The sequence below is a fragment of the Erpetoichthys calabaricus genome, chromosome 12 (genome assembly GCF_900747795.2).
Source record: "Erpetoichthys calabaricus chromosome 12, fErpCal1.3, whole genome shotgun sequence".
NCBI classification, from domain to species: domain Eukaryota; kingdom Metazoa; phylum Chordata; class Cladistia; order Polypteriformes; family Polypteridae; genus Erpetoichthys; species Erpetoichthys calabaricus.
Genome location: NC_041405.2, coordinates 6,769,502 through 6,913,680, shown reverse-complemented (window position 1 = coordinate 6,913,680; position 144,179 = coordinate 6,769,502). Strand labels below are relative to the sequence as shown.

General features: G+C 41.4%; 2 protein-coding genes across 2 annotated transcripts in view; both read right to left on the bottom strand.

The window, feature by feature from the left end:
• Positions 1-22,397, bottom strand: part of LOC114661798 (perforin-1-like) — a 30,975-nt gene extending 8,578 nt beyond the window's left edge. Inside the window, exons 1-3 of the mRNA XM_028814999.2 lie at positions 22,193-22,397; positions 5,676-6,270; positions 4,339-4,477 (exon numbers count right to left, since the gene is read on the bottom strand). Of these exons, the coding sequence (XP_028670832.1) occupies positions 4,339-4,477; positions 5,676-6,223 (687 nt within the window). The 5' untranslated portion in view covers positions 6,224-6,270; positions 22,193-22,397. The remainder of the gene's footprint in view (positions 1-4,338; positions 4,478-5,675; positions 6,271-22,192) is intronic.
• A 15,244-nt stretch (positions 22,398-37,641) lies between these two features.
• On the bottom strand, positions 37,642-102,460 carry znf646 (zinc finger protein 646). Its single transcript, XM_051934891.1, has 4 exons — positions 102,282-102,460; positions 69,857-73,264; positions 61,163-63,728; positions 37,642-40,970 (listed from the first exon to the last, which is right to left on the bottom strand). Exons 2-4 carry the CDS (start codon positions 72,994-72,996, stop codon positions 38,988-38,990), a joined length of 7,689 nt encoding a protein of 2,562 aa, XP_051790851.1. The 5' UTR covers positions 72,997-73,264; positions 102,282-102,460; the 3' UTR covers positions 37,642-38,987.
• Positions 102,461-144,179: the final 41,719 nt, after the last annotated feature.

The following is a 144,179-nucleotide window of genomic DNA, read 5'->3' as shown; positions in this document are numbered from 1 at the left end:
TTATTTTTGCTACAACATTTTGTATTTTGAGCTTTTTCTACCTCATTTCTATCTTTCTCTTATTTTATTATTGTTGTTTCTGCTTTATAGTAGTTTGAAGTTATTACAATGCTCACGAGGAGCTAGTTTATTTTAAGCAGGTACTCCTATGTGGTGATTCAAACAAGACTTTTGGCTGCGATTTAGGTTTTGAACATTTTCTACTTCCATTTTTACTCCCTTATTTTTGTTGTTTACATTCTGTAGAAATGCAAAGTCATTGTTCTAGAAAGTCAATTCTGTTCATCTGCACATAGTTTTTTCCACGGGAGATACGTTACATCACTCATCCAAGTGACTTCCTCAGTCTCAGTTGACTGCAGGTTTCTCCAACCTTATAAACAGTACCTTGGCCTAATGACTGAATAGCACCATTGACTAACAATGGGCCGTGTGATCAGTGATATGCAAATTGTCCATTGATCAATGGCCATGAGTACCATTCACAGAGAGTTGCGGAATGGCTGCAATCACCGCATTGTAAGATGGTGAAAGATGTACCCTTAGGCCCCCTCCTCGGTTCAGAGATGGTCGTTCCTTTTTCACGTAAATGGCCTCCTTGACTCCTCGCTCAAACCAGCGTTCCTCCCTGTCCAGAATGTGCACAGTGACCACTGTCCTGTAGGTGTAAATAGACTGCGGATTCCTGGCCTGACGAGGTAGCTCTTCTGTGTTGTGCCATCCACTTCGCCAGTGGTTGTTTTGTTTCCCCGATGTATGTTTCACGGCAATCCTCTTGGCACTTAACTGCGTAAACTATATTACGCTGTCTGTGCCGGGCATCCAATCCTTGGGGTGGACCAATTTTTGCCGTAGCGTGTTTTGGGGTTTGAAAGCCACCGAGACCTGATGTTTTGACAAAATGCATCTCAGCTGTTGCGATACTCCTGACACATAAGGGATCACCAAAGGTTTTTGCTTAGGCAGCGGTTGTCCTTCCTCTCTCCTGGATTGATTTGCCATTGTTTTGCTCACAAGGATCTAGTTATTTTAAGCAGGTGCTCATATTTTGCTACACAAGACCAGGAAATTAAAACAAGCTCTTATGAACTTTTTGATTCAATATTTTGTGTTTTGAATGTTTTGAACCTTCATTTTGTTGTTTGGATGGGACACCAACCAGGAAAAGCTTGTTGCTAGAAGAGGTGCTGGCGAGGAGCAGGGGGCGCTTATCCTGCAGTTCTGTTTTTTGGATACCAATGCCCGTCAATGCAGTGATGGGGACACTGTGCTGTAAAAATGGTGCCATCTTTTAGGTGAGGCGTAAAACCGAGGTTCTGACTCTCTGTGATCGTAAAAGATCCCTGGGCATCCTTTGTAAAAAGTACTGTGTATCCTGATTGCCAGGCTAAATTGCCCACCACAGCCTAGTCATTCTGACCCCCAAATCATGCCCTGTCTCTAATCGCCTCTCTATCTTTCTCACTGCTTCACCACCTAGTAGCTCAAGTGTGGTGAGTGTACTGGCACAAAAATAACTGCCCTCACATCATCCAGGTGGTTCTTGTATAAAGCGCTTAGAATAATGAGAACAACGCTATATGAATACAAGGAATTATTATTATTATTATTTATAGTACTTTACAGTTATTGTAACGCTCATGATGAGCTAGTTATTGTAAGCAGGTACTCAATTTTTCCCACATAGGGCCAGGTGATTCAAACAAGTCCTCGTCGGCTTGTGCATAAGGGTTATGTTAAAGTTTAGGGACATTTTAGGGCTTGTGTGGGTATTTATGTCCCCCCCCAATCTTCTATTTCACTTTTAATATGTCAATCAAAGAAACTTCAGCAACACACATAGTTGCAAACATAAACTAAAATTCATTTTTCAACTGAGACATGACAACCAGTCTACTTTATTCAGTTAAATCCTTTAATTTCTAATGACATTTGGCCCCAGGTGGATTTTGTTTGATGGTTCTGCTTCAGATCTGACAGCCTTAGACACAGGTGAGATCTGATTATTTAATTTAATATAAGCTTGGACCCACAATTAGTAGAATAGAATAGAATAGAACAAGTAAGCCTGCAATTTGCTAGCGAATCGGAAATCCAAGAATAGCAATCAGTTTCTGTTCCGTCCGATATTTGGATGGATGACATATCATGGAAGGTGGGTGCGTCTGGGGAAATGTCATTTAATTAAATAAGCGTATCTGTACTAAAGCGGTTTCGTTTTGTGGAGACGTGATTCTGTTGCCTTTGCTGACACCGACTGCTGGCAGAGTGGAGCACAGCAAGTTTGATTAGAGCAAGTGCAGTGAACAGGTTGTGTTGTTTGGGCGCCACCTACTGACTCTGGGAAGCCGCTGCGTTTGCCACTGGGGCGTGCGCCACGGTGTAATATGCGCCTCGGTGGGAAGCCGCTGCGTGATGAAATATCATGGAGGGTATATGTGGTGGTGTGGGTTTACAGGTCGTAGCCATACGGGCTCGTGTTTGTATTACTAATCATTGAGCTCCCTCCATTTGGATACATGTCTCCTTTGCCTGTGCTGTGTCAAAAATGCGTTGTGGGCGCGCTCGTTCATTGTGTTTATCCATATGGGGTCGTTTTGTATTTCCATTAGTTGAGCTCTTTCATTGTGGGGCTGTGATGTCTTTGCTTCTGGTGTGTGTGAAGCGCGTTGTGGGAGCCTCCTGGCACAGTGGAGTAGAGCAAGTGTATTTTACAGGTTGTGTTGTGTGGGCACCACCTACTGACTCTGGGAATCCGCCGAGTTTTGGGAAGCCGCTGCGTTTGACTGTACAGGTTGTGTTGTTTGGGCGCCACCTGCTGACTTTGGGAAGCCGCCGCGTTTTGGCAGCGTTTGACTCTGGACTCTGGGGCGGGCGCCAAGGCCGCAGTGCGCATGCACTTTGGTGCGTCCGCCGTGCATAAATTAACTGTGGTTTAGTAAGATAGATAGAATAGAATAGAAAGCTTTTATTGTCACTATACCAGTACAATGAAATTGTAAAAGCTACAGCTATGGGCAAGAGCTAAGCTAATGTTAGCATTAGGGGAATATAAACAGCAGCAATTCTCACTACTGTCAGCCCCCTTGGCAGATAGAAAGGTCCAAATAAAACTTATTGCTTCCAAATCAGGAGAACAGTGTGTGTATAACATCTTACTGTTTGTACACCAGTTATTGTTAATATACATTGTAGAAGATCAGCCCGGCTACAGACAGACACACAGACCAACAATGTCCGACAACACACGTTTTATCTTTCCTTGGCACAGCATAATGCACACAGTGCACAAACCTCACAGTGATGCCCACTCCTTCTCTCTCTCAGTCCCCTCTCTTTCCTGACACCTCCACTCCTCTGCCTCCCGACTCGGGCTCGCTTGCTGGAGAGAGGCGGCCTCTGTTATACCGCACCCACAAGTGCTCCTCAATCAAGTTCCGGCAGCACTTCTGGGTGTGGCGAAAGTGCTGCAAACCAGGGCTCCGGAACTGTCCAGGCGCTCCCTGGTGGTGGCCATGGGCCCCTGCAGGGCTGAGCTTCTAAGCTCCAGTCCCATGGCCCTTATGTAAACCAGGGGAGCTGCCCTCCCGTGTCCCAGGGGGAGGTACTACTGGCAGTATGTCCACTCCCCCGGTCCTTTCCTTAAAAGGGCGTCCCGACCGGGCAAGGTCTCTGGGCCATCTATCACAACAGGCAAAGACCTCCAACTTCTCTTCTTACCGGATTCAAAGCAGAAGATTGTGCAGCCTACCAGCTGCCTTATGGTGTCTGGAAAAAGCGGGTGCAGCCAGGTTTCGGTAATAATTATCACACAACATTCGCAAACATAGAAGTTTGCAGCCACCAATAATTCCAGATGATCTAATTTGTGGACGATGGTTTTGGCATTTGTGAGGAAGATATTAGGGGTTTATGTGGCTGCTTCCTTAGCCTAACCAGTAAGCCTGCCCGGCATCCTCACTTCTGCTTACACTCATGATGCCATCTGCACCACCTCTCGAACCCAATAACAATCAAAGGAGTCCGAGAAAACCTCGTTATATCCTGTGGCGTGTTGCAAATCTGCTAGTAACTGCTTGTAATGTCTGAAATGTCCACCTAATACTAATTAAGTGTGTACGACTACACGGATCCATCTTAGCACACACCGTACATATTACATACACACACATTAGCACAACCAAACACTGAAACAGAGCCAAGAGCCGCTGTGTCCACTCATGCCACCATTCATGTAAGAATGAATTACCTTATATAAAAACATAACCAACAGGCTGAACTCGATGCTGTCTAGACAGCCATGAGCTCGGCATTGGTGCCCTCGGCCAGTTTACCTACCTGTTTGATGTAATGTGTGCCAAACGTTTCGATGACTTTTTCATATGCCTTCTTGCTGTTTTCATCGAAAACCTTCGGCAGCTTCTTCAGTGTACGCTGGAATTCGGGGTGAAGCTTTGGCTCTGCCACCACCCTGTAACTGTTCAAGCGAACATTGATGTTAAGATTTAAACAGATGTGAACTCATTTAAAGACATTGTGTTAAAAGAATCATCAAATAAGCAACTGAAAGAAATAAGAATGGCAAAGCCAAAACAAGTAACAGAGATTAGATTCTTGATGAAAGCTAAGCTGGAAGATCCAAAATTCTATACATTTTTTTTTGTCAAAGTGTTTCCTTTATTAGATAAATTTCATTGAATCTGTTAACTGTGCCGCCATCCTATATAGTGGCAGTGTTCAACAAGAACATGTGCTCACAGTTGGAAACTTGTTAAGGGTAAATTTCACAAAAACTTTAAGAAGTTTTTCTTCACACAGAGAACTATAGGTGAACATAGAATAAGATGCCCAGTCGTGCACTGGATAGTAGGACTCTAGGAACATTCAGAATTCCACTTGATGTTGTTTTGGGGGAAATAGGTGGGTAGGAGCTTCTTGGGCTGAATGGCCTGTTGTCATCAAAAGTTTTTCTAAGGTTCTATTGTTCTAACGTGACGTGTTCTTGCCTTGTGTCAGATGTGAACCACAGAATCAGCAATGGGTGTTGTTGCTGTAAACAACATGGTGGTGAACACAAAAAATAAGCAATTTTTTAAAATGTATTTCCGTAGCATCCACGGGAAAAAAATCTGTGCTGTGATGATGTAAAAATTTAACAAGAAAAAAAAATTAATTTTGTAGAAATGAAATTATGCAATGTGGTTCAAATAAGTTCCTAACAACTGCTCGATGTTTTCTGCTCACAGTCCACTTGGTTTTCTCACTTGCTTTGAGGACTCTCCTAAACTAGTCGGCAGAACCGATGGGGTAATTATTAAGAAATAAACTAGGAGATGTGTAACTTCAGGAAACAACACAAAGACAAATCAAGGGTTGAAATACCAGGAAAGGAACTGAAGTATCGATCGCCAAAGACAGAAAAGGGTGTAATAAAACTGCAGCCAAAGGATGGACCAAAAACAGTCAATACCGGTCAGGTAGTCTTTCCCAAATCAGTTGATTTCAACAAGTTGTTCTCCAAAATGTACCTGCCAAAGCTATTGTACCATGACCCTAAATACCTTCTGACTGCGACTCCCTGGTGTGCAGCTTAATAGATGAGGCTCAAGACCATCCACATGCTGGTACATCGTGATTACAACAGTTTTCACTCTCAATATGGAGAATCTAATTACCTGTAATATCGGCAGGACACTTCGTGGCTCGTGAAGGCATACTTGTCACTCTTGGACTTCTCCATCGTATATTCAGAAAGTTTCGACTGAGTTCCCCCAATCATGAGACGCCCTTCCAGTTCAGGTTTGACCTTGATGTTCAGTTCAACTTTCCAGTTGTTCTCTATGCTTGAGGTGCTGGAGCTCACCAGGCTTTCACTTGACTGATAGACCGTGCTGGACAACTTGTTATTACACAAGGGAGCCACCCGCCAGTCGATCATGGAAAGGGGCAGCTTCTGCATGGCATTGTCCATCAGGCTGTTCTTGCAGATGGTACAGGTCCGGTCCTTTTTCTTCCAGTCGTTGGTGTTGATCACATAGGAGCCTTTGCGCTGCATTTTGACCACATCAAAGCCTTCTCCCGCCAGGTTGTAACCTGGCACAAAGTCGGCTTCTTTGCATTCGTTGGGTGTGCCGGTTGTGCAACCATCCAGGTGGTTGATGCAGCAAAGAAAAATGGAAACCCAGGCCAGCAGGATAGATCCACCTGACCCTGGCACTGCCATCACTGAAAATGAACTTGCCTGGAAAACGTCTGGGAGAAAATGGCAGACTGCAATGAAAATAACAGGGAAAAATAATTAAATTAATATAACATAACAATTCAGGTCCACCAGGCGGTAATGAAAATAAGAGGAAATAAATATAGCATAACTTGACGTAATAATTACTATAATTTTGGTTCACCTGGCTGCAAAGAATATAAGGGGGGGGGTGACGTAACATCCTCTAATTTAGAGTCATGGGGTGCAGCCTATAATTTACTGGCAGCTCTGAAGGACCCCACTGAACCACAGCAAGAAACAGGAAAAGGTGGTTGCTAATTTATGGTGGCTGGGGGCAAAATCCTATCCACAGAATGACGTGACGTTCTGGAAAAACACACTGAACTGCCACAGCGATGTGAACGAGAGGAGTAAATAGATTTTACCGGTGGGCAGCCATGGAAAGAAAAAAAGAGAACGCGTAAGTGTGAACGCAGCTTTAGGGAACAACAGTCTCAAAAAAAACCTTCAAACCCCTCCCTCCATGACTTTTGTGTTTCGTGAAATCGCCGGCAAAAGCGAATTTTGCTGTAAATGTCGTGAAAATGTACACGGATTGAAAAATCAATCATCTGTTTTTGGTCACCACAAAGTCACCATGGAGAAATTTATTTGTCTCAGGGCCACTGGATGTGAACTCCGATATGAAGGATATGACAGATCTGGTGGAATGTTCCAGCAATAATCTCGATGTTATGTTGGAAGAAATCTTAGGAAAAAGGAACAAAACCACAGAGAACAAAACAAGCAAATCTGAGAACAAAAGCAAAGTAATTAAGGTTCTGCGGTGGGCTGGCGCCCTGCCCAGGGTTTGTTTCCCGCCTTGCAACCTGTGTTGGCTGGGATTGGCTCCAGCAGACCCCCGTGACCCTGTAGTTAGGATATAGCAAGGTTGGATAATGGATGGATGGATGAATGGTAATTAAGGTTGACCTGGTGGAAGCAAAGCACATGCTCTCAACTTGCACCGAATGATGTCTGTTGTCCAAGAAACTGAATGCAATGTGCTTCGAGATAAACATGTGGTGTCTGAAGATGGACACAGATGGAAAAATATCAGGATCGAAGGACTACCCAAAAAACTCAAAAGTCCCAATCCAGGGAAATGTTTAACTTTTTTGGTGAGAAGCCAACACTGAGATCTTAACTTCTTATCGCCTGCTCGTATCGAATCCCTCGAAGCCTAGAAGTTGAACAGTTAGATCCAAAAGTGCAAACAAACTCATGAGCTGAGCAAATTTCTCACCGCTGGCTAATCTGGGGGCTCGTTCCAGGATTACCTCAGGTGGGAAGGGTTGGGTGTAGTGAAGGTGATGTGGAGAGAGCCTGCAACGGAAAGCAGACGGCCTTGTAGTCAGAAGCCCAATTGGTCGCTAGAAGTAGAAGAATTCTCCTGTAGCTCGAATGTCAAAGACGGCAGTACACTGCACTTTGAATCCAGGAGCTTTGATTGAGGGGACACCGCACGAATGAATTTTCAGCTGGTGATCATCAACAGTTTTCTGTTGCTGTTATAAAGAAATCAAAAATGATCCAAGTGAATACATTTGTGTCCCCTCTTTCCCCTCAACTGCCCACACCTTCTATTCAACCTCAGGTGGCTGGTCACTGAAGCACAAACTTAGACGATAAGGAACAGAGAAACACTGCAGAGCCGCATGGTGAATCAGATGTCATCTCTTTCCAGTAATTAAAAGCAGCCCTGATGATTCCTGACTCTGCTTTGATGTGGAAGGATAAAAATAAAACAGGAGACCACAGAGAACAGTAGACCAGCAGAAGTCATGTGACTTTCCCAACTCAAATAAATTGCTGAAGGTATCAGACTTTTAGAACCCTCTAATAGGTCTAAACGCCTTGTTCTTGTGGCCAACCAAAGCGATTTCAGAAGAACGACTCATGCGGTTTTTAAAGGTAACGTCTCTTACAGCCATGCAGCTTCGAGAACAGAAACCTGGCATTCCTGGAAAAAGTAAACTGACCACAGAATCTGGAGAAGGCTTCAAGAGGACAGTCGAGCAAACACTACCAGCGGATATGACCTCCTTATCCGGGTTTGGACTTAACGTCAGCTCTGAAGAAGTAACACAATTTAGGCAAGAATTCATCATCTGGCCTCCATGAGATGCTTCAGTCTGCCAGCGTTCTTGCGATTTGGATGGAAGTGAAAGACCAATCGAGGGCAGTGCTGCCTGCTCATCCACAGAACTGGAAGGGATGTTCAAATATAAATAAGAATTTGATTCAATTCAGTGAAAATGTATCATTTTCTAGATGGTCACCTGGCACTTTTTTGATTATTTTCTTCATTTTAGCTATGGACTGCTAGAAAATCATCAAATGAAATGTCACCATCTGGGGACAGGACAGGCCATCAGACCTGGAGGTCAGACTGTGGATGCTATAAGTGCCGACCACAAGTAAAAAGAGGTGATGAACAAGGCCTGACCAAAGAACCAATGAGGGTCACGTAGTGGGATGTCGTATGTACTCGACAGTACCAGATAGTCAGGCAGTCATAATTGATTATTTAAAAGCAAACATTGTGGATTAGATACTTTCAAGAAGCTTTCAAGAGCAAAATCAACAGTCAGATCTTAAACTACATTCCAAAGAAGGACGGGCCCAATTTTGCATTGATAGCTCCAAGGACTAACCAAGACAGAGAACCAGATCTTCTCAGTGGTCCTGGACGTCAGAATTTAAGGACAACTTAAGAACAAAGATGCAGGCCTTTAATGACCTCTTGGGCACGGCCATCATCAGTGTGTCTGTCTGCAGAGAGAGTGTGGACCTCGTCGAGAGGTTTACTGACCTCAGCAGTGACATTCATGTCTCTGGTGACTCTTCCTATGAAGTCAGTAGACAGATTGGGACAGCATGGGGGGTCATGAGGTCACTGGAAAGGAGTGTGTGGGGCTTCTGATGTCTCTGCCAAGGATGAAGGTCCAAGTCTTTAGAGCCCTGGTGCTTCCTGTCTTGCTATATGGTTGCGAGACATGGACACTATCCAGTGACCTGAGATGAAGACTGGACTCCTTCATGTGTGTCTCTTCAGAGAATCCTTGGGCACCGCTGGTTTGACTTTGTGTTGCTCATGGAGTCCCGAATGAGGCACATGACCTGCATTATGAGGGAGCGTCAGTTACGACACTACGGCCATGTGGCTCGATTCCCAGAGGATGACCTGGCTCGTTGTTGAGGACTTGAGTGGCTGGACCAGACCAAAGGGGTTACCCATGTAACACCTGGCTGCGGCAGATAGAGGGTCATTTATGGAAGGTGGGACTGGACCACATGTCTGCCAGGGGGGTTGCCAACCAGGATCCTGAGCTGTTTTGTTGTATGGTGGGTGTGGCAACGCGCTGTACCAGTGCATGTGCCCTAACCTGACCTGAACTTGCTGGACTGTTAGAGCCAACAATTCAAATGTATTACTTGTACACCAACTACAAAACCTCTAAGCAGCCTTCAAGAGCAAAGCCAACCACACATCGATCAGAACTACCATTGCATTTCTTATGAAGAACCAGCCAGACTTAATTGTTCCAATGAGTCAGGAAAACCAACAGACATTAATAACATCATCGACATGGTGCTGAAGGTCAGACATTTGACATGTTGGCCTCCAATGGCTTTGGTGGATGATTATGACTACAACTCTTTTAAGAGATATGGGATTATAGGGTCTTTATCATCATGTATAAAGAGTAAAGTGAAGTTCTCATGAGCCAATCAAAGTGCAACGTGTCACCACAATGATTATATCTACCACATTTCGAAACTTCTGTCTTCTTCATCTGAAACATCTCAGGACGTTTTTGTCAATATATTGCTTGTTGCATTGTAGATTATCGTTGTAATTGTGACTGCATTACCTTCACAAATAAAACAGCATGTCAGCTTTGGCCCAAAAAGACAGCAGCCTGTGTGGCATTCACAGTTTGCTCTTCATCCCTGTGATGTCTGAGCTGGCAGGGCTGGGACAACATGAGGGCCGTTGGAGTTCAGGTGAGGAACTCCTAATACCTCAGAATGTGTTCTTTTCTATTCCCAAACGACTGGAACCCACCACAAAGACACGCCGAGGAAGGTCATCAGGAGCCAATGATACCCAGACCACCCAGCGAGGACCATGTGACAGAAGGGAAGCTATGCAATTAAACCTTTGCCCCCATACATGCCGGTTATGTGCCAGCATTTGGGTTTGAGCAAATCTCAGAGATGTTTATCAACTTTTATCTTTGACTGTCTTTCCTCCTTCCTCCCTCGTCTGTTCCTTGCAAGAGTGTCATGGAGAGGCCCTCAGATCTTGTGACACGATGGTACCGTTTTATCTTCTGATGAGGAGGTCTCCATAGTTACCTAACTGCTGTTGGATGATGCAACACATCTCATCGTTGATGAAGTAGAAAATCCCCAAATCGATTCAGTAGCACCTCATCTCCACTGCTTGAACTTCTTGCTGCAGTTCTGTTGTTAAGGTCCAAGGTTCACATACATATACAATAATTGCAATCTTAAGGTGACATTAAATCTGATCTGTTTGTTTCTCCAGTTTGGTCAGGACTGCTATTGTCTGTGCAGCCCCGGATATGACTTTAGTTATTGAACCCTCTTCATGGATTGTAGAACCCGGATACCCGATCTGGCTAATGGTCTACAACTCATGATCATGAGCTGAGATCTTCATTATGACTGGTTTTCCAGTGTTCATCATCAACGTACTCTCTTCCGTGTTGATCTTCATGCCATACATCAAAGTCGCGTCCTCCAGGCACTTCACCAGGTGGCCAAGCTCAGCTTCCCTTCCCACCAGTTTATCAATGTCAGCTTCAAATTGGTGATTTGGGATGATGTGCCCTCCAATTCTCACGGTACTTTGGTGATCTTTCAGGACATCAGTCATAATACCCTCAAGAAAATTGTTAAAGAGCATCGGTGGTAGAAAACAGCCAGCATTTGGGTTTGACCAAACATCACCAGGGTCCACTCCGAGATGTTGTCTATCCACTTTTTTCTTTGACTGTCTCTTTTCATTTTTCCGACATCTGTTCCTTGCAGGAGTGTCTTGGGGAAGTTCTCAGATCTTGTGGCACGGCCGTACCGTTTTATCTAACGATGAAGAGGTCTCCAGTTGCCCGACTGCTGTTGGATGATGCCAAAGATCTTCTTGTCGGTGAAGTACTCTGTAGCACCTCATCTCCACTGCTTGGATTTCTTGCTATCGAGGTCCAGGGTTCACATACGTATAAAATGATTGTAATCTTAAGGTGACATTAAAGCTGATCTGTTTGTCCCTCCAGTTTGGTCAGGACTGTCTATGCAGCCCCGGATATGACTTTAGTTATTGAACCCTCTTCATGGATTGTAGAACCCGGATACCCGATCTGGCTAATGGTCTACAACTCATGATCATGAGCTGAGATCTTCATTATGACTGGTTTTCCAGTGTTCATCATCAACGTACTCTCTTCCGTGTTGATCTTCATGCCATACATCAAAGTCGCGTCCTCCAGGCACTTCACCAGGTGGCCAAGCTCAGCTTCCCTTCCCACCAGTTTATCAATGTCAGCTTCAAATTGGTGATTTGGGATGATGTGCCCTCCAATTCTCACGGTACTTTGGTGATCTTTCAGGACATCAGTCATAACACCCTCAAGAAAATTGTTAAAGAGCATCGGTGGTAGAAAACAGCCAGCATTTGGGTTTGACCAAACATCACCAGGGTCCACTCCGAGATGTTGTCTATCCACTTTTTTCTTTGACTGTCTCTTTTCATTTTTCCGACATCTGTTCCTTGCAGGAGTGTCTTGGGGAAGTTCTCAGATCTTGTGGCACGGCCGTACCGTTTTATCTAACGATGAAGAGGTCTCCAGTTGCCCGACTGCTGTTGGATGATGCCAAAGATCTTCTTGTCGGTGAAGTACTCTGTAGCACCTCATCTCCACTGCTTGGATTTCTTGCTATCGAGGTCCAGGGTTCACATACGTATAAAATGATTGTAATCTTAAGGTGACATTAAAGCTGATCTGTTTGTCTTTCTAGTTTGGCTTCAGTTTGTCCAGGGCTCTTATTGTCTGTGCAGCTCTTGATATGACTTTAGTTATTGAACCCTCTTCATGGATTGTAGAACCTGGGTACCTGATCTGGCTAATGGTCTACAACTTGTGATCATGAGCTGAGATCTTCATTATGATTGGTTTTCCACTGTTCATCATCAACATACTCTCTTCCATGTTGATCTTCATGCCATACATCAAAGCCGCGTCCTCCAGGCACTTCACCAGGTGGCCAAGCTCAGCTTCCCTTTCCACCAGTTTATCGATGTCATCTTCAAATCTGAGGTTTGGGATGATGTGCTCTCCAATTCTCACGGTACCCTGGCGATCTTCGAAGGGCATCGGTCATGATACCCTTAAGAAAAACGTTAAAAAAGCATAGGTGGTAGAATACAGCCAGCATTTGGGTTTGAGCAAACATCCCCTGAGATGTTGTCCATCCACTTTTTTCTTTGACTGTCTCCTCTCATTTTTCCCTCGTCTGTTCCTTGCAAGAGTGTCTTGGGGAAGCTCTCAGATCTTATGGCATGACTATACCGTTTTATCTTCCAGTGAGGAATGGTGTTCACTCCAGTGCTTCACGGTATCCTGGAGATCTTCGTAGGGCATCGGTTATGATACCTTCTAGAAAAACATAAAAGAGCATCGGTAGTAGAAAACAGCCAGCATTTGGGTTTGAGCAAACATCACCTGGGTCTACTCCGAGATGTTGTCCATCCACTTTTTCCTTTGACTGTCTCTACTCATTTTTCCCTCATCTGTTCCTTGCAGGAGTGTCTTGGGGAGGCTCTCAGATCTTGTGGCACGACCCTACAGTTTTATCTTCTGATGAGGAATGGTGTTCACTCCAATGCTAACGGTATCCTGGCGACCTTTGAGGACATTGGTCGTGATGCCCTCAAGAAAAACGTTAAAGAGCATTGGAGGTAGAATATGGCCGGTTCACTTCGGTTCTCCTAAACAGCAGCAAGCTGAGATTTGCAGGTCTCTAAAGTCCTGCTCTCCACCACACTACTTGCTCACGTATTCCATGGGTTCTTTGCATGAAGAATAAATCTTTCTGACATTTTGGTCGAATCTCCTCTTTATGTGTCTCCATATTCTGGGGGTGGGGTCCACCGTACCGGTTCCGTCCTGACGCCTCTCCATCATCGTTTCGCTTAACCTCCTTCATAGCTCGGCCCTGAACTGCCCTAACTAGGTCTTGTTCTTTAAATAAAATCAAAGGAAACAAACATATTGCGTTATTTTCTCCCAAGTGTATTATCACTTCAGATCGGACTTGATGGTTTGAGGGGGTGCAGGACGTTGCTTTATTGATGTTTATCTGCTGTGGTGAACAACAACATAAAATTGCTGACTGTGGCTTTTTAACCATAGAGAGATTATATTCACAAAACATCCATCAGATATTTCTTCACTTTCTAGAAAAAAAAAATTGGGCAACCCACCAAACAGGATGCCCCCCCACATCTGAAAACAAGTGTGTTCTCCTTATAGCTGTGGCCCCTCATATCACGCACCCACTCCTAACATTTAACTACTGAATCCGACTTGATTTTCCAAATAAGCTTTCCACAATTCCCAGTACGGGGTCCTTGAACTGGGGTCAAATATCTGCATGCCAGCCTAGTGCCACCAGCCAGCCCTCTGTCCAGTACTCTGCGGTTAATGGTGCCAGCGGTGGAATGAGGCGGCACCTGACTGTGTGCCACTCCTGACAAGATTTGTAAGTTACAGCCTGGCTATGAGCTGCAGGGGAAATTCAAGAGAACATCTAAACTTCACCGCATGCCAATGTGCCACCCACCTGCCCCATTTATAGACAAACTGAAATAGCGGATACAAAGGGTTGGCGTCTCACTTTGTAAATGACAGATTAAATTTAAACAAACAGCTGCAAGCAGTGGAGCCAACGAGGTGAGGGGTCTACACCTGAGAGACGTCCGAGTCTCAGAACATGACTTCACGGACTCGGAAATTAACAATCGAGCTCAAGAGCCTGAGCAGCCCACCGGGCCTCTAATGGTGGCAACAACCCAATGAGTAAGCCATCAAGGCCGAGCTCTGTAAGAGAAGGCAGCTTCCTGTAAACAAAAAAAAAAAAATACACCAGCCAAGGTGAGAAAAAAGAGACAGACAAAAAAAAAAAAGAGACCCTGGTGAGCACGAGATGAAACGGCAGACGAAACCCACAGCTAAACGCCCTCAGAAACCAAGAGCAGCAGAGCTTTTCTGATAAGCCGTTCCCAAAGTCGCTCACCTCGAGATAAACTGTGCCTGAGAAAGAGACAGAGAGACATGGGGGGGAGGGGGGGCATGTAGCTGGGGGGGTTGTTTGTGGGTGCAACGCCAGGTCTGCGCCCATCTGGGCCAAATCAGGGTCACAACTGAGATGGACTCAGGAAAAGTTAGAAGAGCAAAAAACAAGCAAAACCAAAACAACGACTGGGGAGGCCAAAAGACATCAAAGTGAAGCAAGTGTGACATCCGCCGAGCTTCACCCAAACTAATCCACCTGTCACTTTCTTTCTTTCTTTCTTTCTTTCTTTCTTTCTTTCTTTCTTTCTTTGTGATGCTTATTGGGTCAAACAAGTACAACACACAACATTTTCTTTGTTCAAGGACAAATGAAGGCAGAATAAATAATTTATTTACCACTAGCTGTGCTACCTGTCTAAGACGGTTTGAAATCTAAGCTTTTGATGTACACCTCAGCACATTCAGAGTCAAAATTTGCACCGGAATGTATTTTGTAGGGTAGCGCTGCTGCCTCGCAGTTGGGAGATCTGGGGACCTGGGTTCGCTTCCTGGGTCCTCCCTACGTGGAGTTTGCATGTTCTCCCCGTGTCTGCGTGGGTTTCCTCCGGGCGCTCCAGTTTCCTCCCACAGTCCAAAGACATGCCGGTTAGGTGGATTGGCGATTCTAAATTGGCCCTAGCGTGTGCTTGGTGTTTGGGTGTGTCCTGTGGTGGGTTGGCACCCTGCCCAGGATTGGTTCCCTGCCTTGTGCCCTGTGTTGGCTGGGATTGGCTCCAGCGGACCCCCATGACCCTGTGTTTCGGATTCAGCGGGTTGGAAAATGGATGGATGGATGTATTTTGTAATGCATCTAGCAATAAAATGCACTGCATTTGTCATTCCAACAAGTGGCACATCACAACCATTTGTAGTAATAAAATGCATTTCAACAAACGTTTGTGATACGCCATCTGTTGAAATGATAAATGCAATGCATGTCTCAGATAGATAGATAGATAGATAGATAGATAGATAGATAGATAGATAGATAGATAGATAGATAGATAGATAGATAGATAGATAGATAGATAGATAGCATTTGGTATAGTAGGCAGGACTAGATAGATAGATAGATAGATAGATAGATAGATAGATAGATAGATAGATAGATAGATAGATAGATAGATAGATGTGAAAGGCACTATATAATAGATGGATAGATATGAAAATCACTATATAGATTAAGGCAGATGGAAAGGTAGGTAGATAGATAGATGTGAAAGGCACTATGTAATAGATAGATAGATACTGTATGTAATGCATTTGTCTTTCCAACAGATGGCACATCACAAACATTACCAGTGCTTTTGCAAATACCATACCAAGTGGCATTTACAGAAGCTCCATGTTTCTTACCATTTTGTTTTTTTTTATTATTATCTATTATTATATACTGCCTTTCACATCTATCTATCTATCTATCTATCTATCTATCTATCTATCTATCTATCTATCTATCTATCTATCTATCTATCTATCTATCTATCTATCTATCTATCTATATAGTGATTTTCATGATCTCCTTTAATTTATGGAGCACCTTTCATTTGTCTTCTCTTTCATTTTCTCAGCACCGTCTATATCTATCTCATTTCTATAGCATTCAGATGCGTTCAAGAAGTTCAGTTTTTGTTCATGCTAGCGCTGAAATGGGCAAGACGCTTGATGTAAACAAGTCCAAGTGTGACACACTTGAGGTGGTCCTGGTTGCGCTCCATTGAAAGGTCAGAGGAGGATGGCCTGACTTGTCTAATTGAGCAGAAAGGCCTGACCTTCCAGCAGATGGGCACCAGCAGATGACCAGTGCAGTCAGCGAGGCTCCAGAGGGTACGTGACCACCAGAACAGGATGCCTGAAGATTAGAGTAATGTTTGCCCAGGTCAGACCTGGCAGTAAACCACATGAATGTCTGTGTCCATCCTGTCATGTGCCAGGGGTCTATTCTGAATGTTTTCTTTGCACACTTTGGGCAGCTGAAAATGAACTCACTCTCGTCTGAGTGCCACAATATACCTAAGCATTGTTGTTGACCATGTGCAGCCCATAATGCAGACAGCGTGCCCATCATCAAATGAATGATGCCAACCTTCACAAAGAACACTCCATCTCAAGCTGGGTTCATACACACGACAGAGACCCCTATTCAGTCCAATGGCCTATAAAGGCCTAAGTACAGCAGAACAGCTTTGGGATGAAGTGGGCCTGCAAGCTGGCAACATGAACTACTGGATGAACTGCATGACGCTATGAGCCAGCATGGACCGAAAAACCTGAGGAACAAAGAACTTCAGCTCTTCAGATGGCAAAGCTGCAGGCAACTTGCTACCAAACAGGTGGACCCATAGGTATGGCTGGGAGGACATTTTTGTCCCCCTGCCTGAAATGTATGACAGACTCCAACTGACTGATCACAAAGAAAATTAGGATTCATGTACCTTATTACCCCCATAGCAAGACCCCCCCCCCAAAAAAAAATAATGAAAATCTGATTATGTCATTGGATGGACCTAACATGGTGGACACCGAGAGGACAACCCAACAAACTGAAGACCCCAGTCCTAAACACAATGAACCCACCCACAGAGATCTGCTGAGTCAAGGCCTCAGATCAGTCACAGACATCATGTGTACCTGAGCCTGCGGAGACGAAAGAACCTTCTAGAAAACAAGCTGCAGGGTCTTCAATGCGGCACAGGGGTTCAGATTCCTAAGGCTCAGAATATCAAAGGTTCACTCACACGACGAGCATTCAGTTATTATTGTTATTACTAAATTACACAGATAATCAGATACATGTGACATGTGAGAGGCACTATATAACAGAATATAATAATAATTAGAATAATACTAGGGGGGCAACCCCCCCTGGCACCTTCAGCCCCCAACCCCCATTTGCAGCCAGAATATTAGTAAGGTCTGTAAATGTACAAAAGAAAAATTATTATTTATTGGAGTCAAAATCACAAACTTCTATAAATATATAAAAGAAAATTAATTATTATTTAATGGAGTAAAAATCATGAAATTGGAGTATTCCCGTTAAACTGAGGTCCACTACGAGTATTTACAAGAGACGAAATAAACGATCTGCTCGTTTTAACTGACATTCTTATAGATAAAACAAAAACTTTTAAAAAATGACTCATTTAAATAAAAGGAAAAAATCACCAAAGTGTACACTGGGACACCGCAGTCGACCTTCAAATAACTAAATCACAGAAACACAAACACTGCTGTTCTGTTTAATAGTTTGTTCCTGTGACAGAAAATGTACTCGATCAAAAATAAAAACCACAACTTTCTTGATATTTTTTAGTTTTTTAATTTAAAAACTCAATAAGAATCTGAAAATCTAACACCATCACATTAAAGTGATAAATCGATAAATTCTGAAAAGAATGATACCAAACATATATATGTAGGTTTTAAAATAAGCCTGATTTAAAGAGTGACAAAAATCGTCACATAAAATCGTCACATAAAATCGTTAGGATTTTATATATAGAGAGTAGATGGTAGAAGTGAAAGGTGTTATAGAACAGATATATAGATACACGTGACAGACACTATATGATAGATAGATAGATAGATAGATAGATAGATAGATAGATAGATAGATAGATAGATAGATAGATAGATAGATAGATAGATAGATAGGTGTGAAAGGTGCTATATAATAGGTTTTTAAGGACATTTTTTTCCCTATATACAGAGTACAGTGCTTTATCTATCAAGAATATAATGACCTTCCTGTCTAGTTATCATACAGAGCCTTTCATGTCTGTCTATCACTAATCACAATGCCAGTGAGTGACAGCATGTTGTATGTTCATTAGCACATGCAAGTTATAATTTCACTGTACTCTGTACATGGGGCAAAAATGATTCCAATAAATCTATTATATAACACCTTTCACATCTACCCATCTATCTATTATATAGTGCCTTTCACATCTGTCTATTTGTTATATAATGCCTTTCACATGTATCTATGTATGTATTTATTATATACAGTAGTCCCTTTCACATCTACTTATTATATAATGCCTTTCACACTTATGTATGTATCTATTTATTATATAGTGTCTTGCACATGTATCTATGTATGTATTTATTATATAGTCCCTTACACATCTATCTATTATATAGTGCCTTTCACATCTGTCTATTTGTTATATAATGCCTTTTACATTTATCTATGTATTTATTATATAGTATCTTTCACATCTATCTTTGTGTTTATGTGTGTCCTGCGGTGGGTTGGCACCCTGCCCGGGATTGGTTCGTGCCTTGTGCCCTGTGTTGGCTGGGATTGGCTCCAGCAGACCCCCGTGACCCTGTGTTCTAATTCAGTGGGTTGGAAAATGGATGGATGGATGGTATTTATTATATAGTGCCTTTCACATCTGTCTATTTATTATATAATGTCTTTCACATGTATCTATGTATCTATTTATGATATAGTGCCTTTCACATCTGTCTATTTATTTTATAATGTCTTTCACATGTATCTATGTATCTATTTATTATATAGTGCCTTTCACATCTGTCTATTTATTTTATAATGTCTTTCACATGTATCTATGTATCTATTTATTATATAGTCCCTTGCACATCCATCTGTCTGCTCGCTAATCAAGGCTCTGGAGGGTGGTGAGGTGCTGTTTGTCATTTCACACAAGCAAATCAGAATCTCACTGTATTCTGTAAGGTGGGCCATAATGACCCTATAAACCTTTTATGTAGCACCTTTCCCACCTACTGTATCTATCTATCTATCTATTATATAGTGCCTTTCATATCTATCTATTATATAGTGCCTTCCATATCTATCTAATCCTGCCTACTATACCAAAATCTATCTATCTATCTATCTATCTATCTATCTATCTATCTATCTATCTATCTATCTAATTCTGCCTACTACGCTATCTATCTATCTATCTATCTATCTATCTATCTATCTATCTATCTATCTAATTCTGCCTACTACGCTATCTATCTATCTATCTATCTATCTATCTATCTATCTATCTATCTATCTATCTATCCTATAATAGCCCCTTTTGTATCTGTACATCGCTCATCATGCAACCAGAAAGTGGTTTGGAGTCACTAGCTTATTTAACACATGCATGTCACAAGTTCGCTGCCGATGTGACAATAAGGACCCTCTCAGCCCCCTCACACTGAATTTCAGTCCGGCCAGACTGTAACGGCGGAGGCCTGACTATAAGCAGCACAGGTGGGCCATTGTGTCAGAGTCTATTGGACTTTGGGGAGCCCCCTCTTTGACTGCATATTTGTTGTTTTGTCGAGATTTATTATTATATTCCTGCCCACCTGACATCGGTTCCTGCTGGTTCTCATACCCACGATGCCATCCATCTTCCTAGCCTGCTTCTCCATTGCAGCCCCCCCCCCAACCAGGACTCTATTAAGTGTAATTCTGCTCTCATTAACGGTGGACATGTGTTAATTGGAGGTTTTTGTTGTTGTTGTTGTTTTTTTTTAATTTCACCCAAGGCAGACCCTCATTTATTTCGGTCACCAGCACATACCCAATCCTAGTTGTGCCCCTGTATAGCGCCTTTCTCAGCAAACACTCTTCCAAAGCAGCATCAATTTAAATCAACAGTCAAGTCCTTCTCCACACACACTTCAGCTGTAATACAGTTGGTCACAGTCTCCATCAGGCCATTTTTAACACATTGTGGTTTTCACACGCCATGCACTGGCAGCCGCTGGGCACTTCTTGGCTGCTGATTCTTTATCTTTACTCAGTCCAGAGTTCAAGTTATTACTATGAAAGCAATGGGCACAAGGCGCACAGTTAAATGGACACTTCAGGTTTAACTTTGTAGAAAAAAAAAATTAGGCAGCCCACCAAAAAGGATGGCCCCCCCACCTCTGAAAATAAGTGTGTTCTCCTTATCGCCGTGGCCCCTCATATCACCCACCCACTCTCAACATTTAACTACTGAATCCGACTTGGTTTGCCAAATAAGATTTCCCAGTATGGAGTCCTTGAACTGGAGTCGAACATCTGCATGCCAGCCCAGTGCTGCCAGCCAGCCCTCTGTCCAGTACTCTACGGTTAATGGTGCCAGCCGTGGAATGAGGCGGCACCTGACGGTGTGCCACTCCTGGCAAGATTTGAACGTTACAGCCTGGCTTTGAGCTGCAGAGGAAATTCAAGAGAACATCTAAACTTCACAAGTCCGAGCACCGCATGCCAATGTGCCACCCACCTGCCACATTTATAGACAAACTGAAATAGCTCGATTACTGCTGGCAGGTTGGTTGTGCACGAAGTAGAGACCACGCTGAACAAGACATCTGTCAATCACAGCGTGGCAAACAATGCCAGCCTAGAAGTGCCCATCAGCCTAACAGAAAATATATATTATATTAAAAAAAAAAGCAGAATTAACCGAATAAAATTCGCATGAACAACGGGAGAACACGCCAGCCCCACTGAGGGCACGACAGTTGAAAATCGTTCTGATGTCGTGTGGCAGCATCACGATGACCACAAATACAAATAAATGACGTTGATGTTAACATTCAATCTGTCATTAGAATTAGACTATATAATAATTAGAATTAACATTCCTTAGAAGGCTGGCGTCCTTCAACATCTGTAATAAGCTGCTGCAGATGTTCTATCAGATGGTTGTGGCGCGCGCCCTCTTCTACACGGTGGTGTGCTGGGGAGGCAGCATAAAGAAGAGGGATGCCTCACGCCTGGACAAACTGGTGAGGAAGGCAGGCTCTATTGTTGGCATAGAGCTGGACGGTTTGACATCTGTGGCAGAGCGACGGGCGCTGAGCAGACTCCTGTCAATCATGGAGAATCCACTAAACAGGATCATCTCCAGACAGAGGAGCAGCTTCAGCAACAGACTGCTGTCACCGTCCTGCTCCACTGACAGACTGAGGAGATCGTTCCTCCATCACATTATGTGACTCTTCAATTCCACTCGGGGGTGGACTCTTTAATTTAATATTGTTATTATCAGAATGCTGCTGCTGGAGTATGGGAATTTCCCCATAGGATTAATAAAGTATCATCTATCTATCTATCTATCTATCTATCTATCTATCTATCTATCTATCTATCTAATCCTGCCAACTATACTATTTATCTATCTATTATATAGTGCCTTTCATATTTATCTATTATATAGTGCCTTTCATATCTATCTATCTATCTCTCTATTAGCGCAGCACTCGGACACTCCCATCAATCGCACGGATTGTATTCTTCATCTCTCTAACCCTCGCGCCAGTGCTTTAAATCCTGCCACGTCTTTATTCAGCTGCAGTTTCAGACATCTTGCTGTGGTCTCCATCCGTTTTCTGCAGCAGCTGTCTGCAACATCGCCACGCGTCTGACTGAACTGAAGGTAAAATCTTCGTCTGACTTTGAGGGTCAAATGAACGCGTTTCTGTCCGGTTTGACCGCTTCAATGCAAATCTTCAGGAGATTCCCCCGTTCGATCGCGCGACAATGACCAGGAGCTAAGGGTCAAAACGAGAGGAGCTCAGCGAGCGTCTCACTTACCAGTCCGACGGTCCACCGCGCTGCCCAGTCGCTGCTTTGAAATTCACAAAATGACGCGCAGCTCTGCGCTGCGGTCGATTAAAGAGGGTCGCACTTTCCGGAACATGGCGTGTCATTTTGAGGATGATGACAGCAGCACCTGTGGTCAGGCCTTCAGTTTGTCACCTCTCGCAGCTCAGTGATTCATTGTTAGGTTTTCATTGCAACGTGTCGGGGTGTCAGGAAACGGTTTAACGGTTCGGGCGGCAGGGGGTCTGTCAGACGTTGCCCGCGGTTTTGGAAACAGCTTGCTGTGGTCAGTTGAACTCCAACCCACCGCTTGCTCCACTGCTGCATTGTGGTGAACAAGCCGGTATAAAGTGACTCCCCCTTAGGAGAAAACTGCGTGAGGAGGACCGGGAGGCAGCACTAAGCACTGCGCCACCCTAAACGAACATATCAAATATTCCATTCTGATTTTCATGTCTACATTTCGGTGGAGTTCTGCTTATTGACAGGGGGCTATGTGGAAGGACGGACCCAGGGCTCCCGTTTAGGACGTCCAGTTCTGCATTAAGAAATGTTGGTGCCTTCCGCATTAGAATCGGGTGCAACGCAGCGTGACACTGACTGATACATTTTAAAATGTGCCATCCCGCACAACGTTAGCGGTGTTAGGATGCGACAAGGCTGGATTGAGCCCCCCCCATGGACATCTAGGTGAGGCACACGTATACAGTCATATGAAAACGAAAGTGCCCCCCCGTGAAATACTTTTTTAACATTTACCAGGACCACATAGGGGTGGTCGATGCTGCCATCTTTCTGCCGAATGGGGCCGAGTCCCCTCGGGATGAACAGGACGGCAGGGTGAGGATACTTAGGACTTGCTTAGTGTATTTAACTCCATAATAATAATAATAATAATTCATTACATTTATATAGCGCTTGTCTCAGTACTCAAAGCGCTATCCACACAGGGAGGAACCGGGAAGCGAACCTACAATCTTCCACAGTCCCCTTACTGCAAAGCAGCAGCACTACCACCATAGAGCCCATACCTCTGATGGAGAAGCCCCCGTCAGTGCAGGTCGATGTCACTACAGTGTCCTGGATAACGAACTACCTAAACGACAGACCACAGTTTGTGCATCTTTAGAACTGGTAATGGCACCCCCGGGGGTTGGGGGGGTCTAAGGTGGGATTATGTTCACGGGGAGCTGCACTGGCGCCGTTCCTGTTTAGCGTGTACACCCCAGACTTTAGATACAATAGCGAATCATGTCAGAAATCTTCTGATGATACAGCCATAGCTTGATGTATCACAAGCGGGCAGATGAAGGAATACGAGGGCACTAGTAGAAACGGGTTGATGCTAAGGAGTTTGAGGAGCGGGGGACTTTGATGAGTGGTACAAACTGAAAACCCTGTACTCTTCCCCCAGGTCATATTACCAAAGGAGCCAGACAGAGCTGCCACCCATCCCCTCTTCTATTTACCCTCTCTCTTGAACCCCTGGCTGCTGCTATCCACCCCCTCCAAATGCATTTTGCCAATTCATATTGATAATGTTCCCCACAAGGGCTCCATGCATGCTAATAATATGTTTAGACAATATGGCAATTCCCTGACGTTGATGAGAAGCTGCGCTTTCATCTTGGCAAGCCTTGGCCAGAGGTCACCTTCTACTGCGCTGCAGCAGCACACCCAGCATGATTAGAGGCCCTTGTATGCATTTCCATTACGTTAAAACATACTTCTTTACGTCAATCAGCACAGTCTGTAACACATTTATGTTAGTCGTTCCATTATATATCAATTGCTAATATGGGGTTGAAGTTCATCACGCGAGGGGTTTACATGATGAACGGAAATTTATTTCTGATCTTATTAAGTGCCTGTTTTGAATGTCCATTTCTTGTTTCAAGAATTTTAAAGCGTACTGCATCCAATTCAAAGAAGTTAAAAAATCTCCACGTCTTTTCTCGATGCCATCTTGGTTTTGTAGTGTGTTACCATTTTGTGAACTTTCTTCATCGCGTTGCCATTGTTACCCCCCAGCAGAGTGCAGTGCATTTTGTCATCAATGTAATGGCATAAAAAGGTCAACGCGTTACACACGCGCATCATCCAAAAATTGGCTAAAAATACATCACTAATGGCACATCCAGGCGTTACTCCGGCCTTGTGCCCGATACGCGCTGGGAGAGGCTCCCGCCGCCCTCACGATCCTGCCCTGGACAAGCTGGTTAGGAAGATAGATAGAGGGATGGATTATTATTATTATACCTACATGAATTGATTAAAGGCTGAAAGATACTGAGGACAATTATAATGATATTATTATCATAGCTATTATTATTAAAACATTATTATTATTATCCAGGTCAGGGCCGGATTTATATGAAAAGAGGCCCTAGGCTATTCCACTTATGAGGCCCTTTCACCTTCCATTTTTAAGTTTGTAAATTACATGAGAGATAATAAAATATGTAATACGCGTTGATCTTAACCAATACATTTTTATGTTTGTTTATTAGTCATATGCGTAGAATTTCTCCTTATTTTCGGTTCAGTGTTTTAGTGTTCACTGTTTTTAGAATAGTATAATTTTAATTTTGCTAACAATTTGAATGTAGGCCCCTCTTGATCTTGAGGCCCTAGGCTGAAGCCTAGTTAGCCTATAGGAAAATCCGGCCCTAATCCAGGTGTTGTTCCTGCCTTGTGCCCGATACTGGCTGGGAGAGGCTCCAGCTGCTTCCCACAATCCTGCCCTGGAAAAGAAGGTTAAGAAGATGGATGGATTATTTTTTTTATTATTGTACCTACATGAATAGATTCTTCTTCTTCTTTCGGCTGCTCCCGTTAGGGGTTGCCACAGCGGATCATCTTCTTCCATATCTTCCTGTCCTCGTCATCTTGCTCTGTCACACCCATGACCTGCATGTCCTCTCTCATCACATCCATAAACTTTCTCTTAGGCCTTCCTCTTCTCCTCTTGCCTGGCAGCTCTATCCTTAGCACCCTTCTCTCTCCTCTGCAAATGTCCAAACCAATGCAATCTCGCCTCTCTGACTTTGTCTCCCAACCTGAGGTGACCCTCTAATGTCCTCATTTCTAATCCTGTCCATCCTCGTCACACCCAATGCAAATCTTAACATCTTTAACTCTGCCACCTCCAGCTCTGTCTCCTGTGCCACCGTCTCCAACCCATATAACATAGCTGGTCTCACTACCATCCTGTAGACCAGGGGTGGGCAAATTCATTCCTGGAGGGCCGCAGTGGCTGCAGGTTTTTGTTCCAACCCAATTGCTTAATAAGAAGCACGTATTGCTCTAGAAACACTTCTGCTTCATTTTAGTTATCTCCCTCGTTAAGATTATGAACCCTTATTGCTTATTTAAGTCTTAAACAGCTGCATTCTTGGTTTTTAATTGCTCCTTATTAACAATAAGATCCATCCATCCATTTCCCAACCCGCTGAATCCGAACACAGGGTCACGGGGGTCTGCTGGAGCCAATCCCAGCCAATACAGGGCACAAGGCAGGAAACAATCCCGGGCAGGGTGCCAACCCACCGCAGGACACACACAAACACACCCACACACCAAGCACACGCAGTAGGGACAATTTAGAATCACCAGTCCACCTAACCTGCATGTCTTTGGACTGTGGGAGGAAACCCACGCAGACACTGGGAGAACATGCAAACTCCACGCAGGGAGGACCCGGGAAGCGAACCCAGGTCCCCAGGTCTCTCAACTGCGAGGCAGCAGCACTACCCACTGTGCCACCGTGCCGCCCTAACAATAAGATGCAAATGACAAAAGAAACCAGCAGTTATCCATTCTGCTTGTTACCCTTTACACCTGTGTGTATTTATCGTGCACTATTTGGTTTAATTAAATACTTGGAAGGAAAGAGAAGTGAAAAAAGTGAAGGATTGAGAATTACCCATCCGTTTTACACTTCAAAGTATTTGGATGATATCCTTAGAATGGAAAAAAAAAAATCTAAGATACGAGAATGACTTGACATAGCAGAGTTAAAGCACTAACAAGCCATGAAATGTAATTATTGGCAAGGATTGTTTTCTAATTAAGCAACTGGGTTGGAACAAAAACCTGCAGCCACTGCGGCCCTCCAGGAATGACTTTGCCCACCCCTGCTGTAGACCTTCCCTTTCACTCTTGCTGATACCCGTCTGTCACAAATCACTCCTGACACTCTTCTCCACCCATTCCACCCTGCCTGCACTCTCTTTCTTCACTTCTCTTCCACAATCCCCATTACTCTGTACTGTTGATCCCAAGTATTTAAACTCATCCACCTTCATCATCTCTACTCTCTGCATCCTCACCATTCCACTGACCTCCCTCTCATTCACACACATGTAATAATAATAATAATTCATTACATTTAGATAGCGCTTTTCTCAGTACTCAAAGCGCTATCCACACAGGGAGGAACCGGGAAGCAAACCCACAATCTTCCACAGTCTCCTTACTGCAAAGCAGCAGCACTACCACCGCGCCACCTGTGAGGACTTGTATTCTGTCTTGGTGTTCCTACTGACCTTCATTCCTCTCCTCTCATATCTCCACCTCTCCAGGGTCTCCTCAACCTGCTCCCTACTCTCACTACAGATCACAATGTCATCAGCAAACCTCACAGTCCATGGGGACTCCCATGGTTTGCAAAAACCTCAAGTAAACTTTTTTTCACGTTGTAATTATGGGGTGTTGTGTGTAGAATTCTGAGGAAAAAAATGAATTTAATCCATTTTGGAATAAGGCTGTCACATAACAAAATGTGGAAAAAGTGGTGCGCTGGGAATACTTTCCGGATGCACTGTAAATCAACACGGATACACTGTTTGGCAATATGCGTGTAATCTCAAGATGTGGCGCTGCCCTCAAAAAATGGACGTATTTGGTTAAGTTTTAAGGTTTCTCATCACACTGGGACTCCGGTAACCTTTACCTCCATTATACAACGTAAGAGCCAGCTAGAGTTTATCTAAAAGATAGATAGATAGATAGATAGATAGATAGATAGATAGATAGATAGATAGATAGATAGATAGATAGATAGATAGATAGATAGATAGATAGATAGATAGATAGATAGATAGATAGATAGAAAACATGCTTCACTTCAGAATGAGAATTAATGTGCCAAACTAGTGAGAAGTTACGCAAAATGACACAAATTACTGGCTAACTAGAAAGATTACAATATGCAAGCTTTCGAAGGCAACTCAGGCCTCTTCTTCAAGCGAGAGTAACATCAAAAATGGAGTTCTCTGTGCTTATACAGACATTAGGACACATACAGCACTGAAACACCTTCAGGTGAGACATCTTACAGGGGGTATAGAAAAGAATCCCCCCCCCCACTTTGAAATATTCCCATTTTTTTTGCTTTACAGCCTTAAATGAACACACACACACAAACCAATATTTCTTCCCAGCTTTACTTATTCAATGTGAAAGATATCACAGATACAGTTCAGAAAAATTATAAAAAAATCAAAAACAAGACCTACTGAGATTAATAAAGGATCAGCCCCCCAATGTCAGTGTCATTTTGTTGACCCCCCTTTTGCTTTAATGACAGTCTTGAGTCTGTTGATTCTTCTCTATCAGCTTTGCACATCTAGATTGGGTAATATTTGCTCCCCACTCTTCTTTACAGTTTAAGTTCGGTCACATTGGATGGTGAGCGTTGGTGGTCTGCTATCTTCAGATCTTTCCACAGTGTGATTTAGGTCTGGGCTCTGATTGGCCACACCAGGACATTCCCTTTTTTTTTCCTTCAGCCACCGGGTGGTCCATATTGCTGTGTGTTTCGGGTCATTGTCGTGTTGAAAGGTGAACATTCTGCCCATCTTCAACTTTCTGGCAGAGGGTAGCAGGTTTTCCTCCAGAACATGATGGTATTTTGCCCCATCCATTTTTCCTTCTACCCTAACGAGAGCCCCAGGCCCCCCACAACAGGATGTTGCCCCCTCCATGCTTTACTGTAGGTATGGTGTGTTGTGGATGGCGAGCTGCATTGGTGTACCGTTTGGTATCGAGGCCAAATAGTTTGATTTTGGGCTCATCTGACCATAAGACCTTTTTCTACTTGGCATCAGAATCTTCAAGATGCATTCTAGCAAAGCTCAAACAAGCCTTTATGTGGCCTTTCTTGAGAAGTGCGACCCTCCTGAACAAGCCACAATGGTGGAGCGCTTGCACACCATTAATGACCACTCTGTGCCATAAAATCCTGTAACTCCTTCAGGGTGGCCATTGGCCTCTCTTACCATTTTCCTCTTTGCTCTTCCATCCAGTTTGGAGGATCCAGGGAGGGTCTTAGTAGCAGCAAACACTTCTTTATGATGGACTTTACTGAGCTCCTTGGGATTGATAAAGCCTTTGAGATGTTTTTGGTCTCCATCTCCTGCCTTATGTCTGTCCACAACTCTATCCCTGAGATCTTTTGAAAGTGGCCTGCCACCCATAGTCACTTGTGTGCTGTCAGTGGCACTGCCATGGAAGGGAATGAATGGACCAGGAACAGCTTCACTAATCACACTTATGACAATTGATCACTGGTGGAAGGAAGCCAGTAACCGTAATGGGAATGGTGGGCAGTGACACCTGATTGAGTTTAGGGGGGGGGGTCCTTTAATCTCAGTAGGTCATTTTTTTTTTTTTAATTCTTCTGAACTGTAGCTGTGATATCTTTCACTTGGATGTTAGAGATTGCATTGAGTAAGTAAAGCTGGGAAAAATATTAGTTTGTGTGTTTTCATTTAAGGCTGTAAAGCAACAAAATGGGAATACAGTAATCCCTCACTTATCGCGGGAGATAGGTTCCAAGGCTGACCACGATAACTGAATTTCCGCGAAGTAGGAACATCATATTTATTTAATTATTTAACGTGTATTTGGACGTTTTTAAACCCTCCCTGTATTGTTTACAACCCACCCTTTACTCTATTAATAACAGGGACAACTGCTAAGCAATATGAAATCAGTAGATAAGTTTACACTTACTGTATAGCGAAGTACACGTAGCTATATATGACGTGATGATGGTGATGAATATGCTGCGCAGTAAAAATGATGACGATGAAGGTGATAATCCCCTGAATGCAGTAGCAGGAGCACGTTAATGCTGAATGAGACTTCCTGGTTAATGCAGCACTCCGTCGCTGAGCCAATCAGCAGCACACAGGAACTTAACTGCGTGCTCTGATTGGGTAGCTTCTCAGCTATCCACCAATAGCATCTCTTGTATGAAATCAACTGGGCAAACCAACTGAGGAAGCAAATACCAGAAGTAAAAAGACCCATTGTCCGCAGAAACCCACGAAAAATCCGCGTTATATATTTAGATATGCTTACATATAAAATCCGCAAAGTCGTGAATCCGCGAAAAGTGAACCGCGAAGTAGCAAGGGATTACTGTATTTCGAAGGGGGGATTCTTTTCTATACCCACTGTACATGTCGCCTGAGTTGCCTTGAAAGCTTGCATATTGTAATCTTTCTAGGTGGCCAATAAATGGGGTCACTTTGCTTAACTTCTCCTACGTCCATAATGGCCAACACGGTACAACACCCTGGTACTACTATGCTAAACTAATACATACCACGATTGCGAGGAAATAACTTTGATTTGAGAAATTTCAAGCTTATTCTTTAGGACTCTTACTTTGTATTCTCATTGTTAAAAGAGGACTGGTGTCTTTGTTACAAACCTTCAATCGTTTACTGAATTACGTTTCACCTCCTGATCTCCTTCTTAGAAGACACCCTGCCTGCCTTCTCCATTAAGATCTTCTGCACCCGTGTAGCCCTGCGGACATTCCTCCCATCACCGGCCAGTTCACATTTTTACTGGTTGTTCTCTTTAGCACTGCTCTCTGATTTTTGCCAGCTTTTCTACTTGTCCTCATTAGACATGTCCTGATTCGACCTGTTCTTACGTGCAAAGCAAAATGTATGTAATCATTTAAAATGCTTTCAAACTGCAAATGAAATTAAGTGCTGTAATTTAAAGGTAACATTAAATGACAAAACAACGCAGACTCAAAAACACAAAAACACACAGCAAAGCCGATTTAACGCCTGCCCCGACAAACAAAACACCCGAAGAAAAACTCTCCAGCGGTACATCGTGGAAGACTTGCAATGGAAGTGCAAACTGTTCAGAACCTTTAATGATTAATTAAAGATATTAGAGAGAAAACTCTTTTGAGGTTTTAAACATCATGACAGGTGCAAGGGTGAGAAGCCCACCCTCCCATGAAACGGCTGACTTTGGTCTTGACCGCTACAATGCTACAAACTTTTCCATTTCCTGGAAACCCGATGCGTACTTCTAAAGCAGCTTAACAATACGTGGAATTGGTGATGTGAAGGAAAGTTAAAGGTGTCAAGACTGCTGGCCATTTACAGGAGACACCCAACAGGCCTGGCCATTTCCATTGAATTTCTCATTTTCTTCGTCACCAATAAAGAGAGACCATGTTTCACTTTCAAGAAACCCACTATGCACTTCTTAAGTAACATACCACCATGCAGGGGTGGGAAAGTGTGAAAATATTAATGAAGCCGTCAGAAGGGGAGTGTGACCCACTTCTGAACGAACCCTTGAACGAAAAAAGAAGCAGTTAGGAAACTCTGAGAAGGGATCATCTCAAGAATTTAAAATTGTCCATTTAAAGTATAACTTCTTCTTTCGGCTGCTCCCGTTAGGGGTGGTCACAGTGGATCTTCTTCTTCCATATCACTCTGTCCTCTGCATCTTGTTCTGCAACACTCATCACCTGCATGTCTTCACTCACCACATCCATAAACCTTCTCTTGGGCCATCCTCTTTTCCTCTTACCTGGCAGCTATACCCTTATACTCTCAAATTGGGGTAAGCGTATAATTTATAATTTAATTTCAAATAAGCACCCACTCAAGAGTTTCACAAATGCTCATTTCCGGAAAGCACTTGTATCATGCAAAAAGGAGTGGGCAGAAGTGAGTCACTTCAGGATGGGGACACCAAAAACCATTTCAAGCAGCATCAAGAGCAAGACAGAAACCAACCCTGGACAGGGTGCCAGTCCATCAGAGGGTCCGCTCGTACACAAACCAACACTCACATCTGGCCTGTAACAGACAAGGGCCGAGGGAAAGAGCCTGCTGCTCCATAACAGGCACTCTTATAGGTACAAATGGCATCTCATGTTTTCTTGTGTAAACATGACTAAATAAAGCAACCTTGAACCTTGAACTGTCACTGTGGATCCCACAATTCATACTACTGAGCCTCTGATTTTCCCTCACAAATCCTTATAACCCAGTTTTAGCTTACCAGGACGCACTTCACAACGGGATTACTACATTATTTTATTACAGTTTTGTCTATCATGGTGCCAGAGAGTTGCAAGTTGGTTTGGTGTGCAAGCCGAACTTCACCGTACTACGTGAATGTGGCAATACTACAAGAGTTCTCCTTCAGCTACACTCGCTAAAAGGGTTGTTCTGTAATTAAAAGTACCCGAGGTCGAGTCCACCTGCTGCTCTCTCTGGGAGGATGAGCAGCCAAGAAGGGGTCCAGTTTAGAATTGACAATGAAGCTTGAACATCCTTGGGGATGAAAGAGAAAACTTAAAAGTGCAGCAATAATAAAACATATATATATAAAAATACTTTTTAAAAACCACGCTTGTATTAAGTTAAAAAGTGTACTAAAAAGTAAAAAATAAGTCTCTCATACATCACTCGTAAAATAAAAGCGTGGGCGCTTTTGCTAAGATTTTAACAAGAGTTTGTGAATGTTGATTGATGAAAAAGTCTTGTGTTCTTATTTTAATATATATATATATATATGGTTGAAATAGTTTACTGTCAAATAAATGCGAAGAGTACACGACACGTGTTTCGCCCTCATTCTGGGCTCATCAGGTGTACACATTCCACTGCACTCCCTCTCGGGAATCGAACCTCGGACGTCGTAACCACCCACACTATCAGATTGTGACACAGACTTCGAATGCCGTGAATGTAATTACCCCGATCTACATGCTGTCAAATAAACGAACCACACCCCGTGGCGCAACGTTAGGGGCATCGCCTCTGACGCTGACGTCCGAGGTTCGATTCCCGAGAGGGAGTGCAGTGGAGTGTGTACACCTGATGAGCCCAGAATGAGGGCGAAACACATGTCGTGTACTCTTCGCATTTATTTGACAGTAAACTATTTCAACCATTCTATGATCTGCTCTTCACAAACTGAGGGCACCGTGGCGGATGTTAGCAGATTGCTGGCCAACCACAAAGCGTTACCTGGTAGGTAACCACCCACACTATCAGATTGTGACACAGACTTCGAATGCCGTGAATATATATATATATATATATATATATATATATATACACATACACACAGTGGGTACGGAAAGTATTCAGACCCCCTTCAATTTTTCACTCTTTGTCATATTGCAGCCATTTGCTAAAATCATTTAAATTAATTTTTTCCCTCATTAATGGACACACAGCACCCCATATTGACAGACAAAAAAAAGAATTTTTGAAATTGTTGCAGATTTATTAAAAAAGAAAAACTGAAATATCACATGGTCCTAAGTATTCAGACCCTTTGCTCAGTATTTAGTAGAAGCACCCTTTTGAGCTAATACAGCCATGAGTCTTCTTGGGAAAGTTGCAACAAGTTTTTCACACCTGGATTTGGGGATCCTCTGCCATTCCTCCTTGCAGATCCTCTCCAGTTCTGTCAGGTTGGATGGTAAACGTTGGTGGACAGCCATTTTTAGGTCTCTCCAGAGATGCTCGATTGGGTTTAAGTCAGGGCTCTGGCTGGGCCATTCAAGAACAGTCACAGAGTTGTTGTGAAGCCACTCCTTCGTTATTTTAGCTGTGTGCTTAGGGTCATTGTCTTGTTGGAAGGTAAACCTTCGGCCCAGTCTGAGGTCCTTAGCACTCTGGAGAAGGTTTTTGTCCAGGATATCCCTGTACTTGGCCGCATTCATCTTTCCCTCGATTGCAACCAGTCGTCCTGTCTCTGCAGCTGAAAAACACCCCCACAGCATGATGCTGCCACTGCCATGCTTCACTGTGGGGACTGTATTGGACAAGTGATGAGCAGTGCCTGGTTGTCTCCACACATACTGCTTAGAATTAAGGCCAAAAAGTTCTAGCTTGGTCTCATCAGACCAGAGAATCTTATTTCTCACCATCTCAGAGTCCTTCAGGTGTCTTTTAGCAAACTCCATGCGGGAGTTGGCCTTAACTGCGGTATGTGTGGAAACAACCAGGCACTGCTCATCACTTGTCCAATACAGTCCCACAGTGAAGCATGGCGGTGGCAGCATCATGCTGTGGGGGTGTTTTTCAGCTGCAGGGACAGGACGACTGGTTGCAATCGAGGGAAAGATGAATGCGGCAAAGTACAGGGATATCCTGGACAAAAACCTTCTCCAGAGTGCTAAGGACCTCAGACTGGGCCGAAGGTTTACCTTCCAACAAGACAATGACCCTAAGCACACAGCTAAAATAACGAAGGAGTGGCTTCACAACAACTCTGTGACTGTTCTTGAATGGCCCAGCCAGAGCCCTGACTTAAACCCAATCGAGCATCTCTGGAGAGACCTAAAAATGGCTGTCCACCAACGTTTACCATCCAACCTGACAGAACTGGAGAGGATCTGCAAGGAGGAATGGCAGAGGATCCCCAAATCCAGGTGTGAAAAACTTGTTGCAACTTTCCCAAGAAGACTCATGGCTGTATTAGCTCAAAAGGGTGCTTCTACTAAATACTGAGCAAAGGGTCTGAATACTTAGGACCATGTGATATTTCAGTTTTTCTTTTTTAATAAATCTGCAACAATTTCAAAAATTCTTTTTTTTGTCTGTCAATATGGGGTGCTGTGTGTCCATTAATGAGGGAAAAAATTAATTTAAATGATTTTAGCAAATGGCTGCAATATGACAAAGAGTGAAAAATTGAAGGGGGTCTGAATACTTTCCGTACCCACTGTATATATATATATATATATATATATATATATATATATATATATATACATACATACACACACACACACACACAGTAGAGTCTCGCTTATCCGACATAAACGGGCCGGCAGAACATCAGATAAGTGAAAATGTCAGATAATGGGAAGTGTTAAGAAAAAGCCTATTAAACATCAAACTATGTTATAATTTTACACATTGCGAGCCTAATACAGTGGAACCTCAGTTCACGAACATCTCTGAACACGTACAAATCGGGTTATGACCAAAAAATTTGCCAAACTTTTGCCTCTGTGCACGACCACACACTCAGTATAGGAACAAGCCAGCTTCCCTTTCGGTTTGTGCGCACCGATGATTTCCGCATTTGTTCAGTCTCTCCCTGTGCAGCATTAGAGAGAGAGAGACACACAGACAGACACATGCATGCGCAAGAGAGAGAGAGACGCACACGCGAGAGAAACACATGCACGCGCGCGAGAGACACACGCACGCACACACGCGCGAGAGAGACACACACACACACACACACGTGAGACAGACAGACGTACGCACGCACGCGCGTGCTAGAGAGAGACGCACGCACACACACACAAACGCACGCACGAGAGAGACGCACGCACACACACACACACACACACACACACACACACTCACGCACGCACGCACGAGAGACACAGACGCACGCGCGCGAGAGAGACGCACATGCACTCACACACACACGCGCGCGCCAGAGAGGGCCAGCCACATAATCCACTGTAATCATGTTTTACAACAAAACAACAGAAAAATTCAACTGAAAAAATGAACTTCGCAACAAAAAATAGATTACGCTCACGCTCGCAACTTGCAGTTCTTGTTGCCGATTGATGCGTTTTTTTTCTTCGGTGGGACGTCGGATAATACAGAATGTTGGATAAGCGAGACTCTACTTTATATATATATATATGTTGTCACACGCGTGTTTAGGAGACAACAAAAGGGCTGGAGTACATGTAATTCCACGCCGGACCAGGGGGTGGCGAGGTGCACTAATTCTCCCTCTCGATCTTTTGCAGACCATTCTAGGGAAATCCCGCCTGGCTCTGGGGCAGCCAATGACGTCACTTCCGGTCCTGATGACATCACATCCTCTACTGGCCTTTAAAGCTGCCATCTTATGTATAATGATGCAGTTCTGTTTTAGACTCTGTTGTGTGAACATGTCTGTTCTTTGGAATCAATTTTGCAGCCGGGAAAAATTATACGGGTGGCTGCCCCAACGTTTCTCAGCGCCTTATGGTTGTTTTTGTGACAATATATACCACTGATTCACTCATCATGAAATCTCCCGAACCATGAGGACTTGAAATTTGTAATGTAGGTTACCCTTGGCCCATAGGTGCTCGCTAAGAAACGGTTTTAAAAATTTTGTGGTTCAAGCACGTTCTGTCCATATGTCTGTCCGCTTTTTATGAGAGAATTACTTAACAGATTTAGATCTGGTTGTTTTCTATAGTTTACTTGAACTTTCCAGTTGATTTTGCAACTTCTCTCATCGCGCTAAGTACCATACTTCGCTTGCGGTACCGATGTATTTATGCAAATCCAGCAGAGTGGCTGTGGGCCGAGAGCAGGGGTGCAGGGCCTTCCTCATTCACTCGCCAGCCTCTGTTTGAGTTGGTCTACGTCTCACCATGTGTTGGAGTGCACCTTGCCTTCGTTTAGCTAGTGATACCTGTTTGTTCAACAGACATTATCATCTACAGATTGTTAAGGTGTAATGTTTGATGTTTTTGAGAGAGAGATCAGAGCTCCATGTGTTTTAGAGAGTAGCTGCTGATTGCAGGAATTATTACGGCAATGTGCTTTCCCGTCAGAGCTGAACACGATCAGATAGCGTGGCAACATCCATCGATTTTTAAAGTTTGTCTTGTTTCATTACTATGTGGGTGAAGCCACGGGGTACAGCTAGTTAAGACATAATAGTGTGGACGTAATCTCAAGTAAGTGGCCAAACGGGCTACTATCTATAAAGGGGATTTTTCTGCAACAGTAGCAACCTCTGTTAGCTGCCCGATGTGCCATCATTCTGGTTAAACATTCACCTGAATGATTCTGGGTAACAGTGACATTTACATTTGCTGAGGAATTCACTGAGGGAGTCTTCAACCCTAAATGGAATATCAGTAATGATACAAGCTTAATATCCACTGACACCATCTCAAGTAGGATATGTGGCTGAAGCTTAGTTCCCACAAAGACAAATACATTTATAAAAACTTTTTTTAATTCACTTTGGCCTCTAATCCACGATGTAATATTTTTGACCACCAAAACCTAGTATTTTCTATAATACTCTCCCTTTACGTGTAAAACAGAAAATGTCGGGTTCCGCATAGCAAGTGTGGATGTTAGAAGATGAAGCTTTTAAAAAGTATGTAGTGTGATTCTCATGTGATTCAGCCACCAGCTTCAGTTTTGCCGTGATGATGCCCTTGGTGATCTTGCTTTTCTCATGGGGATTTTTCTCCTAACTACCGTGCATCGACAGAAGGGAAATGTGATTTGAAACAGTTAAATATTTTGCCCGGACTCCTAGTCTGTATTTTTTCCATGGCTTATACTCATATTATAACCTTTAAAAAACAGTTGTATACTGTCTAGCCAGACAAAGAAACCCCCTTTAGTGCTTTTCTCAGGTGTTCTTTGTACTTTTGACTTTTTGATTTACTTTGATTATGATTCATAAGAAAACACTGCTCTTTGACAATAAAGGAAAGATTTACATGGTTTTGTCATTCCACACCAGTGTGAATGGAAAACTGCGGAGGCACAAATTTACCTTGGTTAGTGTAGACTAAGCCTCAGTCCTGCCATGTTGCTCTCATTGGACACCAGAGACGAAAACTCGAGTCCTGTCACCTGTAAGGAAAGCAAAAATACAACTAATCAAGTCAAAAAAAGATAAGAGTGGTTTCAACTGGCATGACTAAGTGGTCTTTCGACAGTTAGGGTATCCTTTCTGTGACAGGCCGAGTGTACTTGAGCATTGCGACACATGCATTAGCTATCAAGGAAGTGGTGGCTATGACCTATTAAATTTTTATTTTATTTTTCCATGAACAATACAGGCTGATGCTGCAGCCTTTTTTTTGTGATGAGATATGCCTAACCCCTACCTCCAAAATAGTCACTAGTGAATCCCACAGAACGCCACATTGAAATCTGAATTCCTATCTTTCTTATGATTTTATTATAGAATTAAACTCAATCCTCCATGGTTGGTACAGGAGGTGAAGATTTTTAAATGTCACACCCAGCCATGTCAGAATGGATGGCTGAACAAACAGCTCGGCTGTCGATATCACTCACCTCCCTCCAGGAAATGCTCCTCAAGTAGCTTCATGCGGCACCAGATTTCTTTGCTTCACTGCCACACTTGGTTACGCTGCTCAGACCTGAAATGTGTTCCAGCCAAAGTACAGTTAATAGTTTCATTTAGAAGCCATCAACATGAAGGTCAGGTTTCTATTGCATGAGCGTACAAATGTACTCTTTTTATTCTGATATGCATACATTTTACCTGCGGGTACATTACCGACGAAGTCCTCCATTAAACAAAGGTGTTTTGTCAAGAAAATGCATTACAAATAAATAAAGATGAAGGAGTTAAGCATAGCATATACAAAGGGAGAGCAGCACAGTGGAATTTTTCAGTTCATTGTTCAATCGAACATTTGTGTCCTTGACATCCTGCTCATACAAAATCTCCCAAATTCACCTCCAACATAAAATAAAACAATCACACATCTTTGATTAAAATAATAATAATAATAATTATATTTCATTGGGCAACCAGAGTTTAAAGCATCCATCAAACTCTCTCTTTTCATGCCATTCATTTCTCCAGCAATGATTGTTATAGCAAAAAATATTTATGATCAAGAACTTAATAACGAACATGTCACAATGTCATACTGAGAGTGACCTTTCAGTGCCCACAGAGTCAAGTTAGGTCACCTTCTCTCATAATTCTCTCAGTTTCGATTAGTCCCTCAACATCAGCATGCACCAAAGTAAGAATTTCTTTCACTTTAACTTTTCTGGCAAATTCTTGCAGCTTTAGAGATTTTCCATAATCCCTCTCAAAAGCCACCTAAACAATTTTGTACCCCACCCACCAAATGCTATGACAAAGAAAATCCCACGCAGTTAATCACATTGAGGACAATCAACTCTATTACAGTAATTCTGGGGTTCATACTGCCCCCTAGTGTTGAATAATAACGTATCATTCTTTCTTTTTCCCCCCCAACTCTCTTGCCTAGATAATTCTCCCTTTCTAGTGTTTCACATGAAAAATACAAAAGGCACGACTTTTAAGACATTATTGCTTTGCCATTATGTTTTGAAGCATAAATGATTTTTTTCTATAAGTAAAAAAAAAAAAAGTCACAGGTATTTGTTTTTATAGTTTCTGCTTCCATTGTGAACCTGGAAACTTTTTCTTAAATGGAATTCTTCTTACAAACAAGTCTTAAGCAGCTAATCAGTGTTTCTTTCTTGAGTCATTCCACAATTGATAGCTCTGAAATTCAGAGTATGAAGAGAAGGTATAAAAATAAAGTCAAAACTAACATTTTCTGCAACAGCATATGATGGAACAGGACTGTGGGGTATGAAACTACAATTATTTTTTTCATCCATTCATTTTTCTTCCTAACTTACATTGACAGTGGGTAGGGGGCGCCCTAACGATATGCTTTATCTTACACTCCCGACTGACTGGTTCACTTGGGCTCCTCACAGTGTTTGCTAAAGTCTTCAGTCACTTTATGGACTTCAACATCCTCCCACTGCACTTCGGACGCCTTGTCCAGGTACACAGCGGTTGCAGTGGCTAAACTCTGGAAGGTGCTAATGGAAACTGGGATGGCGGTGGTGATTCCAGCCTGTGACTGGACCAGAGGCAGATGGTTGGTGGCATCAGGTAGGATGTCTAAGGACCCATCCTTGTGGGTTTTTTCATGCTTGCGCAGATAGGCCGGGAATAGGAAACCTTTGCCGCAGAGGGAGCAGGTGTGTGGCCGTTCGGTTGAGTGGATCCTTTCGTGCTTGCGAAGCCCAGCCTTGTTAAGGAATGCCTTGCCGCACGTGTTGCAGGTGTGGCTTCTTGGCTGGGGGTGTGTCTTTTCGTGCTTCCGCAGCTCTGCCAGAGTGCTGAAGATGGCACCACAGTGAGCACAGGAGTAAGTTGCCTCCGTGGAATGGATGCGCTCGTGAGACCGTAGAGAGGTCCAGACATCGAACACAGCATCGCACTGATCGCACGAAAACTTGCCGCCATCTGCGGGGGGTGGGGTCTCATCCATGGGGGCCGGTTCATCCAAACTGACCAATGCTACTTCATTCCCACCTGCTGATGTGGGGTCAGCAATTAGCTTGTCGATGACATGTGTCCTCTCATGTTTGCGTAAGCTGGACGAGACGACAAAAGCCTTACAGCACAGGTTGCACTTGAAAGGTCTCTCTCCGGAATGAACCCGCAGATGCTTGTTTAAGCTGGAACGTTCTGGGAAGGCTTTCCCACACTCAAGGCAAGAGAAGGGTCGCTGACCACTATGAACCAGCATGTGGCGCCGGAGATCCCAAGAAGCCACAAAGGCTTTATCACAGTTCTGGCACTTGTAAGGTCGCTGCCCGGAGTGGATTCTTTGGTGGACTGCCAGGTCAGCCGGCTGCCGGAAACGTTTCTCGCATTTGTCGCACTGATAAGGCTTAACACCCGAGTGAGCTCGCTGATGCCGGCGAAAGCTGGAGGGGTCAGAGAACATCTTGCCACACTGGGGACAGAGAAACGGCTTTTCACCAGAATGCGTGCGCAGGTGGCTCTGATATGAGGAGAGTTGGGTGAAGTCCTTGCCGCACTGCGTGCACTTGTATGGCTTGCTCTCGGAGTGAATGCGCAAGTGGCAGGCCAAAGAAGAGGAGCGGGAGAAGGCCTTGCCACAGTCTGAGCAGAGGTACGGCTTCTCCCCAGTGTGCGACCGCTGGTGGTTCTTCAGGTCCTTCAGCTCGGTGTAGGTCTTGCCGCACTGGCTGCACACATAGGGCCGGTGACCCTGATGATTCCTGCGGTGTTTCCTGTACACAGATGGGTCTGCAAACCCCTTTCCACATTCAGCACATTCATAGGGTTTCTCTCCTGTATGTGTGCGCTGATGGACCTTGAGCTTGGACAACGTAGGATAACTTTTGGAGCACTGGTTGCACACATGGGGCCGTTCCCCCGTGTGCTGGGTCATGTGGATACGCAGGCAGATGGACTGCATGAAGGCCTTGCCACATTCCACACAGATGAAGGGTTTCTCGCCAGTGTGACTGCGCGAGTGGTTGCGAAGCTCTACTGCTGTTTTGTAAGCCTTGTGGCACAGCGAGCATTGGTAGGGTCGGTCCGAGGAGTGTGAGCGCAGATGTTTGGACAGCTGGGCCCTGCTCTCAAACGCTTTGCTGCACTGAGTGCAGCGGTGCTGACGCTCCTTGGAATGAGAAGCGCGGTGAGAGTGGAGCTGTGACAGGCTCGGGAAAACTTTGCGGCAGGCCGAACACTTGAAGTTCCGACTTGGCTTGGCCCGTTTGCCCTTGGCTGATGGAAGAGGTGGAGGAGTGTCCTTTTTGTCTTCATCGCTATGCCCTTCCTCCTGTTTGGTGACTGCCTCAAACTCTGGAATAGGTTCAGGCTTTGGAGATGCCATTGATTCCAGGAAGGCTATCTTTCAGTAATCTTGGAGGTGGTGTAAATCTGCAGTAATGAAAAAAACAAAACAAAAACATAAATGCATCTCACACAATTTATTTTATCAAAACAATTAAATATTAACATCCGAGTGAAAAAGCTAGTTTCAAATCACATTCACTCTCATTGGTCTGGCCCCCCAAAATCAATTCCACTAACCCACACTTTAGACCCAACCTGGCTTTTCATGTTCACACTTGCGTCTTAAAACGCCAGGTTAAATGAAAGAAATGCTGGGAATACAAATATTGTACAAGTCTCTGGAAATTATAAATGTAAAGAACAGATTTTAAAGGTGTCAAAATTTACTAAAATTACCACTGCTTGTGTCACTTAATAAAAACATACATTCGAGTACGGTATGGCCAAAATGTTACTGCTTTACAGCTGCAGCAGCCTGGTTTCAAAGTTTGGATCTAGTCGTCGTCGTTATAGTGCAAACCCCCGTGTCTGCGCTACACGCTAGCCTCTTTGCGGTTCTGTTGCTTGCGTAGGGAAGTGCAATTGTACAATTTAAACAGATTTTTATTTTCATGGGAATTGTTACATATTCATAATAGAACTATTTCAAATTACAGCAATTAACCATATTAAAAAAGAGTAAAAAGTAATAATTTGAAAGCAAATTATGTTTCATGTTGCGTTAGAGGTATTCTTTGCGTAATACGATTTCGTTCTGTTTGGCTTTGAAATTAACATGCAAATACTTTTTAAACTTATACTTTTACTGAAAAACTTCAGTAAAAAACAGTTTTTTGAATTAAATTTTTTGTCAAAATCGCACTGAATTTTGATTGTGTGTTTGGACTTTCATCATGACAATGCAACGTATAACTGCCCGTGATTGAATCTTGTTTCTTATTCTCTATTAAATAAAACGACTTTTCAAATGTTTGGCTCTGAGATTTGTTAATTGTCTTTGGAAAAGCTATTCTAACGGGAAACTGTTAACGTTTTAATATGAATGGCATATCCAGATCTCCTTTGGTGTCTAATGTTATCCCCTGAAGATGTACTACTTTACTTTTCTTGGAAACATCTTCTTTCTACACTAATTCGGGTGGTGGAAGACTGGACGGTGTTAACGGTTGTAGCTATTCTTCGAGATATTGTAAGTTGATGTTTTCATCTTCCGCATGATCGCCACCAACTGTTTCAGCATAGACTATTGATATGCATTTAACCAATTTGCTGTGTAACTGATTGACAATTTTCGCATTAATTCATTTGATTTCATCGTTTCTCGCTGCTGGGATTGCCCATATATTCATTTTTTTCTTCTGATAACCATTTGTGATGAAATTCTTCAATAAGATTTGGACGTAACACAACTTCTTTAATTGGGAACATAAAGTGAAGAAAAAGTTAAAACTTGTAAGAGCTGGGAGAGCAGAAAATGTGTCTGTCAAAAGCAGTCACACAAATGAGAGGTGAGAGGACCATGTGCATGGTTGAAAATGATTGAGAGGAGGGCGTGACTTGAAAAAATCTCATAGCCACGGTCTCAACTTGCAGGACTTGAAAATACCTTCCAAAAAGTCTCGTCGCAGGATTTTTTTTATTATAATAGAGAGATGTATGTTTTACTTCCACACGTCCCTCCCATTGTGATTCCATGCTTGTAAGGGCCCTGCAATGGGATAACGTACTGTACATACCAGTTTCCTGTCTTGAGTCCAGTGCTGCAGAAATAGGCTTTGCGTGACACTACAGTGGACAACTGTTATGTTATGTTCTGGAAATTAATTACATTCCTTCTGCAACATGTGCATGAACACCATCCAAATTACAACAAGTATTACACTCATGTGTGGATACTTCATTGGTTGGGTCATCAGTCTGTCACATGGTACACACACCAACACACAGAACAGCTTAAAATCACCAGATGGATTAACAGTCATATCTTTCAGAGTAAGCGGAATCTGAGAGCAAATACACAGTGGATGTGGTGGAAGTCATTCACTTTGGGAACTCCATATTGGGCATGTATGAGATTAGCACCGAGTTCTGGCAAAATAGGCTCTGGTCCTGCATGACCCTAAACTGGATTAAACAGATTTAAAACTGTGATGTCATGTTATTGTATTGTAGAGTATTGTAATGGTTTTATGAATATCATACAATCAAATTGAACACAATGAAAAAGAATTTTGAGCCACCTCATGAACCATTGAAGCTTCAAGCTTGATCTTGGTCTCAATTGAAAGCATATGGTATGATACCCATAACATGAACCATGAACTGTTTGTGCAGGATACGTTGGCCACGGAATTGTGCTCAAGTTCCTTCTAGTGGAGGGCAGCAGTATGCCGTGGCTGAAAGAGAACTGCTGCACTGTCACAAACAATTGTGGCAATTTCTGATGGGAACAGAACTGCAGACAGCTGTGCCGAAGACAGGAAAACAACAGCTGGTGGCAATAACACACAGCATTGCTGACAGGAAAACACTCGAGAAGGTACTGTGTCTATAAGGAAAGAAGCGGCAGCAATGACATCAGATGGCAGTGAAAGTCACTGCAGCAGCCTCAGCTGGATGACCTGGTCTGCCATGTTTTGTGAAAGGCGCTACTGCCCCAGGTGCTTCGGGTCCTTCTTAGGCAGGCATGTACACACCATGACTGATAGGAGAAGAATAACAGCGGGGCCAAGAACAACTCCATGAAGCAAACTGCACAGGTTGTGCTGATCGTCAGTTCCACAATACAGACATTGATGGACAAAGAGACATGGATGAAAGAACAGTGGTGACAAACAACTCTGTAACAGAAATGTGTAGTGATTGACACAGTGCCATGCCAGAAGGAACAGTGGTGACAAAACACTCTGTAGTAAGAAAGTGTAGTGCTCAACATAGTGACATGACAGAAACAAAGTGGTGCCTGACTGGAGGTCTTTGTAAAAATATATATAAATAAATAGAATATTCCATACAGTCATAATCACCTCCAGTTAACATACTGTATGACAACAACCAATCCACAGAGGATGCCATGTCCCTTGTACTTCATGCCATCCTGACACATCTAAATAATAAAAAATGTTGCGCCAGAGTTCTGTTAATAAACTGTTCTCACAAACTTCTACAAGTGCATGGAGGAGTCCATCGTCACTGGCTGCACAACATCTGCTCGGTTCAAGATTGTAAAGAACTGCAGAGGATGTTGAAGGTGGCACAGAATATTACTGGCACCCAACTTCCTTCTGCTCAGGGCATATTTAACACTCTGCTGCCTTAGAAAGACAGACATGATAATTAAAGACCTTGGCCATTCTGCACAGCCACTTTCTCACTCCTCCCTTCTTGCCAACAATTCAGGGCCATCGGCACATTCAGCAGCAGTAGACTTTGAAAGTTTCTCTCCATAAGTCGTAAGGTTGTTGAACAGTCAATTGTGAGAATTCAAACACAGCAATGTAATAAACATAGTGTTTAAATATGTCACACTTAAAAATGTGTGTTGTATGTGTCTGTGTATACGTTCCGTGCTAAGAACACTTTTTATTTATTGCATTTGTCAAATATTCCGAGGAGATATGCAAGTATGTATTTCATTTCGCAGAGTACACATGACAATAAGCCTTACTTGACTTGCAAGAACACACAGTATTCTATTACTTTTCATACAGCAAAATGTAATCCTACAAATTACATTTATCCCCAAATTATATTTATGAAGGATTATTACAGATCCTGCGCTCTGGGTTTAATTCTCCTGCCTAGTCTTCATTTCGGTACATTTCCCAAATCTTCGTTTTTTTTTTTCTTCATAACCCACAAAAACCCATGCTGCTTTCCAATTTCATTTGGTCCCACTGGTGCGCCATTCTGTCTGTGATGGGCTCTGCCACTGTACCCCCATAACTGGATACAAGCTTTTGTCAACACTGCGTGTTCTGTTGCCGCTCGTCTGATTGACATGAATGCGATCTCCTGCCAGGCCGCGCCCCAGGCACGCGCGCGCACGCACTCCCACACTCGCGTTCCCGCCCGCGCACAGGATTTCCCGCGGCCTTTTTTTCTCGCCCAACGACGCGCAGCTGGGGAACCCCGCCGCCAAAAATGGCTGGCCGTTAGGGACCCGAGCGGGGCGTGGAGTGGTAAGGCGCGCCCTTTTACTTCGCGGCTGCAACAATGAGCCGTCCAAGAACCCCAAAACACGGTGTCACATTTGGTCCATCATCGCTACGCTCACTCTTAAGAATGCAACCTTAATGTGTATGTATATGAGTGGGTCGCTATCGATGAACGTGCGCGCTCCGGTGTGGTATCCCCACGAAGCGAAAACGCTCAACACACGGCAGCTGTCAAAATGGCTGGCTTTAGGACCAGACAAACCTCCGGCCGGAAAGGAGGCCTAGTGAAGCGAAACCGAAGCGGAACAACGTGCACAAACTCGGTGAAATGACCCTGCTGTACCGGAAAAAGTGTGAAAACCTACCTGGGTTAGCTCCGAAGCAAACGCTCGTCCAGCTTGCCGCCGATACGCAGTCCTCACAGCGCGCAAGAGACACGCCTGATCGTGCCGGCGCTAGGACCTGCGGGGGAGGGGAGACGAGATGAGGCGCCGGCGCACGCACTCGAGCGCTGTTCCGCGCGCCAGGGGGCGCTCCTTTGGCCTATCAGAGGCTGGAGGCGCAGTCACGGGTGGGCATGGCTGCTGTCACCCAGGCTGTGCGGAACGAAGGGAGATCGGCTTGGGGGTGTCTTAATTTTAATGTCTAATTAAATGTCTGGCATACCTTCTTGGCATGGGTTAGTGTATACAAGCACAACGTTTTTCTCCACATGCATGTTTTATTTTGCAAGAATCTTAATATCTTACTCAGAAATAAATCTTATTATATGAACGGGTATTCAATACAGGTGAGTTAATTACGCAATAACGAGGGTCTGTTGTACGGTTAATCTGGAATTTCTATCAAGACGCAACAGATCTGTAAACTGAAAGGAATCCGAAACTGTATTCGGGGCTGGACATCCCCTCCTGAACAAACTCATCCTCCTTTCGGTAAGATTTGTTTGGTAGTTCCTGGTTGAAAAGGATTTGAAATAAATGTTTTGTTTCTTGTCAATATTACATCGGTAATTATGGGAATAATTTCGTTCAAATGATTAACTTTAAAAGAGTTTGGCAACTATATCATTTTCTTACAATAAAAAATCTTTTAAGATAACTCATAAAGGTTATCCTGTTAGAAACTTCTTACATAAATACATATAGATGCGGCACTGACCGAAAAGGTTCAGTTTTGTAAATTGCATCCAGAAACTCCGCTTCATTTAGTTTGGACCCGCTGTTATATCCATAAACTTCGGAAAGACATCACCTTTCATTGATAATAATATAACTGTATTATCGGACTTTCTCTTTATTTTAGAAATATTACTTTGTGGTTGCCATGAGCATGAAGACAGTAATGAGAATGCCTTCTACAAGAGAAATTTAATTTTATGTTTATGAAGATTTAATATCCAAAAATGTAAATTCACAGAAAGAAAATCTGTTATTTTTATGACGGATGTAAAACATTTTCTTCATCTTTTAAATAAAAAAATCAGTTAAAACAATGGAACTGTACTTAGCCTATACTAACAAAATTCTATATCTATTCTCACGTACTTTATTTTTTTGTTAACAGAAATCACAAATATATAGTAACACGGGTCATAAATGAATAATAAATGTATAGTAATATGTTTCTTCCTCTTCTTTCGGCTGCTCCCGTTATGGGCTGCCACAGCGGACAGTAATATGTTTATTGAATTGTGTATATTCTATTCCTTACAATTTACTTGAGTACTTACTGTATGTGAACTTTTATTGCTTAAATAAAGCATTAAAATACAAAAAAAAAAAAAAAAACAAAGTATGCGGGAAGCAGGTAGAACGAAGATGATGATAGTAATAGGACATTTTATTTATATAGTGCCTTTCCCATGCTCAAGGTGCTTGAAGAAGATGAGGAAGAGGAGGATGATATCCCTTTGGTATCTCGGCACATGTGAATTGCAAAGTCAATGGTCTGTCGCCAAAAGAAATTCCGCATTTTCACCAAACGGCATCAGTTTGGAGTTCATTTTATAATATCAAGTAAAGCAAATGTTTATTTTTTTTCAGATTCTTGATATATTGGGAAATATCATTCATTAGATTAAACTTGTAATGAATGCTTAACTAATAATAATAATTCTTTGCATTTATGTAGCGCTTTTCTCACTACTCAAAGCGCTCAGCAATTGCAGGTTAAGGGCCTTGCTCAAGGGCCCAACAGAGCAGAGTCTCTATTGGCATTTACAGGATTCGAACCGGCAACCTTCCGATTGCCAGTGCAGATCCCTACCTCAGAGCCACCACTGTATGCCACAATCGTGTTATGCATCCCATTAGATAACTTTGGAGTTGACTTTTGTAGATAAAACAGAGTAAAATTAGAAAGATTAAATGCGATTGTTTAATACATAAAGTTAAGAAGTCACATATGTAAGCCCACATCAAATATACCCAGTTAAGAAGGAGCTAGTAAAGTTTAAAAAATTAAAAAGAAAACATTAAGAATAAACATTTATTATTTGAATGTATAATAATAATAATTAGTAATATTAGTATTGTTAGTTATTATTACTATTATTATCAGTATTGTAGATTTTACTTATATAGCACCTTCCTCATGGTCAGCATGCTTATAGGAGAACAGGATGGATGAGCCTTTTGGGCTGAATGGCATTTCTTGTCGATTGTCTCATTCCAGTGGCACCTGTCAAGGGGTAGGATATGTTAGGCAGCCAGTGAAGAATCGATTCTTGTAGGTGATGTGTTGAAAGCATGAAAAATGGGCAAGCGTAAGGACCTGAGTGACTTTGATAAGGGCCAAAGTGTGACAGTTAGACAACTGGGTCAGAGCATCTCCAAAATGTCAGGTCTTGTAGGGTATTTCCAATATGCAGTTTTTAGTATGGGAAGGCGGTATAAAAAATAAAATGTATTAATATTACCCACCTACATTAGTTCAAGGAAGGTCATCTGGTGTACCGGCGACAGAGCCATAGGCGCCCAAGGCTCACTGATGTGCGTGGGGAGCAAAAGCTAGCCCGTCTGGTCCGATTCCACAGAAGAGCTACTGTAGCGCAAATTGCTGAAAACCTTAATGCTAGTCATGAAAGAAAGCTGTCAGAACATACAGTGCATCGCAACCTGCCGTGTAGCCGCAGACCTGGCAGAGTGACCATGCTGACCTCTGTCCACAACAGAATGCACCTACAGTGGGTATGTGAGCATCAGAACTGGACCACGGAACAATGGAAGAAGGTGGTCTGGTGTGATGAATTACATTTGGTACACATGCGTCATTTACCTGGGGAAGTGTACAATGGGAAGATGGCAAGCTGGTGCAAAGCAGTGTGATGCTCTGGGCAATGTTTTACTGGGAAACCTTTGGTCCTGGCGTTCATAAAGATGTTACTTTGATTTATACCAGCTGTCTAAAGACTGTTGCAGTCCACATACACCCCTTCATTGCTACAGTTTTCCCACAATGGCAGTGGCCTCTTCTTAGCAGGACAACAAACCATTCCTGAACAGTTCTTACAGGGTGTGAGGAACATGACAAAGAGTTCAATGTGTTGACTTGGCCTCCAAATTCCCCAGATCTCAATCCGAGTGAACATCTGTGGCATTGTGCTGGAAAATCCAATCCAATCCACGTAGGTCCCAACTCACAACTTGCAAGACTTTAAGGGTCTGCTGCTAATGTCTTGGCACCAGATACCATAGGGCACCTTCAGGGGTCTTGAGGAGTCCATCCCTTGATGGGTCAGAGTTGGTTTGGGAGCACAATGCCCCACATTGCATGTTCTTAGTGTATTAAATTCAGCAATAAATTCACTAATATTTGCAGAGATGAAAAATGTTAAAGTGTGCTCCATGCCCAAGTTGTGTTAACCTGTAGAAGATCAGTGACACATAGATTTTGACTTTATATATGACTGCAAATTCTCTTTTGATGGAGCCTGCCATTCATGATACTTAATAAAAACTGAAACCTGAGGAAAAAAAGAACAATATTCTAAGCAGACAGTGTGGTCTTGTGGTGAAAATGTATAGCTGTAGAACTGTAGAAAAGTGAAAGGAGGATCTCCTAAATGACTGCTTTCGATTCTGAGGTACTGCATATTGGTAAACTATGAAGTTTTGCCCTCCGTCAGAGGAGTTGTTCTATTGCAAATTCTGTGCCACTGAGATTGCTAAAGTGTTAGATTTGTAAATCACAAGCTTGGTGGTTTAAAAGGGGGAATCACAGAAACAAAACTGGACTCAAAAGTATTCAGACCCCTTCACTTTTTTAACATTTTGTTACGTTACAGCCTTGTGCGAAAATCATTTCATTTCCACATATCAGGCAGCACTCAATACCTCAATGAAAAAGTGAAAACAGGATTTGAGGTTAAAGAAAAAGCAAAAGCAGAAATATCCTGAACTTTTAAAAATCTCTCTCTTCAGAGCTCCTAAATTAATACAAGGTTAGCATTTTATTTTCTCTCAGCGTCAGGACTTTTGTTCAGTTTCTTTCGCTATCTCTCCCTGAAGCCCCATCGGTTTGTGATGTACGGACTGAAGTAATGGGTGTGGGGTGGAGGGGTCATTTTAGGAAGATGACCGGTGGGTGTAACTTCTTTGTGGTGGTGGATTTTGCTGCTATTCACTACAGCCTTTTTTATGAGTTGTCCCCAGACACAAATTCTCATTTCAGAATCACGTCTGGCCCTGCAAGGCTCAAATGGAGCTCGCTATCTGCTTAGCTGGTGGATACTTTCCAAAGAGCTCAATCTCTGGCAAGAAATCTTTCTTTTCACTTTTTGATTAAGGCTATATAATCAATATAACTAAGGGATTGGGCCATGTGGGACTGAATAAAAACTATATGACCCCACCAAGTTGCACTGTTCTTAATGATGTGTATGTTATTGGTTATTATGCCAGTAAATTACATTTTTCAGTAAAAGCTTAAACTTACTGTGTCCGATTTATTGATTTCTAGCATTGCTGAATGCTACAATTGTTCATTCCTTGACCGTCTGCGGTCCCTTAAAGGCTTAAGGGCGTGCCTTTGTGAAGTTCTCCATTAGTGGTAAACTAGATTAAAGTAAAAGACAGTCCCAGTTAGTGAGCATCCAGCCATTCGAGGACCCAAGGGTTGAATACGTGGGATACGATAAGGACGACACAGGGGGAAGTTCCGTAATTAAATTTTAATATTTCTTCCTCCCCCCCAATTAGAAAAGAACCTTACAGGTACCAACTAACCTTTTATGTTGGGTGCATGTCACCAGTGAACTTATAAAATGGTTAGTGTCAAGGAAGCCAAATTAAATCCACTGTGATACAACGTTGTATAACGATAAAATGTCCAAGGGGTGAATTTTTTTTTTTTTTTAATAGACGCTACTAGGGGGTTCCCCCCTGCTCACTTCGCATCTCTGCCACACACGTTGTGAAGAGGGGGTCTGAACGCACCCCAAGGAGATGCGGTCACTCTTCCAAAACCCCCTCTTAAACGGTGATACAATGGGAAACAGTTTTATTTTACCTCCTCTTTGCTCGATCATCTGCTGGCTTGCTGCTGCTGCTGCTGCCATGCAGCGTGATGTGCATCTCGCACTTGAAAGCCTGTACAGCAGCTGTCCTACGCTTTGTGTTTTATTTCCAGCCCCGGGCGGTGTTAAATCATAAGGCACTAAGTCTCATCTCGCGGGATGGAAGGTCTTGATATTGTTTTAGTTTATAATTTAAAAACGGAGTAAGAATCTGAAAATCTAACAACATCACATTAAAGAACGATACCAAATATATATACACTATATAGGTTTGAAAATAAGGCATGACAAAAACACGTCACCATTGCACTTTTAGGCTTAGGATTGTGTGTAGAGAGAGAGAGAGAGAGAGAAAGAGTAGCTATATATGGGCCAGTTAGTGAGTAAAGGCCCAAAGCTGAAAGTAAAACAAAAGTGCACCATCAAGCCGAATGAGGTCACCCTTTAATTTAGTAGGAGTGCTGAGCTTTTCTGCATACCGCAGTCAGATTTCCTTTCTAGGAGTTTGCAGTCAAAAATAGGTCTTCTCGGACCAAGAAGCAGCAAACTGGGAAACAAAACATTTTGGATTTTTTTCCAGTTGGATGTACACAACACAGACGGTTCTCATTTTGTCATTCTACTCACGACGATTCTTCAAAACCAAAACCCTCGTATCGCAACTCATTTGGAATAAAGAAAGAAGAAGAAAGCTCTCATCACACAATGCAGGCTGGTGCACATGTTTCATTTTCCATCCATTTCACATTTTTCACACATTCTGAGGTGCTCTTTAGAAAGGAAACAAAAAAAGTGGCAGAATAGTTTAAAAAAAATACAGCAAGATACAAAGTGTTTTTTTTTTTTTAAACAAAGCAGCAAAACGTATCAATGCCTACAACTATTGCCTCCTTTGTTACAGGATCCCACTCCCTTTGAAACTGAGCAGGTCACCTTGTAATCAGTTTTGGAATGTCAGTGTGTCTCTGGTACACCGTCATGGGCTACGCTTTTAACATCTGATCACCTGAATTTATCGACAACAGAGTGGATTTGTTTAGTTTTTGTTTTACTTAAATAAAATTTGATGAATTACGTCCACAGAGAATACAGTTAAATTACATATTTTGTTGTTGGTGAGTTACGATAGTCTAAAAGTGCAAGAGAAGATAGTATCATAAGTTATAATCATAGGAGTGACGGGGTTTACGTGTTTTAGTTAAAAAGTGTCTACAGACAATAACGTAAAGGTAGTGCATTTTCAGAATCATATGGAGTGAAAAGTGAACATACTTTCATGTTTATTTAATTATATCCAACAAGACAAAATTAGATTTACGTTTTTTATTCATTTTTTTTTTTTTTACTTTGGTTGAATCATAAACAGAGAACAGAGTGGGTGGGTTGCACATTTTTTACATTCGGCAGCTTAAAGGTTGTACGATTTTCAGAACACTCGAATCCCATCCATAGAGAAGGGTAGAAAGGGGATTTTTCTTTACGTTAAAAAAAAAATTAGTCCAAAGAAAATAAAATGCGTTATGCATGAATTAGTTGGATATGATGGCGAAATTATGTTTTTTGTTACGTTGACTGCGTCACACCAACAGATGAATGCAGAAGAGTGACGTGTACCTTTACATTTACCGAATTACATCCGTATTGTAAGAGTTGAGTGTTTTTAGGCTACTCAAACCACAACGAGTGAAGGAGTGTTGGGTGTTCTTTACGTTTAGCGAATAACAAAAAGAAAGTCAGATAAACACGTTAACTTGAGAGTTGTGTCTGAAGGTGTTTTGGGTTTTTTTATTTTGTTGACTCTCTTACATCCAGAGAAAAGACGGAGAATATTACGCATTCTTTACAATTAGAGTTGCATCAGCAGACAATGTTGATTTGTGGATCATTTCCAAAAGGAAGAAGGTATTATGGCTACACATTTTCTGTATCAACTGTCACTTCACAGGTAAGTGAAGTCGGATGGGTTACGTATCCTTTACGTTTACTGAATTACGAGGACAGGAAATAATTTTTTTTCATTAATAGCAGTCGACCCTCAACATTTGCGTGTTTAGTTTTCGCAACTTCAAGCATTCATGTGATTTTATTAGTAATAACCAATTTTACTTGTGTGCGGTTGCCAATGCAAATTCGATGGCATCGCAGCTGTGCACAGTAGAGAAAAAAATGAAAGGAATGTGTGATGCGCCAAGTTTGAGGAGTGGATATTAACCTATGAGGTACTTCAACAGTCTTGTTCACCCTAGACCCTTAAAAATACTGGTTCTTTAATGGCACTTTGATTCTTTAATGGGTTGTATAGTTCCTTATTGAACAATTACTTGACCAAGCACCATCTTTCTGTAAAGGGTTAATTTGTATATGAAGTCATTTCTTTGTGCTTTGAAAAACTTCCTAATATGTAGAAGAAACCAGAACACTTTAATGTTTGGAAGGCCACCTTGCAGGACACCAACAAATTAAGGAAACCTTGACGTAGCCTGTGCTACTGTACAAGAGTCCTTTTAAAATCATAAACTATTGGTACTTTGCAAATCTGTTACAATCTATTCAAGGTTATTTACTGAATGGATCCAGTTACAGATCTAAATAAATGAAGGTTATTTCTGGAACATTCATGTGGATGGGTCTTTTAGGAACCAAAAATGGTTCCTCTATGGCACTGCTCTGAAGAAGCACTCTGACATCTTTATTTTTAAAACTGTACCATTATACAGAGAAAAAAACTTCCCTTTTCATTGTTTTGATTTAAAAAAAAAATCAAGTTTTGGATTGCAATTATATCCCCAAAGCGTAGTGTGCAAGGCATTCGGGTTGTAATCTCAACCGAGCAAGTCAGTTATGCGGCTTAGAAGGACAATAAAAGTTGTTAGATAAATTTTGTGCTGGACTGTCGGTAGCAGCTGCCGGCCATGTGACTAGAGTCATCGAGGCTGACAGTCCCATCAGCGATCGCTGCCTCAAGGTGAAACGTCAACTCACCTCCACTATGCTCCCATTCTCCAAGACCCTTAAGGATCTCAAGTGACACGCAAAGCAGACGTCGTTGATGGATTATTTCAAGCGGGTGCATCCTTCACAATCTCCAACGCCATTTGTGAAGGACAGAGTGTCGGAGATGATGTCAAGACCTCGTAAGTCTTGGTGTCTCCCAACAGCATTGAGGTGTTAGCACAAAGGTTTACAGAATTGTAGGGAATGACTAACGAGACACATATGTTTTGCATGTTACCAATTTTACTTTGCGTAATGCACTTTATGGGCTGTTTCACAGTTATTGTGTTATGAAACATGCATATTATCAGAAGTAATGTTTTGTTATAAAGAATTCTATGCAGAACATTCTGAACTGTCTCTAGCGAAAGATTACAGATTTTGGTGGTTGTGGGAACCTAACCCCCTATTTCCCATGTATCAATTTTTGAATCCCATCCCAAGAGAACGCTATTTTGTTTTGTTAAAGTTGGAGAAATCACATCTGAAAGTTTAATGGTTAAGCATTTTTAAGATTAGGGAGTTATGTTGATCATTAAGGAAAGTTTTGTATCTATAATTACCAGCAAAGACAAGACTTCTTTTTAAATAATATCCAAAAGTGGAATGGTGAAAGTAGGATATTAAATGAATTTAAGTTGATAGACAAGGAATCAGGTTATAAGCCAGTTCTTAAATCATGTCAAAAGGGAAGAAAACATCATGGATTTTTTTTTTGTTTTATGTTGGGACAATCATATCTTGAAGCAGAATGGCAACATATTTTTATGTTTGATGGATGAAGTCGATAGTAAAGGAATCGGGTTACGTATCAGTTTGTACATTTTGCTCAAAGTCTCAAATTTTTAATGTTGGTTCAGTCACATCCAGAGATGAAATTAGACAGGTTTTCCTTTTCTATGTTTATTGAATTATCTCCACACAGACTCTCATCAAGAGACAACAATGGAAGGCTTACAAATAACATTGGCACCAGAAACAAAAGTGCGTTATATGTTAAACTGTAAATTATGTTGGCGGAGAAGAGCCTGTGATAGAGGGGAATTCAAAAAGAATGGAATCGTTTCAAAAATGTATTACTTGGTAGGTAATTATTACATGACCAAGTAGTACAGCCAACTGGATCTTAAGTTGGTTAACCGGCAGGAGACAAAGAGTACTGATAAGAGGAGAATGAGGGGCATCAGCACAGTTCCCTTAGAGGTCCAACCTTAATCAATTACTTTTTTGGATTTCATATTAATGACATCCTGCCTTGTGCCCTGTGTTGGCTGGGATTGGCTCCAGCAGACCCCCGTGACCCTGTGTTCGGATTCAGCGGGTTGGAAAATGGATGGATGGATGGATATTAATGACATTCGTTCCGGTATAGTTAGTAAACTTCTGGATTTCAATACTAAAACTGGAACAGTGGCAAGACACTGAAGAGTCAGCAAAAACTGTTCAGAAGGACCTGGACAAGCTTCAGGACTGGATAAATACTGGAAAAATGGAATCTAATGAAGAAAAGTGCAAAGTGCTACACATGGGCAAAAGGAATGTCAATTAAAAATACAAAATGGAAAATACTTTGCAACAGGAAGCAACATCTGAAAAGGACTTCACAGTTTGTGCTGAAAAAACATAATCATCTAAACAATGTGCAGAAGCAACTAAAAGGGTAGATGTTTGGTAATACTGTTAAAACTCTTGAATATAAATCAGGGGATGTTATGCTTAGTCTCTATGACGCACCGTTGAGGCCACATCTTGAGTGTCGTGTGCAGTTCTGATCACTACGCCACAAAAAAGACACAACAGCACTTGACACTGTGCAATCAACAAAGAGCAACCAGGTGCATCTCAGGACTTAAGGACAATTCCTACAGTGACAGACTCCGAGAATTAAACCATTTTTAGCCTCAAGCAGAGGAGACTGTGTGGGGACTTCATCCAGGTCTTCAAAATCATCACAGGCATTGATACAGTAGACCCAGCAGAATTCTTTCAACTTAATGGTGAATCATGTACTTGAGGACATCAGTGGAAATTAAGGGGAAGTGCATTTAAGAATGAAGCCAGAAAGAACTTCCATATGCAAAATGTTATTGGACTCTGGAACAACCTACTGAGACATGGAATTGAAGAAGAAACTTTGACAACCTTTATGAAGTTTCTGGATGAGATATTGGGACAGCTTAGCTATTAGCTAAACAAACAAGCTTGATGGACTGAACGGTCACCTCTCGTTTATCAGATTTCAGTGAACATCTAAATTTCCTCTTGGGACAAATAGTTTGTTAGTTCTGTTTATGTATCTATGGGGAGCTGGCAATTTCTACTCATGTTGCTACGTAGTATGTACCAAATTGTAGAATTACTCTTGATTTGTTTCCAGGTTTTGGCACTTGAGGGAATGAAGGCACACATGATGCACTACAAGGAGGGAGTCTGGGAATGATAGTTGTAAAGAGTTATGAGGGATGTACATTAGGCATCTGTAAGATTAACAAAAAACTGTGACAGCTTCTTTATAGATGGTGTAGACTAAATAGACATGTGATATGTATGGTAGTTACTGAGTAATAAAACTATGATAGCTTTCAATTCTTTTTTTCAGAGAAAACAGGAATGGGTTCCATATACGAGTATTTAACTTTTTCCTAATCCAATTCCAGTGGCAGAGTAGTTAATGCTGCTGCCACGCAGTTCCTGAAGACATGAGCAGAAAGTGCCAATTCAGTGAACATCTAAATTTCCTCTTGGGACAAATAGTTTGTTAGTTCTGTTTATCTATCTATGGGGAGCTGGCAATTTCTACTCATGTCTTTATGGATTTGCACCCCAAACATGTAGGTTAGATAAATGGCATTGCTTAAAGAGCCCAGTGCAAGTGTGTATGTACAATTGTAAACTGCAATCTTAAAAATAAAGGTAGTAAAGTCAATCCTTGGAGTGATACCCTTCGGGAACCATTTTTGATTCCCAAATGATTTATCAACATGAAGGTTCTCTATTTAGATCCATTACAGGTTTCATAAGTAGCCATTAAAGCCTAATACTAGGTTGGGTTCCTAATTACTAAAGGACTCTTGATGAATATGATAACACAAGCTAACTTCAGGTTTTCTTGGTATGTTAGTATCCAGTTATGTAGCCCATTATACATTAACTCTGTTTTGTCCACATATTAGGGTCCTTTAGAAAGTCCAACGGTCCAATTTCATATGCAAAGAGCACCTCCTAGAATGAAATGTTTGATCACACATCACAGTTAAGAGTCATGTAAAGTGCCCAATAAACAGCTTGTAGTTTTTAAGAGTGTGTGGTGGCCTTGACACCAGTGCTGCTACCATGAAAGGATTCAGCCTCTTTGAATTAGAAACTGGTATTTTGGTATTAATCCCCAAGGGGAAACTGGATTAAGTGAATTAGAAAGTGGATAGATAGATGAATCCACGGGGAAGACAGAGCTAGAGGAGTGGTTTTTTTATATATATATTTTACAAATCAGTTTAGTCACATTCGGAGAAGAGTGTGGATGCATTGCATATCCTTTCTAGAAGATGGCATGGTGAAAATAGAATAGTTACAGCCTTTTATGTCTAACTACATGAAATACCCAGCGTTGCCCGGGAGGGAAATAATGTGTTTTTTTTTATTGTTTGTGAAAAATATAATTAAAAAAAAAAACACAACTTTAAAAATAAAATTAAATTAACAAGCAATGAAGACTCACTAATGTGCTTGTATTGCGGTCTTGTATGTATGTTATCATCCAGTTGATGCTCGGAACCAGCCAACTCTATTTAATTTCAAAAGCAACAGGCGTGGTGGTGGTGCTCAAACAAAGAATGCTGGCAGTCACCTCCAGTTCGCCCTCTGCTGGTCGTTCAGAGTGTCAACTGGATGATAATGTGCATACAAGACTGTAAGATTACCCCACACCCTACCCAGAAGGAGGTGGGTTAGGGTTGATTTCAGCCTACGGTATTTTTAGTCGACCAATGAGAAACATGTGAACCAAGTTTCATGGAAATCGCTCCAGCTGTTCGGAAGTGATGCTGGAATATTCATACATACATACACACATTGACTTTTATATATATAGATGAATGATGTTGACAGGAAAATAATTAAGTTATGCATTAGCTAAATCGCATGTAGACGTGAAGAGTTGACAGATTGCATATATTTTTCACTTAAACCTCAGAGGAAATGGTGTAAAGGTTATATACATTTTAGGTCCGTTAGAAGAATTATGTATAAATAAAACAACGGAAGGGATATGCATTCTTTAGGTTAAGTTAATTATATTTATGGACAGAAAGGTAGTTTGTGTTTTTTAATGAATTACGATCCCAAAAATGGCAGTATTGAAGTTTACTTTAATTGAACCACACCTACAACGCAGTAACATATTTCATGCTTACGGATTTATACCTCCAGTGAAATTTTAGGCAGGATTGCTTTTGTTTAATAATAGATTATGTGCAGAAAAGGCAGTGTTTTTACAATTAATTGCGCAGAAAAGACAATGGTCTGAAAACATTTTTTTACATTTAATAAATTCACAAACAAGTGTGCAGAGTTTTGTAGTCAAACAATTGCATATTTTTATACTAAATTACACCTAGAGGAAGGTCATTTAAAAACATTATTTTTTCATGGGAATGTGTAAGGCAAAAACAGAGACGTTAAGTGAAAAATAAACTCAAATGTATGTATGCATTGTGTTGGACTTATTTTTTCAGCTGTGAACTTTTCTATTTGTTGAACTGAGTATTCAAGAAGACATTGCTGAGGTAACGTTTTATTAATTATGTCCAGAAAGACAGTGAGTGGATCATGCATGTTTTAATGTTTTATGCATTACATTCATACAAAAAAAAACAAACAGTGGAATTGGCATTTCTGCGGTCGAAAAGCGATACGCACAAAGACGAATGTGGAAGTGTGGAGTTTTGAAAGCATTTGAAGGATAACAAGTTTGCAACATTTGACAAATTATATTCACAGAAGAGACAGATGACGTGTACCCGCTATGATTAATCACATCACAGAGAAGGGAAGGCTTGTTCTGTGTGTTTTATCGCATTTTAGTCCACATACAAAACCATAGAAGGGTGTTTATTTTCATGTGAAAGGGTAACAGTAGAATAGTTAAAGGTCTTCTATTTTTGATTAATTACATTAACTGAGTTATTGTACCCTAGAAAAACAGTACCAAAAAATTCACAGAGAGTATTGCATTTGGTATTTCCACCTTGTATTTAATTTTTTTGTTTCAATATTTTTTTTTTCTCATCTAACCTTTATCTAAAAGGACACGGTAAAAAAATAATAATAATCAAGATGCAGACATTACATCGGCTAATAAGAAGTCAGCTGATATGAAGCAGCACGAGTATTTATAGCCTGCTGTACAAACACTCAAAGGAGTGTGTGGGTGCTTCATTTTGGCCTCTTTTTACCCTATGAGAACTATTGTCAGTCCTTATGGTAATAGTGTCAAGAGCTCAAAAGTAGAAATGTTACCATTTGTCTTGAAGATTTTTTTTAAACAGCAATCCAGTATGGACTGTCTGGCCGGCTTCCTGTCCGACTCGCTATCTCATTTAATCTTGTACCCCTCTCAGATTCTTGGCTATTTTAGGGTGAAATTTCACCCAAAGTTCTGGTGTGGTAAACAGCATAAGAAAGAAAAAAAAAAGTGTTAAAACAGAATTTTTACATATCAGAAACATAAAATTTAAACAAGGCGTTTTTCTGTATAACAATAAATTAGAATGGCAGTAAAAATCGTATGATCACATAAATTATTTTTAAGGAAGTCAGGAATCTGAAAATAGTATTTTAAAAAAACCTGCACCCTTTCTGTGCCGTTAGTCAGATGGTGACAAATGTATGACTACCGTTCTGGTAACAGATGTGTGAACAGGAGAGAATTGTAGTTTCAATGGCGGCTCAGTTGATCTAAACATTACCCCTCTGCCCTCGCCTTTCTCTGTACTGTCCCAACTAACTCCCTCTGTTTAGCAGCTCCATGGGTTTAATACATTGGCCAATGCTGCATTCATGTGCTCTTGGACAGATGATAAATCTGAGTTGGAAATTCAATGTGAACGATCTAGAGCAACAAGTCAGACAATTCCGAGAAAACAAAGCCACCTGAATTGTGATGACATTTCACCTTAGTCAACTGTATAAAATCCACCTTGATAAAATGGATAAGTATATGTGTGTTCATCTGCTTGCTATTTCTCTGTCATTCCAACTGATGGTGCATCACAAATTTTATTTTTACGAAATCCATACTAAATGGCATGTAACAGAGACCTATGTTTTGCATTTGTTCTTCTAACAGATGGCGCATGACAAACATTTGTAGTAATACTTTCTATTACTACAAAAACCTGTGACATACCATCTGTTGGAATGACAAATGCATTGATTTTATTACTACATGCATTACAAAATACATTCCAATAGATGGTGCACTGCAAATGTTAACACCAAGGTCTACGCTGATTACTTAGATTTCAACTTATCTTAGATGGGTAGCACAGGTAGTAAAACATATAACCTGCTCAGCCATAAATGCCATTTATGGGTCAAACTGTGTTTGGAACAAAGCGATACACATTTAATATGTTTATTTGGTCTTTACCTCTATGGGAAATTACATTTATTTTTAATTGCTTTATTTTATTTTTTTTTTTTTGCACACCAAGTAACAAATCAACCGTGACCTCGCATTGCTCCGAACAGCCTGAACGGAAACTCACATGATGCCCAGAAGTTGGAAAGAAGAAACGTCACAACTCAGAGTTTCGAATATTCCGAGGGCACAAGAATGCAGCACAAGACAGAGTGGGACAGCCAATCAGCAGACACCTTGTTCTTAAGTGCTTAACTCTACCTTGCATCGCCATCTGTTGGTTTTGATGAAAAGACCACACTGAGGTTGGCGCAATGCTTAAAACAACAGATCTATAAAAACAAAAAACAAAACAAAACAAAATTGCTGACACTGAAAGGGTTTGTCAGCACCGTTTGACTGGGACTACATTTTCAGATAAGCAAAGTGCCCTTCATTATTATAATTATTATTATAATTTTTCCTCTCCCACTTCTAAGCTGCCGAAGTCCAGTGTGAAATGCTAAACCAAACAGTCATGTTTTCCTTTGAACGATGGTTCTCAAACTTTATCCCCACCCGCCATCATTCCTGAACCATTTCCGTACACTTCTTATAAGCTACCTTTCTTACAGTTCGAATTTAATCCAAACGAATGTACCCAAGAATACCCAAGTGCTTGTTCTAGAAATCAGTCCGAGAACCACTGGCTTAGAACAACTCTCTGTGACAAAACCACCTTAATGAATGAAACTGCTGCATAGTACAGCGTCTCGGTCATTTCAGTGGATGCCAGACAGTGATCAAGCTATCTGAAGCATCTCTCAGGGTACATGGCTTCCTGCCCAACTATTATTTTAGTAAGGAAGCCCCCTCTTCTAGATGCACACAAGCACTCAGTACGTCATGAAACCTTATTCATCCAACTCTTTTTTTTTTCTTTAATAAATGAAAATCTAATTGCCTAATAAATCTGTTTCCTGTTCCATCACTGCAGACGGGCTACTCATTGTCTCTAAAGTTTTTAAGTCCTCTGCTACAGCATGGCTTCCTTGGCTGCCCTTGTGAACTTTTTGATGATGTCTGAGATTGGACTTGGTCGAAAAGCATCGACTACAGTGACTGCAGGAAAAAGGCTTCTCCTTGGTGTGGACCCGCCTGTGGCAAATAAGTTGCGTGGAGACACGGAAGGCCTTGCCGCAGTCCATGCACTGATACCTTTTTGGCTCTGTGTGGATACGCCGGTGGTTCTTTAGAGCCATGAGGTTCGAGAATTGCTTTTGGCAAGCTGAGCAAGAGAACAACCCGGTTTTGTGGCTGTTTTTGTGGTTGAGCAAGGATCCGGCGTGGCGGTATGTTTTTCCACAGTGCTCGCAGGCGTAGATCTTCTCTTCCACATGGGTCTCTTGGTGTTCATGTAGAGCCTCCAGTGTTGGATGAAAACTTTTACATAGTTCACATCTGTATATGGTAGTCCGTAATTGTCCTGCCTCTCCTTCAGCACTGTTCCCCTCATCCCGACTGTCCTCTGAACAGTTGTTTTTGGTGAGCTGCGACCCAAGCAAGGGCAAAATTAATCTGCTCCGGTTTCTCTTATTGATCTTTAAAAAGTACAGAGGTTTGGTTTTGTGTAAGGTCTGGTGGTGGCAATAAGTAGCTTTGCTAGCAAATCCTCGACAGCAGAGGACACAATAGTATGGCCTCTCTTTCGTATGGACCCTCCGGTGGCTGATTAAGTGGGAGGACACCCTAAAAGCTTTCCCACAGTCCAGGCACTTGTAGCGTTTCACCTCGGAATGAATTCGGTGGTGGTTCTTGAGGGCAAGGAGGTTGGAGAACTCTTTTTGGCAGACAGTACAATGGTAGATCCCTGTGGTATGAGTGTTCTTGTGGTTGAGCAGTGACCCAGCATGACGGTACGTTCGACCACACTGATCACATCTGAATGGCCGGTCATCAGATTCCTGTTGATCAACGTCAACCTCACCTTGACTGGAGGAAATTTGGTTTCTGGAGACTTTAACTTCTGAGGAGTCTTCCAAGTCATTAGGACTTTCAGTGGAAGTATTGTGCGATTCCTGGAAGTTCATAATTTCTCCATTTTGACTTTGGGCAGTATGCTGCTTTCCATTTCTACAGTGATGATGCCTCAGACTGCTTTTACTGATGAAACCTTTGCCACAGTTTTTGCATCTGTGTGAAAGTTCACCAAGATGTAACTTCTGGTGGTTACGGAGGGCACTGGAAAGCCTAAAAGATTTCCCACACTCAAGGCAATGGTGGCGCTTCTTCTGGGAATGAATACGTAGGTGGTTTTTAAGGGCCATGGGGTTTGAAAACATTTTCTGGCAGATGTAGCACTCAAAACGGCCAGTCTTGTGTGTGTTTTTGTGGTTCAGCAGGCTACCTGCGTGGCGGTAAGTACGACTGCAGATATCACAGCGGAATGGGCGGTCCTCTGTTTCAAAGGGCACTTTTGAGCTAGATATCTGGTCAGGATCGGTCTTCTCTTTTTCAGGACTTTGAGCACTACTATCATCAAGTGATACGGCACTACCATCACACGTATGTTCTGCTAGCTCCTGTTCTGTGGAGAAGTTTTGCTTGCACACTTCACAACTGTACCCACGAGGAACCTCACCTTTGATGTCAAGATGATCATTAGCAGCAGTATCTACATTCTCCTTGTTTAGGGTCCCATTGTGGACACCTGATGCATTTCCCAAGCCCTTCCTTTTGCTTCCAAGATGTGATTTTAGATGCCCTTTCTTGTAAGTCCTGCCACATGCGTGGGCTTGGTAGTGGATGAAGAGCTGTTTCTGTCCTCTGAAAGCCTTGCCACAATCCAGGCATTTATACCTCTTGACAGCAAAGTGGATTCGCAGATGGTTCTTCATAGCCAGCTGATTAGGGTAGGTGTTGTGACAAATTGTACAGTAAAAATGTCCCGTCTTGTGTGACTTTTTATGATTGACCAAACTGCCCGCATGTCTGTATGTCCTACCACACTGATCACAAGAGTAGGGACGTTGATCATCTGCGACAGCACTGAATTGTACATCTTCTGCCTCAGCTGTAACTTGTTCAGTCTTAACTTCTGCCTTTGATGGAGGTAATCCACCCAGTTCTATTTCTGAAGAGTCCGAATTGAGGTGGCCCGTTACTTTTGATTGGCACGAGTGCTGATCTTCTGGCTGATACATCTCCCCGCAGCTATTACAGATCAGGAGCTGCTTCACACCCTTGATATCTGGGTTATGGCTGGCCGTTTCCTGAGTTTCTTCCCCAGTAGCTTTGTTCCCAATCGCATCTGCTTCTATAGGATAACTGGGCCCATTGTCTTCGGGCTGTTTTAGGTCATACTGGACTGTGCTGGAGTTTTCATTAACAGACACGGAATGCATCAGCTGGTGAAGGTGAAAGTTGACCTGCTTGGCTCGAATTTGTTTCTCTAAATGGATCCTCTGATGACTCATCAGCTGCTTTTGAAGTTTGAAAGCTTTTCCACAGTCTGCGCATTTGTGTCTGATGATGAGAGAGGAGAAAGAAACATGAAAAATTTACTTACTTGTTGCTATCAAGTACATATTGTATTGTATAGTCAACACAACCTTGGTAAACTTCAGAACATAAATATAATAAAAGTCTAACATTTGCATTAAGAAATTAAGTCAAAGAAATAGCCACATATAAATTTACAGTGGCGAAAATAAGCATTGAACCCGTCAACATTTTTCTCAGTAAATATATTTCTAATGGGGTTATTGACATGAAATTTTCGCCAGATGTCAGTAACAACCCAAATAATCCACACATACAAAGAAATCAAAACAAATAAGTCAATAAATTATGTGTAATAAAGTGGAATGATACAGGGAATAAGTATGGAACACGCTTACTGAAATTTATTTAACATTCAATAGAAAAGCCTTTGTTGGTAATGACGGCTTCAAGACGCCTCCTGTATGGAGAAACTTGATGCATGCATTGCTCAGGTGTGATTTGGGCCCATTCTTCCACACAAACTGCCTTCAAATCTTGAAGGTTCCGGGGGTCTCTTCTATGAACTCTGATCTTCAGTTCTTTCTATAGATTTTCAATTGGATTCAAGTCGGGTGATTGACTGGGCCATTCTAGCAGCTTTATTTAATTTCTCTGAAACCAATTGAGAGGTTCCTTGGTTGTGTGTTTGTCTTGCTGAAATGTCCCCCCTCGTTTCACCTTCAGCAACCTGGTAGATGGCAGCAGATTCTTATCAAGAATGTCGAGGTACATTTTCTCCATTCATCCTTCCTTCAATTATATGAAGTGTGCCAGTATTTTGGGGTGATCTGCAGTGCCACGTCTCCTCCAAACATGGTGTGTGCAATGACATCCAAAGAGTTCAATTTTGGTCTCATCTGACCAGATTCTATTCTCCCAGTATTTCATTGGCTTGTCCGAATGTTGTGCAGCAAACTTTAAATGAGCTTCAACGTGCTTTTTCTTCAGCAGCGGAGTCTTGCGCAGTCAGCGAGCATAGAGGCCATGGTGGTTGAGTGCATTACTTATTGTTTTCTGCTAATTCCAGGTTTTTCTGAAGCTCTCCGCGAGTGGTCCTTGGCTCTTGGACAAATCTTCTGATTATTCTTTTAACTTCTCTGTCAGAAATCTTGCAAGGAGCACCTGGTTGTGGCCAGTTTATGGTGAAATGATGTTCTTTCCACTTCCGGATTATGGCCACAACAGTGCTCACTGGAATATTCACAAGTTTTCAGATTTCAGCTGTTTTCTTGGCTTTCCATGCCTTTTAGCACCTCCTTTACTTCATGTGTTCAATACTTTTTCCCTGTGTCATTCCACTTTATTATTACACATAACTTAATTTATGGACTTATTTGTTTTGATTTCTTTGTATGTGTGGATTACTTGGGTTGTTACTGACATCTGGTGAAAATTTCATGTCAATAGCCCCATTAGAAATATACTTACTGAGAAAAATGTTGATGTGTTCAATACTTATTTTCCCAGCTGTATCATTTTTGCAGGGATTGCTTTTTGTGGTTGATGTAGCTATTTTGGCTTTGAGGTGTGTGGCCACTAGGGGGCATCTCACAACCACAAACCCTTGACATAGCTTCACAGACACTGTTTCAGGTACAAATGCAGGGATTTCATTTTCACAAATACCTTATATAGGTTTCCTTCTCTACACGCTCCACAATTTCAACAACACAATTCCTCCCTTCGTCACTCCTCTCAGGTGAGTTTTGTCTAACTAGTCTCCCGAATTTGACTCATTCGGTGGAACAGCCTGGGTCTAATACCAGACCCAGGAGTACTTCTGGTGCTATCAACCTTGAATCCAGAAAGAATTTCTGGGTCAGACGGAAGCTCCCTGTGACAGGAGAGCCTGTCTTCCAGCAGCTTTCCCTAGAGCAGGGGTCCTCAGTCACAGTCCTGGAGGGCCACAGTGGCTGCAGGTTTTCATTCCAGCCAGTTTTCTAATTAGAAATCAGTCCTTGCTGATAATGAAACTTGGTATTTCACTTAAAGCCATGTTAGCATTTTCATTCATCACAGGCAAATTTTAGTTACATTGTAGATCAGAGGTCCTCAATTACCGTCCTGGCAGTCCACAAAGGCTGTAGGTTTTCTTAATTAGAATCTTTTTTTTTTTTTTTTTTTTCGCCTTATACAATTTCTTGTATTAGGAATTTGTTAGTTTTCGCATACACCTTGGGGTCAGAGCGCAGGGTCAGCCATTGTACAGCACCCCTCGAGCAATTACAGGTTATGCTTGTCTGTCCTTCCATTATAAAGGCCCCCAGGCCAGGTAAGAAGCCATCCAACCTGGACGTGATGGCAGCCTGTAGCCCCTACCATCTATGACAACTGTCATTGTAAGCAGTGTGTTTTCCAGTGTTAAAACAGGTCTATTCATGGCGCTAACACTCTCTGATGAACACACATATACATAAATGAATAAACAGAGCTCCCAGACAGGAGTGGAACAGAAAAGGCAAGAAAAGTCTGAATCAGGACAGTAGCATTTACCACTGGTTTATTCTGTAAATGGAGTCTTGTCAGTGAATGTCCTTTATGGACTTGCAGGCTTCTTCCAACAAACTCCCATAGAAACAGAACTTACAGTGGTGTGAAAAACTATTTGCCCCCTTCCTGATTTCTTATTCTTTTGCATGTTTGTCACACAAAATGTTTCTGATCATCAAACACATTTAACCATTAGTCAAATATAACACAAGTAAACGCAAAATGCAGTTTGTAAATGGTGGTTTTTATTATTTAGGGAGAAAAAAAAATCCAAACCTACATGGCCCTGTGTGAAAAAGTAATTGCCCCCTGAACCTAATAACTGGTTGGGCCACCCTTAGCAGCAATAACTGCAATCAAGCGTTTGCGATAACTTGCAATGAGTCTTTTACAGCGCTCTGGAGGAATTTTGGCCCACTCATCTTTGCAAAATTGTTGTAATTCAGCTTTATTTGAGGGTTTTCTAGCATGAACCGCCTTTTTAAGGTCATGCCATAGCATCTCAATTGGATTCAGGTCAGGACTTTGACTAGGCCACTCCAAAGTCTTCATTTTGTTTTTCTTCAGCCATTCAGAGGTGGATTTGCTGGTGTGTTTTGGGTCATTGTCCTGTTGCAGCACCCAAGATCGCTTCAGCTTGAGTTGACGAACAGATGGCCGGACATTCTCCTTCAGGATTTTTTGGTAGACAGTAGAATTCATGGTTCCATCTATCACAGCAAGCCTTCCAGGTCCTGAAGCAGCAAAACAACCCCAGACCATCACACTACCACCACCATATTTTACTGTTGGTATGATGTTCTTTTTCTGAAATGCTGTGTTCCTTTTACGCCAGATGTAACGGGACATTTGCCTTCCAAAAAGTTCAACTTTTGACTCATCAGTCCACAAGGTATTTTCCCAAAAGTCTTGGCAATCATTGAGATGTTTCTTAGCAAAATTGAGACGAGCCCTAATGTTCTTTTTGCTTAACAGTGGTTTGCGTCTTGGAAATCTGCCATGCAGGCCGTTTTTGCCCAGTCTCTTTCTTATGGTGGAGTCGTGAACACTGACCTTAATTGAGGCAAGTGAGGCCTGCAGTTCTTTAGACGTTGTCCTGGGGTCTTTTGTGACCTCTCGGATGAGTCGTCTCTGCGCTCTTGGGGTAATTTTGGTCGGCCGGCCACTCCTGGGAAGGTTTACCACTGTTCCATGTTTTTGCCATTTGTGGATAATGGCTCTCACTGTGGTTCGCTGGAGTCCCAAAGCTTTAGAAATGGCTTTATAACCTTTACCAGACTGATAGATCTCAATTACTTCTGTTCTCATTTGTTCCTGAATTTCTTTGGATCTTGGCATGATGTCTAGCTTTTGAGGTGCTTTTGGTCTACTTCTCTGTGTCAGGCAGCTCCTATTTAAGTGATTTCTTGATTGAAACAGGTGTGGCAGTAATCAGGTCTGGGGGTGGCTACGGAAATTGAACTCGGGTGTGATACACCACAGTTAGGTTATTTTTTAACAAGGGGGCAATTACTTTTTCACACAGGGCCATGTAGGTTTGGATTTTTTTTCTCCCTAAATAATAAACACCATCATTTAAAAACTGCATTTTGTGTTTACTTGTGTTATATTTGACTAATGGTTAAATGTGTTTGATGTTCAGAAACATTTTGTGTGACAAACATGCAAAAGAATAAGAAATCAGGAAGGGGGCAAATAGTTTTTCACACCACTGTATGTGGATTAGTACTAAAATGTTACCTTCATCACTGCATCACGCTGTGTCTGCTGAGGTAAGTGGCACCAATCTGGGCCAGAGTTTTCTGGGCACTCATTCTAACCTGTTTCTCCTTTTCCACCCTCAGTTTGCGAGGGCAATTAACCTGAGCGCAGCACCCAGAACTGGCCCTAGAAAACAGGATGATCCCTGGAAGATGGCGTCTGACTTTGGACCCAGAACCTGACCTGGAGCAAGAGCCAGGGAGTTATCTGCATCTCCCTAACCTGGGAAAGCTTTTATTTGTTAGGATGTTGTCTCATCTTTTTCACTTTTGCCACTGTGCACAGTTTTTGTTTATCTGGTTTAATAAATGGGAACTCCCGGCGGGTGCCCCAACATTCAAAGCAGCTTGTGATATTCTGTGTACCAGACACAACTGATACCAGCTTTTACACTGCAGTACCAGTACCAAAACAATACCGAAGCAAATAATGGATAACCCATACCCACCCCCACCATCCCGTGGGGTCCCGGCTGCTTCATTCCCCTGGCACCTCACTCTACAAATAATTTTGAGGAGCAGGGTGAGGAACGGGTATTACAGGAGTGGGTCCACCCCCACCCAAGGGTTTCTAGCACATTAATATAAACAAGTATGACAAACTGGGTCCACCTTGGTGACTGAAGCCCGGTGACATTTGTATATTAGTGATGAACATTCTGTGGCGATGGGAGAGCTTTTATGTAAATAATTGTGTCCCAAAAAGTGCAGGCTCTGATTGGGCGCACAAGCGGCTGCTTACAAAGGTGCGTGCAAATATGAGCGTCACACAGGTGCCTCATTATTGTCTTGAAGGGAGAGGAGCATTCACACCTGTGCCCCATTAGAGAGGCCAGGTATTAAGAGGAGCCTGCATAGGACAAATGGGGAAACAAATGAAAAAAAGGTGGACGTTAAAGAAAGGAGAGAAGCAGGCAGGAAGGGGAGAGAGCTAGTACAAGACAGCGAGAGAGAGAAGTACCTAGGGGAGAATATGATGGGACGCTCAGCGGCTTAAGAAGGCCACTCCAGGTGAGTGGCTTAGGGAGCTTGTGTGATCTGAAGCTCGCTCCCGTGCAAGTCCAAGGAAAGGTATCGGGAGCCAAAGAAGGAAGGCTCGGCACGGTGCCCTGCCAGGGCTAAAGACAGCAGTGGGGATCCAAGGCTTGGAGGAATGAGGTTTGTCACGCCGCCCTGCCAGATGCCATGGGCAGCAGTGACCCATACCACAAGTAGAAGGTTGGCTGTGATTGTCAGTTGGGCATCTCCTTTGTTGGAGGGACCAGGGCAGGGTACGCAGAGGAGACATCAATTTTAAAAGGATGCACCAGAAATGGAGAATATGAGAAGCTTCTTGCCTTTAAGATTTCATCCTAACTTTGATGGATTATTTATTTGATGGATTTTTAAATTCCACACACTGCACTCTTTTTATGGATCACTTATTGAGAATTTTGACTGCACTGCACTGTTGGACACTTAAAAGCACTGTTCAATTTTGCACCAACCCATCGTCTGGATGTATGTGCCCTCATCTGTCTGGCTCATCTCTGTTGTGACTATCAACGACCCAGGTTCAGGAGGCCCCCCAATGCTAAATGGGAGCATGGAGGCAACCCACACCATCATAATATTACACAAATGAGCAGTTCACCATGGAGGTCCCATCATACAAGCATTTACTTCTGGTAGTTAAAATTGTCCAATGCTAGTACCATACCGGTTTTAAAATTGTATTTTTCAGCACCACACAACACTAATGTGGACACCTGTCTGACATTACCTGCATTTCAGTGGGTACTACCATAGAAGAGGGCAGGGCAAACATTGGTATGTTAGCATCACTGATAGGTAAAAATCAGACACATGAAGTAGACTCACCTCTTTACATCAAAGTGGACCCTCTGGTGATTCTTGAGAGCGAGAAGATTATAGAAACGCTTCTGGCAAACAAAGCAGCGGAAGACACCAGTCTTGTGAGATTTCTTGTGGTTGAGAAGACTGCCAGCATGTCGATAAGCACGACCACACTGGTCACACCGATATGGCCTCTCCTCGTCATTTCCACCATCCAGACTTTCCTCCTTTTCTGGATTATCAGGAATGGACAGGTTTTGGAACACAGCCCCATTAGACACCGGTACTTCTCCTTGGCCACACTGATGACTGTCCAACTCGATAAAAGTCTTGAAACTAAATCCACATTCTCCGCAAATCTGATCTTTGTTTTCCAATGAGGTCTCAACTTCACTATTTTCCTCTTTCAAGGTTTTTAATTCAAGGGGCTCATTAATGAAAATTTCATTTTTAGTCTCTGGAATTTCCTCGGAATCTGTTGGCTCCAACTGCAAATTGGTAGATGTTTCTTCGTGATGAGTGAGTCGATGTTGATGGAAATCAGTCTCGTTTGAGAAGCTCTCACCACACACGCTGCAGATTCGAAGACTGCTTTCATCCATCGAGTGGGCAGGATGATCAGCATCCATGTGTGTGTGGCTACGGAGATGACTCTTGAGTGCAGAGAGGGTGGCATAATGGTTCCCACACACAGAACACTGGCAGATTTCAGAAATGTCAGTTACCTCTTTGTGATCAGGCAGTTCCACATGCTTCTGGGCTGGGCCACTCTTTCTACGTTTGGAACCCTTTAGTCCAGAAGAAGAATTCTCCAAAGGAAGATTCTCCCTCAATTGTTGGTAGTCATTTCTTGGGTGGAAATTATCAACCCCATTCTGGAATATTAAAGCATCCAACCCTTGTTTCTGCAAAAGACAACGATGGCTTTTGATGCCAGCAATGTCGCCGTAAGTCTCTCCACAATCTGCACACATGTGCCGCTCCGCTTGGAAGTGGGAGCTTATCTGTTGCTGATTGTCCAGTTCAATTTCAGCATGCTCAGCATGCAAAGATCCCATCTCATTTTCCAAATGAGTACTCTCACCTGCGGTCTCTGCATCGACATTGGCATCCTGGCTCACAAGCAGCTCGGCGGCTTCCTGGAGGTCATGATGCGGTACCATAATCACTCCATTAATATGTGATACCAAGTGCTGCTTCCACAATGCTTCCGTCGAATATGTCTGGTAACAAATGTGGCAGCTGTAAAGAGCTTCTGGAGTCCCTGATTCGCTGTTGTCCATGGGCTCATTAGAAAGCCAGTAGGAACTATTCAGGCTGCCAGTCCTGTCCAAAATTTGGGGAAGAGGCTTGGATTTATGAATTCGCAAATGACTTTTTAAGGCAGCAAGGTTTGGGTATTGCTTTCCACAGACTGAGCACTGATATATCCCAGTCTGGTGAGATCTCTTGTGGTTTATAAGGCTACCTGCGTGGCGGTAACTCTTGCCACACTGTTGGCACCTGAACCGACGTTCACCATCCAAAGAGTCATGTTGTGCATTAGACCTCCTAGTAGACTCTTCACTTCCATGCAGAAGACTGGCTTTGATCACAATTTCCTCCGAGGGGGTATTCTCACTACAAGAAGGCTGGAAGGCTTTGTGAGGTGAATTTTTATCACCGTCTTCATTTTGCACCGCAGTGCCATGGGTTAAGTAATGCTCCATAAGGCTATTGGGTTCTGGATAGCTCTCTCCACAACAGGCACATGTAAAAGCCAGCCCATTAACAACTTCCCGTGCTTCACTGTGCCCCTCACTCTCAAAAGGCTCTGTATTAGAAGATGGCTGGTAGCTATCTGCAGTAAGCTCAGGATTTTGTGCGCTAGCATAGTCATGTGAAAGGTCGCCTCCTTCAGTATATCCATCAAGGTGATCCAATGGCAAAGAATTGTTATTATGCAGCATGACATGGTCTTGAAATTCAGATTCATCAGCAAACGCCACCTCGCACAGATGACAGAAGTTGCTTTTCTCGGTGTCACTGATGCTGCTACCCGCATGAGAAACAAGCAGATCTTGAGGGATATCAGAATGTTCAAAGTAAGGAGGCTGCAATGATCTGTTTGAGGTGGACTTGGGGTGGATTCTCAGGTGGCTACTCAAAGCGGCCAGATTATTAAACTGTTTGAAACATATGCGACACTCAAAAGCGCCCAGTTGGTGCGATTTTTTGTGGTTGATTAGGCTACCATGGTGTCTGTAGGTTTTTTCGCATTGGTTGCACTTGAAGGGTCTATCGTCCGTGTCTTCAGACACTGGTTTGCTGTCATTACCCCTTCTGCTTTTAATCAGCCCATCCCTCAATGGAGTTGAAGTTTTGTGATTAGGTGGCTGAAAACAAAAGTGTCTTTTCAAACTGCTAATGTCCCCAAACAGCTTTCCACAATCACTGCAAGAAAAACTTGGAAGTCCATTATGAGTGACTCTGTCCCCTTCGAGGGAACTTGAATCACTGGCCTCATTAGCACCATAGACTATTCCTGTGGCGTCAGGTAAAAGATGAGAGTCGGAATGGTTGCCAGCATTGGACACAACAGCATTTTTATGAGGTGCTTCAGAACCATCAGCAGAAAGCATGTTGGAAGCATTTCTAGGTCTCAAGGAAAGGTTCTCTGAAGAGTCGGAGCTATCTGCTCCCAGAGAACCCGACATGTTTAGCTCATTTGCTGCAGAGTCATTGGCGTGCAATTCGCTAATGTGCACGGCCAGCTGAGACTGACTCCGAAAGCTCCTTCCACATACCGTGCAGTGATGGGTTCTTTCCGTGTGGCACCTCTGGTGGGTAGCAAGTTGGGCGGCCAGCCTGAAAGCCTTGCCACACACTTGACATTGGAAACTCTTGCCCTGTGTGTGGATACGCACGTGATTCTTCAGAGCCAGGGGGTTGGTAAGCTGCCTGCCACAAATGGGGCAGTGGAAAAGTCCCACCTCATGAGTCTTCTTATGATTCACCAGGCTGCCAGCATGCCTGTAACCTCTGCCACATTGGTCACACTTAAAGCGGCGGTCCTCATCCTGAAGGTAGTGACTTTCCACGTGCTCCAGCATGTCTGGCCACGTGGGGCAAACCGTGTCACACTGCTTGCATTGAAAACTGTCTTGACTGCTTTGGCCTTGCATGTCTCTAGAAAAGGCAAAATGCACAAAACATGAAAAACTCTGTGAGGTAACCACCTTGCAGGAAGACGTCTCATTTAAACACAGGCTGTGTTAGTCCACAAGGCCTGTGACACACGAGGTTCAGGTTTTCCATGTCCACAGCCATGTTTCTGTTTTTTTTTTTTTTTCTCTGAGGTTTCGAGGGTTTATTTCAGCATCATAATTGTAGTGTTTCTCCTGGCCCTATCCAGCAGTTTATGACAGATCCATATTAAGGCATTTGGGAGATCTATGGAGTGAGAAAAAAAAAGGGAAGAATTAGGTCAGACGTCTGAGAGTCTCAAAAAGCAACACACTTATGGTTTCAAAAACACACATCATTTCGAGTTTGACACTGAAGCCTTTACATGTTTTGAGCACATCTCATATAATTAAAGTAATAAAATCAGGACTTGTATGTAATTAGTACTTTTACATAGACGAGTTCATTCAATCAATAAAATAACAACATAAACGATTTTCAAAATAGAGACCATCTATAAGGAATTCACTGGCACTGTGACAACTGGCCTTAACCCTGCAGTTCATGGAAAAATAATATCGAGGCTAAGTGAGAAAATGTGCTGAGTTCGTTTTTCTCGGCTTAAGATTTTTGGAAAAATAATACTTTGTGTTCACTGTGTCAGTTCAAGAGTGAAAAGTCAAATAGAAAACAATCAGCCTTCAAGACGAGCAGATCAACACATACTTGGAAATGTGTAGTGCTTTACAGCAATGGGTTATTACAACCTGAAATAAAGTATATATTGATTGAAATTAGCTTGTTGATTCGGTTGGGCCTCTTTTGAAGTGATGTTACCAGCCCAGCACACCACAGCGCAGAAAACTGCACTGACCATCACGGAGCGTTAGAAGATATGAAGAATGTTGCTTCTCACATTAAAGGACGAAGAGTCTGCTTTGCCCTTTCTTCTCTAGTTCCTCTGTGTTACGAGATCAGTCCAGCCTGTCATTGATGTGGACCCCCAAGCAATTGTAGGAGCGTTTCACCTCCACATCCACTGCTTGAACAGTGACTGGACATGGAGGCTCCTTGGTGTGGTGAAAGTCAATCAACAGTTCATTGCAGGCAATTCTCAAAATCCTCTCCCTGTCTCATCCCCCTTATTGATACACCCCATTAATGCAGAATCATCTGAGAATTTCTGCAAGTGATACGGGTACAACGTGTGCCTTTTTTAATGATGTCCAGTCAATTCAACTGGAGTCCACCTGTGAAGTATTAGGTTCACAACACATCTCAAGTATAATTAAAGCAAACAAGTGGCACCAGACCACAGTTTGGAGCTCCACAGCAAACAGTCTGAATTTCCACTTTCATGAATGAGATGTTTCAGTTTTCAATTTTTTTAAATAAAATTTGCAAATGTTTCTGAGAAAACGTTTTCACTTTTATCATTATGGGCTATTGAGTGTAGAATGATGAGCATAACTTTAAAATTAAATCCACAACACAATAAAGCGAGCAGAAAGTGAGGGGGGTCTGAATAATTTCTGAATCCACGGTAGTGTTAAGTGATCGAACGTTTATCATTACTTTTGAGCATTCCTGTTTCTTTATGAACGTGAAACAAAACAAACGTACATCACATTGGCAAAGGCGTTTGGCTCACAATACCGCAAATTCTACCTCATTGAAGATTGTCTGAAACAGATGATAAACTTCCCCCACCCCAAAATGAAAGTAGATGAGGGCAAATAAATCTACACATCTTTTTTCTTTTGTTAATAAATATTTACATTCACACACAAATTAATAACTTGATAAAGCAAGTAAACAAATACTCTATATAAACAAACTGATGGAAAAGAAGAAAATCAAATTACAGGGTGGCTTGTGGTTTTGTTTGGATGTGTTGTCGAAACAGACATGTTTACTTACACATCTGATCCTTCCACCATCTGCTCTGAGCAATTTTCCCTTTGTAGTCGGTGTGTGTTCCTTTAGGTACGGAGCAATCATCTATTAAAAGGTTTCCAATTGACTGAAGCCCATATGGATTTCATTAAAACGCCACTTTCAGTGATCAATTAAAAATAATTTATAGGCTGTTACACAATGGCCCTGAAATGTGTTAACACTCTGTCTTTAAGTGACACTTTCGAGATTACAGATATCAAGTCACACTTCAAAATATTTGCCAAGGGTTGCGCCCATAAGTTGATATAACCCTGGCAGAATTTGTAAGATGTGTACCATTTTTTTAAAACAAACCCGAGTGATCAGGCATACTATGAATAGGATTCAAACTAAACTATTAGTCACGACAGAACAGCGCAATCCACAGCAAGAAAGGAAATAAAAAGATGGCCAATTTCAAAAGTTTGCATACCTTTAGTTTTTAATGTCATGTATTATCCCCTTTAGCATCAATGGCAGCTTTCCATCTTCTCCGATAGTAAATGAGGCTATATACAGTATTTTCTCAGGTGTTCGAAATCTTTCTGAGTCTACCGGACTGTCTCTTAATATTAATGGAAACCCTAATTTTCCACTCGTCAGTAAGAGTTTGAACACTGATCTTCGGATGCCTTTTTATGTCCTTTTTCTGGTTTATAAAGTTGAGCTAGTTTTTCACACAGATCTTTGGATAGCTCTATTGCTTCAGTAACCAGTAAGACTCTACTTACTTTTGTCAGCACATTACTGCAGGCCTGAGCTACCACCAAGTTGTCTGTGCTCATCCTGTTAGATCTCCCTTCGGCCTTTGACACGGTCAACCACCTGATCCTTCTTGCCACCCTGTCTGAGCTAGGCATCTCTGGGACAGCCCCAAGGTAGTTTGAGACGTCTTCAGGGAGATCTTACTGTGTGTCCTGAAGTGGAAAGACATCAAGAGTGCACCAAGCAAGCATGGGGTTACACCAAGGATCGGTGCCGGGCCTTCTCCTCCTCCTCCTCCTCTCTCTCTATACACCTCTTCACTAGGCCCTACCATCCCATTAATTTTCCTCTCTGTGCTATGCTGTGCTCTACCTGTCATTCCCTCCAGAGGACCTCATGGAATCAGCTAGAATTTCTGCATGTCTCACTGACATTGTAACCTACATGAAGGAACACCATCTCAGGCACAACTTGCCAAAGATGGACTTTCTTGTTATCCCAGCTTGCTTGTCTATTCAGCTCCCCATCTTTGTTCAGTTTCTTTCATTATCGCTAACACCAAGCTGGGAAACAACCTTGGGGTGGTGATCGATAACCAGCTGTCCTTCAAGGACCGTGATGCATGTATAAAATTCTCATTGATGAGATGTCTCCTCTGTGTATAAATCCTGCCTAAGGTACATACTACACTGAAGAAGCTCAACTCCAGACAGCTTCAGGTGGACCCACTCGCCCAACGAGCTGTCCTTCAGGGATCATGTTGCTACAGTCTCCTGGTCTTACAGATTCACTCTATACAATATCCACAAGATCAGATCATATCTAACATAGTATGCTACAGGATTTGTTCTGGTCGCACCTGGACTAATGCAACTCTGGCAGGAGTACTGCCATATGTCACCAAGCTGTTACAAATAATTCAAAATCCACTTCACTACACTGGCTTTCTGTAGCGACTTATATTAAGTTAAAATCCTTGATGCTTGCCTACAGAGTAGTCAATGGGTCAGCAAGTAAATTTCTGGAGACACTTATGAGGTCCAATGCTCCTTCTCAATCACTCAGGTCTGCTGTTGGTGTCTGGTGATACCACCTCTGCATGGTATCCAGACTTCTGGTAGTGCAGACTCTTTTCTCAAGAAGCTCCTAGTTGATTGAACAAGCTGCCAACTTCCATTGGAAATTCTTAATTCCTTCAATGTTTTTAAGATGTCTTGGAGGACTCTCCTGTTTGGTGAATTTCTTTCTAGCTGATATTAGCTGTTAGGTTTTGCAACTTAAGAATAGCAGCTCACTTGTATTTTATTCTGAGCTGTTCACCTTTGGTGATCCATTTGTAATCTTGTCCTGTCACACTTGTTCCCAAACAGTCCCCCAGCATGATGCTCACACAATTATGTTGACATCTTTTGTAAGTTGCTTTGGAGAAAAGTGTCTGTTAAGCAAATAAATGTAAAATTAATGAAACTCTGGATGCGATGCAATGCACAAGGGTCTCTCAAGAGTGAAGAAACTCACTGACTATTCAAACACAGACACTAATTACGTTCCAGCAGGGCAAAGGCATGGATACTTATTCTCCTGGCTATGTCAGCTTCAGTGTATATTATTAGGCCTAACATTCAAGGGAATTTAAAGTTTTCATCAGGGAAATATGTATGATTTCAGTTATCTTTATGACTATTAAAGGACACACACAGTTCTGTGACGATAAATAGCTTCCTCTGAGTACTATTCCTAAATAAAAGAATGGTGTTTTTCCTGATCACTCATATTTTCCAAAAATGGTTAACATTTTACTAATTCTGCCAGGGGTATGTAAACTTATGAACACAATTGTATAATACGCATGTATACTAATAGATGCACTTTTTTTTTTCTGAGGTCTTCACATGTGAGGAAGCAGATAACCACCTAGTGGTAACAGGGACTACTAAGGAGGTACTGAGTGATTTAGAAATTGTAGAGGGAGACGTGCTGCCTAGATTTAATAGACTAACATCAAACAAATCACCAGGACCAGAAAATATTTATCCTATAGTTCTTAAGGAGGACAGCAACTATATATATATAAACCCTTGACCCATATTTTTAGGAAGTCACTGCACACTGGGGAAATTCTAAAAGAGTGGAAAATGGCAAATACTACCTTGTTATATAAAAAGGGTTCAGTTTTACTGAAGAGTCAGCATAGGTTCAGATGAGGACAGGTCAGGTTGGGGAGTATGCACTGGTACAGCTCGTTGCCACACTAACAACACGATAAAACAGCTCAGGATCCCGGTTGGCAACCCCCCCAGGCAGACACGCAGTCCAGTACCACCCACTGGAAATGACCATCTATCTGCCACAGTCAGGTGTTATGTGGGCATCCCCTTGGCCTGGTCCCTCAACAATGAGTATCCTGCAAGCTGGATTATCAACGGGGAATCACGCAACACGGCTGTTGTGCCATAACTGATGCTCCCTCATAGTATAGGTAATGTGCATCATTCAAGATTCCATAAGCAACTGCTCGTTTGACACAAAGTCAAACCAGTGGTACCCAAGGATTCTCTGAAGAGAGACAGTACCAAAGGAGTTCCGTCTTCGTCTAAAGACTTTTGCATAGATATTGGTAGAGCCACACACCCTTTTCCAGTGACATCATGAACCCCCCAGCTCTAATAATCTGTCTACTGACTTCACAGGTAGAGCCACCAGAGAGAAGAATGTTGCTGCCAAGTTAAGTAAACTACTCGACACATTTGACATTCCAAAGACAGACACACTGCTGACGGCTGTGAGCAAGAAGTCATTAAAGGCCTCAGTCTTGGTTTTTATCTAGAACACTCGCAAGCCCAGACACTCAGACTACTCGCTCAGTCTCTCAAGAGCCCTGAACAGAGCCTCCAATGACTCCACGAAGATCACCGCATCGTCAGTAAAGTCAAGATCAGTGAATCTTTCTTCGCCAACAAATACCCCACAGATAAGGAGGTTGTGTTTTACTAACATGCTGGAATTCTATGAGGAAGCAACAAAAGCATACAATCAAAGTGGAGCATAAGATATTATTTACCTTGACTTTAAGAAAGCACTCGATAAGGTGCCACATGAGAGGTGGGAGTTCAGGTGCGGCATATAGTTGGGTGCAGAATTGGCTCAGACACAGGAAGCAGAGGGTGATGGTGCGAGGAACACTCTCAGAATTAATTGTCTGATGTTAAGAGTGTTGTCCCACAGGTGTCAGTGCTGCGGCTGCTGCTATTTATATATATCTATACTAATAAAAGGCAAAGCCCTCACTGACTCACTCACTCACTCACTCACTCACTAATTCTCCAACTTCCCGTGTAGGTGGAAGGCTGAAATTTGGCAGGCTCATTCCTTACAGCTTACTTACAAAAGTTAGGCAGGTTTCTTTTCGAAATTCTACGCGTAATGGTCATAACTGGAACCTCTTTTTTGTCCATATATACTGTAATAGACTGCACCTTGATGGCCGTAGGAGGCAGAGTTGCGTATCGCGTCATCACGTCTCCCACGTAATCATGTGAACTGACTGTGAACGCAGTACGTACAAAACAAGGAAGAGCCCCAAAGAGCGCGGAAGAAAACATTCATTACACAATTGAGAAGGCAGCGAAACAATAAGAAGCGAGCGAGTGACGCATACAAGCATATTCATAAGTGCAGCTACTGCGGAAACAAACCACAGTGTAAACCATAAGTTTAAATTAAGTTTATAGAAACGCTCCCGCTGCCGTTTGCAATACCATATTCGCGACATACAAGTTTAATGAGAAGACACAAGGTATAAACGAGACTTTGGATCACTTTGTAACGGAGTTAAAATTGCTGTAGCGAGAAACTTTTTAAGTGCCGGGTCTTAGCTAACATTAAATAAAGCCATGGACATTGCAACATCACACAAGAGAGTGGCTCACGTGAACTGACTGAACGCAGCACGAGTGATCACTTCGATGAATCAAACCTGTTCAAAAAACACATTACACAATTGATAATGTAGGTAAAGAATATGAAGCAACTGACACATACAGACATATTCATGAGTGCAGGTACTTCGGAAACAAAGCACCGTGTAAACCTAAAGTTTAAATTAAGTTCATAGACCTGCAAAAGGTTGCCATTGATTTGAGGCAAGATTGCTTTTCTCCTGTACAACTATACGTTGCATTCTCAACAGTAAGCTTGCACAGCTTGGTCATATTACAACCGGAGTGCTGAACTGACAACGTGGTATACAAAGAGAACTATAACAATCGTAATAAACGAACAATAAAACAGTGGAGAACCCGTGGATTAAATAAAAAGGCTGCTTCCTTGGCGAAGCAAGGAAAAAGGAAGACCTTATATGGCGTTCGTTTATAAAACAGCGGAAAAGCTGTGTAAAGGCTGCTTCACAAAAAAACAGCAGAGCGCCTTATATGAGCAGGCAGTCAGCTAAAGAAGGGAATCAATAAATAACTATAATCGGCCCTACCATCCCATAATAAACGAACAAAAAATAGTGGAGAATCCACGGACTACATAAAGGAAATAGGTACCTGAACAGAAAAGTGAGTCTCAAATAGCTACACAATAACTATAACAATCGTAATAAACGAACAATAAAACAATACAGAACCGCTAAGCAAGGAGAAAGGACGGCCTTATATGGCGTTCGTTTATAAAACAGCGGATAGGCTTTGTAAAGGCAGCTTCACAAAAAAACAGATCCTTAACAAATTGTTATTGGTATATTTTCCCTCAATTTAAAAAGGTTTTCTTTTCTTCATAATAAAAATTTAAAAGCATATGTACATATATATATATATATATATATATATATATATATATATATATATATGTGTGTGTGTGTGTGTGTGTGTGTGTGTGTGTATGTATGTATGTATGTGTGTATATATATATATATATGTATGTGTATGTATGTATGTGTATATGTATATATGTATATGTGTGTGTGTATGTATGTGTGTATATGTATGTGTATATATATGTTGATATATATATATATACAGTGGTGTGAAAAACTATTTGCCCCCTTCCTGATTTCTTATTCTTTTGCATGTTTGTCACACAAAATGTTTCTGATCATCAAACACATTTAACCATTAGTCAAATATAACACAAGTAAACACAAAATGCAGTTTGTAAATGGTGGTTTTTATTATTTAGGGAGAAAAAAAAATCCAAACCTACATGGCCCTGTGTGAAAAAGTAATTGCCCCCTGAACCTAATAACTGGTTGGGCCATCCTTAGCAGCAATAACTGCAATCAAGCGTTTGCGATAACTTGCAATGAGTCTTTTACAGCGCTCTGGAGGAATTTTGGCCCACTCATCTTTGCAAAATTGTTGTAATTCAGCTTTATTTGAGGGTTTTCTAGCATGAACCGCCTTTTTAAGGTCATGCCATAGCATCTCAATTGGATTCAGGTCAGGACTTTGACTAGGCCGCTCCAAAGTCTTCATTTTGTTTTTCTTCAGCCATTCAGAGGTGGATTTGCTGGTGTGTTTTGGGTCATTGTCCTGTTGCAGCACCCAAGATCGCTTCAGCTTGAGTTGACGAACAGATGGCCGGACATTCTCCTTCAGGATTTTTTGGTAGACAGTAGAATTCATGGTTCCATCTATCACAGCAAGCCTTCCAGGTCCTGAAGCAGCAAAACAACCCCAGACCATCACACTACCACCACCATATTTTACTGTTGGTATGATGTTCTTTTTCTGAAATGCTGTGTTCCTTTTACGCCAGATGTAACGGGACATTTGCCTTCCAAAAAGTTCAACTTTTGACTCATCAGTCCACAAGGTATTTTCCCAAAAGTCTTGGCAATCATTGAGATGTTTCTTAGCAAAATTGAGACGAGCCCTAATGTTCTTTTTGCTTAACAGTGGTTTGCGTCTTGGACATCTGCCATGCAGGCCGTTTTTGCCCAGTCTCTTTCTTATGGTGGAGTCGTGAACACTGACCTTAATTGAGGCAAGTGAGGCCTGCAGTTCTTTAGACGTTGTCCTGGGGTCTTTTGTGACCTCTCGGATGAGTCGTCTCTGCGCTCTTGGGGTAATTTTGGTCGGCCGGCCACTCCTGGGAAGGTTCACCACTGTTCCATGTTTTTGCCATTTGTGGATAATGGCTCTCACTGTGGTTCACTGGAGTCCCAAAGCTTTAGAAATGGCTTTATAACCTTTACCAGACTGATAGATCTCAATTACTTCTGTTCTCATTTGTTCCTGAATTTCTTTGGATCTTGGCATGATGTCTAGCTTTTGAGGTGCTTTTGGTCTACTTCTCTGTGTCAGGCAGCTCCTATTTAAGTGATTTCTTGATTGAAACAGGTGTGGCAGTAATCAGGCCTGGAGGTGGCTACGGAAATTGAACTCAGGTGTGATACACCACAGTTAGGTTATTATTTAACAAGGGGGCAATTACTTTTTCACACAGGGCCATGTAGGTTTGGATTTTTTTTCTCCCTAAATAATAAAAACCATCATTTAAAAACTGCATTTTGTGTTTACTTGTGTTATATTTGACTAATGGTTAAATGTGTTTGATGATCAGAAACATTTTGTGTGACAAACATGCAAAAGAATAAGAAATCAGGAAGGGGGCAAATAGTTTTTCACACCACTGTATATATATATATATATTTATATATGTATATATATGTATATATATGTTGATGTGTATATGTATATATATATATATATATATATATGAATATGTATATATATGTTTACATAACCTCGTTAACACACTACTTCTCTGCTGCGAAGCGCGGGTATTTTGCTAGTATATATTTTATATATATATATATATATATATATATAAATGATTTGTACAGGAATATAAGTAAGAAGCTGGTAATGTCTGTAGATGATACCAAGCTAAGTGGTATTAAGATAATCAAGAAGGCATTGAATCATCACAGTGGGACTTGGACAGCATGCAGGCTTGGGCAGACTTGTGACTGATGAAATTTAATGACAGTAAATTTAAAATATTACATGTAGGAAGTAGAAATGTGAGGTTTAAATACAGAACAGGAGGTCTGAAAATCAAAAGTACACCTTATGAGAAGGATTTAGGAGTCATAGTGCAGTCCACACTATCAACTGCCAGACAGTATTCAGAAGCCATTAAGAGAGCTAACAGAATGTCAGGTTATACAGCACCTTGATGTGTAGAGTACAAGTCCAAAGTAGGTAGGCCTGATCTGGAGTACTGTGTGCAGTTTTGATCTCCAGGCTACGAAAAACGACATGGCAGCACTAGACAAAGTCCAGAGAAGAGCAACTATGCTGATTCCAGGGGATGAGTTATGTGGAAAGATTAAAAGAGCTGAGCCTTTCGAATTTAAGTAAAGGAAGATTAAGAGGAGACATGACTGAAGTGTTTAAAATTGCAATGAGAAGTAGTAGAATGAATCAAGACAGTTACTTTAAAACGAGTTCTTCAAGAGCATGGGGACACAGTTGGAAACTTAAAGATAAATTTTGCACAAGCATTAGGAAGTTTTCTTCACACAGAGAACCACAGACACGTGGAATACGTGACTAAGCAGCACGGTGGACAGTAGGAATTTGGGGACTTTCAAAACTGGACTTGATGTTATTTTGGAAGAAATAAGTGGATTAGACTGGTAAGCATATTGTTGGGTTGAGTGCCCGGTTCTCATCTAAATTGTTCTAACAATTATATTTCAGATATACATACAGGGTGTGCAATTTAAAATAGTTGTAACTTTGTAAGTATATGTGATAGAAAGAATTCGTAAAAAGGATTAGAAAACTTGATGTATCTAGTTTTATTTTTGCCGTATTTGGGTAACTGAAAATCTGAGTCTGTTTAACATGAAATAAATTCTCCCAAAGTTAATGCGTGGTCTGCTTTGGGAAAAAATCGAGTCACGAGGCCATTCTTTTTTGAAGGGTGTGTTGTTAATGATGATAGCTATTTAGAAATGCTGCAAAATTACTTTATTCCTCAACCTGAACAATTAGGACTGATAGAGAATACAGTGTTTCAACAAGATGGTGCTCCTTGTCACTTTGCTTTGCATGTTAGAGAGTTTCTACATGAGAAAATCCCTAACAGTCGGATCGGAAGAGGTGGACCATTCTCTTGGCCGCCATGGTTACCAGATTTGACTCCATTGGATTTCTTTTTATGGGGAGGTGTGAAAATGAATATTTATTCAACCAAACCTCGATCTTTAGAAGACTTGCAAGCTAGGATAACTGATGGGATTGCTGGTATTACTGAAAATCAGCTTGAAAATGTTTTCTGAGAACTACAGAATCGTATTACCCTTTGTATTAGTAATGAGGGTGGACATGTTGAAAATTAACAAGAACAATAAAAAAATGTAAGTGTTTTGTCTTTCAAATTCTTTTACAGATCCTTTCTATCACATAGACTTACAAAGTTACAACTATTTTAAATTGCACACAGACTTTATGGACACCCTGTATACCTGAGGAAGGCAGACAGCAATGTGATGTGTACATTATTTTTCAATATAACATATCCTCTTTTACAATATTTCCAAGTGCAAAAAAGGGTCATGCTATGAAAAAAATCATAAATAAAAATATTATACATCTCCCACGTTTAGATGACTAAAACTGATGTCATTCCTTTGTATGTCTGCAAAGCCAGCAAAAAGACTAAATATTACTAACATTATAACCTAGATTCTTGCTCACAAAGCAAATGATAAATAGAGTTATAAATAAATATTTAGCCAGACAGCACAAAAAATGAATTAAGGGTTTTATTTTGGTGATGCTAGACAAAGAACAAAGCAGCATTCTTTGCTAGCTTACATATTCTCTTCATCAATTTAGACATCATATTGTTGGGCATATGGAAAGCCTGACATGTTGCATGACCCAGAAAGAGTGAAGATGTACATCTGATACACTTAATAATCAAAACCGGTATGTTCAACAGACGCACTAACGTTTTTAATTGCAAAAAGGAACGCTTGCCAAAAAAACATGGAGGAGAAAAGATTATTCAGGAAGCTAATCAGAACTAGAGAGTCCAAGAAAACATCAAGTCATATGCATACATTTGAAAATGGGTTTTCTTTCCATTGCAAAGCTGTATGGTTTGCTTGCATTGCCTTTAAAAGTGTTTGAACAAAAAAATGTTAGGTTATATCATAAAACCTCACCACTGCACGCAGAGTTATGCAGTGAAAAAATGTCATATTTACTTACAATGCATACTTGGCTTTTTTTTTAATTCAATGCCTTTAAAGTCAATTTAGCAGAGCTAACAGGAAATACTTAAACACACTTGTAATTCTTGTGAATGAGGTTCATGACAGTATTGCATTCACATTATTGTTTTGGAGAAGAACTTGCACAGAGCCATACGGCAACACCTAAGTACGTTTGATAAAGTGCAAATTACATTCACTGTAGGTTTCATGTTGAACAATAATATTCAAAGTGTCCCACGTGTGCGCCTGGGGGGTCAGTTTCCTGGCTCTGCTGAGGTAAGCGGTACCTCAGTCACACAAACACTTTGTGCCTTTCCACCCACAGCACCAAGAAATCACCAGAAGTGGGCAACTGACCCGACTGTGGTATGTGGAGTTGGTCTCACCCCTCTGGTCGGGGCTTTATAAATTAAAAGATTTTTAACACAGGACATTAAGCAGGGTCTCTAAGCAGAGCCCCAACTCTCTTCCTTTGTCCTTGTATTTGGTACAACGTTTTTGACCACTAAATCTTTCTTTTCTTTTGTGAAATATTGATAGAAATAAATAGAAACGCTCATTTTTTACCTCGATGGATTTAACAGTCAAAGATTGTGTTTGAGAGCAATACAGTGGAATATCTCAAAAGGAAAATAAGAACATACGAGTGCGAGCAAATATGAGACTTATGAATGTAATTCATTTGGGAACTGCCGATTTTCATTTTGTTGCACAAATTGGTAAAAGCAATCTGAATAAGACAAAAGAAGACTTCAAATAAAAGGAATCAACAAATGGGACTTAGCAATTGTGAATAATAATAAGGAGGCTAAAAAAAAAAAAAAAAACAGAACCAGTCAGAATAACAAGTAAAATAAACTCTGCTTTATCTGATTTAAATTCTGCAATTGTTTTTCCTTTTTATTTAAGAAAACACACAGTTCAGTCAAAGATACACTAACAGAAACAATACAACAGTACAGGCATTATATTCCCGAAAAACCCCAAAAATTCCAATATGCAAAAAGAAAAAAAAAAAACAAAAAAACCTTGCACCACTTCCTTCCCCACCTACACCAGCGAGTATAATGGTTCCTCATATAGAATAAAACAGAAGGAAAGGCCAAGCAGACTTAAGGCATGCTATTTTACAATAACATAAATAAGTTCTTGCCAACATCAGTCGGTGATTTTGTAATCCATATAGTCCTAAAAAGAGTTGCTGCAGGGTTCCGAAGGCAGGAATAAAGCCTGGAGAGGCCGTCAGTCCATCGCAGGGTGAACACCCACACACACACACACACACACTAATCGCACACTAGGACCGATTTACTATCACCATCACATAACCTCTATGTCTTTGGACTGTGAGAGGAAAGCCACGCAGACATGGGGAGAGAACTTGCAAGCTTCACACGGGGAGGACCCAGCACATCACCCTGGTCTCCTTACTGTGAGGTAGCAGTGATACCACTGTACCACCATGCCACTCTTAAAATCCCCCCAAGTGAGAAATAAATTTAATTTTTTTCCCATCCAATCTTCTCCTTATATACTACGCTACTGTGACTGTTCGTTTGTCCGTCCAGGATTTCAAATCACCTGTAGCTCGCAAACCGTTTGAACTATTGACCTGAAATTTGGTACACATATACTATGTGACGTCTATTATCAGCTTTTTGGGTGATGATTGACCTCCAAGGTTAGTCCTCTTTTTATTTTTATTATTTTGAAGAATCAACTCTCGGCAACAGCCAGCAGGGCGGCCATGCGGCGCATGCGTACGGACGTCATTCTCATTTCCTACCACCTTCACTGTCACTTCCCCTACCTCTTCATATCTTAAATCATTCTTGAGGCAGATTGAAGACTCAAGTGAAAAATTAAGGAAAATGTACTGAGTAATTGCAACACAATCACTGACTTAATCCATTTTAATGCAAAAAGATGCTGACGAAAGAAGAGAAGACGCGGGCCGCTAGGGTGGAGAAAAGAAGAGCTGCTCACGAAGCAGCAAGCATATCAACCTCTGAGCAAACGAATGATAAACGTACAGAGAAAGAGGAGGAAAACTATGAATGCTCAAATCAAGTGTATTCACTGCATGTTACATTACTAGTTTCAGATAATATAAGATCTTACTTTCCTAACAGGTTATAAGCAGGGCTGTGGAGTCAAGAGACAATTTTGGGTACCTGGAGTTGGAGTCAGAGTCGGCAAAAATGTACTGACTCTGACTCCTAATAAATTAAAATGTAATGAAAAAAAAAATAAAGCAAGTTTAAAGGTCTCATTTCACAAACAACAGTCATAAGTAAGAACTTCTCTGATGTAAGAATAAAGCCCAGTGCATAGTTGTGTTACTACTCGTGTGAAATTCAGCTGAGTTATTATACAACCTGACATTCACATATTGTAATCTGGATTATGGTACATTACAAAAACTGTTTTTTTATTTTATTTCAGATATAATGTGTTCAACAAGTTCATTTGAGTGTAAACAAGTGTAATGATGTAGGTGGAGGTGTGTGCTATGGCCTGATGTGTGTTCAGGGGTTCTTGTCTTTTGTTTAAACTGGCCAATATGGTAGACAGTCAGCTTCCTAGCCAGCAGTTCTGTAGTTAAATGACAATGTGTATGTTGCCTTCCTTTAATCAATATGGAAAATACATTAGCATATTAAATACCGAGGAGTCGGAGTCGGGGAATCAGAAGTACCAGAAACTAAGGAGTCATAGTCGGTGTCGAAGGATTTATCTACCGACTCCACAGCCCTGGTTATAACAGGTGGATTTGGGTTCTTCCAGTTAAGCACAAAATGTCTTCATGCAAAAAATATAAGATACAACAACAGCATTTTTAGTACAATAAAATAACTCATCTAGTATTATTATCTTATATTAATTATCTTTATCGTTTTATCCCCGGCTCTACATAGAGAATGGGAAATGTGAACTCGCTACCAAATAAGATCGACGAACTGGCTGCGCTGGTGAAAAATGTCAGGACCTACAGAGAATGCAGTTTGTTGTGTTTTAGTGAAACGTGGCTAACAACTAACATACCACATGCTAACGTGGAGCTACCCGGGTTTAGCACAGTTAGAGCGGACAGAGACGCAAGTACATGCGGAAAGCAGAAAGGAGGTGGACTTGCACTCTATGCCAGAAGAAGATTGAAGTGTTTAAAGTTATGAATTGAATTAGTCCAGTGGATCGAGATGGTGAATTTAAAATGAGTTCATCAAGAACACGGGGACACAGTTGGAAACTTGTTAAAGGGAAATGTCGCACAAACATTAGGAAGTTTTTCTTTACACAAAGAACGATAGACACTTGGAATAAGCTACCAAGTGGTATGGTAGACAGTAAGACTTTAGGGACTTTCAAAACTCGGCTTGATGTTTTTTTGGAAGAAATAAGTGGACAGGACTGGAGAGCTTTGTTGGGCTGAATGGCCTGTTCTCATCCGGATTGTTCTAATGTTCTAAAAATTAGCTGAACAAGCACATATTGAGATGTGAGAGAAAAATGAAAGCACCTTTTAGAAAACTTATATAGACAGAGAGAGAAAATAAAATACATACAGATCAGGGGATCTGGAGCTGTAAGGTAGCACTAGTCACTACACAATCGTTTTGTCCTGCTCATAACCCAGGAAGTAAAAAATTCCCCAAAACCACTGACAAAACTGATATTTGGTTAAACGCTGAATCATTACTTCAAGTGGATTGTTGGAAATTAAGGAGAAGCACGGACAAGATGGAAACAAGTAAGCTTTTCTTCACAGTGTCAAAGGTAACTCAAACAAACAATCAACTTATGTAGAAAGCAGGGACCCCAGAAGAGAAGTCACAATGAAAGGATCGCAAATCTTACCCCTTAGCTAACCAACCAAGCATGATGAACAGAATGGCTTCCTCTCGTCTGTAGAACTTCTTACGTTTTCATAATCTATAAAGTTAAAACATTTTTGAGCCTTTATCAGAAATGTGCGCACATCATCAATAAAAACAGTAAATATTAATATAAGAAAGGGTAGGAGATGTAATAAAGTTGTGTAATAAAACAACCTGTCCCGGAAATCCATAAAGAGAAGAAAATATTTTGTGGACTTCAGGAGACAGAGAGGGTATATAAGACCGTTCGGTGGAAACTTTCAGATCCATCGCCTACAAATCTGTAACAACTTGGACTGAACCCTCAGCACTGAGATAGCACCAAAAATGCACAAGAATTGTAATAACTTTTTGAAGTTTAAGAAGAAATGAGGGATGACCAAGAAGACACATCCTACTGTTTACTGCAGTAATACAAACAGTTTCATTTGCAATATTGTACAGTCACACAGCCACATAGCAAAGAGAGACCACTCACAGTGGTGACATTGTAGCATTTGTTCCAACAAGAATGATAGATAAATTAATACAGGGCCCTCCATAATGTTTGGGACAAAGACACATTCTTCCTTGATTTGCCCCCTCGGTTCCATAGTTTACATCTACAAATCAAACAATTCAGACATTGTGATTAAAGTGCACATTGCAAACTTTCATTGAAGGGGATTTCCATGCATTTTGGTCACAGCATTTGGAAATGACAACACGTTTTTCTATATTGCCCCCCATTTCAGGGCACCATAATATTTTGGGACAAGAGGTTTTTGTGATCCCTCGGGTGGGTTTCATTGCTTCATAAGATACCTTGGCTGGCTTCTACCCTTTGGAGTTTGCAGTTGCCATTGTTAAACAGGAGGACAAGAGCTGTACTAATGAAAGCAAAAGAAGCCATTATAAGTCTGAAAAACAAGAATAAAACCATCGGATACATCAGTTTAACCTTAGAAGGACCTCAATCAACTGTATGGAATATTACCAAGATGAAATAATGGACTGGTGAGTTCAGAAAGGGACTGGTAGGTCAAGTAAGGCCTCCACTGTTGAGGACTGAAGAGTCCATGCTATAGTAAAGAAAAAGCCCCAAACGCCTGTCCAACAAACCAGAAACAGTCTTCAGGAGGAAGATGTGGACAATGATCTGCAGAAGACGTCATGAATAGAAACACAGAGGCCACACTGCAAGATGGAAACCACAAAAACAGGATGGCAAGATTATAGTTTGTGACTTAAAAGAGCCTGCAGAATTCTGGGAAAATGTCTTGTGGATAGACGAGATAAAGATGAACCTCATCAGAGTGAAGGCAAGAGCAAAGTGTGGAGATGAAAAGGAACTGCCCAAGATTCAAAGCAGACCACCTCATCTGTTAAACATGGTGCTGGGGGTGTGATGGCTTGGGCATGTATGTCTGCCACAGGTCCTGGCACATTTCTCTTCATTGATGATGGAAATGTTGATGGCAGTGGTGCAATGAATTCTGAGGTATATTAAAACATCTGATCTTCTAAGGTTCCAGTAAATGCCTCCAAACTCACTGGATGGCATTTCATCCTACAACAACACAACGATCCACAGGAGACTTTCTAAAAAAATCAGTAGTGCTCTAATCTCGACTTTCTTATATACTGAGATAGAGGAAAAGGTCATCAGAACAACTTCCAGTTGCGCAATATTTCTTAACTATCACATCTCTTTGTTTCTCATCAAAACTAATTGATAGTATCGATACGCAATCATTTATTTCAATTTACAATCAAACTTTATATAATTTATTTATAATCAAACTTTATATTAAAATGATATTTCTGCATTTAGGGAGGTCGAAAATGGTGGTGGAATTTTTTCTCGATTACATAAGCATTACCTTGATTACGTGCAAAGTAAAAAGAGTTATAGTCACCTAAAACATAGCAAAAGTGTTAGTATTATGTAATATTTGTTGCAGTAAATTGCTATAAGTAAAACTGCATTTAGCTACATTTAATTATGATAATGACAGCGGAAATAAAAAAAATATATAAAATTAAATAAATTACTAGGAACATGCTGGGGACGTAGCAGCTTATTGTTCACGTTACAACTTTATATTTACATGGCGTGTTCAATGTTTACACGTTATTGTTAACCCAATGATGTATAAATTAAAACAAAAAAAGTAATAGTTAATTAAAGAATATGCGTTATATTGAATACAGTTTTTTATATTGTGTACACATTTATATTTTCATGATACAAAAAAATTCAGACAGTTGTTTAAATAAAATACGATTTCCGGTTGAGTAATTTTTCTCAAATTTCATATCTGTTTGCTTTTTATCATTATAAATATCTTTACAAAATCTGAATCATCTATCTGTAAGTACAACAACCACAGTTTACTTGAAAATTTGCTAAAGTATTCAGTTAAAGTACCACTTCCGGTTTTCTCAAATTTCATATATACTTATTTTTCGTCATTTCTAATATCCACACAAAATTTGAATCATATATCTTTATTTATAGCCATAGTATACTTGAAAAAATATGAAATGCGTTCAGGTAAAGTACCATTTCTGGTTGCTGGAAGTGACCCAAAAGTTGATAGAATTTCTTATTTTTGATCTAAAGCAGGTGTATAAAATCTCATCGACCTTGATCAAAGCGTTTGAGTAATTATGTTTACACACTGACAGACATAATTTCAAAAATGTTATTTTCAGACTCGGGAAGGTCTAAAAACAACAAGATTCATCAAAATCTTGAGGTCGAATTTTTTTCACGATTCCTATACTTTCTCTATACTATGCACACGAGAAAGTAAAAATGGAAAATTCTTGAACTGCCAACTCAGTCACCCGATTTAATTTCAGTTGAGCAGGTGTTCCATATGTTGAAGAGAAAACTTAAAAGGACAAGCCCCCAGAAACAAGCGGGAGCTGAAGTGTGGTGTAGCGGGTCCACAGCTCAAGTCAAAAAGGCCACTTTTTAAATAAATAGTCGCCTCAGCCGCGCTTAAAGAGGGGGCGTGATAGTGTGGCCGAAGTGGTTCCCGGGTGAATTCGTGATGCGGACGGTCCTCGCTTAAGTGCACAGGTGAGGAGTCGTCCGCATCCGTAATTGTTGCCGGGAGCTGCTGATTGCCACACCTGATCCACATCCCTGGCTCATATAATAGAAGCGCGAGGCGGATGAGGAAAAAGAAGAAACAAGTGAGAGAAAGAACGGGAGGTTAAAGAAGACGATGGCAGGAAGCAGGACGGAGAAAGCCAGTGAGGAAGAACAAGTGAGCGAACACTGGTTTGCGCCGATTGCGGGCAGCTGGGAGAGGCGAGTCTGAGTGGGGTGTTTGGCCGGCACCCAAGGGCCGATGGTAGTGGTTGCTCCTGCTCAGCGTTTGTTTGGAGCAGAACTGACCGGGAGAAGGTTGGCTCGCCACAGCGAAGGAAGCGGGAGCTGGGGACTTGGAAAGTGGAGGTCCCAGCATGAGCTCCTGGTCGCTGGGGAACCCAAGTCTCAGCCCGGGTGAGCAGAACCGGAGCCAGGGATCGGAAAGACCACCAGACCAGTACAGTGAAGAAGGTCCACTGCATATAGGGTGACTCCCCTGGTGCATAGCATGGTTGGGAGAAGCAGGGGAGGCACCAGTAAAAGAAGACACCGGGATTTGTTTTAAAGAACAGCTTCCAGCCATTGTTTTAACCTCGGTTTTAAAAGGATTTTGCTATTGTGTTTATAACCTCCACCAGTTCACTCGTTTTTATTGGATTATTTATTTATTGACCTTTGAGAGATACTGCACTATTTATTTGAACACTATTTTGATTTTGTTGCTGTTTTAATAAAAGCACTTTGCATTTTTTGCACCATCCCCTTGCTTCATTGTTGTGCCTCACTGTCCAGCTCATCGTTGACATTACCGACGGTGTCGGGTTCAAGAGCTCCCTGAAGCTGGATGGGAGCATGGAGTAGGACCCGCATCGTCACATGAAGATGGCTGCATTAGAGGCTTGGCTGAACATCACTGGAGAAGATCCTTGGCACCTGGTGATGTCAATGAATCACAGTCTTCAAGCAGTCATTGCATGCAAGGGATATGTCTTAAATGTGACAACGGCTTTAATAGACCTGCCATTGCTGTGTCCCAAACATTATGGTGCCCTGTGATGGGGTGGCCAGGTAGAAGAAGTGTTGTGACTGAAATGTATGCAAATCCCCTTAAATGAAAATCTGCAACATGAACTTTAATCACAATGTCTGAATTGTTTGATTTGTAATTTTAAACTATGGAGCAGAGGAGCAAAGCCAGTTTCAAAAGATCTCAGGGACAGAGTTATGGACAGACATAAGGTAAGAGATGGATACAGAAAAATCTCAAAGGCTTTAACAATGCCAAGGAGCACAGTAAAGTCCATCATAAAGAAGTGTTTGGTGCTACTAGGACCCTCCGTGGATCCTCCAAACTGGATGGAAGAGCAAGGAGGAAACTGGGAAGAGAGGCTACCAAGAGGCCAATGGCCACTTTGAAGGAGTTACAGGATTTGATGACAAAGAGTGGTCATTAATGGTGTGCACGTGACAACAATTTCACAAGCACTCCACAATTGTGGCTTTTTCAGGAGGGTCGCACTTCTCAAGAAAGGCCACATTAAGGCTCGTTTGAGCTTTGCCAGAATGCACCTTGAAGATTCTGATGCCAAGTGGAAAAAGGTCTTCAGGTCAGAGGAGACCAAAATCAAACTACAGTATGTGGTCTCAATACCAAACGGTACACCAATGCAGCTCACCATCCACAACACACCATACCTACAGTAAAGCATGGAGGGGGCAGCATCCTATTGTGGGGGGCCTGGGACTCTCGTTAGGGCAGAAGGGAAAACAGATGGGGCAAAATATCATCAAATCATTGAGGAAAACCTTCTACCCTCTGCCAGAAAGTTGAAGATGGGCAGAATGTCCACCTTTTGACACAACAACGACCCGAAGCACACAGCAAAATTGACCACACAGTGGCTGAAGGAGAAAAAAGTGAATGTCCTCGTGTCCAAATCATAGATAAAATGTATCTTAATCCCAAAAATTATGGAGGGCACTGTAGATACATACACACTTCTACATTACTCGTCACCTAATGCTACCAAAATAATGGATTTCAACCTTGTTGGCAGGAAACTGTGCGCACCTCATACATGTACGTAACAATTCTTCAACTTATAACTTCAAATAATTTATCACCTCATCCAGTATAACAAACCCACTTAATCTAATGCGGGGTGACAGGGGAGCAGAGTCTGTCCCGGTGGTACCAAATGTACAGCAGGAGCCAACCCTGGATAGAGTGCCAGTCCATGGCGGGGCTCAGTGATACACACACTTACGCCAGGCCTGTTAACCTAACCTGACCATCTTTTGAGTACTCTGTGAATACTCCCATGCAGACATGGAGAAAATGTGCAGACTCCATACAACGGAGCATGGGATTCAAAGCCAGAATTCTGGATCTGTGAAGGAGCCTGCACTGATAACCGCCCCACCATGCCGCATCTCCATAAGCAGTACACACCACATGAATAATCATCTGAAAGCACCCCTAATAATTGACTGCAATCCATCATCACCTAAAACTGCTGTCGTTAATGTGCCGTTTTGCACTGTTTTAAAGTTTTCTTTATTGTGCATTCAATAAAAAAAACTGCATATTGCTTCATGTAGTTTTCCCTCTTCATTCATTTTTGATGCACAAATAGCAAATTAGATTACATAAAACTTTATTAATCCCGTAAGTAAATTCAAATGCATATAGAAGCAGAAACATTTAAAAGAAATACGGACTCTGAGGATAGACAAAACAGCCAATGAATCAATCGAGCAATAAATAAAAATAACCTTAACAAGTACATCGGGTGGAAGCATTGAATCGCCTGACAGCAGAGTGCAGAACAGACCTCCGGAGGGGCTGCTTAGCACGTGATGGTGAATGAGAAAAAAAAAAACAAAACTGAAATTCGGATTGTGTGTATTTAAAAAAGAAAAATCAGTAAATGGCACATACAGTAGAACCTCGGTTTTTGAGCATAATTCATTCCGGAAACGTGCTCGCAGTCCAAAGCACTCGTATATCAAAGTGAATTTCCCCATAAGAAATAATGGAAACTCAGATGATTCGTTCCACAACCCAAAACTATTCATATAAAAATGATTAATAAAAAATATAAAGTAAAAATACATAAAACAAATTAACCTGCACTTTACCTTTGAAAAGAATCATGGCCGGTGTGAGTGAGTTTCTAAACTCTTGTGGGATTGCACCCAACGGGACAAACGCGGAAGAGCGTCCCAAAGCAACCGCAGTCTCCCAGCACTGTAGCAGTTCGCCGTAAAATGGGATTAATAAAGTATCTATCTATCTATCTATCTAAAAGCGAATCTGAAAAGCTCGTGGACATGCTATAAGCGCCTGCCGTCAATGGGTGATACAAGGAACATTATAAATGCGCAGGGCACAGACCCTGCCTGACTGCTGTGTCTGTGTATAGGAGAGTGGCAGATCCTGCTACAATAAATAAACGCGCTGTTCCTGTTTCAAGCTGAATAAAGCTAGTGTTACTAAAGTACTGAGACTCGGCTTCATGTTTTGGGGTGCAAGACGGGGACTCGCACGTCACAGTGCACACACACACACACAATGCTGTAGTAAGCAGTATACGCTCGTACGGATGTTGACTATTTGAGTGAGGCACGCCGACTCAGATGGAGAATAGGAGACCACTGCCCACAATCCCACAGAGAGAGAGAGACAGAAGAACCATCAGCTCAGTTGTGATCACATGACACTCAGCAGACAAAGCGTATACATACTACTTGTATTGCAAGACCTTGCTCGTTTATCAAGTCAAAATTTATGAAAAATTTTAGCTCGTCTTGCAAAAACACTTGTAAACCAAGTTACTCGCAAACCAAGGTTCCACTGTACTTGTTTGCGTCCCTTGCACAGACATGTAACACTGTGCACACAGCCACCGACATGCGAGCTTCACATTTAACTCCAACTTGCTCTTCTCTATACCTACACACATATTACACTCCAAACACAAATGAGCCTTTTCAATATTGCACCTGCCTGCCTATGAACAGTGCAATCCAAAGGATTTATGGGTAAAGGAAGGTCACTCAATCCTGTATGCAACTTGTCCACAGTCAAAAACGTTACTGTCCACCATATTTACTCGAAGAGAACTGGTGTGAGCAAAAACAAGGTACCATCCTGGGTTAATATAACATTCTTAAACTCACTTAACTTCAGGCAGTAGCAACAGGTGCTTGGCAGGAGCCAACCTTAGATGGGGAGCCTGTCCAATATAGGGCCAACTCCAGCAAGTACACCCACGGGGGGTTGTGGGGCTTCAATTGACCAAACATGCACATATTTAGGGTTTAGGAAATGTGAAAAAGCCACACAAACAGTGACTGACTGGGCACAGGAATCAAACCAAGGATGCCAGACCCGGGAGGTAGCAGTAGTATCCACTGTGGCACAATGCTCTTGTTTAAATATAAGAACATTAAGAAATTTGACAAACAAGAGGAGACCACTCAGTCCATCAGGCTTGCTCTGTTTGTTTAGCTAATAGCTAAACCATCCCCATCTCTCATCCAGATTCTTCTTAAAGGTTGTTATGTAAAGGTTGTTTGGTGGAGTGGTGGCTCTGAGGCTAGGGATCTGCACTGGCAATCAGAAGGTTGCCAGTTCGAATCCTGTAAATGCCAAAAGTGACTCTGCTCTGTTGGGCCCTTGAGCAAGACTCTTAACCTGCAATTGCTGTGCGCTTTGAATAGTGAGGAAAATGCCACTTAAATGCAAAGCATTATTATTATTATTAATGTCAACTTGTAGTGGTGCTAAATGATTAATGTCGTCGTAAATGTATTTTGTGCAGAGTCCCGTCTTTCGTCACGTTGTCCTGTTTACATGGTCTGTGTGTATGTAAATATGCTCCCCTGAAAACAAAAGGGGAAGGATAACACTGTGGAACCGTGGTCCCTTATGATAATTGGTCCCGTCAATCCCATCACCTGCATCCAGTCATTTTCTATTTAAACAAAAGAACAGAAAGGAAAAAAAAAAATCCCATTCTACTAGACCACCAATTCACTACACAGACAGGAGAAAGCACCGATCCAAATCATTCACACCTTTGTCTGTCTGCCACTTTCAAAGTCTGACAACATCTTTGCACCGCAAAACCCCAGGGTTCTGGATTACACCACATACCGAGGATAAACACGGTGAGACTGTTCCTTCTTGTTTGGGGACAGGAGCAAGCCATCATTTTCATCCGTGCAATTTCCATAGGACTATTTTTCCAGCTGAACCAGGTTCAAAAACATTATCTATTTTCCGTTAAATCTTCTGGACTTTTATATGCATGTCATGCTTTCTGTGTGTCTTAGTGAATTTGTGTTCAGTGTGGGGTCAAGGGAGGGTTTGTAATGTATATTAACTTTGTGCTGCACCTTTCCATTTTACTATTACTTTCCGCCGGACACTTTTGGGGTTGAATGTTATGTCTAGGTTGGTTGGGGTATCATATATACAGTAGGTATAGAACAGAATCCCCCCACCTTCAAAATATTCCCATTTTTTTGCTTTACAGCCTTATATTAAAACACACAAACCAACATTTTTTCAGCTTTACTCAATGCAATCTATAACATTGTATAACGGGGTGGTGGCTCTGAGGTTTAGGGATATGCACTGGCAATCGGAAGGTTGTTGGTTTGAATCCCATAAATGCCAAAAGGGACTCTGCTCTGTTGGGCCCTTCAGCAAGGCCCTTAACCTGCAATTGTTGAGCGCTTTGAGTAATGAGAAAAGCGCTACATAAATGCAAAGAATTATTATTAACATCCAAATGAAAGATATCACAGCTACAGTTCAGAAAAAAATTTTAAAATAAAAAACAAGAACTACTGAGATGAATAAAGGATCCCCCCCTCCTAAACTCAGTCAGGTGTAAGTGCCCACCATTCCCATTGTGGTTACTGGCTTCCTTCCACCTGTGATTGATTGTAATCAGTGTGATTAGTGAAGCTGTTCCTGGAGCATTCATTCCCTTGCTTGGTAGTGCAACTGACAGCAAAAAACTGACTATGGGTGGCAAGACACTTTCAAAAGACCTCAGGGATAGAGTTGTGGACAGACATAAGGCAGGAGATGGATACCAAAAAATCTCAAAGGCTTTATCAATCCAAAGGTGCACAGTAAAGTCCATAATAAAGAAGACTAGGACCCTCCGTGGATCCTCCAAACTGGATGGAAGAGCAAGGAAGAAACTGGTAAGTGAAGCTACCAAGAGGCCAATGGCCACTTTGAAGGAGTTACAGGATTTGATGGCAAAGAGTGGTCATTGTGTGCATGTGACAACAATTTCAGAAGCACTCCACAATTGTGGCTTGTTCAGGAGGGTCGCACTTCTCAAGAAAGGCCACATTAAGGCTCGTTTGAGCTTTGCCAGAATGCACCTTGAAGATACTGATGCCAAGTGGAAAAAGGCCTTATGGTCAGATGAGACCAAAATCAAACTATTTGGCCTCGATACCAAACGGTACACCAGAGCAGCTCACCATCCACAACACACCATACCTACAGTAAAGCATGGAGGGGGCAGCATCCTGCTGTGGGGGGCCTGGGGCTCTCATTAGGATAGAAGGAAAAATGGATGGGGCAGAACACAGTCAAATTCTTGAGGAAAACCTGCTACCCTCTGCCAGAAAGTTGAAGATGGACAGAATGTTCACCTTTCGACACGACAACGACCCAAAACACACAGCAAAATTGACCACACAGTGGCTGAAGGAGAAAAAAGGGAATGTCCTTGTGTGGCCAGTCAGAGCCCAGACCTAAATCCCATCGAAAATCTGAAGATAGCAGACCACCAACACTCACAATCCAATTTGACTGAACTTGAAGAGTTCTGTAAAGAAGAGGGGGCACTCAATTTAGGTGTGCAAAGCTGATTGAGAAGTATCCCACTGCCGCTTTTGGAGAGTGAGTCGGCCGTTACAAAATACACAACTTCTACTTCGATTACGCAAAGCATTCATTTTATTCTTCACATAAGAATGAATTTTTAATCTATAAAACCTTGAAATCCGCTTTGTGACAAGAAAATAAACTTTGACCACGCCGGGTGCTGCTTCAGAATGAGCGTAACTCCTGCTCCTCATCGATCCACATGAACAAGAAGCCTGCGACGCTTATTGGACGTTCAGGCACCTTGCGCAGCGTTTTCCATGGCGCAGAAGGGAATCTAAATTCATCTCACATAATTATGTGCATACATTTTCATTAAAAGGAAATTCATTGCATTATTTTTGTGAACAACCTAAACTTTGACCTCTTGAATGTGAAAGCACCGGCAGTGGCATGCAAATACAAATCCCGTCAGTGCCTCTCCATGAGTTACAGCCAACTTAAGTGCTTACCATTAGCTTAATGGGCCACTCATGAAACAGAGATGCGGACATGATGCGAAAAGTAAAACCACGCAATGTAAACCTGGCAGACGACACCACTACTTTACTATTCTGCACTCAATTTAATTTATCCCATGTCTGTGTAAAGTGTATTAGGCTGCTGTAGCCGTGATTTGGTGTCATGGCGGTGCAGCGGTTCACTTGTCCAGACATTGTCTGCATGGAGCTTGCATATTCGGTCCTAAAATTCAGGTTAGAATTAATTGCAGAAATTTCTTTGACACATATGAGCTTGCGACTATACCCTTTGGCGGAAGGGCATACTGTCAAGGGCTGGTTGGTGTCCTCCATCCAATGCTGCTGGGATAAGTGCTAGCTCTACACAAGCAAAAAAAAAAAAAACTTAAAATACGCAGGATCACTAAATGTAAGCCTGGTTCAAACACACAAATACATCAACGACCCGTTTAATAATTCATGAATGGACAGATAATGTTGGACTCCATTTACGAAAATCAGTTTCAAACCAACTTAAACTAAAATCCTTGATGTCTGCCTACATAATGGGTCAACATCTATATATGGAGACACTCGTGAGGTCCCTATGCTCCTTCTCGAGCACTCAGGCCTGCCGATGAACGGCGTTTGGTGATGCCACCTCTGTGTGACATCAACTCTCAGTCCAGATTCCAGACTGGTGGAGCGAGCCGCCCACCTCTCAGTGTGTTTAAGAGGTTCTCTTGGTTGATGGATTTTGGCTCCGATGGCTGCTGCCTCGCAGTTAGGAGACCCGGGTTCGCTTCCCGGGTCCACCCTGCGTGGAGTTTGCATGTTCTCCCCGTGTCTGCGTGGGTTTCCTCTGGGTGCTCCGGTTTCCTCCCACGGTCCAAAGACATGCAGGTTAGGTGGATTGGTGATTCTAAATTGGCCCTAGTGTGTGCTTGGTGTGTGGGTGTGTTTGTGTGTGTCCTGCGGTGGGTTGCGCCCTGCCTGGGATTGGTTCCCTGCCTTGTGCCCTGTGTTGGCTGGGATTGGCTCCAGCAGACCCCCGTGACCCTGTGTTTCGGATTCAGGCGGGTTGGAAAATGGATGGATGGATGGGTTCTTGTAAGCTGGGACTTGCAACTTTCTTGCGTTTTTTCCTTGTGATGATCAAGTTTGTTCCCTCATCCTCTCACACTTGTTCCCAAACAATCCCTACAGACTGATGTCTCCTCGATTGCCCAGTTATTTTTTGTAAGTCGCTTTGGACAAAAGCATCTGCTAAGCAGATAAAATGTAAATGTAACGTAGCAAAAACACTGGATTCCAGCCCCTGGTGTGCAAGACAAGCCGATATAAGAACAGTTTCGTTCCACTGTCCCTCAAGCTCACAAATGGCTGTCCTTGCTTGATATAGGCACTCAGCCCCCACACCAATATCTAGCTATATAGCCTTATATATCGCTAATGCGTGTATTTCTGTATTTTCTGCACTGCCTTGCACTTTGGATGTATATGTTAAATAATAACTATAATAATAATTCTTTACATTTACAGTCCACTTCTCAAAACGCATTACGCAGCGAGTGGGGAGCCACTTTAACCACCACTAATGTGCAGAATCCCCCTAGATGAGGTGACGGCAGCCATTTTCGCACCTATACTCTCACTACACATTAGCCGTTATGTGGGTAAAGGCGTGAGAGATACTTAAGACATGTAGAGGCAGGGAATGATTAGGGAACCAGAATGACTAGGCCATGGTGGCCAGGACATCGGGATACTCCATACCCTTTACGACGGATGCCTAGGGAACTTATATGACCACAATGAGTCAGGACCTTGGTTTTACGTCTCATCCGAAGGCCTGTACCATGTTTACAGCACGGTGTCCCCGTCAATGCACTGGGGCATTGGGAATCCACATTCAGACCTCAGGGTATGCGCCCCCCTGCTTTTCTCACCAACACCTCTTCCGGCAGCAGCCCAAGCTTTTCCTAGATGGTCTCCTACACAAGTACTGACCGGGCCCAAACACACATAGCTTCAGGTGCATGACCTGTTCTGAAGTGCATGTGGTACGTTTATCTTGTATTCATCTCAGGTGTGTACTTATAAATTGTGTGCATATTTCTCATGTAGCAATACCTGATAAGTCATCAAAAAATAAAAAATAAAAACAATCAAATTCCATGTAGGTGAGCATCCCTGGCTAACAAATCTGATTCCGGTTCTGGATTTAGTGCTAGAAGGTGCTCCTACAGCCTTCCATTTGAGCAGATTCATTAGGATTAACGCAGCTGTGACATTCGCTGCACGTCTGCCATCCTCCTAACTGGACCACTTGCACCTCACTGTGTAAACAACCACACTGATGGGATGTCCAACCCCGCCTTACGCACAAACTACACAGCAGAAGGCCAACTCCTGGCGGTTTCAGGTGAACCTACGCGCACAAGCCCACATCCCAATGGGGCAAGTCCTGGTGGTCCCAGATTTTACGAGGGTGCAGCCACGTGTCCAAGTCCAGAATTAGTCCAACCAAAGCACCCACTAAACATTCTCGGTGGTTTCGGCTGGCTTTCTTCGATCTCGGTGTGAGTTTCTTTATTTTCTTCTTTGTTTCTGTTTTGTTCTTTGCATCTTTCTCTTTTTAATTTATTTACTGCTTACTGGCAAAAAGCGCGATCGATTTCTTTCACGGCTTTGGGAGGCAGCACAATAATACCAATCGGGGTAGCGACGCTGGCATGACGTGAACGCCACTCTCTCTCTGTCTCCCTGTGTCTCTCTGTGCTCCAGTTAACTCCTAAATGACAACAATAACAAGAGCAGCAGCAACTCCTCACTCGTGCATCCCTGCGCCGGACTTTCTCTCACTGAGCCTGCCAGCCAGCCAGTCAGCCGGCGGGCAGCCATTCTTCTCTGCCATCGGTCCTCCGATGAGCCCCCGTCTCTCCCACACTCGCCTCCTTCCCCTTCTCCGGCTCGCCTCTTATTTACTTAACACGGACCCGCTTTCCCTAAACAAATATTGTGGAAAAATAAGCAGAGAAACAAAGGAGTCGAAAGGGAGAAAAAGGCGTCTCTCACCTCACGCTGCGCGGCTCCTCGCGCACTTCTGACGCGCCAACAGACACGCCGGCCGGCTTTTTTGCTGATTTTTAATCGGGATTTTCAAAGAAATCGGCTTTTTTTTTCTGAATACCAAACCCCTCTCTCTCCCTCTCTCTCCCTCGCTCGCTCACTCACTCTCTCGCTTCAATTCCACACACTTCCTGCTGTTGTTGCTAGGAAACAGGAAATGTGTTACTGACAATTATGTCCCCTCATAGTCGCCGAAGTAGAATGTGCGTGATTCTGAAATATCGAGGGAAACAAAAAGTTAGTTCCGGGTGATGCTGATAGAGTTATACAAGTCATGTGAAAGAGTAAGTACTGTACACTTCTTGGAAACTGATGACAACCAAACAGTAGATGTTCATACAAACCGTGTCTTAAGAAAAAGGTGATATACTTGAATAAAAATTAAAAATAAAAAAAAAACTCAGGGAAAAGTAGCCATTTTAATAATTCATTCATTCATTCAACAAAAATATCAATAGACTAGCTGTGCTATTAGTCTTAAGACGGGTTCATATCTAAGCGTTAACATTTGCAGTGCACAACCTATTGGAATGTATTTTGTTATGCATGTAATGTTATAAAATGCATTGCATTTATCATTCCAATATTTGTCATGCCATCTGTTGGAAAGATAAATGCAATGCATGAGTCCTCTGTTATATGTCGTTTGGTATGCAATTCATAAAATCACTGTTAATATTTGTGATGCTCCATCTGTTGAAATGACAAAATCCATATTTCTCTGCTATATGTCATTTAGTATGAGATTCATAAATCATTGTTAATGTTTGCGATGCACCATCTGTTGGAATGAAAAATGCAATGATTATGTCCCCATTATATACCATTTGGTATGAGATTCATAAAAGCAGTGTTAATGTCTGTGATGTGTCATCTGTTGGAATGATAAATGCAATGCTTATGTCACTGTTATATGCCATTTGGTATGACATTCATAAAAGCAGTGTTAATATATGTGATGCACCATCTGCTGGAATGACAAATGCAAAACATTTTATTACCACAAATGCTGGTGATGCACCATATGCTGGAATGACAAATGAAATCCATATTTCTCTGATATATGTCATTTAGGAGCTGCACTGGCAATCAGAAAGGTTGTCGGTTCGAATCCCATAAATGCCAAAAGAGACTCTACTCTGTTGGGCCCTTGATCAAGGCCCTTAACCTGCAATTGCTGAGCACTTTGAGTAGTGAGAAAAAGTGCTATATAAATGCAAAGAATTTAGTATGAGATTCATAAATCATTGTTAATGTTTGTGATGCACCATCTTTTGGAATGGAAAATGCAATGATTATGTCCCCATTATATACCATTTGGTATGAGATTCATAAAAGCAGTATTAATGTATGTGATGCACCTTTTGTTGGAATGACAAATGCAAAACATTTTATTACCAGCAATGTTTGTGATGTGATGTGCCATCTGCTGGAATGACAAATGCAATGCATACGTCTCCCTGCCGTTTGGTATGAAATTCACAAAAGTGTTAATGTTTGTGATGCACCAACTGCTGGAACGATGAAGACATAGCAACGGGACAGACACTTGTCCTTTTATTAAGGAGGATATAATGGTTTACTGGGGAAAAAGTGAAATCCATCTTTGGTCTCAAAAGCTGGTATTGCCACCACCTTAAGCATAAATGACTTCTTGAAGGTGTTTTGCAAAACAGCCCACATGGGCCCAATGACATTTTTGACCACTCACTCCTCCATGCAAAATTCCTTCAACTGCAAGATGTTGGTGGGCTTTCTTTTATGTGCGACCTGTTTCAGCATTTTAATGGGATTCAGATCAGGGCTTTGACTAGGCCAGTCTGTTACATTTACATTTATTTGCCTAGCAGACACTTATCCAAAGTGACTTACAAAGCAGTCAAGGGACTGTGTATAGGTACAAGTGTGACAGGGGAAGGGGACAAAATTGATCTGCACAAGTGAAGGTCTCAGTGAGTTACACTTCCTAGTTTACAAGAACCTGTTAAAACTAATTATCAGTTAGACCGAAATTCACCAAACAGAAAGTCTTCAAAAGCTTCTTAAACAGTGTCTTAAATTGGTTTGAATCCTACCTGGCAGGTAGGAAATTCTTTGTTAGTTGTGGTAATTACAACTCAAAGACCCCTGATATCCAATATGATGTTCCACAAGGCTCTATTCTGGGTCCGCTGCTCTTTTCGATCTACATGCTTCCGTTAGGTCAGATTATCTCAGGGAACAACGTGAGTTACCACAGCTATGCTGATGACACGCAGCTGTATTTATCAATAGCGCCTGATGACCCCGACTCTCTTGTTTCACTAACACAATGTCTTACTTGTGTTTCCAAATGGATGAATCGTAATTTTCTCAAGCTAAACAAAGAGAAAACAGAAATTTTAGTGATTGGCAATAATGGATATAATGCAGTTATTAGAAACAAACCTGATGCATTAGGATTAAAAGTCAAGACGGAGGTAAAGAATTTAGGGGTAACTGTTGACTGTAACCTGAATTTTAAATCGCATATTAATCAGATCACTAGGACAGCATTTTTTCACTTAAGAAACATAGCAAACGTTAGACCTCTTATATCATTGAAAGATGCTGAGAAATGAGTTCACGCGTTTGTTTTCAGTTGACTAGATTATTGTAACGCACTCCTCTCAGGACCACCCAAAAAAGACATCAATCGTTTGCAACGAGTGCAGAATGCAGCTGCTAGAATCCTAACCAGGAAAAGAAAATCCAAGCACATCACCCCAGTTTTGATGTCACTACACTGGTTACCTGTGTCATTCAGAATGAACTTTAAAATACTGCTTATGGTTTACAAAGCCTTGTCTGAATGTCTGACACCTTATATTCCAAATCGTAAACTTAGATCCTCAAATGAGGGTCTGCTTAGAATTCCAAGAGCTAAACTTAAAAGAAGTGGTGAGGCGGGCGGCCTTATGCTGGTATGCGCCTAAAATCTGGAATTGCCTGCCAATAGGAATTCGCCAGGCTAATACAGTGGAGCACTTTAAAACACTGCTGAAAACACATTACTTTAACATGGCTTTCTCATAACTTCAATTTAGTCTAATCCTGATGCTCTGTATATTCAATTTATTATCATAACTATTCATGGTGGCTCTAAAATCCGTACTAACCCCTACTCTCTCTTCTGTTTCTTTTCCCGGTTTTCTGTGATGGCAACCTGCACCACCACCACCTAATCAAAGCACCGTGATATTCCTACATTGATGGATTAAAAACCAGAAGTCTACATGACCATCATCATCAAGTCCTTCCATGAGAACCCTAAATACAAAGAGGACTGTTCATTTATGTTAGGTAGAATGCCCAGAGGGGGCTGGGTGGTCTCATGTCCTGGAACCCCAGCAGATTTTATTTTTTCTCCAACCGTCTGGAGTTTTTTTTGTTTTTTTTTGTCCTCCCTGGCCATTGGACCTTACTCTTATTCTATGTTAATTAGTGTTGTCTTATTTTAATTTTTACTTTGTCTTTTTTTCTCTTTTCTTCATCATGTAAAGCACTTTGAGCAACATTATTTGTATGAAAATGTGCTATAGAAATAAATGTTGTTGTTGTTGTTGTTTCACAAAGTCAGATGTTCAGATGGAGGTGGGCAGCTCACTCTACCGGCCAGGAGCAACACATGAAAGGAGTCTGAACTGAGGTTTGACACCACACATAACCCTCCATTTCTTCTTTTTGAACCATTCCTTGTTGGCTTTCCCAATGTGCTTCACATCATTATTGTGTTAAAAGTTTCATTTCTTCTTCAACTTCTGGCAGATGCGTTCACATTCTCCTCAAGCATACTTTGATACAATGCACAATTCATACCTGACTTAATGACTTTTTCTTCTTCTTCTTCTTCTTTTGGCTGTTCCCATTAGCGGTCACCACAGCAGATCATCTTTTTCCTTCTCCTCCTGTTCTCCTCATCTTGGTCTGTTACACCCATCACCTGCATGTCCTCGCTCACCACATCCATAAACCTTCTCTTAGGCCTTCCTCTTTTCCTCTTCCCTGGCAGCTCTATCCTTAGCATCCTTCCCACAATATACCCAGCATCTCTCCTTTGCACATGTCCAAACCAACCATGACTACAAGTTGCAAATTAACCACAAACCAGAACATTTCCACCACCTTGCTTCACGGCTGGTATGAGATTCTTCTCCTGAAATGCTGTCTTTGATTTGCACCAAACATGTCTATCGTTAGTGTGGCCAAACAATTCTCATCTTTGATTCATCCATCCTGAGTACATCATTCCAGAAGGCCTGGTCATTGGTTAGATGTTCAATGTCAATGCTCCTTTTGGACAGCAAAGGATTTTTCTGGGCACACCTCATATGCAGGTCGCATTTTTGCAGCCCCTTTCTGATGTGTGCACTTTCATGCCAGCTGTTGTAAGACTTACCTGCAGATCCCGTGAATGCAGTTTGAGGTTCTTGAAGACTTCTGGTAAGATCAAACAGTCAGCCCTTGGGTTGCTGAATTTTCTGGGCCAGGCAGTCCTGAACAAATTAGCAGTCGTTTGAAATCTACGCCACTTGAAGATGATCTTCCTTACAGTGGAAAGATTGATTTCAGATCATTTGGCCATCTTTTTAAGTCCAGACTCCTTGGCATCCACAACCTTCTTTCTGAAGACCTTAGAGAGCTCTTTTGATCTTGGCAAGATGGCACCATACGTGAAAATAGCAAGAAGAACAGCAGACCTGCTCTATAAATCCACTGTATAAATCAGAATGGGGTCCACCTGCTTACTCCCCAAGGAGGTTCTAATCATCTGAAATCCCTGATTCTCATTTGGTGGATTTGAAATGCTGATAAATGGAGGGGTGGGTTTACTCTTTCCAACTGACAAATCAGCATTTTCAGTTTTTGACATATAGGCATAAATACACCGTGTCAGTTTGATGTGTGATTTGCTCAAGTAGAACAACTTTATCTGTAGGCACTGCTTGCATGAAGATTTGCTTTTTGCCTGAAAAGATGGAGGAAAGTTAACAAATTCCATGGTGTGTACTTACTTTTTCACATTACTGTATTTTAATAGCCCTAGAAGGTAACACACAAAAAATAAATAAATAAATATATTTAAGACACGCCTGTAGTGATAATGATTGAATGTTTGCTTTTATATTTATGCTTTATAGTAAATGTGTATCCTTGGGTACACTGAGTGGAGCTGACCGACTCATTTTAACGCAAAAAGAGAATACGAATAGAACACAGATTTGTACGTACAATTACAAAGTTAACATCAGCCAGCAATGTGCAGGTCAAGTACAATTTTCTATGTTTCTGCATCGGAAGAACCAACAGTGAGGAATGACATCTTTAGCACCACACACTGGGCAAGTGGAGCAGATTTTACTAGTGCAAATTCTGATTTTCATATAGCGCCTTTCCCAAGACCACATCAGTGAAGGAGCTTTATACGTACAGTACAACTGTATTCATATTGGTACCACAGGTCCACTGCCAGAAGGTTGGAACTTGTGTCGAGTATCAAAAGGAATCAAGCATGTCGTTTACAGTCCAGCGTGTGAGCCACTAGGGGGCACACCTTCAACAAAAGATTTCAGACTCACTCAAAAGGCAAAGGTTGCATGTTTTGTTTCACTCTAGTAATAATAATAATAATAATAATAATAATAATAATAGGCATACTCTGTAGAGCAGTGTCTATCTATCTATCTATCTATCTATCTATCTATCTATCTATCTATCTATCTATCTATCTATCTATCTATCTATCTATCTATCTATCTATCTATCTATCTATCTATCTATCTATTGTGATAAGAAATACTCTCCAGACATTATAAAGGTTTGGGACAGCCACCCGTACATTATATCCTGGCTGCAAAACTTTGGAAATAATTGAACAAAGATATTCACAAGACTGAGTCCAAAACAGAACTGCCAGACTGCAGGTAAGATGGCAGTTTTAAAGGAATGGAGAGTAAGTGACATCATTGTGGCCAGAACTGGAAGTGACATCACCCACAGCACCAGACGTGATGTCATCCAAGGCTCTGGAACCGAAAGTGATGTCATCCTAGGAGTGGGATTTCCTGGGAATGGTCTGCAAGGAATTGAGACAGACAGTCAGCACACCCTGCCACCCCATGGTCTGATATGGTATTGTCACTACTCAAGCCATTTAACTGTCTCCTATTCGCACCTGTGTGACACTATCTATCTATCTATCTATCTATCTATCTATCTATCTATCTATCTATCTATCTATCTATCTATCTATCTATCTATCTATCTATCTATCATTTTCATCATTTTGGCTCTGTACGCCACCACAATGGATTTGAAACAAAGCAATCAAGATGTGATTGACGTGCAGACTTTCAGCTTGAATTAAAGGGATTTAACAAAAACATTGTATGTGACATTTAAAAAAGAAAGCCATTTTTGTACCCCCCCCCCCCCCCCCCCCCAAATTTTCAGGGCCCAAAAGTATTTGTACAAACTAGCAATCATAAATATAATAATAATTTTCAATACCTGGTTGAAAGTCAACAACTGCCTGAAGTCCAAACCCACAGCCATCTCCAAGTGCTCGGTTTCCACCTTAGTGATGCTTTGCCAGGCCTTTACACCAGCTGTCTTGAGGTGCTGCTTGTTCCTTGGACTTTCTGCCATCAGTTTTGTCTTCAGTAAGTGACATGCATGTCCAGTTGCGTTGTGGTCAGTTGATTGACTTGGTCATTGAAGAATATTCCACTTCTTTGTCTTGTAAAGCACTTGGTTTGCTGTCCCAGTTTGATTTGTCTCATTGTCCATCTTCACTTTGAAGTGTCATCCTATCAGTTTAGTAGTGTTTCTCTGACTCTGAGCAGACAGTATAGTGCCCTCTACACTTCAGAATTCATCCTGCTACTTTTGCCAGCAGTCATATTATTAATAAACACTAGTGACCCACATCTATTCGCAGCCATGCATGATCAGGCCATTAAACAGCCTCCACCATGTTTCACAGATGATGTGATATTCATCAGACCATGAGCCATTTCCTTCTCTTCTCCATACTCTTCTCTATCCATCATTCTGGTACATGTTGATCTTAGTTTCCTTTGTCCAAAGAAAATTGTTCCAGAACTGGATAGGCTTTAAAAAATGTTTTTTGGTAAAGTCTAATCTGTCCTTCCTATGCTTCAGGTGTACCAGTGGTTTGCACCTTGTGGTAAACCCTCTGTCTTTACTTTAAGAAAGTCTTCTCTTGATGGTAGACTTTGGCCATGAGGGGTCGACCTCCCAGAGTGCGTTCCTGGTTTGACTAAATGTCGTAAGTTGGTTCTTCTTCAGAGGACAGAATTCTGTGGTCATCCAGCACAGTTGTCTTCTGTGGTTGTCGAGACCTTCTGGTGTTGCTGAGTTAACCAGTGTGTTCCTTCTCTTTAAGAATCTACCAAATGGTTGATTTGACCACTCCTGCTTTTTCTGATATTTCTCTGATGGTTTTCTTCTGTTTTCTCAGCCTAATGATGTCCTGCTTTTACTTGTATCGACAACTCTTTGGACCTCATATTGAGAGATCACAGTGACGGTTTCCAAATGCAAACTCCACAATTGGGATAAACTGCAGACCTTCTACCTGCTTAATAGTTAATGAAATAATGAGGGTCCTGCTCACACCTGGGTACGGAACAGCTTGTCCAGTGGCGTAGCTAGGAGCGGACGGAGGGGGTGGTCCGCCCCGGGCGGCACATTTTTGGGGGCGGCATTATTGGCCAAAAGGTTCAGTACAATTCGTGTGTAAGCAGCAAGGTTCGGAAAAATATCACTCATGAATGAAAAAAGTAAAATTCTCTGATTTTTATCCACAAATACTTCAAAAATAACTTTCAGACTGTCATTCTGTGACGGCATCAGACACAGCAGTTGAAATTTATGAGGCAATAATAAAAAATAAACCTATACATTACACTGATAATAATTTCTAGGAATATAAACAACTAATTTATAATTTTGTTTCGTTGTCATTCCGAATGCGTTCTTTCTCATCCCAACCTATCACTTGTACACTACACTGGTGCTTGTTTTCGCAGCGTAATTCTATTAAACTAATAATCAGAACACGGCTTATCAGTGTGTCTGTACTATTTTCTTGTCTAGTTGATGCTTATAAATAATTATATGTGAAAAATTATTGCTGTTTCCCTATATATAAATCTATGCAAAATGTATCTTAATTTTTCTCTATACGCCATTTTAATTTTCTATTTAAATAGATTAACATATTCAGATATGTTGGAGGGCGGCAAATTGAAGCCCCGCCCCGGCCCGAGCGGCACGAACTCGATACGCCACTGAGCCTGTCAGTCAAATGTCCAAATTCTTTTGAGCTCTTGAAAATCGGTTGTGTGGTAAACCATGTATAAAAATATCTGTCATTCCTAATCTGGTTATACAATATTTTTTGGTAAAACACTTAAATTAAAGCTGAAAGGCTACACTTCAGTATCATAATGATTGCTTTAATTAGAATTACTGTGGTGGCGTACAGAGCCAAATTATGAAAATTGTGTCACTGCCCACATACTTATGGACCTAACTGTATATAGTGCCTTTCATATCTATACAACTATCTGAGATAATGTTAAGCATTCATTACTGTCAGTGTTGAGATGGCCTGATAAAGCTATGTAATATTAGATAGATAGATAGATAGATAGATAGATAGATAGATAGATAGATAGATAGATAGATAGATAGATAGATAGATAGATAGATAGATAGATAGATACTTTATTAATCCCAAGGGGAAATTCACAATTAGGTGAATAATTATCCATCCATCCATCCATCTTCCAACCCGCTGAATCCGAACACAGGGTCACGGGGGTCCGCTGGAGCCAATCCCAGCCAACACAGGGCACAAGGCAGGGAACCAATCCTGGGCAGGGTGCCAACCCACTGCAGGACACACACACAAACACCAAGCACACACTAGGGCCAATTTAGAATCGTCAATCCACCTAACCGGCATGTCTTTGGACTGTGGGAGGAAACCGGAGCGCCCGGAGGAAACCCACGCAGACACGGGGAGAACATGCAAACTCCACGCAGGGAGGACCCGGGAAGCGAACCCAGGTCCCCAGGTCTCCCAACTGCGAGGCAGCAGCGCTACCCACTGCGCCACCGTGCCGCCCGTGAATAATTATACTGATTTTAATTATATGGCGTCTTTAACCTTTCTCAAAGTGCTTAATTCAGCGTTACGGATTGTGAATGCTTAACTGATATACTGTTGGCGACTCTACGGGTCTCTCATGTCCTGCTGGACTTTATCCTAAGAGTGGCAGGCAGGACGCCGCCGTGCTGCTCTTTTGCGTTACCGCTCGGTTTATAACAATCGTGTTCTTACGCAGCTCTGTCGCTAGGTGGCAGCCACTGCTAGCGCCTTGAGTGTCGGTCCGGCATCGCCGCGCTCTCTAAGCCAGCAACTCGAGATTATTTTCATAGATTTCTCTTGGGCAATGTTAAGTCTTTGTTCTCCCGATAATTTATTTTATTTCTTTGCGCCAACACTGTTTTCCCTAGCCTGGGCTTTGTTTTCATTAGATTCTAATTTAAAGCAGGTTTACATAAAAGGGGAGGCTATACGGCACGGTATACTCTCTTAAAAAACATTGTTCTTTAAAGCCAGTTCTGCGTAGACCCCATTTCTTGGAAAACAATCATTTAATTATAAGTAGGCCTTTATATGAAATCAGTTCTTTGTGTTTCTTAAAGGTTTCAAATATGTGGACAGAAAACAAAAATCTTCAATGTAGGTAGCTCAACAGATCAAGCAAACCTGAACTAAGCCTTTGTGATTGTAGGGAGTGAGAGTCCTTTTAAAATCAGAAATTTCAGATTCTGATCTGATTCAGATTTCAGATTCAGATAAAATCAGATTGTAGAAATCTCTGAAGAAGCACTTTGGAACTTCTATTTTTATCTGTGTACTGTCATAAAAACGAAAGTGCCAGAGAGGTTCTTCAGAGCGATGCTATATCAAAAGACTCATGCACGTGAACCAGAAAGACCGTTATATATTCATTTAGATCCGTAACAGACTCCATAACCATGAACACAAAGAAACAAACTTGTGAAATACCAGTGGCTCATCATTTTAAAAGGACTCTAGTAGCCCAGGCTGAGTTCAGGTTTTCTTATCTCTTAATGTCCTGCTAGCTATGTCATTCTCCAACCCACTATATCCTAACACAGGGTCACGGGGGTCTGCTGGTGCCAATCCCAGCTAACACAGGGCGCAAGGCAGGAACAAATCCCGGGCAGGATGCCAGCCCACCGCAGGGCACACACCCACACACCAAGCACACACTAGAGATAATTTAGGATCGCCAAGGCACCTAACCTGCATGTCTTTGGACTGTGGGGAGGACAGCCACATAGACACGAGGAGAACATGCAAACTCCACGCAGGGAGGAGCCGGGAAGCGAACCCATGTCTCCTTATTGCGAGGCAGCAGCGCTATACCGTGCCGCCCCGTCTGCCATTCATTAAATATATAATTTCTTCTACATTATTAGGAAGCTATTCAAAGCACAAATAACCATCTGCACATGCAAAGAAAACCTTCCCGGAACGAAATTGTGCTTTGGCAAGCAATGGCTCCAAGAAAGCACACAACAAAATAAAGAACCATAAAATGTCATTAAAGAACCAGAAATTTTAAGAGTGCAGTTAGCAATTCTGCCTCTCAAGGTCCAGACTCCTGGGTTCGATCCTGTCAGAAGATGCAGTTAGAGAGAATGAATTTTCTTTTTTTTTATTTTAAATGTCATTTTCTTCTCTCTTTTTTTTTTTTTGCAGAAAATAACTCCCATAACACGCAACCGAAAGACGTGAACTGGCGACTCTATCTGACCGTTCCCCTTACCGTACTGTTATTTGGCACAGAGCTGCATTGTTACCATCGCCCGTTTTATCGCGGCTGCTGCTCCCCGCGGCCCTCTGATGCGTTTATTGGCTACTAAATAAGTAACTAAATTAGTTAATTCAATTTTAATTGATCAATCAATCAATCGATCGATTAATTAGTTCAAATTGATACCGCATTGAGACTGCTTTGAAGGGCAAGGCAGGTAGCCTAAAGATTTCTGTTTTGTTCACACAAACACAAAGAGTCCATTTATTGATTTATTTAATTTTTTTTTATTTTTATTAATTTTGTTGTAATCATTCCATACAAATAGATCAATTTATAACAAAAAAAAAAGAAAAATTGAAAACAAATCAAACCCCACCCCTGAGAAGGAGAGCTTAGCCAAAGGAGAAAGAGTCCATTTAAGTGGACAAAACAGAAATCTTTAATGTCTAGTAAGCGGATACAACAAATCAAATAAGGAAACTTGAACTCAGTCTGTTATTTTACAGTAAGAGTGTTTTGTAATTCAGGAACCCACTGGTATATCACAAGACTGCTGTTATCATCCATTCGAGGCTCTTTATGGAGTCTGTTACGCGGGTCAAAATAAAAGCTTCTTTCTGGGTCCTTTACATGGATGATTGTTTTGGGAACCAAAAATGGTTTCTCTCTGGCATCGTTCTGAATATTCACTTTGGCAGCTTAATTTCGAACGTTTTGTGACGCTTAGGATGTATTTCTTTCATATTGTTTATGAAAATGTAATCTTTAAAACTTCCATTTATTCGTTTTATGAGGGTATAGGTTGGAGTTAGAGGATTACTGGCTGCATCAGTCGCAGAAAGGAAACTAACAGGGTGTCACTCCTCACTTACAGAGCCGCACTCTCTCATTTTGGGACCACTTCACAATTACCAACGAAATAAAAAAGCGCGTCCTGAGCACGTGAAAAAAAGGAGAATAAAACGCGAGAAAACGGCAAACACCACGCTGACCGCTGCGCACCCGTACTGCTCCCGTTAAAATGCAATCGTCTCAGTGTATGTTCGCTTTAAATTCATAACACTCTCCACGCGTCCGTTTGTCTTCTATCTGCACTAAACTGTAATGCAAAAAAAAACCCACACAATTATATTTGCATCATTATTAAACACGTAATTGTCCCGTTTGTTTGAATAGTGAAACAAAGCAAATCGATTGTGTGCTGTTTCTGGCCTTCCTTAGGGATTCGGTAAACTCTTAAAAATCCCGGTTCATTAATGGCGCTTTACCAGGTTGTGCGCCGTTCATCAGGAAGCCTTTGGTATACTTCGCAAATATCATCTGTCCGTATGGAACGTCTTACAGATCTAAATAAATAAAAGTTATTTTTGGAGCTTTCATAGATAGATAGATAGATAGATAGATAGATAGATAGATAGATAGATAGATATTGTATTTGTCCCCTCGAGGAAATTTGCCTTTTTAGAGAAGCTCTTTAAATCAATAAACAAACAGGTAAAATAAATAAATAAATGCACTTTTGTCTTAAAACACCAGAATAACATAGCAAGAAAAACAAATCTCCTTTAACAAGTCCCAGTGAGGCGCTATATAGGTGTACTGCTCTCGGTATAAAGGAGTCCCAGTTGTGCACGTCTCCTGAAATTTTCGTTGTCTGAAAGTCCTCACTTTAGTGTTTCGAAGAGAGGATGTGATTTTCACGTGGATGGTTTTGGGAAGCAACCCGTTTTGGCGTCTTTATTTTTAAGACTCTTTATATACTGCCGTAATACCGTATAAAGGTTTAATTAGTTTTGCTTCGTTTTCGATACTTCCCTATCTGTATCACATTATTAATTAATTAATTAATTAATTAATTAATTAATTAATTAATTTTTGTGTTCTGTGCTGACGGTTTGTTTTAGTTAATTCAATATATTTGATATTTCTATAGTACATAGGGTGTTGTGCGCGTGTTAGCATTTATGAATGTAGTGAGAAGTCAAGCAAAATGACACTTTTTATTGGCTAACTAAAAACATTACAATATTAATACGTGAAAGTATCTCGTACGAACGTGAAAACATCTCGTATGTAAGCGAAAACATCTCGTACGTACGTGAAAGTATCACGAGATAAGGGTTATCCTATATTTTTTTTTTCACTGTGCGGTTCAGCGCTTCCGTACAATATGCAAGCTTTCGGGGCAATATCTTGCCTGAAGAAGGGGCCTGAGTTGTCTCGAAAGCTTGCATTTTGTAATCAGTTTAGTTAGCCAATAAAATGTGTCATTTTGTTTGAAATTTCTAATAAGATATCCCGCACATTGTATGTTTTCCATATCTGGATAAACTCTTCACGCCGCAGTATCGAAAAAGTGATTCACAGCATGATATACATGAAGTATGAGTGCGTGTTCCTTTCCTATGTAACGTTACTGATTGACATTTCCTTTGACACTCACTGTATTTTGCTAATAACGGGAACTGCAGACAAAATATCAGAAGCACCATCTGCGGTCAAACAAGGTAATATCAGAAATTTATCAACAAGAAAACACACATGTAAAGAGGGAGGCGCATTAAGGTGCCGTTTAAAAAGCAGAGTAAAAATATGAAGTCCGGCGCAGGAGAAACTCACCCACCGCAGAGCCAGTCTAATAACCGCAAACTACAGGCAGCTTGTTGAGACGACGGAAAGACGCAACATTGTCTACATTTTACACAAGGCATCCTCGTTTTTTCAAATTTGGTTCCTGTTTTGAATTTTTATCGACTGTGATTAAACTGTTGAAAAAAATAGCACTGAACGAACGATATAATTGACACTATAGGTAGATGCGAAAGACACTATATAGATGGAGAAATGTGAAGGGCACGATATAATAAATAGATCGAAGGTACTATAAAAATAGATGTGAAGAGCAATATAAGATTGATAGATATGTAAAAGGCACTATATAATATATAGATAGATAGATAGATAGATAGATAGATAGATAGATAGATAGATAGATAGATAGATAGATAGATAGATAGATAGATAGATAGATAGATAGATAGATATTTTAGTGTAGTTGGCAGGTTTAGATAGAGATAGATAGAATTAGATAGTACTAAAAGCCAGGCAGCAGCTCTATAAGTGGCAGAGAGCTGCACGGCCGGCCATGTTTCGATACCTGCAGGGCAGGTTTTCCCACTTTGTCACATTGCAGTAGCATAAGCCCAATGCGAAGATGGAAGAAAGACAGAAGAAGAAGCCCTAGGCTATGAGATTTCATCTCGTCTGATTTCTTGGTGACTGAACTATTCCGACTTTTGTCTGATGATTAGGTGTGTTTTCTTTTAATGACGCCGTTGTATATCCTACAAGTCAAATGCCTGAGGACTTCAAACTGAAATATTTTTGGTGGGTGAGCAGTTTATTATTTCTCTCGTATAAGTGCTGGTGTAAGCCCATTTGGAGTCCTAAGCGCGGGGTGAACAGACGTCGCCCCTCTCTGTCCATTGCGGGCGAGTCGGTATTGCTACACTTTGACGGCCTGGTCGGTGTTCGGAGTGCGCGACCCTTAGGTAGCACAAACTGCGCCCCTTCCGACTTTACGGTGTACGGAGTGGGCGCGCTTTTACTTTCAAACACGGCGACAGAGTATCATCAGAATTCGACGACATTGGGTCACTCTCGACGTCCGGAGATCGTGTCCCTTAATTTGTCATACATGGCGTCCCCCATATGACGGCGTCCATAATAATATAATTTATTTAAAAACTTATTGCCCCAAAATGGCACTTTGGTTGTTTGGTTCAATTGATTGACCTCATGCTTGAAAGAATCCTTTGTTTATGAGATCGGTTTATTTAGGTTTTGAAAAGGCGGAGTTTAAGGGGTTGGTGCGCATGGGGACCTGCACCCTCCACTCAGCGGACGCAATACTAAAATAGATCTCCAATAAATGTTTTTTTTTTCCTCAAAAGTATATTATAGTAACAGATCCCGCACCCTTAAACAGAGAAAAATTTCGCACTATATGGATCACATTACAGTTTCAAATTCTTCTTCAGAGATGTCACTTTTACTTTTTTTTATAATATTTTTTGTATTCAGTATTTTCCTCTTACACCCGTCAGATAGCCGCTCCTCAAGTCGCGATTAAAATGACCGCAAAGTCGCGCGCGCCTGTCTGCGTGTCCGCGCTGTAAACGTGCCGGTTGTCCAAGTAGCGGTGCGGAAGTTTGAGCAGACCTCCATTAAACTTCACATACACCACCGCGACAAAATATATGTATTAAACAAAAAAAGTTTCTTTGATGAGGTAAATCAAAAATTAGAAGTTCTTTACCTGTCAATCAGTCCGTCGATTTTCTAAACCCACAGGATGATCACCGTGAAGATGAAGCCCATGCAGCAAATATCGGGCGCAAGTTTTCTGTCATTGCAATACAGAACTTATGCGTTTCCATATTTTGAAAGTTTCTTCTTCTTCTTCTTCTTCTTCTTCTTCTTCTTCTTCTTCTTCTTCTTCTTCTTCTTCTTCTTCTTCTTCTTCTTCTTTTGGCTGCTCCCGTTAGGGGTTGCCACAGTGGATCTTTTCTTTTTTCCATATCTTCCTGTCCTCTGCATCTTACTCTGTTACACCGCATGATTTATATTGTAATGTATTACAACCAATTCATAATATGTGGCTTGGAATATGATGTAAATATATAGCAGTATACGGCTTAGACTGTAAAAATGGAATTATTTATGGTTCGTCTGGCCCTCCCAAGTCTCACTGTCAAATTCCGCTCATAAATGTGTGGACAAAATAGGAGTCTTGATTGATGGGCTAACAGGATTCATCAGACATGCAGTGAAACCTGAAACTGAAAGTCTGGGTGAATGGATGCAGTGAGAGTTCTTTTAAAATCAGGATCCCTTTGGTGTTTCACAAATCTTTTAACAAATGGAACTCGTTACAGATCTAAATAAATAATGGATCGTTCTGGAATAACAGAAATAATAATAATAATAATAATAATAATAATAATAATAATAATAATAATAATAATAATAATAATAATAAATTCATCCATCCATTCATTATCCAACCCGCTATGTCCTAACACAGGGTCACGGGGGTCTGCTGGAGCCAATACTTTTATAAATTTATTTCATTTTTAATAGCAGTTATGAATAGAACAGGAAATCATCTGTTTATATCATAATCTGTTTATCTATAGTTCAGAGTGGCAAAGGAGCCCCGGTGCCTATTCAGGTAACGCTGCATGGGGAGAAGATATAGGAGCCAAACTAAATGGTGGTCCATTATTTTAAAGATCGAGTAGGGAGAATTTTCAAGATGGGGGTTCTGTATCGATTTCTCTAAGTTCAGCTTATATATATATACAGCGAATTTCAAGTTGGGCATCATCTCAAAGCACACAAGGAAGCATATTAAGTTAAAATAATCGGCCCCTCTAAACGGGCTCTTCATAAGCGTACGTCCAAGTGTGGTGATCATCAGATTAGCCTCCGAGAAATTAAATGGATGGACAAATCACCAGTACAGTTTAAAATAAATGCGTCCACGACAGCGTCGTGACGGGAGTGCAGTTATCCATTTTCTAATGACGACGAAGTAATTTGTGACGTGGAATGTTGCTGATGCCAATTAAATTAGAGGAAAAAAATAAAAAAATAATATAAAGCAAAGAAAAGCAAGCACAGCGTATACAGAAACGCGCCCTTCTGTCGTCACTTTTAAAGTTAAAGGAAACCAGTGGCGTACACAGTGAGCTCGGCGGACTCGGATTACAGTCTTTGATTTCCATTGATTTGCTCTTCTCCGACTTCCTCGTCTCTCGGCCTTTCTCCCGCAAATCAAAGACAGCCCTTCGGTGAAATCCATTCACTTTACTTTCCAGGATGGAGAGACTTGACAGCGCGTCTTTATCAATAACTTTCTTTACAGGGCAAAGGGGATCTCCTCAATGGACGGAATCAGAAGGAAATCGGAGTAGCCTATATGTTCCTTACAGTTTGGAGGCAAACATTTCTTGGAAAATAAATAAATAAATATATCGGATGTCAACGCTGCACCACAGCATGTGGCTCATTTATTTGACAGTCTGGAGATCGGAGTAATTACGTTCATATAGCATTCGTAGTCTGAATCACAATCTGAGCCCAAATAAGGGCGAAACAAGTGTCACGTATTGCATTATTTGACAGTAAACTATAACATTCTATGATCTATCTATCTATCTATCTATCTATCTATCTATCTATCTATCTATCTATCTATCTATCTATCTATCTATCTATCTATCTATCTATCTATCTATCTATCTATCTATCTATCTATCTATCTATCTATCTATAGTGGTGGACCACCAGGATGCATACAGCCCTAACCGGACGGAGACAGGCAGACACAAGTTCCAGTCCAGCACATTTAATTTACAGCTGGGGAGTGCTTTTCTGTGTGCCCCACAGCACAGTACATAAAGCCCAGTCCTTTTCCTTTTCCTTCTTCCCTTTCTCTCTGCCTCCACTCCTCTCCCAGCAAGCTTCGTCCACTTCCTCCCGACTCTGGCTCCTCAAATGGAGTGAGGCGGCTCCTTTTATTCATCTCCTGGGAGTACTCGAGGTGGCTCATCAGTATTATCTGTAATCACTCTCAGGTGTGGTGGATGTCCACTATAGGGTTCTGCGGCTCCCCCTGGCGGCCCCCACGGAACCCAACAGGGCTGTTCCAAACTCCAACTCCCAGCGTGCCCTGCGATTATCATATATATTATATATTATAAGTAAGGGAACACTTAATCATCCTAGTCTAACACCAAGTCAATGAAGTTTCAGGGATTTCAGGTAGGAATCACAAGTGACTGTGAACCAACGTCACCAGCTTTGGTGCAAATGAAAGTGACAACATGTGACCTGGAGTGGAAACAGGAAGACAGCCCCCCATAAAGGTAATGGCTTTGCAGGTGGAGGCCACAGACAGTTGCTCTCTCCTTATCCTTGCTGACTGACTCTTCTTCAGTTTTGTATTTTGCTTGTGTCCTTGTCACTTCTGGTGGTCCCAGAAGCCGATTCAAGTTTCACGGGCAGCTCCTCCAGGGTGGCACATCCATACGTGCCATGCCAAGAAGGGTTTGCTGTGTCTCCCAGCACAGTCTCACAAGGAGGAGGGCTGGAAAGGGCCTTAGAAGGGTGTCAGCTCATCAGCAGGAGGAGTAGGAAGAGCCCTGCCAGAGGCCTACAATGACCTCCATCTGCCTACTTGGTGTGCATATTTCTGACCAATCTGTCAGAAACAGACACCACGAGGATGGCATGAGGACCCGACATCCTCTAGTGGGACCTTTGCTCACAGCCCGTCACCATGCAGCTCGATTGGCATTTGCTAGAGAATATCACAGTTGGCAGTTCTGCCATTGGCACCCTGTTCTCTTCACAGCAGGTTCACACTGAGCACATCCAGGGACCAAGGTGTGTCAGCCTTCAGTGTCTACAGCAGCTAGGGATCTGCAGTGGCAATCGGAAGGTTGCCGGTTCGATTCCTGTAAATGCCAATAGGGACTCTGCTCTGTTGGGCCTTTGAGCAAGGCCCTTATCCTGCAATTGCTGAGCGCTTTGAGTAGTGAGAAAAGCGCTATATACAGTAAATGCAAAGAGAGAAAAGCCAAGCAAAATGACACCTTTTATTGGCTAACTAAAAAGATTACAATATGCAAGCTTTCGAGGCAACTCAGGCCCCTTCTTCAGGCAAGATGTAATCAACACCCTAGTACTACAGTAAATGCAAAGAATTATTATTATTATTATTACAGTCAGGGACCAAAGCGACATTGGTCAGCGTATGAGTGAAAAACAAGAAGAGTAAGAATAAACCTTCACAAATGCCAACAGGAGTCGTCTGTAAAGTATACCAACGTGAGCCATTCATCAGAACCCGTAGGTCCTTCCTAATTAGGGTACTATAAAATAAACTCCCTACAGATTCCATGTGCCCCCTCTTTCAATTTTGGATACTATTTCTCTCCAAGCTTCCAGATTCGTTAATCAAACATTTCCGATTCCTCGGAAAATCTTATTCTCATTTTCAGCAGAACGTAGAGCTGATATGGGGGAACTGAGAAGTCCGGCTGATTCATCCTTCTGAAACTCTGAATCAACTGAGCTTAACAAAGGGCTGGCAGGAGGGCCGACGCCACTGACCCCTGGCTGAGTCTCCCTGATGGTGTGACACGGAGCTGAGTCTCTCTGGTGCCCCACCATCTCCATCGGTCTCCCTTTGAATTTTTGACGAGTCGCTCGGGTGACTCTCCAGCAGACCAGCTCAACTTATTCTTGTGACTCACACTCTGAACTATGCAATGAAAGTAGACCCTAGCAGAGAAATGACAACAGGAAACTCCTGATGCCATGAAGAAACCACAAAGTTCAAAACTCCCAATTGGACATCAAAGTCCCTTCAGCTTATGGAACACACAAGTTGTTACAAACAAAAACTACAACAGTGAATCAGTTTCTTCCATGTCAGGCCTACTTTGTATCATCTAAATAAATGTTAGCAAAGCCCTGAATTCAATAGGTGACCACATTTGTCACAATGCAAGTTTCAACGCAACCGTTTGCGATCTGTAGGTGTATCATTAAAGACGACCACCCACACACGCCACGAGCAGAATTCACCAAAGATGAGTGGTCCGCTGTCTGGAATGCAGTCTTTTGGGTATTTGTGAAGGCTGATTGATCCAATGCCACCACACAGAAGCCTCCTGAGCAGATGTCGGTGTCTGACACATCCTGGGCTCTGTGGATATTATTGAAATATCCAGGATGGGTCAGCAAACTACAATTAGAGACCATCAAAGTGTGGAAAGAGCCGGACAGCAGCCCACAATGGACTAGGGGCCAAGTCATGAACTGAGCGGGTCCTGCAGTGGACTGACGTCTGGCCAAGAGTGAACTTCTGCATTCAGGGTGTGTGACAGTCCACAACGCTGTATTGGAGTGAGTATGTGTGAGAATTAGATATGATATTTACATTTGGTTTTCATTCTAACCATCTTCTTATTTAGTGAGGTCTCGGTAAGGTTGGTCTGCTCAGGTCACCAAAACATCTCGACGGTGGTCTTAGAAAAAACAAAATCAACAGCCTGCTGTGGCAGAACGAGAGCGGCAACAAGTCCTGATATTCAATAACGGCTTTAATGAACAGCGAGAATTGGCATCTCGTTAAGTAATTGGCTGGAGTTTGACTTTCCAATTCAGCTCGTCTCACATCTCATTTCTGATTGGCTGCCATTTAATGAAGAAACGAATCAATTCTGAGGATTGAATCGTTAAAAACAGGGCTATAAAATGAAGGGTAAAGGAGTTAATTAGCAGTGAAAACTGATTAGGAAAAGGGGGAGAATGAAAACCTGCAGCCACTGCGGCCCACCAGGACCAGCACTGGACACCCCTGGTCTAGGGACTGTTTGGGGACAAGTAGATTAGGACATGGGTACGAAACTGATCATCCCAAGGGAAGAGCTTGGAACAAAATGGTGTCACGAAGCCCCAAACCACAGACACAATCATGCCCAAGCACAATTCGGGGTTCAAATAAAAGATTTTTATTCACTTCCAACACCTTTCTTATACACAAACACCAGCCACGATGCACAAATAGAGTGTTTTATGCTGGCAAGAAGTGTGGCGCAGCACTTCAAACCCTGAGGTTGTGGGTTCAAATCCTGACCCTAAGCAAGTCACTGCACCCACCTGTGCTCCAACTGGAAAAAGAAATGTAACCAATTGAGCTCAAAGATGTAAGTCCCTTTGGAGAAAGGGATCAGCTAAATGTATCAATCTAAATACAAATTCTCCCCCACTGACTCCCTTAAGTGAGGCGGTGGGCTCTCTTTTGCATCCGACCTGGGAGCTGTTTCCGATGTCACGCCCAGGAGTACTTTGGGGTTGTGTGGAAACTAGGGTAGTCTTCCCCTGGCAGCGCCCTCTGGTAATACCAAATGACCCTGACAGAGCTGCATTTCCAGACTCCAACTCCCATGCCACCCTGTGGGTATCCTAATTGGATTCAGCCTTGAGGAACACTGCCACCTGTCATGTGGGAGAATGAACTGCTCCTGCTATGCCCATTAACCCGGCCAGGATTCCTGTCCTTCTTCCATGGCACCTAATATAATATAATATAATATAATATAATATAATATAATATAATATAATATAATATAATATAATATAATATAATATAAAATCCTGAGCCAAAAAGTGCAACGATTTTATGTCATGTTTTTTGTCACACTTTAAATCACGCTTATTTTAAAACCTGCAGTAAGCCACTAGGGGGTGTACCACCACCCTAACCCAGACACAGAGAGGCAGGAGACAAGTTTTGCCACACACCACACGTTTATTTACAGTTATTTACCAGTCGACAATACCCATAAGCACAACGCACCATCACTAACCCCTTTCAGTCCCTTCTCCCTCCACTCCTCTTCAGGCTTTGTCCTCTCCTCCCGACTCTGGCCCCTTATGGAGTGAGGCGGCTCCTTTTTATAAGGCACCTGGATAATTCTTTTTATCTTCTTTAAACCACAATTTTTAAGTTGATGCAAATCATTTGGAGTGATTGAGTGCAATTCACTTGTTTTATACTGAAGTAAATCTATTTTTTAAGTTGTTAAAATTTAAAACAGTTTATTGGTTGTAACCTGTTTATTAGAAAAATTATGAACATAACACATTCCAATGCTGTACTTTTTACATGTATTTAAAAATCTAGTGCAAATACACAAGCATTTTGCAGTGTAAATCTTAAATATACAACAAAAAATTATTAAACGTTTCTACAGCTTTCTTGAAAGTATGTTTTATTACGAGTTCTTATACTTAAAATTAACAGTTGAGAAACAGGGTTGGGTGGCACGGTGGCACAGTGGTAGCACTGCTGCCTCGCAGTTAGGAGACCTGGGTTTGCTTCATGGGTCCTCCCTGCATGGGTTTCCTCCAGATGCTCCGGTTTCCTCCCACAATCCAAAGACATGCAGGTTAGGTGCATTGGTGATTCTAAATTGTCCCTGGTGCGTGCTTAGTGTGTGTTTGCCCTGCAGTGGGCTGGCACCCTACCCGGGGTTTGTTTCCTGCCTTCCTCCCTATGCTGGCTGGGATTGACTCCAGCAGACCCCCGTGACCCTGTCGTTAGGATATAGCAAGTTGGATAGTGAATGGATGAAACAGGGTTACTTACCAGAAATCCTCCGTTATAAAAGTCGGATACTGAAATATTAGGTTAACTGAAATAGGATTTTTATGTTTATTCCCTCCACCATAACTTACTTTGGTATGAAACATTTTTTTTTACTTTGATTGAGATCTGAAACCAAATATTTCAAGCTACCACACTAAATGACTAATCTTAAGTTGCTTGAAAGAGAAAATTTACGTTGAATGAACAACATTAATGTTATGCTTTTTTCTATCTATCTATCTATCTATCTATCTATCTATCTATCTATCTATCTATCTATCTATCTATCTATCTATCTATCTATCTATCTATCTATCTATCTATCTATCTATCTATCTATCTATCTATCTATCTACTTGGGGTGCGTTCAGCCCCCCCTCTTCACAACACGATCAGCAGAGACATGAAATGGCTGGTGAGCGAAGCGAGCAGGGGGTAATCCCCCTAGTTAGATGGCCATGCAATGAACTGGTGCCCTGTCCAGGGATTGTTCCTTCCTTACACCTGCTGCTTGTTGGGATAGGCTCCAGCTTCTATGCAATTCTTCACAGGATGAAGTGGGCATAGGAGATGGAAGGATGGAATGCACGGATTGACTGTTGAATGGAAATTATACATATAGCACATTAAAATGGGTTGTTTTTCCAGGTACTCTGGTTCTCCTCACACTTCACCAACTTGTACATGTAAGTGTGTCCTTGAGTAGGCCCTCTGAGTGCCTGTTGTTCTGTTGAAGCTTTGTGCCTGCCTTGCATTAACAGGTGATGGGGTAAAATAAGCATCCATTCATGTTTTAATATAATATAATATAATATAATATAATATAATATAATATAATATAATATAATATAATATAATATAATCCATCTATCCATTTTCCAACCCACTGAATCCGAACACAGGGTCACGGGGGTCTGCTGGAGCCTATCCCAGCCAACACAGGGCACAAGGCAGGAACCAATCCCAGGCAGGGTGCCAACCCACCGCAGATATAATATAATATAATATAATATAATATAATATAATATAATATAATATAATATAATATAATATAATATAATATAATATAAAGGGCAGCATAATGGCACTGTGGTAGTGGCAGATGAGCATTGTGCCCAGGGTGCTCTTTGCTCCATTGGATATCTGTGTGGAGTTTGCGTGTTCTCCCCATATCTGTGTGGGTTTCCAAGTCATGCTGGTTAGGTGGATTGGTGAAGCTGTGCTGGCCCCTGATGTGTGTGTGTGTTCACTCTGTGATGGAATGGCACCACACCCAAATGTTGTTCCTTCCTTGTGCCCAATGCTTGATGTGATAGGCTCCGGCTTCCTGTATGGCCCTGCTCTGGATAAGCAGATTTAGATGACCGAATGGATGAACTGAGGGGAGACTGATTGTAATCACTTACTTTTGCTATTAAACTGTATACATTTTTAAACCCAAATGCTTCATTTCGAATATTTTTGGAAAAAATCTTTCTTTTTTTTAATCTTGGGATTTCCCCAATGAATTTGTTTTATCCTTATTTTCATGGGAATGTCAGACGAATATTGTACAATAGATGAACAAGGTGTATTTCAAAGATAGACGGATAAGTAAAACTTTAACAATCTTCCAGATGTTCGATTTCTTTTGTCTACAAATAGAACATTAAAGCTTTATATATTTTTTTTCAATTAATATCCTAAGTCTGCTATACAGTTTCAGCGTATAAAATGACCGCTATCTGATACACCGTGTCATGGACGTTTGCCGCAATTGTTCCAGAAACACGAGGTGCGTTTCGGTTAGATAAGTTCCTCGTAATTGCGTTAATAGGAGTAGGAATAACAATAAGGAGACACAGGGAAAGACGAGTGAATTCTAAAGGGAACTTCCCTTACAATGTCCCAATGAGGATTTTACTGTCATATAAACATAATGACCTTTATAAAGAACGGTAAGAAAAAAAAGAAGCATCGTGAAAAGAAATGTTCAACTTACGTAGTTTTTCATTGAGAGTTAAAAACATATGGTCTTTAGAAATTTAATTTTTAAACCGTATAGGATAGTCCAACAGAGAAATCAAAGTAGTTATTTCCTTGAACGCAGGCTGCTAAAGAATGTGTGAAGTGGATGAATGAAGTCTGGGATTTTTTTGGCATGTGTCACTGCGTGGTTCAAAGATATAAAAGGAGAGCGGAACGGAGCAAGGAAGGCGCAGGTGCGTAAACTCTAACAGGAAAACGTGCCTTAGAGGGTCGACTTAAGCACATCTTTTAAACTTGAGACTGCGTCTGATTTAAGTATCCGAAAGAAAATGTCATACATTATTGGTAAGCGATATTGATTTACGAGAGGGCATGTCCGTTATAGGAACTTTTATAGGAAGCTGGAGAGGAGATGATCATTCAGTGCCAGACGGTCGAGAAGTGCATCTTGAAATCTTCATCTTCGATAGACTCGTGGAAAGTGTAACTGTCACAAGATAGATAGATAGATAGATAGATAGATAGATAGATAGATAGATAGATAGATAGATAGATAGATAGATAGATAGATAGATAGATAGATAGATAGATATCTTCTCACCGTATTTCTTTTTTTTTCTTTACCACAACAAGGCACCTTTTTCATCTTAACTATGGAGATATTTGGAGACGTGCGGACTGCTCCCGTGGCTACAGTGACAATATCGCAAACTTACTCTTTGTCCTTGATGTTGCAGACGTCCACTGCCAATCTCCTTAACACATACGTAAGTAATTCAAGTTTGTTAAAATAAATAAAAATAAATTCTAATAATAACTATACATCTGTAATGTTATTAATTGTTTATGATGAACAACTTTTGAAATATAAAGTGAGACCACAGACTGACGTTTAGATGATTTTCAGTTAAGCGTTTCTTGCAAAGTGGTAGATATTTTATTGTGGTTGGCAGCATAGATAGATAGATAGATAGATAGATAGATAGATAGATAGATAGATAGATAGATAGATAGATAGATAGATAGATAGATAGATAGATAGATAGATAGATAGATAGATAGATAGATAGATAGATAGATAGAAGGCACTATATGATAGATAGATAGATAGATAGATAGATAGATAGATAGATAGATAGATAGATAGATAGATAGATAGATAGATAGATAGATAGATAGATAGATAGATAAAAGGCACTATATGATAGATAGATAGATAGATAGATAGATAGATAGATAGATAGATAGATAGATAGATAGATAGATAGATAGATAGATAGATAGATAGATAGATAGATAGATAGATAGATAGATCTGTATTTATACCCATGGAGGAACTGTGGCAAAAATTTCACTATTCTTTTATTCTCATGCTACCCTCTCCATTTTTGAACAAACACCTCTTGCAGCGCACAGTGAAACTGAACTGCGTAGGTTTTCATAATCACAGCATAATATAATATAATATAATATAATATAATATAATATAATATAATATAATATAATATAGGGCAGCATGGTGGCATAGTGGTAGCGCTGCTGCCTCACAGTAAGGAGATGGGTCTACAGCTAGACTGAAGTCAAGATGGTAGAGAAGCCAGTTAAGAGGCATGCAGGACAGAAGAGGTGGGCTCAGGGGAATCAGAAACCAGAAGTGATGTCATCTGTCTTTCCATCGCTTGCCATAGGGTCTGCAGCATTAAGGAAAGGAGAAGCGTTATGCTACAGCACCAACCGTCGACTTGGGGTGGAGTTACCATTAAATGAGCTCTGAATTTGACTCCCAAGTACACAGTATATAGCTGTTACTGATATATATATATATATATATATATATATATATATATAGTGTGACGGGCGGCTGGGTCCCATGCCCGGCTGGGACGCCCCTTCAACACTGGATCAGGGGCTGCAGCCATGGGATGCACTCTATATCCCCCAGAATGCGTGGTGGCAGCCATCCTGGGTTACATCGGGGCCACAGGTGTGGGACTTCAGGACTCAGACCTGTTGGGCTCCGTGGCCACCACCCGGAGGAGCTGCACAGCTTAACAAGCCTCTGTGGGCTGGAATGCAGCCACACCCAGAAGTGCAGCCTAATTAGGCCAGTTACCACCTGGAGCACTCTGGGAGGGCTACAAAAAGAGCCTGCAGCTACTACTCAAGGGCCAGAAATGGGAGGAAGAGGACTAGATTGCCTGGGAGGAGGAGGAGGAGGAGGAGGAGGAGGAGTGGTGGTGGTGGTGGTGGTGGTGGTGGTGGTGCCATACAAAGAGTGTTTGGTTTGTGTTACTGTGCTTGGGATTGTGTATTGCCTGTGGGATTCACGGGAAAGATGTGCCCTACAGGTGAAGAAAAATAAAAGTTCTTAGTATTTTACACGTGACTCAGTGTGAATCTGTACCGGGTCAGGCGTCTTTTCATGTTAAAACTGATTAAGTCAGTGTTTGTGTTGCTTATTACTTAGTACGTTTCGTACGTTTTCCTTAATTTTTCACTTAAGTGTTAAATCTGCCTCAAGAATGATTTAAGATATGAAGAGTTAGGGGAAGTGATGGTGAAATTAGTAGCGAATGAGAATGGCACCTGTACACTTGCGCCGCATGGCCCACTGCCGAGGGTTGATTCCACAATACAATAAAATAAAAATAAAAAGAGGAATAACCTTGGAGGTCAATCATCACCCTGAAAGCGGACAGTAGAGCTCATGTAGTATATGTGTACCATATTTCAAGTCAATAGGTCAAACGGTTTGTGAGCTACAGGTGATTTAAAATTCTGGACAAACGGTCAGCTACAGTATATATATATATATATATATATATATATATATATATATATATATATATATATATATATATATATATTTATTTGTTGTCATACACATGTGCATGGGAGCCATTTTAAGGATTCTGGTGATGGTAATTGCCCACCAAACCAGTAGCTGATGCTATGGTCTGATGCCTACTCTCCTCTGCTAACCAGGAGCTGGTCATCTTGTTTTCAGTTTTGTTCCAAACTTTGCATCTGTAAAGACGTCTTCGCAAATTATTGTGTGCTACATTATTGTACATTTCTTCAAATTATATGGGATTTTGTGTGGAGTTTGCATGTTCTCTGTTTGTGTTGGTTTCCGTCAGCTGCTCTGGTTTCCTCTCACAGTCCAAAGACTGGCCCTAGAGGGTGTGTGGTTGGTGTGTGTGTGTGTTTGGCCTACGATGAACTGGCACCCAGGCTTGTGCCCTATTCTAGGCGAGATAGGGTCCAGCGACCCCTGTGACCCCCATCTGGATTAAGCAGGTTACAAAATTACAGGACATATTTATATAGTTAAGCATATTTTGTAATGAATGATGAATATTACCTGAACTTGTGTAAATACAGCCAGTACATATATTAACGTGAAAATATTCTCACACCTACTGTACAGTAACAGCTTCCCGGGTCCTCCCTGCGTGGAGTTTGCATGTTCTCCCCGTGTCAGCATGGGTTTCCTCCCACAGTCCAAAGACATGCAGTTAGGTGCATTGGCGATCCTAAATTGTCCCTGGTGTGTGCTTGGTGTGTGGTGGTGTGTGTGTGTCCTGCGGTGGGCTGGCGCCCTGCCCAGGGTTTGTTTCCTGCCTTGCCCCCTGTGTTGGCTTTGATTGACTCCAGCAGACCCCCGTGACCCTGTAGTTAGGATATAGCGGGTTGGAGAATGGATGGATGGATGGATTACCTGTCAGGTATCCAAGAAACGTAACAGTTTTCCTTGAAAAGGTGGGAAGCGAGAGATTTTTCATTTGAATTTGATCAAGTAACTAATGGGATGTAATGTGAAGGACAGAATACTAGTCATAAGAATACATGCAACAAGACAATGAACAGGACATTAATAGACGCACGTTATTGTCAATTCTAAAAGATGGTAAGTAACGCTGATGGAAGTTATCAACGGTTGTTCTTTCCAACATTTAAAAGAGAACGTTTCCGCCGGACAAAGATGAAAGCCTGGGATAGCCGAGCCCCCTCTATCTCTGTGACTCATTTTTTTTTGGAGAAAGATGTCATTAAGGATCACCTTACAGCGGAAATTCCAAAGTTAGTCATTTCAGGAGAGCTGTGGGTGGGAACTGACATTTTAGTTTAGCGGATGATGGAATTTCAACTTAATGGGCAGTAGCCGAGTTAAACGTGCTTGACTCAAGATGACATATTTATGACAAATATTGGGAGAATGTCCATTTTTTTCTTTTTGGTGTTAAGACGTAGGCCTGAATCCTACTCTCCTTAATAGATTATCTTTGATTGGCACTTCCCACACTCCTACCTCTCAGGCCGCACTCCTTTCATTCACATACCACTGCTGTTACTTCAGGTGGGCTCCGTCCAGGGGGCCTTTCTTTTTATTATTTACCGTCTTCCCCTTGGCATTATCTTTTGTAGAGATTAGGAGCACGCACTGATACAGCGTATTGCCGCTCCCACCACATGACAAACCAACTCAGGATCCAGAATAGGACCCAAGTGCAGCCATGCAGCGGGTGACACCTCAACACCACACCAGTTCAGATGGAGTGGAACCAGTGTGAGGTTTTTTATGGTGGCTGGAGTGCCAATTCTGCCACCAACCCCCAAGTTTTTCCCTGCAGGTTGAAGGGTCTACATGCAGGGTTGGATGAGGATTAACATGATACCGAGGACAGAGCAATTGCAGGTTAAATTACTGATTGTAACTCCTTTGTTTCCCCTTCACCTCAGGTCAAGAGTCTGGGTGTCATCCTTGATAGTCTTCGATCTTTCCAGTCTCTCAATAACGTCACCCGGTCTGCTTACTTCCACCTCCGTAATGTTAATCGCATCCACCCCTCCTTCACTCCCCATACCACTGCCATTCTTGTTCACAGTCTTGTTACTTCTCGTATGGACTTTCACAATTCACTCCTCTCTGGTCTCTCTAGTAAATCTCTCCATAAGATTCAGCTGGTCCAGAATTCTGCTGCCCAGCAATTGCAGGTTAAGGGCCAACAGACCAGAGTCCCTTTTTGGCATTTATGGGATTCGAACCAATCAGTGCAGATTACTAGCCTCAGAGCTTATTATATTTATCTTTTATAACCTCCAAATCCGAGACCATGGTCCTCAGCCAGAAAAGGGTGGAGTGCCCTCTTAAGGTTGGGAGCGAGATCCTGCCCCAAGTGAAGGAGTTCAAGTATCTCGGGAGCTTGTTCACGAATGAGAGAAGAATGGAGCGTGAGGTCGACAGGCGGATCGGTGCGGCATCCGCAGTAATGCGGGCTCTGCGTCGGTCTGTCGTGGTGAAAAAGGAGCTGAGCCGCAAGGCAAAGCTCTCAATTTACCAGTCGATCTATGTTCCTACCCTCACCTATGGTCATGAGCTATGGGTAGTGACCGAAAGAACGAGATCGCGAATACAAGCGGCTGAATGAGTTTCCTCCGCAGGGTGTCTGGGCTCTCCCTTAAAGATAGGGTGAGAAGCTCAGTCATCCTGGAGGGGCTCAGAGTAGAGCCGCTGCTCCTCCGCATCGAGAGGAGTCAGATGAGGTGGCTCGGGCATCTGATCAGGATGCCTCCTGGACGCCTCCCTGGTGAGGTGTTCCGGGCACATTTAATTGGGAGGAGGCCCCGGGGAAGACCCAGGACATGCTGGAGGGACTATGTCTCTCGGCTGGCCTAGGAACGCCTTGGGATTCCCCCGGAAGAGCTAGAAGAAGTGGCCGAGGAGAGGGAAGTCTGGGCATCTCTGCTCAAGCTGAGGATGGATGGATGGAAATATAACATTCATTTCCACTGTTATGCTGATGACACCCAGCTCTACCTTGCTAGTAAACCCACCACTTCTTTTCCACCATCTTCGCTTATTGACTGCATTGCTGAAATTAAACCCTGGTTTTCTTCAAATTTTCTTAAATTAAACGGTGACAAAATGGAGCGTTCTCCTCATTGGTGCAAAATCAACATGATCCAAAGCCGATACTCGTTCACTTGTTACTGAGAACTCCTTTTGTTTCCCCTTCACCTCAGGTCAAGAGTCTGGGTGTCATCCTTGATAGTCCTCGATCTTTCCAATCTCACAATAACGTCACTCGGTCTGCTTACTTCCACCTCCGTAATGTTAATTGCATCCGCCCCTCCTTCACTCCCCATACCACTGCCATTCTTATTTACAGTCTTGTTACTTCTCGTCTGGACTTTCACAATTCACTCCTCTCTGGTCTCTCTAGTAAATCTCTCCATAAGCTTCAGCTGGTCCAGAATTCTGCTGTCCACATCATTACTTGGACCCCATCTATTCACTATATTACTCCGGTCTTGCCTCAGCTTCAATCGGCTCCCGATTAAGTTTCGAATTGATTTTCAAATTCTGCTGTTAACGTTTAAGGCCATTCATAACCTCGCCCCTCCATATCTGTCTGACCTTCTTCATGTTGCCATTCCCTCCTGTAACCTAATATCCTCTTCTTCCATCCACCTGACCATCCCTCTCACCCGTCTAACCACCATGGAAAGCGGAGCATTCAGCCGTTCTCTTCCCAAACTGTGGAACTCACTACCTACTGAGCTTAGAAATACGGAATCATTCTTTATGAACTTTCAAATGAAAACTTACAGTGGGTCCCCCCTTTGAAATATTCCCATTTGTTTGCTTTATACCCTTAAATGAAAACACACAGACTAATATTTCTTCCCAGCTTTACTTACTCAATGCAATCTCTAACATCCAAGTGAAAGATATCACAGCTACAGTTCAGAAAAATGATGAAAAATCAAAAACAAGACCTACTGAGATTAATAAAGGATCAGCCCCCCAATGTCAGTGACATTTTGTTGACCCCCCTTTTGCTTTAATGACAGTCTTGAGTCTGTTGGGATTCTTCTTTATCAGCTTTGCACATCTAGATTGAGTAATATTTGCCCCCCACTCTTCTTTACAGTTTAAGTTTGGTCAAATTGGATGGTGAGTGTTGGTGGTCTGCTATCTTCAGATCTTTCCACAGTGTGATTTAGGTCTGGGCTCTGACTGGCCACACCAGGACATTCACTTTTTTCTATCCTTCAACCACTCAATTTTGCTGTGTGCTTCGGGTCGTTGTCGTGTCGAAAGGTGAACATTCTGACCATCTTCAACCTTTCTGGCAGAGGGTAGCAGGTTTTCCTCCAGAACATGATGGTATTTTGCCCCATCCATTTTTCCTTCTACCCTAACGAGAGCCCCAGGCCCCCTATGACAGGATGCTGCCCCCTCCATGCTTTACTGTAGGTATGGTGTGTTGAATGGTGAGCTGCATTGGTGGACCTTTTGGTATTGAGGCCAAATAGTCTGATTTTGGTCTCATCTGACCAGAAGACCATTTTCTACGTGGCATCAGAATCTTCAAGGTGCATTCTGGCAAAGCTCAAACAAGCCTTAATGTGTCCTTTCTTGAGAAGTGCGAACCTCCTGAACAAGCCACAATGGTGGAGCGCTTGTGAAATTGTTGTCACGTGCACACCATTAATGACCACTCTTTGTCATCAAATCCTGTAACTCCTTCAAAGTGGCCATTGGCCTCTTTGATAGCCTCTCTTCCCAGTTTCCTCCTTGCTCTTCCATCCAGTTTGGAGGATCCACAGATGGTCCTAGTAGCACCAAACACTTCTTTATGATGGACTTTACTGAGCTCCTTGGCATTGATAAAGCCTTTGAGATGTTTTTGTCTCCATCTCCTGCCTTATGTCTGTCCACAACTCTATCCCTGAGATCTTTGGAAAGTGGCCTGCCACCCATAGTCAGTTGTTGGAAGGGAATGAATACTCCAGGAACAGCTTCACTAATCACATGGATTACAATGATCACAGGTGGAAGGAAGCCAGTAACCACAATGGAAATGGTGGGCATTGCCACCTGAGTAAGTTTAGTGGGGGGGGGGGGGGGGGGGGTCCTTTAATCTCAGGATTTCTTGTTTTTTATTGTTTTAAATTCTTCTGAACTGTAGCTGTGATATCTTTCACTTTGATGTTAGAGATTGCATTGAGTAAGTAAAGCTGGAAAAAATATTAGTTTGTGTGTTTTCATTTAAGGCTGTAAAGCAAACAAAAATGGAATATTTCGAGGGGTGGGGGGGTCTTTTCTATACCCACTGTACAACCCGTCTGTTCCAAATGGCTTTTCTCTATGATTACAATGGCTTTGTTTGGTTTATTTGTTTGGTTTTAACTTTTTATATTTTCTATATTATATATTTTTATAATATAAAAAAATATTTAATATAAAATAATATTTTTATACAATCTATATTTTTTATATTATAAGTACCAGTATATTTTCTGGTACTTTAAGTTCTGTTTATAATGTGCTTTTTATTTATTGTTTGTTCTGTGTCCTTGAGTGCTTAGAAAGGCGCCTTTGTGTAAATAAATTGTATTTATTTACCTTTTGAACTTTATGAATGAAGGAATAAGTCCTAAGACAATAAGCTCATATTTGACCCTGCTACCCTTTTTCAGCTCCAGTACCAAGGTAGCCCGTTCAGCGATCCCGGGTTTTCCGCACCTGATCTTCAACTTGCTGCCCTACCAACAGCAGCCATCGGTTTTCTGGCTTGGCGATCAATGGCAGTCGAAGAGCGACTTTCTTCTAACGTCAAAGCGTACAGCGTATACATTGAGTTCCTGCAGCTGGTGATGGATGACCAATCACAGCTGAACCCTGCTGCCAAGGATCTGAAGGACGCATTAGAACATCACCACACTCATCTCCAAGGACTGAAAAGCAACATCAGTAACATCATGACGAACATGGGATTCCAGGTCCCAGTGGTGGCAGACACCATTAGCTCCATCTGTTTTAATGTCTCCGAATTTCAAAGAAAAATCCGTGGCTATGTGTTCTGCAAAGATCTGAAGCTGTGGATTGATAGGACAGTTCGGGATTTCCAGCTGCTGATGACCACTTTTTCGACAGCTTAGTTTGGACATTGCTCATTGCGGAGTATCTCCTTAGGATCCAGGAACTGAATGGTTAGTTTTGCTGTGTTTATACAGCAGTTAGTGTTCTCCATTCTTCAAGGGGATAATACTGTGGTCTGAAATGTGGCAGAAGAATTATATGTGCCTTGTGATGCCTGTGAGATTTGAGGTACCACCATAACTTTCATTGTTCTTCTACAATTTGAATTTGGTGAAACCACGTCATTTCACCACTTTTAGAGAATGTGATCCCAAAGCTTGACAGCTGAGGTCTCTATATTAATTTTAAACACTTAGACAGCATTGGCCATCATATTTGAGCGTGTGAGATGTTTCTTTGGAGTTGTGCTGGTTGGCCTGTTTGAGTCTGGGCTGGCATGTCAGAGTGCGGTCAGTGTGGCTTGATTTCATTGTTCTAAACAGAAAGGTCAGTTAGATAGCACTCTGATTTAAATTTATTACTACTGATTAATGGTTTCTCCAAGGCATTTTTGTAACCTCAGGAGAAGGTGCTTTGGTTTTGCATTGTCCTTGAGAAGTAAATGTGCTGATACTTTGTCTTCAGATGCATTGATGTGTTAGTTAAGTTCATGTAGAATCGGCAGCTAGGATTCTGTTACAAGGTGGGGTTGTTAGTTTCACACCCAACCCACCAAACGCTACTTCAGATCCACCACTAAAGACCTGTCTGGTTTGGATGTCCCTACCTGGAGTTTCTGTGCCTACTGGCGTAGCTCTTCAGATGTTGTGAGCACACGCCTCACCACAACAAGGTGGAGAGTGAGGGTGGAAGACAAAAAACATGGCTGTAGCACCAAGTATGATGATGATGATGATGATGATGATGATGATGACGAGTTAAGTCAGTACGATTATATTTTCAGTGTTTGGTGACTTGCATTGTAGACTAAATGAAGCCAAAGTATCGCAGTCCATGTAAATTACTTTATAGAAATATGGGGCAGAGGTAGATATGACAGAGTGACTGTTAATTAGGGTGGTCAGATCTTTCCAGGCACAGTCCCATATATCGCCCACAATTTAGGCGTGCCAACTTATTCATTCATCCCATATTTTGGACGTGACTTTCTCGTTCAGTTAAATTATTCTGACGTCATAATGTACTTTTTGTTGCAAATCCTCATTAATTGGAGATCAGCGCATTACCATTAATCACCAATCATGTTAGTTCTGATCCGTACAAACCCAGATTCTGACCGATCCAACGTCCAGTCAGGTTAGCTGACTTTAACAATATACGTAGATTACGAAGAAGTGCAACATGTCCTCAGACAGTGAACGGCCACGCTTTAAGCTGGACGGAGAATTGTGAATTCAGTGGCGGGTTTCAGTGATGGCGTCATGAACGTTAATGACTGGCGCTGATTCAGAGTTTGTGGTAAGTGGAATTTATCACCATCAGGAGACATCAATAGATACAAATATGATGGAATGTCAATTAGTTAGTAACCAGAAGTCCCCGTTTACCGGGACAATCCCATCTTTTTGCCCCAGTTCACGTACTCAAAATGATTAATAAAGAAGACCATTAATTTATTCTGTATTTTAGATATGACTAGATCTAGCATTTGTTAGCATTGCACGTGCAGAAATAACAAATGACTGTAATGGCCTTGTGTGACTTGGTCCTGCTTCTCTGGAGTGGTCGTATGTGTGATTGCTGTTAATTTGGTTGAATGGTGGCGCAGTGGTAGCGCTGTTGCCTCACAGTAAGGAGACCCGGGTTTGCTTCCCAGGTCCTCCCTGCGTAGAGTTTGCATGTTCTCCCCGTGTCTGCGTGGGTTTTCTCCCACAGTCCAAAGACATGCAGGTTAGGTGCATTGGCGATCCTAAATTGTGTGTGTGTGTGCCTTGCGGTGGGCTAGCGCCCTGCCCGGGATTTGGCTGGGATTGGCACCAGCAGACCCCTGTGTTAGGATATAGCAGGATGGATGGATATAATTGCATTTTAATTCCAGCAGTGTAGTGAAGCTTTAAATTATACAGAAGAAGAAATAAAGTTTAACTACACATGTGCATGATCTTCCTTTGGATTTTTTTTTCCAGAAACTCACATTTTCCTTCCACATCTTAAAGACTTTGTCCACAAAACTACATTTTCACTTAAAAATGGTGTTTTTAAACAAAAGTCATCTCCAGCCCATACTTGCCTTTTCACATCATTCATGAAAGTATCTCCGACCGCACTAAAATGACAGAAAACGCATGTTATGTTGACGTTCGCCTACACTGGGCATGCGCCCATCAGCATGAAATTTCTTTAAGGAACGGCAGTGTCGCTGGCAGCAGGAAATAACACAAAGCTGTAGTGACTGGTAAGCGATTTGACTTTTGTGTGCGTATGCAGCATTCAGACTGCAAGACGCCATTTAGATGCACACAGGCAAGCAGCACAACAAGAGCTGTGGGAGGCAACTCCTCCATGTCTACTGGGTTGGAATAGGTTTGTTTGTTTGTTTGGTTGGTTTTTTCCATGAAAAGTGACCAATCAGAGAAGGAGACCTTGTAATGAGCAGGGTCCAATCAGGTGAGGGCTTCGTAATAATCATGAACAAATCACAGCACGATTCGAGTCTGCATTTTTAAAGTCTACTTTTGCACCCTTCCACAATGAAATGCCTAATTAACATCTTCAGATGTATTTTTCCTCATTTTTGTGAGTCAAAAATATCAGGGTAGTTTGGATGAAAAGTGAAAGCGTAGTACTGTGGATGTAGCCAAAGACTGGCATGTGACTCTGATTTTGCCGGGTGTGCCTTTTGAAGCTCTGTGTGCCCCAACCGGGTCAGACTACAGCACTGTCTTTCTGGAGTTGGCCAGTTAGAGTAAACTGATAGGTAAGCCACCGAATCATTTGTGGTTATGGAATAGATATATTTTGCACTATGTAAATGTATTAGTATAAATCTTTCAAACAGTTTTGTGTGAGCCATAAATCTATTATTAAATGTGATTATCAATTTGGATAATATCTGGTTATGTTTAAATCGGTATTTACATGTCTGTGAATTAGCTGTGCTACCCAGGTAAGACTGGTTGAAATCTAAATAATGAATGTACACCTCAGCATTAATGTTATCAGTGTACCATCTATTGAAACGTATTTTGCAATGCATGTAACAATGAAATGCATTGCATTTGTTATTCCAACACATGGTTCATTGCATTGCATTTGTTGTTCCAACTCTTGGTTCGTGACAAACATTTTAGTAATAAAATTCATTCCAACAAATGTTTTTGATGTGCCATCTGTTGGAACGACAAATGTAATAATAGGTCTAAGCTATATACCATTTGGTTTGGGATTCTTGGAAGCTGCATTAATGTATGTGATGTGCCATCTGTTGGAATGACAAATGCAATGCACATGCCTCTGTTATATGCCATTTGGAATGGGATTGTTAAATGAGGAATTGATGTTTGTTATACACCATCTGTTGGAATGACAAATGCAATGCAGATGCCTCTGTGATATTTCATTTGGAATGGGATTTTAAAAACTGCCTTAATGTTTGTGATGTGCCATCTGTTGGAATGACAAATGCAATGCACATGCCTTTGTTATATGCCATTTGGAATGGGATTGTTAAACAAAGCATTAATGTTTGTGACACACCATCTGTTGGAATGACAAATGCAATGCATATGCCTCTGTGATATTCCATTTAGAATGTAATTTTTAGAAGCTGCCTTAATGTTTGTGACACGCTATCTGTTGGGATGACAAATGCAATGCAGATGCCTCTGTGATATTTCATTTGTAATGGGATTTTTAAAAAACTGCCTTAATGTTTGTGATGCACCATCTGTTGGAATGACAAATGCAATGCACATGCCTCTGTTATGTACCATTCAGAATGGGATTCTTAAATGCTGCCTTAATGTTTGTGATGCACCATCTGTTGAAATGACAAATGCAATGCACATGCCTCTGTTATATGCCATTTGGAGTGGCATTTTTAAAAGCTGCCTTAATGTTTGTGATGTGCCATCTGTTGGAATGACAAATGCAATGCACATGCCTCTGTTATATGCCATTTGGAGTGGCATTTTTAAAAGCTGCCTTAATGTTTGTGATGTGCCGTCTGTTGGAATAACAAATGCAATGCACTTGCCTCTGTTATATGCCATTTGATATGGGATTTTTTAAAGCACTGTTGATGTTTGTGATGTGTCATCTGGAATGACAAATGCATTGTAATCTATTACTACAAATGTTTGTGATGCACCATCTGTTGGAATGACAGCGACCTAGCAATTGGATGGGTTCGTAGATACAAAAATACCTTGACATGTATTATTATACTGATGTGTATTTATATTGTAATACTTGCACTGTGTAAATATGTTAATTATTTAAGTAACTTATGCTTCCTTTTGTAATAAATATATCACCAGTAATTTTAAAAAATAAAAAATAAATTAGATATGTGTCATTAATATAATTAAAGCAATACAAAAGCATAAACAATATTTGATTAATAATTTATATTAAATATAAAAATAAAATCACAGTTTTAATAAAAAGTCTCTTTTGCTCTTTTATAACAATATAAATTGAAAACAGTAAAACACATCTAAAAGTATTTCTGGTTTAATGATAACTTCTGGCGTGGCAGCCTGTCAGTGGCTCACGGGGGGTCGAGTCGATGGCGGCTGTGCTTCACTTACATCGCGCACTGGTCAGGCCCCACCTTTGCTCTCTGTATTATAAAACAGACAGAGCAGCACCAGAGAAGGTCCAGAGGAGAGCATCGCGGCTTATCTGAGGACTGAGAGGCCAGAGCCACGAGGAGATGTTGCGTCTTTTCTGGTGAACCAAATAGAGATGAAGAGGTGACATGACTGAAGTCTTTCAAATTATGAGAGGAATTATCACCGTGGGCTCCAGCTGTGACTTAAAAAAAAAAAAGAATTCCGGGACACAACTTGAAACTTTTTAAGAATAAATTCTGCATAAACTTTAGAAAGTTTTTCTTCGCACGGACAAACAAACAACATGGGATACATGACCAAGCAGAGAGAAGGAGTTTAGAGACCCTCAGACTCGACTTGATGCTATTTTGGAGAATTCATGTTGATCGGATTGACAGGCTTTGTTGGGCTGAATGGTGTATGCTTGTCAAAATGTCTAAAATGTCTTCCCGTTCTTACACCTCTCAGGCCTTGGCTTGGCTTTTCCAGCCTGGCTGTCGTCTGAGTGGATTTTCTGCATTGCAAGGCCACCTACCTGCCTCAGTGAGTTCGATGCCTGGATGTCTTGCAGTCCTGTGAGCCAGCGCAAACAAAAGCGAAAGACTTCTCTGAGGATCACCAGGGCAACTCCAAAAATGTGACTTTTTCCTGCTGATATTTGCCAAAGTGTCCCATTGTCCTGTGTGACTTGCCTTCAAAATGTTCTTGAAGATAGATGAGTCTTTGAATCTCCAATCAGTTCAAACAGCTTGTTGTTTCATGTTAGTGTTGAGGGAGCATGTTGGCGCAGTGGTTAGTGTCGTGTCTCCCAGCTTTACACATCTAATTTCAAATATAGGCCTGGACGTTATCAGTGTACGTTTTGCATATTCCAGCTGGGCCCACACTGGTGTGATGCAGCCTTGGGATCTTCTTGTACCTGGGATCATCGATAGTCAGACATACAGCAACAAGAATGGGGCATGAAAGTGTAGAGTTCAATTTTATTTAATCAAAAAGCAGTGTCTAAACAAACAGTGGAGTGCAGTTCTCCTTTAAATAAATACAGTAAATAATCCATGATAAATAAACAAGTGCCTGTGTGGTAATCAATCAATCAATTAATTAAAAAACAGATCCAACAAGGGTTAAAATCAAATACAGAACCACAGAGTTGTAATCAGGTTTATCCCTTCACTGCTCCGTTAGCCTCAGTGCATCTCCTCTCTCTTCTGCTCACCCAACAATGGGCTGAGACACCAGCAAAACACAATCACCTCAGATGGTCACATGCTGGGATGTCCATCGTCCCTCCACCATCCTTAGGTGTCCACAGGATGACCCTTGAAGAGCTTTGACCAAGATAGGAGGCCATGTAACTGAAGGACGAAGGGGGGAAACTAAGCTGATCGATCAGGTTTATGACTCGTGGGCCATCAGGGGAACAGACACACCACATAATGAAGTCCAGACCAGCTGTATACTGTATGGCAGGTGGTGGTCCATCACAACAGAAGCCTGTACACTAGTTATGTTTATTATGAATGAGTTAAAAAAAATCAGCAGTGTTTGTAATTACAGTACATACTGTACAGCACAACAAGAACTGCATACGGCTTCTGTTTGTTTCCACACAGTTCAAGATTATTTATAAAATATATAATATAAGATTAAGGCTGGATTAAAGTTAGTCAAAAACATTGATTGTTTGATCAATCTATCTATGTAATTTTGTGATCCTGCCAACTATACTAAAATTAATATATCTATCTATCTATTGTTATAATGCCCTTTAAACCTGTCTGTTGTCTCTCATATTCACTCATTTGCTTAATAATACCTTATCTATCTATCTATCTATCTATCTATCTATCTATCTATCTATCTATCTATCTATCTATCTATCTATCTATCTATCTATCTATCTATCTATCTATCTATCTATCTATCTATCTATACAGTGCCTTTCAGATATTATCTATTTATTCATTTCAAATTCTATCTATCTATCTATCTATCTATCTATCTATCTATCTATCTATCTATCTATCTATCTATCTATCTATCTATCTATTTATCTATCTATCTATCTATCTATACAGTGCCTTTCAGATATTATCTATTTATTCATTTCAAATTCTCTCTATCTATCTATCTATCTATCTATCTATCTATCTATCTATCTATCTATCTATCTATCTATCTATCTATCTATCTATCTATCTATCTATCTATCTATCTATCTATACAGTGCCTTTCAGATATTATCTATTTATTCATTTTAAATTCTATCTATCTATCTATCTATCTATCTATCTATCTATCTATCTATCTATCTATCTATCTATCTATCTATCTATCTATCTATCTATCTATCTATCTATACAGTGCCTTTCAGATATTATCTATTTATTCATTTTAAATTCTATCTATCTATCTATCTATCTATCTATCTATCTATCTATCTATCTATCTATCTATCTATCTATCTATCTATCTATCTATCTATCTATCTATCTATCTATCTATCTATACAGTGCCTTTCAGATATTATCTATTTATTCATTTCAAATTCTATCTATCTATCTATCTATCTATCTATCTATCTATCTATCTATCTATCTATCTATCTATCTATCTATCTATCTATCTATCTATCTATCTATCTATCTATCTATACAGTGCCTTTCAGATATTATCTATTTATTCATTTCAAATTCTCTCTATCTATCTATCTATCTATCTATCTATCTATCTATCTATCTATCTATCTATCTATCTATCTATCTATCTATCTATCTATACAGTGCCTTTCAGATATTATCTATTTATTCATTTTAAATTCTATCTATCTATCTATCTATCTATCTATCTATCTATCTATCTATCTATCTATCTATCTATCTATCTATCTATCTATCTATCTATCTATCTATACAGTGCCTTTCAGATATTATCTATTTATTCATTTTAAATTCTATCTATCTATCTATCTATCTATCTATCTATCTATCTATCTATCTATCTATCTATCTATCTATCTATCTATCTATCTATCTATCTATACAGTGCCTTTCAGATATTATCTATTTATTCATTTCAAATTCTATCTATCTATCTATCTATCTATCTATCTATCTATCTATCTATCTATCTATCTATCTATCTATACAGTGCCTTTCAGATATTATCTATTTATTCATTTTAAATTCTATCTATCTATCTATCTATCTATCTATCTATCTATCTATCTATCTATCTATCTATCTATCTATCTATCTATCTATCTATCTATACAGTGCCTTTCAGATATTATCTATTTATTCATTTCAAATTCTATCTATCTATCTATCTATCTATCTATCTATCTATCTATCTATCTATCTATCTATCTATCTATCTATCTATCTATCTATCTATCTATCTATCTATCTATCTATCTATACAGTGCCTTTCAGATATTATCTATTTATTCATTTTAAATTCTATCTATCTATCTATCTATCTATCTATCTATCTATCTATCTATCTATCTATCTATCTATCTATACAGTGCCTTTCAGATATTATCTATTTATTCATTTCAAATTCTATCTATCTATCTATCTATCTATCTATCTATCTATCTATCTATCTATCTATCTATCTATCTATCTATCTATCTATCTATCTATCTATCTATACAGTGCCTTTCAGATATTATCTATTTATTCATTTTAAATTCTATCTATCTATCTATCTATCTATCTATCTATCTATCTATCTATCTATCTATCTATCTATCTATCTATCTATCTATCTATCTATCTATCTATCTATCTATACAGTGCCTTTCAGATATTATCTATTTATTCATTTCAAATTCTATCTATCTATCTATCTATCTATCTATCTATCTATCTATCTATCTATCTATCTATCTATCTATCTATCTATCTATACAGTGCCTTTCAGATATTATCTATTTATTCATTTTAAATTCTATCTATCTATCTATCTATCTATCTATCTATCTATCTATCTATCTATCTATCTATCTATCTATCTATCTATCTATCTATCTATCTATCTATAATATAGTGCCTTTCACATCTATCA

What these genes read in the sequence shown, in the direction of transcription:
- znf646 (XM_051934891.1), bottom strand. Translation starts at nt 72,996, where the DNA reads ATGCAAGGCCAAAGCAGTCAAGACAGTTTTCAATGCAAGCAGTGTGAC. An exon ending in GTCCACTTTGATGTAAAGAG is followed by an intron (nt 63,729 to 69,856) that starts GTGAGTCTACTT and finishes TCTCATCATCAG; the next exon opens with ACACAAATGCGCAGACTGTG. An exon ending in AAACAGATTTATTAGGCAAT is followed by an intron (nt 40,971 to 61,162) that starts TAGATTTTCATT and finishes GATTACTGAAAG; the next exon opens with ATAGCCTTCCTGGAATCAAT.